The 138,163-nt window shown below is 43.1% G+C and overlaps 1 protein-coding gene and 1 long non-coding RNA gene across 32 annotated transcripts; both read right to left on the bottom strand.

The window, feature by feature from the left end:
• Nucleotides 1–48,617: 48,617 nt before the first annotated feature.
• On the bottom strand, nucleotides 48,618–137,408 carry tcf7l2 (transcription factor 7 like 2). 31 transcript variants are annotated; one of them, XM_027289507.1, is made up of 15 exons: nucleotides 136,743–137,407; nucleotides 136,436–136,502; nucleotides 136,104–136,228; nucleotides 106,639–106,740; nucleotides 99,256–99,315; nucleotides 65,824–65,956; nucleotides 63,093–63,195; nucleotides 62,017–62,103; nucleotides 57,628–57,768; nucleotides 57,345–57,507; nucleotides 57,060–57,167; nucleotides 56,333–56,396; nucleotides 54,189–54,261; nucleotides 53,524–53,596; nucleotides 50,774–50,906 (listed from the first exon to the last, which is right to left on the bottom strand). In XM_027289507.1, exons 1-14 carry the CDS (start codon nucleotides 136,929–136,931, stop codon nucleotides 53,554–53,556), a joined length of 1,458 nt encoding a protein of 485 aa, XP_027145308.1. In that variant the 5' UTR covers nucleotides 136,932–137,407; the 3' UTR covers nucleotides 50,774–50,906; nucleotides 53,524–53,553. The 31 variants fall into 31 exon arrangements, with proteins under 31 accessions (XP_027145298.1, XP_027145295.1, XP_027145299.1 ...); XM_027289510.1 differs by lacking the exon at nucleotides 53,524–53,596 and adding an exon at nucleotides 52,917–52,941 and having other exon boundaries at nucleotides 50,817–50,906; nucleotides 136,743–137,404; XM_027289505.1 differs by lacking the exon at nucleotides 53,524–53,596 and adding an exon at nucleotides 52,917–52,977 and having other exon boundaries at nucleotides 50,828–50,906; nucleotides 136,743–137,406.
• On the bottom strand, nucleotides 88,189–95,493 carry LOC113747884 (uncharacterized). The gene is made up of 2 exons (XR_003463966.1): nucleotides 91,714–95,493; nucleotides 88,189–91,534 (listed from the first exon to the last, which is right to left on the bottom strand). It is a non-coding gene; the product is annotated as an uncharacterized LOC113747884 (long non-coding RNA).
• Nucleotides 137,409–138,163: the final 755 nt, after the last annotated feature.

Below are 138,163 nucleotides of genomic sequence, written 5' to 3'. Positions count from 1 at the left end.
GTCGGGGACCTTGGCTCTCTCCATATCTCTGTGGCTTCCAGAGAGGAACCTTGTTTCACAGGCTCTCAAATGATCATCTTTAGCTGAGCTACAAGACATCTCCTCCCCACCCTGAAGGGAAAGTAACATCACAGGGGCCCTTGCCTGCTTTCTCAGTTCCCCCTGGAGGAGAAGAAAGCTACCCGCTGTGGAGCATTCCACTCTTCATCTCAGAATGATGGAAGAAAAGGAAAGGAGAGGGGAACAGAGTGGGGGGCGAGATTTGCAGCTCCATTGTGTCCGAGGATCTCATTGTGCAATCTGTGTAATCGCATGGGAGATGACGACACTATTAGCCCGCAGAATGACTGTCAGTCGGGGACCTCTGTGATTGATGTGCACCCCACAGAGATAGGAGAAACTTTGACAGATAGCAACCCCAGCACTAGTTAACTTGCAACCTTTTTTCATCTATCCGGCTTCCAAAAGAAAAACTCATTCGTGTAGCTGATACCTAATTAGAATGTGAATGTGCAATTCACTCTGTAAAACACATTTCAGGTCAGAGGAGACTTCTTTCAATTCCAAACAAATCATATTCCCTTAATCCAAACCATGGTGTCTCTGACCCTGCTATATACAGTAAGTCTCACCCCTAAAATGTTGTAGGGAGAGATAGGAAAGCAGCCGTGCTTGCAGTGCCTCCAATGTGCTCTTTTACTGAACAGTCATTATGAAAACACTGTCGCACTGAGGTGTAAACAAGGGGTCTATGTGAGTTTTGCTCCTGAGAACTGGCTAATCTGGTGCTGAAAATGTGGTATGATCGGAAAGCGCTCGCCAAAAAAGCCTCCCACGCCGGGAGTAGAATGAGGACCTCTCTTTTGCTGAGAGATCATCCTCTCCATTCTTTCTGTCAGAAAATCTCCAGGCATCCTCCCTCTCTTGTCACTGCCAGCGCACAGGCTCTATCGGGATTGCCAGACGCAGGAGCCACTATGAGCCTGTGCCAGGGCCAGGATTTACCGCGATGTGTCTGATGTGCTCCATCTTTTTTGCTGGGGGATAATTAAAAGAGGAAATGGTGTTGGAAGAACAGAGTGGAAAAAGCGGGGAGGAGGGGGGCGGGGGGGGGGCTTCGACCGAGCAAATGGATGCAGCTGTCAATTATGTTGAGTTGCTGATATGTTGTTTGTTTTCCCCCGTCTTTGAGATTTTGTGTTGAACTGTTTCCCCATCAGGATTTAGTTTTAAAGTTTGTGGTAAATCTCCACTCCGTACATGTAATTAAAAACAACATTTAGGATAATTAAGAACTACTCTTAGCAATGAAATCACCATAAAGATTTTCTCTCAGTTTGATTCTGATGACCTGCAGGTGATCATTTAGGTGCAACTGTGAAAGAAAAAAAAATACTGTACATCCAAGATTATAGCTGTTTTATAACCTTATTTTATTTACAGTCTTTACACATTAGTGTCCTTTAACATTGCTGTTGCCCCATATCACAAGAAGACCCCTCACTTCATACCAAATAGTGTTTCTTTAAAATATCACAAATGTAAATAACAGTTCTTCCTTTTTGTCTTGTGTTGAGATCAAGTATTTGCAACAGCCAGTTTCTTGTTTATGATGGATTTTCTTCACGTTCTTCAAGCTGTCTTTCAGGGAACCTGGACTGTGCGAATCATCCAGGCATCTTTCTTTATTTGACTAAATCGATTTGAGATGCTCCACCATACAGCATGACCCAAAAGCTCTGAAAAGCAGGACAAGTCCTTCGTCTCTGAGCAGACACACCGGGGGGAGTTATGGCTTTTAGTTGCTCTCACTCCTCATCTCCACACACTGTTTTGACGTAGCGCGTCTCCCATGCCCCAAAGCTTTAAAGGTTTAAAGAGCAACTTTTCACCCTGTAATCCAGGTGCCTTTCAAACAAGTCACGCTGTTTACTGACACATGACAAAAAAAGTTCAACCCCTTCTCATCTCTCTGCTTACAAGACTGTAACTCACCTCAGTGCCTGGTAGTCGTTCCTCCAGAGCGCCCTGAACAAACAGAGCCTCAGCGAGAAGGGGCCCCTGCCTTTCACCGCTCACTAAATTTGTAATCAGATGTGATGCTGTTGTTCACTTCTTCAAATTTGTCATCAAAGCAAATGTGTTCTGACAACAGCTAGTGACAAGTGCACCAGAGGAGAGGCAGCAAATCAGCTTTTTCACACCGCATATCAATTATTGATCATGTTACCCTCTTCCCTCCCCGCCTCCGCTACCCCAACAAGTAGACACCTTGTGATAATGAAATACATCAATTTAAAAAATAAATAATAAACTGGGGTCGGCTCCATTGTTACAAAGCCTTAAGAGCTTGATTGACTGCCTGCACATTTTCCTCATTGGCAGTCAGGCAGATCAAAGGAGGGTTCCTCTTATTGCCCAAGGCCACTTGCAATTTATTTAGAGGAGCAGTGCTGCTGTCCCAGCAGGTAACATTATTGGGCAGAGACACTCAGGATAATCATAGCTTTGAGGTGCCTCTCAAATCCCACCTCTGCTGGCTCTATCATGCATGAGCAAAAAATACACGCATATGATTTACAAAAATCCTTCCTTATTATACTAAATTAAGTGCTAGATAAGACCACATTAATGTCCTCATATGGAATATCCAGCTGCTCAAAGGCAGTGACCTTAGCTGCCCTACATATGTTAGATTATATTGTTTTGGGCTAAATATGTCAAGATGTATTGGGTAGTTTTTAACTTTAGAATGCATTGCTACTTAATCATGTTTTATTTTACAATATCTTTCTTTGTTAGATAAAATAAATGTCTTCAGATTTTACACCAAAAAAGTTTAAGCATTTTATTTAACTAATCTAAATAATTTTCTTTGCAAAAACGATGTGCGTTAAATATGTTTGAATGAAGGATGTAATAATTTGAGAGGAAACACATGGAAGACACAAAGTGTGATGTTACCCAGTTAAGTCAAAGAACAGAGTCACATTTTAATGTGAAAAATGTCATTTGTAGCGCATCGCACCTTAATAATGTGACTTGAATTTCCAATTTCAAAGGCCTTTCCTGTGCACCACATTAATAATACAAAAGAGAAAGCATAATAACGGGATGCTTTTTTTTTTTTGTCCAGATGCGCTCGTTTGCTTAGTTTAAATCTAGAATCTAGATCAAGTCCCAGTTAAAACAAACTACTGCAATTTATTTATGCATGTATCACCTTTTACAACTTTGTTACCAGAAACATTTGAGTCATTAAAATTCACAGGAGATGTAGTTTCATCAGATTGAGAGATGTTATTGTCAGCCTAACAAACGAAGATGTATTTTAATTTAAGATTAAAGAAAAATCAGAAAATGTTGCGATAATCTCGACTTGCAACAGTAGTCCTTTTGTGGAGCGGACTATAAAATATAACCTATGTATTTATGTAAATGAGTTTGACTGATCTTATTATAAAGCAATTTGATGGGACGCCACTGATAAGACAGGCTTGTAATATTATGTGAAATAAGTTTTTTTTCTTGGACAGCCAGCTTTGTGAAAAGAACATCTTGTTTAAAATAGCAACTTTATATGGGATACTTCTTGATGTTGACAAATATTCGTTTTTATACAAATCAAAATATGTGGTGTAAAATATATTCAAATATATATAGATAAAGCCATAAAAATGCCACAATTACTGTACGTATTCAAATTTGGATAATTGGAATTAGACTTTTGGCTCTTTTGAACTGCAAAAATGCACAAGGCAGAATTTGCAATTATAAAGTAGTCATGCTTTTGATTCAGATGTTTTTAATTGTTTGAAATGCTTTAATTTTAAATGGGATTTATTTATTGTTCTTTGAAATGAGTGCCTGCCTTTTTACTCGTTGCCTTATCGATATCCAGTGTCACATCAGGATTTGTCAGGACCTTTATATGTTCGATTAAAACTCATTTCTAAACAGGTTTTTGACAAAGGTCAGTCAAAATACATTGCTCTTCTTCTTAATAGTTCCATTACTTTTCAATAACGCTCAGTTTGCCTTCACAGGTGACCAGTTTCAGTAGATATCTCAGTTAATTTACCAGGTACTTCCAGGCACTAGAGGGCACTAGAAGCCAAAGCATTGGCTGTCTGCAGGATGGCTGTTTAAAGTTCTTTATACCACAGCCATATCTCTGAGCAGCTTGTATGTGTGTTTGTTTGCTTGCATCTATACATTTGTGAATAAGCTTGGATACACATGTATATAGACACGAGTTACACACAATTCACGTGGCACAACTCTGTGTGTCTGTGTCAGTGCCACGGCTCCTGTCTGTACTGAAGCCTTTCAGTGCTCAGACATAGTTTTACCCAGGGAGAAGTAAAAACAAAAAAAAAATTCACTAACAGGCTGACATGACCTGTGTCCCGGCACACATGCTGCCTGTCCACTTGTTTGTAGAAGCGACACACACACACACACATTCACTGCTCGCACACACACAGAGAAACACAGCCCAATGTTAGAGTTCATTTTTTTTGGACTACTAGTTTCAAACAAACTTAGACTAGACACACAAGTTTATGTACACACACATGCACACACAGCATGGTCACACAAAGTCTCAGACAGACAATGGACAAGTAAGCTTTGTAGCAGTTTCAAGCCAGTGTGTGTTTTTGAACTGCAGATGTGGATGCTGACTGAAGGATCAGTACACAAACTGCAGGACTGCAGAGATGGCAGTTCTCCCATAGGGTCTGGCACAGCCCGGCCCTTTTTGTTGTACCCCATTTACACTGTTCATTTAGCCATGTTGAAGAGGTGGTAGTGGTCTGTGTGCTGTGTGCTGTGCCGGGTGATCATTTGAAAGTACATCCTCGAGCCTGTGTGTGCAACATTGCACGCCATATGCCATTTGTTTTGCTTGTAGACAAAGGTTTGTGGATGCACAGTGTTTTAAAGAGATTTCATCCTGGCGCATTCAGGACAGCAGAGCAAGAATCTAAATTGAGTTGTCCATTTTCTTGTCGGTATTGGAAGCCACAGATCTTAGATTTATGAGTTCTACAGAAAAGAAGGCTTATCTCAGTGGCAAGCAGTGGTTTCCATTTCTACTGGGAATTAATTGCACAACCATGAAGCGTAGGTATGCGAGATGGAATCAAGAATGTTATTAACATTCGTGCACAGTTGTTTTGTGTTGAAGGATAGGGTAGTGGGATGCATAAGAGCCTTGACTTGATCTGAGTGAGGCCTCAGAGGAGCAGGAGCAAAGCACTGCCGTCCCTGGACTGCAGCGAGAACGGGCCCTCAGCAGAGTCCCTGGAAGACCGAAGGCTCCACTCAAGGGAGTTTCAACCAAATTAAAAAACAATGATACACCAAGGGAGAATCTAATGCCAATTCCCATCATCAAGACCCACATTCTTCACTGTTTTGCTTTTAACTTTTGTTTTTTTTCCCTCTTTCTCTCTCTGCCTCTGACACTCTCTCTTTTCCCTCCGCACTGTTGTTTTCTAGTTTGTTTTCCACCCGTACTCCTCTGGCTGTCGCCGAGCGCTACAGCCACTTTCAAAGGCTCTGCTGTCACGCGCCGCCTTTGAGTCCCGTTTGAAATTTTAACGTACATGTTGTCAGGGTGCCGTCAGGAGTGATTGACAGGTCCGTCCCAGAGCAACACCGGGCTTGGCAGGCTGGCTGTCTTTTGTCAGAGGCAGCCGAGGAGAAGCAACAAAGGAAAGGAGCAGAGGAGGAAAAAACATACATAAATAAAACAAAACTGCTCTTACCCATTTCTCAATAAAGACCAAATTAGATTAATCTTAAGGCAGAGCAAGGCAGGCAGGCAGTTGTGGAAAAAGACTTGATATTTTTTTTCCTGCTTTGTTCCCTGCCATTGATGGTGCACTGCTTAGACACCCTCTCAACAGGACACCAAAGGCAGCACAGCAAGAGTTGTATAAAGAGCCAGCTGTACATATTAATGTTCATTATCACCTGCCTTCAATGCATAGAAATTCCAAAGTACAGGTTTGTCCTGGTCTCACCTTCGTTTGAAAATGGAGATGTGATGTTTGTGGCCTTGTCAGCTGCTGTGTTTCAAATAAATAAAAAACTAGTGACAACTTTGAATCTGGCTGCAGGGTACAAAAATCCATCTACCTCCAGTTTCCACTATTAAAGGTGGAACATCCTGTGCCAGAAAATTAAAATAATGCATATTTGAAAAAAAAACCTGAAGGCTTCACAATGCCAGGTGCAGAAATATCTGGCTGTCCATTCTCGATACTTTTCAGCCCCCCTGGTGTGATTCAACCACTCAGATGGAGGGGTGTGTGACAACACAAAATCCATCCTCTGCCTCTTTTCCACTCTCAGTCACCAGCAACACATTTTTATTATTATTATTCTGAAGCCAAAAAAAGACACATCAACAATCAAAACGGTGTTATTGTTTATTTATTGTAATGTATTTCCTCTATTAGACCTCTTTAGTAATTCGCTTATTCACTTTATTGTAAACATCTTACGTAACTACTATTTTCCCTCAGTTACAGGTTACTTTAAGCGTTGCCAGAGTTGTTGTAATTTCCTATTTGGAGATAAAAGCCATTGATTACTCTTTGCCTCTTTAGAAAAACCAAGAACAAAAGTGCAAGATAAAAATATTCAGTGTAGAACAGACTCTTTGAGATTCATATCAGTTGTCAGTGTTGGGGTTGCAGGGCAGGATAGCTGGGCTCGAGGCCCACTGTAGCAAGCACCCAGTCTGCTAAAGTGTCTTTGAGCAAGACACTGAATCCTTGCCAGCTCCAGCCTGATCTCTGACCCGCCTGCGCAGCGAGCACAAAGCACAAAGAGACATTCTCGGAATAAAAAATCAAAAATAATGAGAATAGAAATGTAGGTTCATGTGAAAGTTGTGCAGAAGTTTGTTTGAACGGTGCAATAGAGCCACAATGATTGATTCAGTGGTGTAACATGAAAATGAGGGCATTAACAAGTCTCAACGCTTTGAAAAATCAAGGACATTGTCGTCCCGTCTTCCTTTTCGTGCAAGTGCTGCTCGGTGGGAAGGGAGTTGAACAACATCAGCCACAGGAACTGGAACAGCAAAAAAAAAATACAACTGTACACCCAGTGTTGAGCAAGCTGTTCCTGTCACTCCGATGATTATGACATGAAATCTGTGCAGGACACACATTGAGATGTAAACGCGATGCAGAAGAGCGAGGGGTGCTGCAAAAAAAAAAGACCTTGAAGCAATTTCAGATCTGAAAAGTGACCATGAGACGTTGAGTTAATGCTGAGCTCTGCTGGCGTTTCTCACAATGAAATGACTTAATTTCCCCATATCTTCATGTACATATACAGAAAAACTATACTTTTTTAAGGTAATGTGTGAATGTTAGGAGTTTGTCCTCTTGGCTCTGTGTTGCAGCCAGCCAAGTAAATAATTCCCTGGAATTGGGTATTTTTATAGATCCGTCTATGTCATAAACAACTTGTGTCAACAACTATAGATTTGAATCAGAGGGGGAAAGTGTAAGCCTTGTAGAGAGCAGGGGTTTCGGTTGTGTGGAGCACCGCACATGATGGGATGAGTGACTTTCGCTCACTCGCTGAAAGGTTAGGCTTTTCCTTCTGCAGGTATCTTTTTTTAAAGAAAACATGCCTGCTGTTTGATAACTGCTTGACATTTGACAGTCTTTTCAGACCAATCAGACAAGTTTTTTTTTTTTTATGTTGCCTGTCTGGAGGAGCAGCAACAAGGAAAAAACATACAGTATTGTCACTTTCCTCAAGCCTTTCAAAGGCAGTCTTTCGCCACAGCTATCAACATCAGATACCGTGAGTGCTGTGCTCATTTTTTAACCTTTCATTTGTGTTTATTTTTCTCTCTCTGTTTTTTTTTTTTGGACTAACCCAGTCTGTCAAGACCTCATCGCTACCATCGACTCAAGAAAAATCACTTTCCCAGTGTCAAAAGTGTCAACCACCTAACCTTATTGCGGCGTTGCCACAATGTGAACCTTCTCCTCTCCACTTCTCTGCAGTTCTCAGATTCAGCTCAGCTGGCTGCACTGAAGCACTCTGTTTTTTCCCTTTGGGGCATTGTCGCTATATCTTTATAGTTTCAGAATGTGTTCTACTGTAAATTATCAACTGTATGTTATCTTGGAGGAAAAAGCGAAGAGCTAGAGGGAAGCAACAAAGCCACCAGTCTCTCTGGTTACATAATTCATGTCAGCCATATTCAAATAAAATTTATCACATTGTCAATCATCGAGAAGCAAACGTGTGTGTGTGTGTGTGCGTGTGTGTGTGTGTGTGTGCAAGAGCACTGATAACTCTGAAGTGATAAATTAATAACGTCCTACCATGGGAGCATGTGAATGAGCATGTTTAGTCATTCTGTTTGACAACAGAAGGAAACGGCCTATTCCGAGGGGTAGGAATCAAATTTCACACTTTTCATAGATATTGTTCCCTCCTCCAAATGTTTAAAATATGTGAGTCTTGCTCTGGTAGGGAAGTGGCTCAAACAGTACTTTGTAGTGAAGTAACTTTTGTTTGGCCATAAACCAGGAGAACATTCTCTCAAGGAGAAAAACAGTAAGTGGTCTGAATGTCCTTGGTTCAAGATGGAATTGTTTATTGATGAAAACGCTGGTTCATGACTTCTGAATAAAGTGGAGAACCTTGAAAATAAAGGTAGTGCCATATGCATGTTTATATTTTTCTTTGCAATTATCTTAACCGGATGTTTTCCCTTTGTTGTCATTTCAAGGATACGGTAGAAGTTTTAAAAAAATAATAAAATACATAATTCTAGCTCTACCTACCAATTTCTTTTGAAGACTATAATTAAACGGTGAGCAACTCACGTCAAATAAATTAAAGAAACATTGTGATGTATTTAATCACATACACTGCTGTGTACTCACACATGTCCTCAGAGCCAGTACCATGCTGTACCAGCCGTCCCACACCTGCTCTCCACTAAGCTCTGCTCCTTTATGATTGGTCTATAGAGGAAGATCTCGCCGAATGCATAGGCTTGAACATGTGAGGAAGTGACTGAATGGATGATTAAAAAAAAAAAAAGACAGAGAGACAGAGAGACTTCACCACTGATTTCAGCTCTGAAGTCAGCCAGCCAGGTGTCGAGTGTTTGGGAGATATCTTTTGAGAAAACTTGTAAGAGACGGAGCGAGGGAGTGACTGATTGAGACTCTTGAGCGAGATTATGAGCAAGAACAATGTGCCACAGATAAACAAGCCCTCACATCTCAAACTGGAAGTCTAAAATATTGAACGTTTGAAACTCCTTTTTTTTTTCTTTTTCTTTTTATTTAATAAGACAAGCCTCCCTCTCATTGGCATGGAAAGCATGTGTTTTCAGCATGTGTGTCGGCACAGACAGCCTACCACCATATGCACCTTCTACCTACTCCATTCTGTCCTGCTTTGCACACCGATAGAAACGCTGCTGCCGTCTAAACGGAGGTATGCCAAACAACTCATTCTCTTTTTCCCTTTTCGTTTCCTTTTGTGTAGGGCCAATCTGACCCCTGTCTTGCACCAGGTGTGCATTTCCTTGATCCCGCTCTCCTTCAACCCTCCCCTTCATATTTACACCCCTGCCGCCCGCAATGAATGATTCACTTGGAGAGGCTCCCTTCCTCCATCAGAAAGCTTTGCAACTATACACTACAGCCCAGCCTCCATTTCTCTGATCTCACTATGTTGTGTAACGCTTGAAAAACCCTTGCGTTCTCGTACTTGTTTCTTTTTTTTTCCACGCTCTCTCTCTTGCTCTTTCTCTGAGTTACATTCAGTATTGACTGTTTATGCTTTTTAATGTTGTGGAGAGGGCCCGGGGCTTGCGGATGGGGGAAAAGCGCTCTTCTTGACACACTTACGCCCCCGTAGTGAACTCTAGCTCCCAGCACTCTAGCAAGTACACAGACCTTCTTCTTTTTCCTCTCCCTCCCTCCTCTGTCTCTTTCGCTCCCTCTTTCTTTCTACAACTGGGAGCTCCTCTGAACATCAGCACCCCGTGTTGCTCCACTCCAAAGATCACCTTATGGAAGATTAAGATGCTCAAATGCTCAAGCAAAATATTTACACAATAACCCCCCTTTTTGCATCAAAGCGGAGGCAGTGGAGTTGAGTGGAGTGATCTCAGGGGGGGTGTTAGAGGGCGCCAGAGAGTGCAACAGTCACCTCTGAGCAGAGAAGGCCTCGGTCAAACCTGACAAGGAACAAAAGTGATCTCTCCATCTTTAGGTCGTCCATGTGTCTTCCATCTGTCAGCCCACCTTCAGATCCCCTTTTGACTCATACTCTCTTTCACACACTTACTTTACCGATCGATGGGCTGAAATCTCTCCAGCTCAGTTGTGATGAGGAATGACTACCACCGATGATGCTTAATATGAACACGCAGACTTAAATAGTTATTTGTCTGCTGGTATATTTAACTCTTTTTTTCTTCTCATCCGGCTGCCAGAATATATTTCTTCCTTTGTCAAGCGGCTTCATTTTGTGTGGGTATTCTCAGTAGAACCGAGTAGAAATAATTCGTATACAACGAAGCCAGACCGGGGAGCCATATGTTGACTGCTGTAGGCAGTGCGGGTCAGCCAAGTGTCTTGAAGAAGTCTCTGGACTCCCTCTGCAGCAAACAGGATCTCAATTCAACGCAAAGTGTCGTCGCATGCCTGCAGCTAATACAGAGCGACAGCTCGCTGCTCGCTGAAAGGCCGGTGTGTGCTCTTTGTGTCAGCGTTGATACTGGAGATGGCCATCCTAACCATCTTCGGTGAGTGTGGGCAGCCCATGTATTATCACATGAATTTTCTTGCGTGTTCCTGCTGCTTTGATATCCAGTGATTGACTCCTCGCTGGCATTTTCAAGAAGAAGAAGAAGAAGAAGAAAAAAAAAGGAAACATCAAGTCCCGTTCATCTTTCAAGTCTCGTTCATCTGCTTAAAGAGCATTTCATGGTCAAAAATTGCATTCAGGCGCCTCTTGTTCTAGAGGCAGCCACTAATGGAGTCGGTTTGAAGGCTGTTTGGAGTGTGTTTAATGAACACTGGTACACAGTCAGATCCATCAGCGCTGGCTCTTTGGCGGTGACAACCAGATCCTGTAATGTCGATGTTTGGAGATAATACTACAAATTAAACAAGCACATCTGTCCCATTGTGCCCACAAGGGAATATACGTTACAGTTCATGAAACAATGAAACACAACTCCATCCCAACATGTGACCAGATAGATAGCTATGATAAGAAACACTAAATGGGATTCTAATGTGAAAAAAGCCAGGGTCTGTTTCTGCTCCTTAATCACAGAGCCTGGTGACAGACCAAAGAGGATGCTTTCACCGTCAGACAAAGGAAGAGAGAGGCTGAATCTGCGGTGGCTAGTGGAGGAGGAGGAGGGGGGTGGGGGGGTGCACAGCCCCCCCCTCTCTATCCTTTGCACCCCTCCCTTTTCAACTAAAGGAAGACATCATTACGAGTAAATGACATGAGGCGGTTGGTTCTGTTCCACTCCTGGCCCCCCAAGGACTCTTTTGCCCCACTGTGTAGCCTGTTCCCATCCTGCTTTGCTGCTGGCCACAGGCCTTCAGAAGCCCGGGCTCGGGCTGCAACTCAAAGAGATGGACGCTCGCACATTATTGATTGGACACTCGATAAAAGGTCATGGGGGCTCTCCTCTGCTGTGGGGTCCAGCGCTGTGAGTAAGCCTCTCCATCCAGCCACACACACACACACACACACAAATAGCACTGTCCCCTGCATCAGCCACCTGGGGTATAAGCAGAGCTTGCAAACAATCTAATCATTCTCTCCCTTCTTTTTCTCACACACACACAGACACACAACAGCTCCTGAGTGGCTGACAAATGTCAGAATGGCTTGTATGGGATTTTTAAGAAAATTATTTTTTAATTGAACTGGTTAATTAGGTCCCTGAGGCTTGCACGCTAATTGAGAGCCACAGAGCTGGCGAGGCAAGAAAGCCAAAACAAAAGCGATGGCTCAAACAAATAGACAAGCGCCTGAGAACTGCTAACGCTCACGCTAAACACACACACACACACGCACATGCACAAACATGCACGTACACACAGTCGCCCATAAATTAACGAGAAAATAAACAAACAACTGTTTACATTTTTTTTTCTTCTTGGGCTTCCCCTTTTCCTCGCATAATTTTGTGACCTGCCAAATGTTCTCCTCTTCTTGATGTTCCAGCGATGGAGAGAGACGCGCAGCCACTGAAATCTGCCACATTGCACAAAGCATCTGTCTCCACACAGCACCCTGCATTCATTAAGTTTGCACCAATTAGCAGCCATAGCTCATAGCACAAACATCCATTTGTGCCTCCCACTTTGAAAAAATCTTCCTAAAGTGAGTGTGTCCCTCAATATGCCCTTGTGTCACCCAACTTTATCTTCACAAAGTCTCTTTTTCTTGCATAATTAGAGAAGAAATCCATTTCTTCTCCTATCTTCTCTCAGGCTCTGTCTTTGTCCCTTTTTATATCGCGCTCGAGTGCACCTTGAGAGCGAGTGTGCTTTTGTTAAGAAATCACACCAAGGTTGTCTGAAAGACTTATGAGATGGAGTCATAGGCGGAGGTTGGTTAGGGGACCAGAACACAGAGAGAGGCGCGCTGACACTTCGACAGTTACACCTGTTTCAACAATTATCCTGCTCTCTGATAAGAGCTGAACTCCTTGGATGTGTGCAAGTCGAGTTAACTGAAAGTTTTCATGGTGACAAAGTCTTGTGTATTCTAACTTCCAAGCCCCAGTTTCATAGCATTTGAGGATTCTGAACATTATAAATAGATCTAGAAAGCTTTTTGTATTTTAATTTAAAGTGCAGCACAGGAGCATAATATTGGAGCATAATATTTTGATGTACTGGAGCAGACTTAAAAGACATATAGACTTTAATTGGTAACCTCACTATAATACTCATTCTCCATGTCAACGACGGATGATTTAGTGACTTCTGGTTAACACACATGTTGACAGAGTATATGTGGATCTTATGGTGTTTTATAGGGCATATATTTTAACTTATTATCACAGGTAGTAGATTTAATATGGTATCCTATTGTTTTAAATCACATATCTTCTGCGCGTATATACAATATTCTATTTTGCTATGTATATTTTCTTTTATCAGATCATGTATAAAGAACAGTTTGAGGGTGTTAACATGTTCCCGGTTTGAAATCTGGCAAAAGCTGCACACATTGTAATTCTAATAATCTCAGCATGTTGCAGTCTCAACAAAAGGTCAGTGTTTGATATCAGGGGTAATTTTGAAGGCCTTTAAAACACTCCTCTTTAACATTCATAAGCATACATGACCCCAGCAGCTAGAGCACTATCACATTATGATTACCCGCTTAGCACTATCGCGTTGATGCGAAAAATGCCCCCCCTCCTTCTCCTCCTCCCCAAGTAAACTCTGCCTCTGACCCGCATTTCCTCACTCTTGAGGGACCGCTTGCGCTCTGTCTCGGAAGGGAGAGTTGGATGATGGGGCACCGGGGTCAGATGCTATTGAGCGATGCTTCAAATAAATGTATGAATAAATTACTTGATAAATGAACGGCTGGACTTAAATCGCTGGAGAAAACTGGAGATTTTGACTTTATCGAGTAGTTGTAGAGAAAGGATAGTGAAAAAAACTGAAACTGTGCTCTTTTCTCAGTTCGGAAGCTTACGATTTAAATTTCTTAGCAGAAAAGCGCAGTTTTGATTGATTAATGAAAAGCTTAACTGAAATCACAAGACAAAGTCTGAGATTGAAGCTGGATGTGTAGTTACACAGAAAAGGCAAAAATCCAAAGATTGATCCTTAGTTTCAGTTTGATCAACTGAAAATCAGTTCTCCTGGCAGAGAAGCCAAAATTAAATTCAAGGCTACCATTTATAACCCATAAGTCACAACAACTCCTCACCACACCCTTAGAGATAGGGTAAGGAGTTCAGACATGTGGAGGCAGCTCAGAGTATCCGATCAGGATGCCTCCTGGCAAGAGGTTGCCTTTCTTTGAAGGTTTTCCGGGCATGTCCAACTGGTAGGAGACCCCGAGGTAGACCCATAACACACTGGAGAGATTATATATCTCATCTGGCTTGGGAATGCCTCGGGATACCCCAGGAGGAGCTGGAAAACGTTGCTGAGGAGAGGGATGTCTGGACTACCTTACTTAGCCTGCTGCCACTGCGACCCGGACGCGGATAAGTGACAGGAAATGGATGGAAGTCACAACATGCATACAATAAAGTCCAAATCATTGACAGTATATCAGTAATGGAACTTACAGATATATAAAGTGAAGCCAAAGTAAAAGTGTCTTAATCTGCATTCTCTCTAATGGTCAGTAGAGGGCAGCTCTATTGACTGTCCTGAGCCCTATTGAGCCTTATGGAGAAATGACCCAATTTCCCACATTGATTTATTACCTCGTTAAATAGTTTTCTCATGATTTTATGGTCTTGCTCGCTAGTTTCAAGTATTTGTCCATAAAACATGATGTTCATGTTGTGAATTATGGTCCCATTTAGAATAAAATAGATGATAAAGCAGAGTACGTTTTAGGATGTGGCTACTTTGTGATTGACAGGTCATTCCGAGTGAGTCTGTTCAGTACAACACAGCACATTTTTTCTCCTCAAATGTTTTTAGACTGATATTTTGGTTAATGTTTACATGTAATATGAAAACTTAGAGACTACCCAGGCTGCCAAATTTTTCCTGCTCACATCAAATTCACAATAGGTCAACCAGCAGCTTTACACTCTCACTCAATCCATCAGGATGTAGTCACTAAATATGTTCAGTAGGGAGCACAATTTAAAGGCAGCAAACAAATCAGAGCGTGCAGCACACATGTTTCCTTCAGCCATTCGGGCTTTGAAATCCCTGGATCCAATGGCTGCTACATATGAGACAGAGTTAGTGATTTGGATGTATGTTGTTGATTCATTCGTGCACAATATGATGCATCAAGAAAAAAATCAAAACGACTTTGCCTCTGTGGAAATATTTACAGTGCCACGGCTCACAGCAGTGAAAGATTCTTATAAACCATTCACAGCGAGTCAAAGCCAAACCTGGATTCCATAAAAGATGAGTTGTAAACCAAGTTCAAGTTGCAATAAATTTATGTGTAAAATGAGTGGAGGCTTGTGTGCAAGTTGCCAACTCAAAGTCCCATCTCTGACCTCTAACCTAACCTATGCTATATTGTTGTGCATGAAGAGGGCAAGACTGAAAGGAGCAAACAGTGATGGCAAACTGCCAACGGCAACAAAGTTCGCTCTGCTGGTCTAATAATTACCATGTGAGCAATAATTTTAGAAGTGCTGTATTTTATTTTGCATCGTTTACAGCAGTCTTTAGTCTGTTTGTTGGGGCATGTCCAGTGTAAAACATAGATCACAATCTGCCCACTCTGTCATGAATTTAAATCTAAAAAGAATGAAAAGAACCAAAGAAGACTCACAGAAATGTTATTAAATTGTTTTATATAGATTTCTATTACTACTATTAATTTAATTTAGATTTAGTGTGCTTGTAGCATAAGTATTAATTAAATACTAGCACATTTTGTTGCTTGGTTATTTAAAAAGGCATCTAAGAAAATGTAAGTAAACCTTAGCTGATCTTGATCTCAGAGTAGATGCCACAATAGAGGTATTCATGAAAAACCTGATCCTGGCTTAGTACTGTATTTCTTTCAAACTCTAAGTAGATGAGCCTACATGTAGCTGTTTCCATGCAAAATAGTAATAAGAAGTTGCTCCCTATACATTAATTTAAGAAGTATTCTTTAGTTTTTTGCAGAATCTTTACAACATTAGGGCCATTATTATATGTTGTAGGATGGAGTTTGTCTTGTATACATCTGTGATGAACAGTTTCTGAAACTGAACACACAAGCATGTGTATTTTTATTTGTGTTTTTCTTTTATTTCTGTATCAGTCCAAATTCTCTATAAATCTTTAAAACTCTTAATGTGCGGTTTGAATATTAGAGAGTTTATATTGATCATGGAGTAACAGATGTATCTTACTGTTTATATCTCAGTCATCACATAAGAAGAAAAAGCCACAAACATCTGTCCTGCACAATATTCGCCACAGTGTCATCTTTGGCTCTGTCCATGCACAAAAGATTTAAGGGTATGCTGTGACTGTGGCTTTTGCTGATGAAAAAAAACACTCTACACAGCAAAGCCCAGCAGTCCCAATTCCCCTCAGACTGGCACCGATCGATTGCTGGTTGTTATTGACATGACACCTGCAGAGCCGGGCTTTAAGCTATTGAAAACCGATGTGGCAGATCAAAAATAGGACGCCAGCTTTCATGTTTGTAAACAGTATCGATTTGCATAATAACCTTAAAAATTAGTTCCCTGGATTAGGCAAGGACAAACCTGTTTCAGCGTTTGTTATGATGCTTGCAGCATATGCCTAATTAGAGAAAAAAAAAAGGCCTAGGCTGTGATCGGCTTGAAAAACAGGCTGTGATCGGCTTGACAAGTCGGTGCAACGCTGTCAACACCTTTTGGTTTGCAACTGTTAATGAAAGCCATTTTCCATTAAATAATAATATAAAAACACACCTCTAGACTTCTCGGCAGACAAAAGCGCTGATGCGTCACTTTTACACGGATGCAAATTATTGCTGCGTGTCACAATCATTTATTCATGAGGAGGCCTTCTATCTCTTGGCGGGTTTTACCTGCGCCATTGAGGTGCTCTTTCCTCCATCGTGCCACGCTGCTGAGAGAGATGTCAGCCTCCAGGAGTGATGAGGAGACAGATGTGCTAAAGAAACAACACAAGCACCACTCGCTTTCACCAGACGGGTCCAGTTTAAAAGCACTGAATTATGTATCTTAGTGGCTGACACAATCACAGAATGACTTGTCAGCTCTGAATATCTCCATTTCCTGTCTCAGACAAACCGTGACCTTGTTGGCTACCAAGGAGCATTGATTAGCTGCAGATGCCTACAGATGTTCAACTAATGCCAATTATAATGACATTTCCAGAGTGATCGTTAACTGCTAGTACCATCGACTTCACGCTGGTGCCTTTAATAAGGAGTTTAATCACGTTACAGCATCTGAAATTAAACCTACAATTCTATAATTCTTGTTTATTTTAATACCTTTGCACTCCAGTGCTGTAGCACGCAGGCATCACAACAAAAGATGCTGCAAGGCAAAGATGAAGGAGCCTTCCATTTCAACTCCCAGTTGTGGACATTTTTCTTATAATCCATTGCAACACCATTCCTGCAGCAGGAATTCCCCAGTGAAAAATGCAAAAGATTAAAAAAAAAGAAACACAAGTTTATAGAAAAATAAAGGGCTAGTGGTGTCTGACAAGCCTTTAAATCTGGGACAGTCATCCCAAAGAGGAATGCACATACTCATTGCGGGGACATAAAAGCAGAGTTTTAACTGTGCTATGAGGGTGATGGATATGGTAGGCCATTAGTTGGATGCCGTGCTTCGGCACCCTGCATGTTTGAAAAAATGTTGCACCATTTTTATACTAAAAGCTTTTTTAGAAGAACCAAACATATTTATTCTGGATGCACAAATTCAGAGTGTCAGAAAAGACTTCCAACACACGATCTGGGCAGCAGGATACTGTGGAGGGATTTTATAGATTCATACAGGCAATGTTTTGGATCTGTTTTTTTTATATTTTGTTACAGCTTACAATTCACTTTAAACCAAAGGTCAGCGCCTCTATATGTCTTAGCAAGATAAATGCACAGAAAACAGAAAACGCCGTGCATATAGATGTAGAAATGGAAGAAGGAAAGCGAGAACCATGGCGACATTCAACAAAACCTCCTGAGTGGATGTGGCAGATTACCACAGACGGAATGGTTCTCCCAGACCTACCTTAAGAAAACAATACCATATGTGCAAGCTTATTTACGAAGTGCTGACACTAGAGCCTGAAAGAATTAGTATTCTGTTAGGTAAATGTTTTCCTCTGGGTTCTGTCTCTGCAACAGCTTACAGATGTTTCAGCCATGCAGAGAACGCAAGGCTTTTCCCATCACGGCATGAATGAAAAAGCATGTTGAAGGTTTTGCCCCAGCCAAGCATGGAGAGTGATCTACAACTTATACACGGGTGCACTCTCGCTAAGTACTACCTCCTGCACTGACCAAGGTTTCATCTGACACAGACACTATTTAGTGCTGCTTCCATGGACTCCAGTGCATACTGTTCAACACAGATTTGTCAGGCTGGCAACTCTCCAGTGACAGATGTACTGGCAGCGGTGCAGTAAAGACAGAACTTAGACTGCACACAAAAAAAAAACTATTTGAAACGCATCATTAGTATGTTCATAAACCTGTATATCCTGACTCATTTGCTTGGTGATAGAAGAAGTGTTGATGATGAAAAATCTTTGCTCTTCGCAGCTTTCTTGTTCTCTCTGCCTTTCTCTCTTTCACACACACACACACATCACTGACGTGTCGTAAAAGCAAATCTTGTTTACAAGGAGTAGCGTAGGACCAGCTGACTGCAGTGGCTGCTCAGCCTCTGCCTTGACTCCCATTTACTAGTGTTACAAACCGTCAGGGAGGGGAGGGAGGCAGAGGAAAACATTGTTATCAGCAGGCCAGATAAACCCCCTCCAGAGGTAGTGCTGATAGAGAGGCAGCCCCGCCACTGGGCAAATAGAAAGATCCTATCTGGTCCTTGCACTGAGCTGGCCAATAAGCCCAGCAGAAGCACAGAGGCTTTCTCGAACAGGGGAGATGTGTGGAGAGAGGAGACCAGAGCATCGCCAGGTCTGCTCCTGTTTTTAGATGGACTTGTAGAGAAGAAGCTGGATCTCAACCGTCTTGTAGAGGCGGCTGAGAGAAAGACGGGCCCTGACTGGAGCTGGAGGGCTCTGGGTTAGGTGATGCTGATGTGGGTCAGGGTGGAGTTGAAAGAGGTTGCTTTAACAGACAGAAAGGATGGTTGTTTAAATCTAAATCCTGTGGTCTGGTCATCATCTCCAACACCAGAGCAACTTTGCAGATCCAGAATTATCTTCATTTTAATATCTTGTGTGTTGATTGACGGCTTGACATCGACCCTATGATCAATAATAATTGCGGATCAGCAAGATTTCATATTGATTCTTGGAGTTTTTCACATCAATGTGAATGGACATCAGTGGTGACATCTGCTTGACCTTCCTCTTGAATCTTGACATTGACCGTGAACAACAAATCAGCGACCAAAACTAATGTGACTTTCTGCATTTTATGAGATCAGTAATAACATCAATTCACCAGCCACAGTCCAGAGCCTGTCGGATATTATCACTCCTGCAGAACCTCTGTTATAATACTTTTCAAGACAGACTACCGCTTGTAATTTTGATAGAATATGGAAAACACACTTTTTGAGGCTTGAAATTTACTGCCTTCAAATTTACGATGTTATTCCATCACGCTTGCTGTAATTGTCATTTTCCAACTTTTGACTGCTGGAATTTGTACTTATTTTTCATTTCTACGTAATGGCTTTCACGGATGTCCTGATGTTTTAATTTACCTTAAATTTCTTCCTCTCTGTCTTTAGTCTTCTGGTATTGTCACAGAGCTAGAGGAAGTGTGATTTTTACCTCAAATTTAACAGACCAATAAGAAATATTCCATAATATAAAGTTATGGTTTCTGTTTGTTTTTTGTTTTTGTTTTTTGTGTCGTTTTATGCTCTCTCCCCAGGTTACAGTCATTTTTTATTTTCATTTCCTTTGCTCTAATTTTTCATGAAAAACCATAAAAAAATCTGTCTTCTCTCATATCCACTAGTGGCTTTTGGTTTTCCTTTGGGTTACATACCTTGGAGGGAGCATCAGCATAACATACCTCACTTCCCCTCTCACAGTATCTATGAGATCTACTTTAAACCAGAGGTATAAATTAACTAGTTATTTCATCTCTTGTCATATGAGGGCCTTTACCTCTCTATGATTCATTTTAAAGACACTTTTCTATCATGTGATTCAGCTCCCACTGAAGTCGGCTTTGAGACGCAGTCAGAAAGGGGCACTTACTGAAGTTGCGGTAATTGTACTTGAGTAAAATATTTCTGCACTCTTTCCACCTCTATTCAGCAGTTTGATATATGATAGTGGTGAGAGGCCAAGTTTCTCTATGACAAGCAGGAGGCACATTTCTAGAGGCAGAAAGGAGGGCTGCAGGGTGAAGAGGCTACAGCTGTCATTGCTCATCTTAATGGCATGCTGGAGTACACACACACACACACACATACACACAAACAGGCGCGTGCGTGCACATCAACACATGCTAACCATACACACACCTACAAATATGGGGTAAATGAGGAAGCTTTGGATGTATGCATAAAAACACTTGGGTTGCTCTCGCACACTCGCATACACATAAGAGCGCGCTCTCTCACACGAGCACACAAAATGTGCAGGAAATGAGCAGAGGAAGCTTTGGATGTACATAAAAAAACATAAGTACTCGTGCGTGTGTGTGTGTGTGTGTGAATGCATACTCACCGCAGACATTCAAATAGAACCACATAGACACACACATTCGCTGGATCTGTACACAGATGTACACGCTCTCACACAACATGAATATGTATTCCTTAACATTCAGAAGTGAGTACACAGCCATACACGTGGATGGCACATACTGTATAGCACACACAAACACCTTCACACACCACAGCATTGCCTGTGACAGATGTTGGCAGGAATATTGCCAGGAAGAAAGCGCTTTCATTTCTTTTTATTCTCTCTGTATTTTGGCATGCCTATCTCTGTACACAGTGTGGCCATGTCACCGAAGCTGTTTCTTTTCTCTTCCAGTTCCTCTGTGCGCGTCCCCCCTCTCTCTCTCCCACCCCCCCCTTCGTGTGTTATCATCATGAAATTGAAGTCATTTGTGCCAAGAGAGATTAGAAGAGAATCTGGGAAAGCGAGGGGGACATTAGCAAAGATATTTTTGTCAGTAATGAGCTAACTCTTTGTTATGCGCTGGGCTAAGGAGGTCTAATGATGACGTTTGTACCAAGAGGAAGAAACTGAGTCTCCAGAGTCCACACACAGCCAGAAACCACGGGCTTTGGTGCAACTCTTAACTCTATTCAATTATGCAGATGAGCCCATTGGGCTAGTGTTGGCCGTCACTTTAATGATGACGTGGGTAAACAGACATAGCTTCTTTTTCTGTCTTTAAGAGCCCCCCTCCCCATCCCCCTCACCCTACCCCCCCATACCCCTACAAACCCCCTTATTTCTTATTTTGCACCTGCAAGAAAGTTAATTGTCTTAGTCATTAAAGAGGTATCAGCTGTCACGCCACTGACAAAGACATAAGAGAGAAGGGAAGGCAGAGGGATGTGAAGAAGAGAGAGTTGAGAGAGATTTATTTTTTGCCTTCCAGGCTGATGGCAAAGAATCTCCTAAGATGCAATCATGATATTTTGATGCAGGATGAGGACTGATCAACCTCTCCAGGCAAAAAAAAACCTCTTTGGAGATTTTTCTCTGTTCTTCCCAGCGGCCACCGGGTGGCAGAAGAGCACAAGGAACAGGCCGTTCCTCGGCTTCACTCACCAGAGATGGCGAAGGGAAAGCTTTTTGCCTGTGTGCAAACCAGCTACATAAAACTACCCCAACAGCCCTGGAAATGATTGTTAAACTTACAGTCAAGTATGCAGATATGCTTCATGATCACATGGCTGCAACTGTACGCACGCAAGTGCATTAATATGCAAGCCATTTATTCATCTTAAAAGTGCCTTTAAAAAAAAAAAAAAGAGCACAGCAAAGGCAAGTCAAAGAAAAGTCAAGTAAACAGAGATGATAAAAAATATAATAATTTATATCATTCAATCACATTCAAATACTTATCTCTATACATAAGATTCAGTGCATTAAGGTAAGAAGCATAGATTAATACTATTGTAGCCACAAAAAAACAGTGGCTTGCAGGCAGAGGTAAGGATAAAAGTGTTAATATGTGTTATATAAGTTCATAAAAAAATATATGAAATCGAAGAACAAGCTGTTTCCATCTGGAAAAATTAGAGTAGGATTCATTTTGGTAATTGTTCGGATGCATAGCTGACATTTTGATGAATATTACACATTATATCGGATGGTCTACTGCACAGTATGAAATAATAATGTTTTATCCTGCATATATTTCTATATATGCAATTCTATACATATTGCATTTAGTGTACCCTGAATTTCAGCATGTTCTCATTCAGATATTTCACTTTGTTTGTATTTAAAGTCTGTATACGCTTACCAAAAATCAATGTTGTTTGCATACCCAATAAAAGTGAAAATCAATGATCAGTGGCCTCTCAGATATTACTTTGTCTTTGGAGGCCAAAACTCTGACAAAATGCAGTCTGTTCCTCTTCAGATAGTGTAGATGTAACTTTATTCAGCAGTCATTAATCTGAACATTCTGTCTGTGTGACTACATACAGGAGTAAGAGCAAAGCAAAGAAATTAATTGATGAGCGTGCAGGAATTGCATAATAGCCGGCTCTGATTGATGCATTGTCTTTATGGATCTTAACTTACTGTCTAGCCTTTAGGTGTGGGCACCGATCAACCAGCGTATCAAAGCGAGAGCATTATTCAAAAAACATTTTTTCCTGTAGTGTGTCTTTGTCTTTCTACTGATTGTACACTGGATGCCCTGAGCACTGAGTAACTGAAGACAAATTAACTTGGGAATGATTGTCACATCAAAGTCTCTCTCTCCATGCTATTCATTTAAGACTCTGGGCATTGAGACCAAAGTTATGTCCTCAAAGTGAAATAAATAAAAAAATATTCTGGTTTTAGTATTGGCTCCATATTTTGCTTGCTCCAATTGTCTGCCCACTTGTATTTTTCCGGTGTGCCCAGAGGATTTGGGGCCACTGAATACCAACGGTCACCACAATTTACCCATTTCAGGCGTCCTTTCTCAAGGATCAAGGCTGCATTTTTTTTTGCTACAGAGGCTTATTGTATAAAGTTATTATCACTCTATGTGTTAGTAAGTGTTTGACACAGGGATTCTGGGGAGAATCAGCTCCTTTAAAAAATGTCCTCATGTTTTTCTTTGGTCTAGTGTCAGATCATGTACAAGGAGGGTCTATTTCTCAGACGGAAACAATGTAATAGCTGCAAACCACGTCTGTTCAGTTTATTCCATGCACAGACATTAAATCTTATCCCTATTCTTAGTTTGGAGCTGTAACACCATACTTTCACCCAGATTTGCATCACACCACTAGCCACACAACAAAACAAAACTGCATTAAGGTGACATCTTCCAAATCAGAAGAACCGCCCCCCCCCCCTCCTTGTGCTCCAACTCCCCTTCATAAAACAAGCCTCTAGGGAACAAATACTAAGTGAAAGCATGTAGGTAAGTGAGACAAACTGTGCAGGAGAGATGTGGCCATTGTGAGTGTTTATTGGACGCCATCTTCTTGTGATGTGACAGGGGGTCCGAGTCTCATCTCTATATCGTGCATCTCGGCGCTCTCAGCAGGAGGCTCGCGCTCCCCTTCTCCCCGGCGCCACTGCCAGCCGTCTCTGCCGAGGTGGTGTGCTAATAATTTAAACAGCCCAATCAAAGGCAATGTGATGTTTCACACAAGGGAGAAAAAAGGAAAGGAGGAAAGTGATTATTAGTGTTTGGGAGAGGCAGCCAGAGTGATTGAGCTGAAGGGGGACTTTGATTCAGGGGCCTCTCCTTGTTTTTCAGAATGGCATTGGGTTTAGCCGCCAGGCTTCAGGAACTCTGGTGAGCTGTCATCGTATGACGGTTAACTTTTCTTTTTTTTTCTTCTTCTTCTTTTTTTTTAACTCAAAGCCACACACAAAGAGATTCACTCTTAGCAGTTTATTGTAGAAAGCCAGTACCAAGTCCATCCTTCTGAAGGGAAGAAATTAGGTTTGGTCTTTCAGGATTCTGTGTTAAAATTTTATTTTTTGTTGTTGTTGTTATTGTTTTTTTATTTTGTGCCGCTTGAGAGGAAAAGTAGAATTTAGGTAACAGTTTGAAAGAAAGAAAAGAAAGTCACTTTGAAACTCACTTCTAAGGAGTGGTTAAAATAGTTAATGTTCAGCTTGGTTTGTTGTTAGGCTTACATTCAAATCACTATCTACTATCTGGAATTGAAAACATCCACACCCTCTCTCTCTCTCTCTCTCACACACTCACGCAGCAGACACACACATGCACATGCACAGTAGAGATGAATCACCTTGGCTTGTCAAGAGGTTGGTTAATAGACACATTTGATGTCATGCAAAGCCCAATGGTGTTGAAAGGGTTTTGTTAGTGTGTTGATATCACCTCCTGTGCATAAAGCTCCACTTAAAACAATAAATAGAAATGAGCGCATCCAAAGCCCCTGCAGTTTAAACTATATCCCTTTGATATGGGATACCTATTACTGTTGGCTTTATCTAATGGATTGGATTCCCATACCTCATCCCTCCGGTGTTTCAAAGCACCTAAACCTTCAAATGTAATGTGTTATCAGCACATTAGCTGCTCTGGAGCCACTATCAATGGCTAATTTTTCTGCAGGGGACAATGTAACACAGTTTGAAAATAAGGGGGGGCGACCTTTGAACTTGGCGCTCAGTGGAGTCGCAGCATCCACTTTGCTGTCTGTCCAACTTGTGTGATGCTCTAAAGTATTACATCATTTCTTATTATTATTGAATGGAAGCTTACTTACTCGGTCTGTCATTTGTTTGACTAATAGTAGCTGTTTTATTGCTTGTATTCATGTTCATGCGCTATAACCATGCCTGCAAGATGCTGATCACTTAAACATAGCTGGATCTAAATGTCAGGGGAGGAATCAACTCTCAAAACAGCAGTTTGACGCAAATAAACACATACCTTGCATGTCAGGATTTCAGACAGTGTTGCTGGGTTGCTCTCTCCAGATATTTGGTCTGTCTGGTGGAAAAGATAGGGTACAAAAATAGTCACTAGAAGCCATTATAAACCCTCAATGTGGTGAAATTGTAATTTAATCTTTCTATATTAACACAGCACATTTTAGATGACAGCAGCCTTAAAAAAAAAAAAATCACATCTGCAGCGTCTGCATTTGTCTAAAGACAGTTTCCAGCATCTTCTACCGGAAGGCATCTGGATTAACTGAGCAGCTTTCTTTACAGCCAGTCTGACTGCTGGTTAGATGCACATATTAGCTCACCTGCTAGCTGCTGGTTAGCCTAAGTGCACAGTATTGATTTGCAGGGATTTGATTTACGTAACTGTTTGCACTGCTTTTGTGTCCACGTGACACAAAAGCAGACTGTTGATTGAGTCTGATTCCCCCATGTGATTAACACGAGGTTAGCTAATTGATGTGTGGCAGCAGGGCTTGGCACAATATTTACTGTAATGTCATAGTTGATTTTTTTGATTATTTCACAGTGACGAAAAAATGATTTGTGTCAAGAATGCGAGGAACATTTCTGCAAAAGTTCTGCGTCATTTCCATATCCTCCTTCAAATGTGTTTTAATTAAAGAAAACACTAATAATAGTGTTTTGAAATGTGAGTTTAAAGTCTGTTCTACCATATATTCATAAGCTTATTCATACACTTCTTTGAGGTAAAATACCTGTCTGATAATTGCATCAAAACTGTTTAATGCAACTGGTTTGTCTATATCTAACTAAGCAGAAATATCTTACCAAACCAAAATAATGTACCCTAACCAAAGTAGTTTTATATAAGCTTAACCAAACACCCCCATCAGAAAACACAGTAAACGATGTACAATGTGTTTCTGATAAAAAAAAAAAAAAAAAAAAAGGCTGTCAGAGATTATTCAGAAATGTTCCCTTTTCATCTGATGTCTCAGACCAGATCATATTGCGAGATGACAACCAGTATCATGTTGGTTTGACTTATTACCTTAGACTCCAGCTGTAAGTATTGGGCCAATTTAAACAGTAGCAGCTGTTAATGACCATCTAACTCCATGTTATCTGCTGACCACAAAAGCATCGAAGAACACAACGCACAGATTAAATTGTCCACCACCTGTAATTTTCCCTTGAGGAAGGCAGATGTTTCGTATGCTGTCTGGTTTTGTAGCGGCGCACCACAGATATGTTTTGTTGAGGTGGCAGAGGAGTTCTCTCTCGTTGGATTCTGTACGTATCACACAGAGTACAGTTCTCTTTCCACCTCACTTCTATATTTCCCTCTCTGCCTCGCTTTTCTAAAATAGGAGTGGTGAAAAATGTCCCTACACACTCCAAGTTTAGCACCACTCGGTACTTTTGGTTAGCCTCAGTGGCCCACTGATTCACTTTGAAATGTTCCAATTAAAATAAAGAGCTAATTGTTAGTTTGCTCAACAATTTCTCCGTATTTGTGCCTTCTTCTTTTTCATCAGACCCAAAAAACAAAAAAATCCTCTCATTCACGTCTATAGGTCCGTCACGGCTGAAATTATACGTTTGCGCCTCTGAACGTATATGTGTTATGTTTATCCTCTTACTAGAGTTGTCATTAGGAAGTATGCAGTGCATGTGAGGTCTTGCATGATAACAGGGTTTAGCTGTTGTGCTGTGCGTGTCGTGCACTCTATATAGAACATGCCTGTGTGCACTCTTCTGTGATTGTGTTTGGGAAAAAAAAAAGAGGCTGCAGCAAAGCAAGCAGACATCTCCAGCAGCAGCCACCAAACAGCTCCTGAAGGGGCGGTCAGGCAGCAGCTGTTTGTTTATTTAGATCTAACTTGTAATTACGTCTGCGACAGACTGCACCACGTAGAAAAGACATATTTGGCTCCATTCGCCAGCCAATCGTCAAAGGGCGCTTCGCTGTCCCCCTTGATTACAGTTGTGCACTGTAGCCATGCCATCCCAAACGGCTGTGCAAGAAGTGAGCCAACGGGATCTCATTTAAGATGCAATTGTAAGTGACTCAACTGTATTATTATAGTAGTAGTAGTATTATATATATTTCACATGACAGAAGAACACTTTTATTTCTCACCATTAAATGGGGATGTGCTAAGTTTGTGGCTCAGAAAGTGGAGGGCTGTAACTAAGCATGCACAGCATAAGCAAACAGGAGTAAGTGTGATTGTAGGCTGCGCTTTTTTATTTCACATAATGCTGTTTTTGTGCTTTTGTTCTCAAAATGGCAGTCCGCAAACGTGACAATATGTTGTCCAGGTCGGGGAAAGATTTCTGCTTGTGATACAAACTGTATGTAAATGTCCCTCTACTATACGGATGCATGCTGTGTTCCCTCATTTGGCATTCATAAGCAGTTGTGACGACCTCATCAGTTAGATGGGAGCTGACTCCAAGACGGAAGAGACAAAACCACAGACCTCAAAATGAGGTGAGCAGGAAGACAGAGACTCCACTTCACAGGAGGCGTGCAAAACTGAGCCAAATTCTCCCTCTCTCTCTCTCACTCTCTCTCTCCTTACCCCCTCGTCTTCTCCTTTTCTTCCCTCCCCCTTTTTCTTCACTCACTAGTTTAAAGTTGTCCTGGCTTTTATTTTGAGAAATATTAATTTGGTAGAAGACACGGCGTCGTGTCTGAAACACAACACAAAGAGAGAAAAAAGAGAGAGAGAGAGGGAGAGAGTGAGAAAAAAGGGGGAAAGAGGGGAGGAAGAGGAAAAAAAAGAGGCGCAATGCGTGCACATTTCTCTCGCTTGACGTTTTGCTGAAGTTTGTACGCCACTTGAGCCCGCCGTTTCCCTCGCTAATGATACCAGCGGAGCCTCTCTGGGGAATGGCGTCCGTCGTGCGCCTGGCTTTCACATTTCCAGCACCAGGTATTTTGGGATACGCAAGCGGGGACTATGAGGCACATCATTCCAAGAGCTCATGTGGCTCTTTCTCTCTCTCACTCTCACTCCCTCTCTTGCTTCCTCTCTCCTCTCCAATCGGCTTCACTCCTCTCCTCTTTCTTGTTGTTGTTGTACTTCTGCATACGCAGACATTCTCTGTCTCACTCTAGTTCTCCCCTTTTTCTTTCTTCCTACCTCCCTTCCTCTCTCTCTATCTCTCTCTCTCTTACTTTTTGATTTGGTAAGGATGATTTCAAGTGTGGAGGGAGGAAAAAAAAAATGCGTGCGCAGGAGAGGGAAAAAATCTTTTTATTAACTTATTCATTGTATGTGAAATCAAGAGGGGTTTTTTTTTATATTTTTTTCCCCTTTTCCCCTCCGCTCCTTCTCCCCCCTTCCTCTTGGTTAAGGCAAATGAATGTTTAAAGAGGTAATTTACTGGGCCCTGGCAGGATCCACATTGTGTATTACACAAACAGGCAGCAACAAAAGGAAATTCTAATCTAGACAGTAACACGACTGCACAGAGGATCCTCGGCGGGGGGTCCAGATGAATTATACAACAATCTGTGTTCTCCCTCGTTTAATTTAAAGGTCTGTTTTCAAGGCTATCGCCGGCTCCCACTTCAGAGGAGAGACTTGGCCCGTTGAGGTCAAGCCCATATTGACAAATATCAAGAGGCAAGAAAGGAGCGCCCAAAACGCAGATATGAATAAGTAAAGGCAAACATAAAGCAATCAGGGAGAGGGGAGGCAGGCAGACAGGCATACACACAAGATCCTATTGGCCGTGAAACATGGGGGCCCAGGCAAGGTTTTCCAAGGAACTGAAAGAAACATGAAAACTAAAGCATGTGAAGGCACTTCTTTTTTAAAATGGGAAATAATGGTTTGTTTGATGGCGCTTGCATGGCTGTCAGGGTCTTTTAGTTTTCACACAGATATACAGTAAAGCAGGTGTCATCGCTGACTGTCTGCTGTGCTCACAGACCCGTTGGACCTTGCCCTTGAGGTTTTTTTTGTTAGCAGTGGTAGAAAATAGCTCGCGTGCATAAATTTATTGAGACGATGCTTCCATAAATGGTCCAAGGCATTTTTTCGTGAATTTTAGTTGTGTTACATAATAGCTATGTGATTGTGCCAGGTACCTCACGGTGCTTTTATTTTTAACTTCCACTGATGTATTTTCAAATAACTCACTCAGTCTTTGAAGTCAAATATTCTTAGAAGAACAGCCCCCTGTTGGACATATTTTTTTTTTCCTCCTCTCTCTTTCTCCTTTTCAACCTTCTCTTTTACTTCCCTTCACATTTAGAAAAGACAGTCAGGTGGTGACAGAATTGCTCAGCCACCCTGAGTCACCTCTTGTCGCCGGTGATTTTCTTCATAGTTCAGGGGAGCCACACACTGCAACCCACCCACCACCTACCCCCCTCTCTCTCCCAGTCCGGCATACCTCGGACAATCAACAGGTCACAGCCCCCTAACCCCTCCCTGTGGCTCACCACCAGCCTGCTTCTGACAGGATGAGTTTGACCTTCGACCCTTTGAGCTGACAGCTCAATCAGCTTTTTATGGCACCAGTCATAGAGAAGAGAAGCAGAGAGCATAGCCACACACGACTCTGTAGGGGGAAAAAAAGAAAAGAAATTGGCTGCCTCTTTGGAGTTTCCTTTCTTATTGTAACCCTTCCTAGCTGCCATGATAGGTTTTATTATTTATAGTGTGACTCCTCATACGTTACTCACTTCCTTTATTTTTCTGAAACATAATAAGTGTTCTCCAAGAATCTGAAGCTTCTGTGGCTTTTATTTTGTTTGCCCATACCTAGAAAGTCACAACCCCACCCTGAAGAATATGATTTGATTGAGGAGGTATTAAAAAAAAAAAAAAGAGAGAGAGAGCGAGAGAGAACTCTGATGCAAATTTGCCCCCTCGTTCACAGCCGATCCGCTAGTGATGTTTGCTCCCCTAAGTCCATCCATCGCTGATTTAACCTCCAGGGATGAGCAGCCAGTGATCACAACGCTCAGAGGAAGTTAGCGGCCTCCGCTCTCCAGAGGCCAGCACTTCCTCTTGATTTCGCCTGTTCTGTTGAAAAAGAAAAGGAAGGTAAAGATAAAAAAAAAAAAAAAAAACACCCCTGCTATGCGGTGTGTGTGGGCTTCACACAACTGTAAAACTGCGTCATCAGCACAAAGATGAAACTCTGAGTGTGTGTGTGTGTGTGTGTGTGTGTCTGTGCTTGAGTGCATGTGTGTGCATGTGTGTATTTTAGACAAGGTGCCTGCCCTGGAGCTAGATAATGTGAACAGAAGCAGATGGGGAAACTTAAACGCACACCCACTAGGGTATAGCAGAGCTGGCACAAAGTAAGAAGAGGTCTTAGAACATCTCCCAGCCCTAGTGGATGCCAGCTCTCTCGCTAGCACTGAAACTGGATGACAAAGAGAGCGAGAAAGAGAGTGAGTAAGTGAGAAAGAGAGAAACTGTGTGTGTGTGTGTGTGTGTGTGTTTTGTACAGTGCCTCTACACTTTTTGTTCTTTTTGCATATTTATTCTTTTATGAAACTGTCGGCCCTCTGTCCTTCTGTTTTGTATCTCATCTGTTGTGCTCCAACACTGAGCGTGTCTGGGTTTTAAGAAACACCACCCTGCAGTCCACATAAAAACACTGGATTTTAAGATATCTGTTTTAAAAAAATTGGGAATGCAACACTCAAAAAGAAGTGAATGTAAAAACGGTGAACTTGGATGCTGATTTTGTCCAAATGTTGTAAGTTACATGTTGAATTTGACTTAGAGAGCCCTTTATCATCCAGTATAAAACGTAGACTTTAACATGACTTTACAGTGCATAATTACTCTCATCACTGTGAATAAATATAGTAAGTTTGTCAAGGAGGAAAAGTGTGTTACCATAAAATGGATCCAACGAGTTTATTCATTGCAATAGCTTGTATGCACTTACTTGATCAGTCCATCGTGCAGACACCACACACTTCATGGGCCTTGCTGGATTTTATTATCTGCGTCATCATTGTTGACAATTAATATGCAATAAATAAAACTTACACACAGGCCCTATTGAGGAATACATGAGGAAATGTGTTCAAAGGGAAACTGATTATATTTAGGTTCATGTACTTTATCAGTAAGCCTGTATGCTGTACAGATCATAAAGCCCCTTCAGAAAAATGTGTGATATGTCACATTAGGCAATATAAATCAAGTTTCACCACAAGGGTTCACTGAAACATGTTGTTTCTCCTGAAAGTACAGTGCTGTGAACACTATTTCAATGTTTTAGTACGTGATTTATGTATCCAAAGAAAGTACATGATTTATGTATTCAATAAAGGTGATGTGTCTGGGGATGTTATCTGTTTTTGCAGAAGAATTATCAACATGAAAATAATAAAAAATATTGTTGACTTTTTCACATTTTCTAAAATCTTGGCATCCTTAGTCAGACTTTAAACAGAGAAAACCTAAATCATTCTCTTATTCTTACAGCAATTTGGCTCTCTGCCCAAGAGCTGCTTATGACTCATTTAGATATGAGAGGAAAAGTAAAGGAGGTGGTGTACTAATTTATGTAACTGTTTTTAACTGTATCTTCTCGACTCATTTTCTAAGAAATGTTGTGATTATCTTGCTCTGGATATCTCTGTGTGGGGTGCTCCCCTCCCTGCAGCCCCAGCAAAGAATTGAATTAAACTTATCTCAGCTGATTTGAAAAAAGTATTGCTAAATCTGTATCAGTTTACATCATTCTACATTCAACTCCACAGCACTGAAAGAATGAAAACCCAATAAAAATGTATTAAAAAGAGAAATGTCCAACATCTCGAATATCAGAATAACATCTTGTATTTAAGACTTGGAATCAGCACTACATAATTTTTCTAATATTTCTACCCTCACTGCTGATAGCCACACTCTTACAAAACATTTAGACCAAAAAATAGATCAAAGCCCCGGATTTCTCCTGAACTTGCTCGAGCCAAACGTAATAGAAATAAACTTTGGTCCATTGCAAGAGCTTCTGGCACAAACACTGACTGGCAGAACTTCAGACAGCAGAGGAACCGCAGCATCACCTTCATAAGAAAAGCAAAATCTGATTATTTATCTGCCTTCTCAAAGTACAATGATAATGCAACTACAGTCTGGAAACTAGTGAAACTCTTTAAGTACAAGTCATCTTCACTGCTCCCACCAGTAATTAATGATGACATGGTTGAAGCTTTTAATAATCATTTAATTGCATTATGTGTGTGTTTGATAACCTGTCCATACCCACTGTCAAAGGCAACAGTCCAACATCACAAAATTATCTCCTTTCTAGTCCTCACTTGTGCTTAATAGGAACTTTTCCCTCGGATTTCTGAGTTATCTTCACCAGGAGATGAATGATGCATCATACTTCATCATTTGTACACATTTTTAATTTAACTTGCACTTCAGGCAAAGTTTCCTGTAATATAAGTGACTGCTCAGGTCTCCTGTCTGTCCATAGGATCTCTAGTCTGGTCAGATAAAAATAACTGCTGCAAATGCTTTCTGTAGACAAATTGTTGTTGCAGATGGTTTCGAACCAAGTCTCTAAATGGTTGATAAAGATGTGCTTCAAGAATCAACATTACGTCCATTACTATGTGTACAAATACACCTACGCAAGCACTGTAATGCTGTATTTATGCTGATGATACCATTGTGTATACCATCAGTCCCACCATCAACCAGGCCTCCAGATTACAGTCTGCTTCTGATGACCTGCTGACAAGACCTCCCTGTTTGATTTGAGCCTCCTAAAAGGCCATGAACTGTTATACTGATGTTCCCAATCATATCCATACTTATAATGAAGATCTAATTGACACAGCACAGCATCATAAATACTGAGAAATTTGGTTTGACAACAGCTATATCCCCTGATGCTGCCATACCATTAAACCACTGGATGTTTTCTACCACAGTAGCATTTGATTTATTACACGAGATCGCACTCGCCGTGGTGAATGATGTGAAAAGATGGGATGGTCATCACTGACATCTAGACGGCATCAGTTAGAAGGTCTTGCTATCTATCTGCTAAGTTGCAGAGATATTTAACATCCTTAGTTGAAGTCAGAGCTAATAAAGATGACAGCAGATCACAGGATAGACTGGCTTTAAACGGTTCTTATACCAACTCTGAACTGGAGGAAGCAGGTTTCCAATGTCTGCAATCCAGCTTGAAGTCAAAGATACTTAACTTGAAAGATTTACTAGCTTCATTTATTGTTCTCTATTATCTTGCAAAACAGATCTTAATTTCCATGTGATTTCTTGAATAAATAAAGCTTAACTAACTAACTCACTCTGCTTGTTCATCAATCATGCAAAAAACACTTGTGCCAACCCTTAGTCATGCATCACATTTGCAAAGCATCCGAGTCACTTGGGACCAATCCGCTAGGCCCATAAATCAACTCTGGATCTCCACACAAGCCAGGCCAGGGGTAAACGGGGGGCCATTGAGTCCTCCCACAATGAGATGCACATGTTGCTGCCTTGTGGGTGGGTGCTGCAGAGGTCACAGGGGGTGCGTAGGTTAATAATGAGGTGAACTTGATCTTCTCCAGTCCCAGAGAAGACTGGTCGCTCTTTTCCCAGAGGATCATTATCCATTATCTCAACAATGTATATAAGAAGAGGAAAGTGATGAAGGATAGGCTGGTGATTTTGCTCAACTGCTAGATCAGATAAAGGTTGTGAGATTGTAGATAAATTGATTATTAGTAGTCATAGTTGTACTAATAATATACAGAAGAAGAAGCAGAAACGGGAACTCAAAAGAAGAAGAAATACCCAAGCTGACAGCCTAAGTTCTGTTCTACTGGAACAGTTGTATAAGTATAATAAATCACTGAATTAAAGAAGTATAAAATGTATTCTCTATTGCCACACTGTTACTTTGTATACCTTGTCTCTAGTGCATGTATGTCATGCCCCAAAAGTACTGTGGTATGTTAATCCTGCAATAGTCAGATCTTTTATTTCAGATATTTTAAAAATGTTTAGTTTATTAAAGTCTATAAACGTTCTCTTCTGTCATTTCATAGTAGCTGCTGATCTTTCTGTTGTCTGCTGGGATTATATTTCTCCCATGATAACCATAGTTCAGTTATAAGCCAGTGGAGAAAGGTGATTCGAGTGCTTACTTGCTCATCTTGTTGATGTGAAAAGACACAGGTTAGCTCTAAACCTCATAGAAAAAAAAATATATATATATACTTGAAATATTTGATGCTCAGTTTAGTATAAAACACATAAAAGCTACTGTATCTTCAAGCTACCATCTGGGCTTCATAAGACTGAAAATGTGCTGTGAATAAAATAATCCAACAAGTAATTCCTCATTCTATCTAAGAGGCCCAGAGCAAAACCATCCAACACTGTTAATCCAGTTTATGAAGTGATTGCTTAATACACACACACACACACACACACACACACACACACACACACACACACACACATATATATATATACATTACCGTTTTCATGATGACTGAATCCAGTAGTTGCTGAGACTAACATGATTCTTACTTGTTAGTTTACTTCTGAGAGCAGGAAAATGCTGTTTGCTTTGAAAGTGTATGGATAAATGTGCCAGCAGCTAAGTAGCTGTTGATAAAAGATAAATAAAAAAAAGTTCGGACTAAATGTATTAAGGAACTCTTTGGTGAATTTAGCTAGGGATAACATTTAGTGGTCAGTTAGAGGATCTTATATGAGATACAGTATATTCAGGAGCCAAAGGCAAAGTGAGTTCAAAACAGCTCAACAGCTGAATGCTCTGAAGTTACTGATAGCAGAGAGAGCACGGAGAGAGAGCAGGCACCATATAGGCTATTTTATAAAAAGGCCCAAAAGTCTTCTGTCATCTCTTGCCAGGTTTAAATTCAACTATTGCTGCAGAGGAAATTAAACTAGAACTAGAAAAGTGTATTTCACACGGACAAAAACTTGCAGAGATAAATCACTGAGCACTGTATCTATAATCTTCAATTCAAATTAAACAGATTGTAAATCTTACTCATGCACAAAAGAGCGGTGGAGCGGATTGCTGCACTCTGATGATGCCACTTAATGCCCTTCGGGGTTAAGGTGTGGTGATTGCCGATGCCTCCACGTCTCTGGAAGACACACACAGACGCGCGCACACACACACACACACCCGTGTACATAAACACATATCCCACCCCCTTGTAAGAACGCTCAAGTTTGATTGATGAGGAAATAGATGGCAAATTGCAGTGTCCATCCTGATGGATGACATCATTTGGCCCAATGTGCTGATCACGTATGCCAAACCGGAGCCTCGCTCGCCCCTACCCCTCCCCTCCCTCCACTCCCTTTTTGCTTACAATTGATCAGTGGGAGTTTTTTGTACACCAGCCTCCTTTGAATTTAATGCATGAGGAAGGAGAGCAGTTGACGCGGCTCTTTACTGCCTGTCCCAGTCCCTCGGCCCCCTCCCTCCTTTTCACTCCCCCATCCATCTTAATACAGAGGGGTCCGAGCCATGACAGATCCAGTAGCACTCTGTTTGTTTACCCTCATGCGCAAGACAATCACTCAATGTTAAATGGCCCTTCTGCTTTTAGATGGATTATTGTTTGCATAGGTTCAATTATAGCAGGTATCTAAATGGAGACTTAGAAAGATGGGCAGTGATTGTCAGTCCTTGATATACTCTGTCTGTGTTTGTTCTCATCCTCAAACTAGAGCAAACATTGTCGAGCCTTTCATTTCAAGCCACCTTGTTTGCCAAGGAATTTAGTACAGGCCTCTTCAAACAACAGTGTGTCAACATTGGAAGCAAATATTCAAACTGATTTATAACAGACTTGACTTTTTTCACATCATGAGATATATCTCATAACCTGTAAATAAATCTGTAAAAGACCTCTGGGGTTAGAGGGGGTTGTCACATCCATTGGCACAGGAGAGCTGTGCGCATTCCTCAATCAAAATTCCTACACGTGTAAACAGCTTTGCCAGGCCGTATTCTCGCAGAGGCTTATTTTGTGGAAGCCATCCAAGCGCCACCTCATATTCAAATGGGCTGACAGGTGAAGAAGAGTCAGAGAAGGTGGTGGTGGGGGGGGGGGCTGTTGGAGATGTCTTGATTGATGGGCCAATGGCACACGGTGGCGCCTGAGTTTATGAGCCAGAGCAAATCTGAATATTGAGAACGCGGCCATCGTGTCACACTCGCCGTATTAAGAATTATTTGACAATGCATTATGTTGGAGATCTGTCACGCAAAAAAGATGAGCATGCCCTCCCCTGCGGCTGAAATTACAACCTGCGGTGAAGTGAGAAGTAGCTCCCCGCCCCACTTTGTAAAATCTCTGTGGACAGCTTTGACACGGGGGCCCCATTGACAAGGGGCCCCTCTTCACTTACTCAGAGTTAGTGACTGCCAAAGTAAATGATAAAAAACATCAGTATGCATGGATTTCACTGTCGTCTTGTGTCTCCGATTTGTACTGTACCGTTGACCATAACTTTGCACTTTGCATGTATTTCTCTCCTCCATAAAGATGGCTTGTAAACTTGAGCTAGAAATTGACTCGTAGGCCTACACTACGACCAAAGATGCTATTAATTACACCCCACGTAACAGCAGGAAAACTGCTGTAAGTCTTGATGTTCTGTCAGTTCCAGGTGATGTTTAAAGAGATCACAGCTCTCTGACCGTTCACTTGGTTTACTGTTCCATGGAAATTATTTGACCTATAAACATGCCACCCCAGGTCCTTCCCCAGGCTATTTTACACTGCGAACGACATGGTGCTAACAAATGTCTTCCACCTGGGCCTACGGGATCGTCCTTCTTGGCTCTCCACTGCAGCTAATCTTAGCTTTCCGAGCAGCACGTCCACCATTTTTTGACCATAAAGGAAGCTTCATCTGGTTACAAGAGGCCTGGCTAACTGATATACAAGTGATCTTTTTGACTTCTGTAGCTGTGTGTGCAAAATGTGTGTACGTGTGTGTGTGTGTGTGTGTGTGTGTGTGTGGATATCTCATTACAAGGTATCAACCTGTTTTGTGTTTGGACATTTTAATGAAAAGAAATGAACCCCGAGGCTGTTTCTCTGTTCTTTGTCCACTAGACACACACATGAAAAAAAAAATGAAAAAGAAAAAAGATTCTCTCAGGCTTCATCGCACCTCAACTTGTTGTTTTGTGTGTGTGTGTGTGTGTGTGTGTGTGTTCAGCTTGTTGTGGCGCATGAACTGAACATGACAATCAAGAGAGCGCCGTAATGACTTCAAGGTGTTAATCTGATATTCATTTAGATGTGAGCCGTGCACCTCCAAATGGTGGAGGAAACAAATCATTGGCCCTTTAATAATAATCAATGCCCGATCCCCCACCCACCACCCACCCACCACCCCCTCTACCTTCCCTGTGCATCATCTGGTGTGCTGTTTGTGCGTATATGGTATGGTGTGTGGTGTTTCTAGGTGTACTCTGTGAGCCATGTTTTTTTCCTTTGGGGTCTCTTTGGCTGACCCCCCGACCCCTCTTTCTCTGAGGACAGCCAGCTAAGAACCAAGCAACATATCAAAGAGTGGGGGGGCACAGCCAGGCCACTGGGTTTCTGGCAAAATCATCTCAATAAATAAATATCACAAGACACCGCTGGAGGGAAAAGCTTTGATGTGGGGGGGTTGAGCCCCATTCTCTCTTTTCTCTCTCACTCTTTCTCAACTTTAATACAGGCGCTTCTCCTCTAGTGTCTTCACTCACCGCCAAACCCTCACCACTTGCTCTGACAAAATGGCTCATGTGTGCTCCTCTATACACATCTCAGCAGCGCCAAACGTTCAGGGGCTTGTAGTTTTCCTCTCAGAGGAGGTGAGAGTTGGAGAAGCACAGTTTTGTTATCGATAGATCCAGGGCGCTGGATTGGTTATGAGTAGAGAAAAGCTTTTATTTTCTTCCACAGTGTCAAGATGCTCAGGTGAAAAACAAGTACTCGCACTTTGAAAGGATGCTTACCAATGTGTGTTTCGGTTCAGTTTTAATTGTTTCCACAAGGTAAGATAAGAAAGAATTATGATATAGAAACACCCTGTCAATCATTCTTTTGATTCCTTATATTACAGGCTAAACAACCGCATGTCTGTGCCCAACTGTGAGTAAGTGAGACGTAATGGAAATTATATCCACTCGCCACAACAGAATAATCTTTTTTCTCTGTCTCATTTTCCACCAAAGCTTTATGAACATTCAGTCTTACTCTAATTATGCTATCATCCATATAAATTAACTGTAATCTGCTCTTATAATTTAACAAGACAGTCAGAAGTTTTGTCACTGGGGAATGTTTTTAGCTCTGGAAAAGATAATAGTTGGAGAAAATGTCCTGATGTAAGTGTCCCAAATTTGTTCAAGGGAATTGCAACACTTTTGCCGGCTGTTGCCTCAGTCTGTCACTAGACAGAGATGCTTTTTTTATAGGGTGACCCTTAGGGATGAATCACAATGTCTACTTTATGGAGGAATAAATACACACACTGGACAGTACAAGCTATTATGTTTTTCCTTTGCAGAATTGCCTCATGCCTGTGTCTGCAAACACTGAACTTGAGCACTGAGCATTGAAAATAGCTGACTACTCTAAAACATATCTGGTGCACTTTCCAGCAAAAGATGTGTAATGTCAGACGCCGGCTACAGTGGATGGCCAAACACAAAGCTGACAGCAGCATTGTCAGGTATTTTGTGTGATCTAAAATGAATATACAGCAGTATAACGAGTGGTCCTAAGGGCTCCTCAGGTTAGTGCACCTTTTTTTTTCTCTCGCTCTCTCTCTCTCTCTCTGTTTCTTTTCTCAGGTTGTATTTGCACAAGGAAAAGAGAAGAAATTACGTAGATCACAGTAAGAATGTTTTTGTTGATCCAAATAAAAAAATATGATCTGTCTAGGAGCTTCAACATTTGCCGTCAGCAGGGCACTAAACAAGTTTGAGTAAAATTGTAGCGTGGCAGTAGGAGCATATTTTGGGTCTGTTGTCCGGATGTCTGCAGGTTTTCTGCAGGTTAATGCATTAATGTGTTTTTTTTTTCATATTCACATTTGCTGATATCAATATTGGAAGAGTATTCTTATTATAATATCAGATATCAACTAGATGCTTGTTAATATCAAACTATTTTAAATCAACTAGCTCTTGTTTGAGAAAAAAAAACTATTACTGTACCAGTCAAACACACAAAAATAAAAATAACATTTATAAAAAGGTAGTTTTCACTCAAACAGAAGATAATTATATAAAGCCATTGTTTGTGTATCTCTTGAGATAAGATAATTCATTTCAAATGCATCAGGTTGATCTGCTCTGTGTTTACTCGTCTCCTCACTGTCCTCTGTCGCTGAAAAAAAAAAAAGCTCATCTAATGGCGCAACATGAATAAAAAAAACAACATGACAACACGATGAAAGCAGGTGGAGGAGGTGAGAGTGGATTGCCTGGAGGGTGAGATGTAGGCACATTAAGCTCAGAAATTGGTCAATAATGCTTTCCTCTCACTATTGAGAGGCAACTGAGTGGAATGTGGATTTGAGTGTGTGTGTGTGTGCGTGCTCTGATACACTCAGCAGTATGGGGGTTAAACTGCGTGTCTCCGGGGAGCATGTTATTGAGTGTTGACCAGCCCAAATTAATTTTCAACAAGCCTCTTCAGGGGAACAATGGAGATGGATTATCGTTGTAAAGGGCCTCATGTGCTTTACTTCAAGGTCCACTAAGTGGATGACTGGCCTCTTAATATGCCTCCACCTCATCTGAAGTACAGTAGACTCCTTTTGTTATCAATTGTTTATTACAGTTTTTGTTGCGACTGTGAGACATGCACATCCACTTTAGATTTTGAGGTACAGAAAATAGCTTTTGTTATCTTCTTTCCACCCAAATTCTTTTTCCGGTGACGCTGAGTGCAGTCATTATTTCCAAAGTCCCGTCCTCATATGGATTTAAATGCGCCTGTATAGTTGATGTGACTCAGCTGACGAAGTCAAGCAGCTGAGTTAAACAAGAGGCCTCATTGTTAATTTGAGCATCCTGGCTTATTAGTTTGGTTTTGATCTATCGGAGGCGGCTGGGTGTCATCCCATCGCTTGTTTTCCCTCTTCCCACTTTGAATGGTACAAGTGACAAAAGGCCTCCCACACACAGTAGCTGCCGCAGTGTGATCACTGCACGCTGAGACACAGGGAGGTGTCAGCACTAATCTCCTTTAAAATGGCTCTCTTGTCTTACATCCGATGCTCACAGCACATCCTCAACACCGTAATTGTGTCTCCTCGATGAGACTTGCCGTTCCACTTTTACACCACTTTTGTTTTATACAGTGGCTGCGCGACACTGAAGTTATGATACATTGCACTTGACTGAGGAGTTGAAAATCAGTGAAATGTTTTTACCTAGCTATTCTCAGCCACGTCGCTGTGTCTTGTGCTTTCTAATCTCCCATCACTGAGCGGTAATAAGAAGTAATATGAAGTACAAAAACACAATCTGCTCCCATTGTCAGCCTTGGGATGAAACCAACTTGTTAAGTATGTACTCAGGCAAAGCGATTGAGACTGTTGAATTTCACAAAGGTTTAGGAATATTAATTGACAACTGTTTCTGTTCTCCAGGGCCTATATTCAGCATCTTGTGGGGAAACCGGAGCAGGATTCTAGGTTTTATTTTAAGGATTTCTTTGGCAACTAAAAAGAGGAATACTGCTGCTACTTTTAATTGATCGCATTGATGTTCCACATCCAGGTCCTAACCCGGTGCATTAAAGCATCGCCCTCCTTATATCACTGTTAAGTTGTTCACACACCATTTTATCTACTGTGGTATCTCCCTGACCTCCAGCTCAATGGCTCTCTTACAAGTGGTTCTCTGTAAGGGCTGATTTTAAATTCAGTTTAGCTTATTTACCTCGCATTGTTAAATCATTGTGCTGTTTTGAATATATTCTGTGTCAGTGGAGCTGCTTAGGTTACATATAGGTTTATACTTTGTTGGCCTTTTGAGCTATATTTGATAGAGAGAGCTTAAAGAGAGACAGGAATGTGGGGGGAGAGAGATGGGGAATGACATGCAGGAAAGAGCCACAGGTCGAAGGTTCGAATCCTGGGCAGATGCTCTACCAACACCCCCATTTTGGTCTTTTTAGTGTTAACCACACGTCCCCTTGGTCTCACGGTGTCAGCTGTTTGCAAATAACACTGGATTGTTCATGCACCAGAGGAGACACAGATCTTCCACATTGACAATGGCCTTGGTGTTATTACACAGGATCGGTCAGGGTCAGATCAACAGCACCGCGTCTCATGCAGAAAGAGAGGAGGACGCGATCCACTCCATTAATCCAATATTAACAGAGGACAGAGATGCAGCCAGTTTGGCATTTGGAAAAGATGTTACTGTGGAATTCTTTTCCTCCTAGTCCCTACGCAGCGAGCATGGTTGCTGCGTCTCTGCAGTATTCTGTAAATATGAGCGAAGGCCCACAGCTGAGGTAGTTTTCCCAAGGTCACAGCCTGTGATGATGAGTAGCAGAGCTGACTTGATGCATCTGGACTTCATTAGAGGAGGCTGGAACATGCTCTGCTATCATTCCTGCTATCTGCTGAGGGAGATGGAAGACAGCCGCAAAATCCGACTTTAGCAGGGGTTGTCTTCCATCTTTCCTCATGTTCGGGGGGTTCGCCTTCCATCTTCCTCTCATTTTCCCTTTTGTTATTCGAATAACTTCATCTTCATCTCCGCGTCTGCCTCTGAAGTGCTGTGTGTTTATGCAAAATCCATGTTTGTCATGCTTCGTCGAGACTGAAGTTAAGATTGAAGCGCTTGTCGGTGCTTTAACTTCAAGTCTACCTTACTTGGATGATTTACCCCCCTCTTCCCCTCCTTTCACTTTGCTGAGAAAGTTTCTTCTTCCTCTCCCATGCCTCGGTGATGCCCCGGAAAAGTCAGAGCTAAGTCAGAGCTCTCCCCGTCTCGCCCCCAGGACAGAGAGCACCTAGCCACATGCCTTGTAGGCTCGCCAGGAGCTCAGCGCCTCTGAACTGACTGATTGCCACTCAGAAAAAAAAACACCCACACTGTTGCCATACTGCCATTTGCTGTCATGCGTGCAACATGGAGCACATCAAAGGAGCACGCTCACTTACACACCCTCATCAAGCCATATATTCCCCAAATACCCCCCGCATGCACTCCTCCTCATACCCATCCTGCCTCCCTCTTTGCCCGTTGTAAATTTTGCAGATGAAATCAAACAGACTAATTTTCATTGGTGTGTCAGAAGCGCGCACTGGACTGTGTGGCTAAGAGGAAAAATCAATGCAGCTCTAAGTGGGAGATCAAACTCAATATGTAGGTTTGGATTGAGCCATAGTGTCTTCATTAATATCTATCATTCATATCAAGAAACAACAGGGATCCATTATTGATATCTGGCAGCTAAAGTTGCATCACCTTGAGAGTTCCGAAGGTGAAAAACAACATAGCACAACTGGGTGTTTTTTATTTCTTTATTTATTTCTGTTTCCCTCTAGTGAGATGTCACTTCAAAAACAAGCCGACCAAGGAATGTTATTGTGCTGAAAGAATGTCAGCCAGTTACAATAGGCTGCTTAATGAGGTAGTGTGGCAAACTTTCAGGCAGGCCATAATATGAATTATTTGTCATTGGCTCTGTGTATGTGTGTATGTGTGTGTCTTTGGAAAGGGCCCAGTGTAAAGCGGGATGAAGGCAGGCCTTGATGGAGAGATGTGGCACTAGCCTGGGGGCTCGCTCCACTGTGAGGGTAGTTAGCTCGCTGCACACCGCCATCATTAGGGACTAGGGCACTTGTGCTGGGAAGGTGACACACAAGCCTACATTCAGACAGCAGCACATACACATAACACCTGTATATATGCAGCACCTCTTCTCTGCGGCTCTCTCTCTCTCTCTCTCTTAGTCTTGGCCTCTCACTTGCTCTCAAGTTATTTCTGCTCTATAATCACTGAGACTGAGTCCCCACATGAAGCAGCGTTTAGTTGAAATGCAGATCACGCTTCTTGACAATGAATGCATTCAACAGTAAGCAAGTAAACTTTCAAAGTATGACGAATGAGATGTTTATTGTTCTGCCGCACTGTAAACAGTATATTTCTGTAGCACATTGATGGGGTTGTTAATCAATATCAGTGACCTAATGGTGACTTTCAGAGGTTTCTGGCTTTTCCAGGCCCATTTTCTCTAATGTTAGCTGTGCTGAGCTGACAGTATCGGCTGCCCAAAGAGGTCAGTGGAAACAAGCTGTTAACACACCATTCACATATTATCACCATATAAAGATAATATGGCAAACAGCTGCTATGTTTTGAGAGTGAACCACAACATTGAAAAACAAAACAACGAGCTGAAAGACTATAAAACGCTACATAGAGCTCAGGTTAAGTGCAAATAAGTATGTCTGGGTTTGTCACTACTATTTGATCCATTGTTAATATGAAAATATTGATTGGAGACACTTTAAGCTCATACAGTAGATCATTGATCACCCCTCAAACAAGAGCCCTTTATTATTGATTGTTCTCTGTATTATTTATTACCTTGGTCTATTAAGATGTAGTTGTTTTTTTATAGTTTCACAGAAGCTAAGTTGATGTATGGCTTGTTTTGTCCAACCAACAGTCGAAACCCAAATTTAAAATGACATAAAACAGAGACAGACAGTGAATCCTCACATTTAGAAGCTGTATTTAGAAAGTATGAAGCATTTTTGCTTCACAAAATGACTGAATGGATGACTGTGGTTTGACTAGATACTCTAAAAGCAAATGATTGTCCCATTGGCTCATGAAAGCATAATTCGAGGACCAAAATAAATCTGTTGTCACTGCGTAACCTTTGGTTTCATACATCTGACGTTGTGGCATTTAATTCTCAAGGTGGCTCGCAGGTTTATGAGACAAACAAGTTGAAAAAGGAAAGAAAAAAAAAGACTTTACTATGCTCTGGATTGAATTGCTGAAATTAGTCTCTGATGGAACAGCCCTGCACTCCCTGTTGCTTACTCCTCTCCTCTGTGTACTTGATCGCTGCTTTCATTGTCCCTCTTTTCAGAATCTATTGTAGTGCAATACACACAATGTGTGGCCTTAATGAATCCAAAATCTTTCTGATTAAAGATGGCCTTGTTACTGGCACATCACAGGATAGTCCTTTAGGGAGAGCGTTGTGCACCAAATTGTACCAAAATATCCCTTGTGTGGTAGGCCCGATTTATTTCTCAGATAAAAGAAACTCTTTCATATTGTAGGGAAGGGAAAAATCTCTAAAAATATCCACCTTTCATGTGCGTCATTTTGTTCTCCAAGGTTAAAGGACAATTGTTACTGAATAAAGCGCGGGAGGGGGGGGGTTCTTTTAAAAAATAGTTTTGGAAAAGAAAAGGATGTTTAGTCTACAAGTTACTAAATGCTATATACTGATGTAAATAGGTACAGACAAGGGGTTTTGAGCATCAAAAGCTAATGACATATGAGAAGAAGCAACCATGAACATTTATAAAAGAAGGATTCTCAGAAGTTCTTTTAAGTGTTTACTGAGTGAGTGAGTTTCATGTATTTTCCTGAGACTACATACAGTAACAGATAATAGAAAAAAAATGATGATAGAAAATGGATCAAGCCAATATCAGAATTAGAAAACATTGTATTTAATTTGCAAAATGCTTTTTAAACTATGACTACCATCTTGTACTGTAAAAATTATGGCATTTCCATGAACACTTTGACCTTTAACTAAAGTACTGCAGCACAACAGTCCTCTTTTAAGTTCGAATTTGTCCTGATCCTGCACTTCATGTCTTTCAGATGTGTGCTGTGATTCTGATCAACTGGGCTGTAATCTTTTTTCCACAATACACTTTCTAAAAGATTTCCCAAAGGCCTTTTACCTGCAGTGTAACACTCTGAATTAAGTTCTTTTACCCGGGACTGCTTGAGAATACAACACAGAATCATCTGAAACACTCAGACCTCGCTGTATTGTATTTTTTTTACCATCACCTCCTTTGTTGCCCTATTCTTTCTCACCCTCTTCACCTACACTGTTGAGTGCAAACTTGTAATAAGTATTGACGCGACCTCAGAATCCTTTACCTCTGTGTTTTATTCCTACAATCCTGCAGAAAATCAATTGACTCCAGTTCATCCTTAGACACATGACTTAAATCTTGAAATCATGAAATACGGTCAAGAACAGTGCAAACAGGGCACTGGCTCGGTATTTCAATTCCCAGACAATTACTCAAGTGCTTTTTGAACCTATGAATTTTATTGGCCACGCAGTGGTCTTCTTTAGGGAGCAGCATATCAAAGTGCATGAGGAATGAATGAAGGTTTGCTACTCACTGATGAAGGTCGCAGCAGGGCTTCAATGTGTTTTTGAGATGGTTTCAATACGTTCTTTTGAACTATCTGTGCAATTCAGGGTTTTTAATTGTTTGGCTTCAAGAGCATTACGAGAACTCCTTTCACAGAAAGCAAACCGCTCCAAACTAAAGAGCACCTCCGGAAAACTCGTCTTCACAGAGAAACCGAGCAGTGACCCTCCATCCTTTTTTCTTTTTAACTCCGTATTAAACCTAATTGGGGTGAAAAGAGGAATGTCGTTATGGAGGACAACATAAATCTGTTAATATGAGGCTCTATGAAAATGTGTGGCATTTTCATCTTCGGCAAAAACAGATTGTGGATGTTCATGCTACGCTGCAGCCATTTCTTCAACCTTTCAATTTTGTTCTACCACTGTGATCAGGGTCAGTGGTATGCATCTCTCTTTTTTAATAACATCGGGCACAATATCTTTTTGTGTCCTGTTTGTTGTAACCTAGTGGATATTTTTTTTTTAATGTTGTGCAATGTTTTCTGATTTGTATGCTTGCCTGCAGCAATGGCCTTCAACCTTGTTCCTCCATGCCACGCTAACATCAAAAATGTCATTTCTTTACTCAGGTATACAACGCCTTCCCTTCTTCTTGAAATGTAATAGAACCGTCATGGAAGCTTCAATGTTATACATCGCTAGTGGGTTTATAGTTCAAGGATATAGCCCATACAAATGCATTAAGTGTACATGTTGTATACATTCAAAGGGAACATTCATAACTAAACCCATCCCCCTGGCTTTTGTTCTTTGCTTGGTATTCTAGAGAACTATATTACATTTTGGCCCTGTTCAAGTACAGCACGTACACCATACTTTAACTACACTCTAATACTTTTCCTTGTTTGCTTGAATACTTTGTAGATTTAAGCAAACTTCAAATAAATAAGAAATCAATTCTGCTCTCCACAGCGCTCTGAGTGAATTCATAAAATGCTGCATTCACTTGCGAGCATGTACGCACAGAGACTTTTTTTTTTTTTTTTTTTTTCTTGAAAAGCTGTTGTTGATCCATTGAGAATGTCACATAAATGAAGTCCAACCCAAACAACACAGGCTGCTTTGACTGCAGTATAACATCTGTGCGCTGTTTCTAATGTAGAAAATTTGTACACAGAATTCCTGACATAACTACTGATACAATTTAAAACAGAGGAGCTGAAATACTGCGACGGCAATATTTCACAGATGAAACGGCAACCAGAATAACAAAAATGCAAAATGAATTCATTGCCATGATAAACTATGTATTAAAAGCAGATTTAAAGTGCAGAATGTGTTGAGGGCCACCTTATGTTCAACATAAGAATATTTCAAATACTATTAATACAACCGAGAACCAGCCTTGTTTAAATGTTCTCCAGCAAGTCACTGAAACTCTCCCTGCTCCAGAGCTGCTGCTCTGAGCTAATCCTGAACTCCAAGTACATGGAAACAAGGGGAGAATGTTGCTGTGACGACTGGACAATTATCATTTTAGTATTAATTTAGCAAGATGTCCATTTAAATGAGACACAGCATTGGTCGAGTGTAGTCAGACAATGTAGGCAAAGGGGAGACACAGCATTGGTCGAGTGTAGTCAGACAATGTAGGCAAAGGGGATTTGTGGTATTTAAGTGTCAGAGATCAAAGCAGCAAGAACTTTTTTGTATAGTACACAGATTTCCCTCCAGTTTCCCATGTGGTCACCTCTACACATGCGCTTCTGTACTTATATAATATAGTCTAATATAGTCTACCTTGACCTCTTTTTGAGACTTGGCCAATGAATGAATCAATTCCAGATCGTCTAGCAAAACAAATCTTAAAAAACACAGTTGAATTGTGTGCTTACCTCACCTTGCAATAAGTTTAGTCCATACCAGACAAATGTACCAAATACAGACTCAGTGTCTGTGTCTGGCCTTGTGCAGATGTTTTATTTCTTTCTGTGTAGCAGCAGTTGCTCCTTCTGCTTAGAAACTCCGAAAACTAAGCAGAAAATTTAATCACCAAGTGGTGACAAGCGACTATCGAGATGCATAGTCGCTGAACTGTCTGAGCTGAAACTAGACACAATCTGGTCAGTGTTAATATCTGGATACAAGACAGATCTACTCTGAACAAGGCAAAAGAATAGATGATACATATAATACACCTGCAGTGTTGCAATATTTGTTTATGTACTAAAACCTGGACGGAAGCCGTTTTTTCAAATGATGAGCGAGAATTCTGAAGATGTTAATCTAATTAAACACGCTGTACTGATCTGTTTTTCAGGTGTACTCCTGCACTGGTAAAATTGAACTACTACAACTACAGGGGAAAAAGAAAGAAGAAGAAGAAGGACGTATAAATAGTTACAGTTATCTTGTGATAATGTGAAGAGTAAATTTAGATTTTCTGATATGAAACAAATCACTCATCTTGATGTGAACTGTTTGGACAACATATTTGCTGACAAAACCAACTCTAATTTTGTTTTTGTTGAAACCATTTCCTGCAGACAATGAACATAATTAAATATTTAGATTGAGTGGTATCTTTTATAAAAACATATGGTGAGTAAATGTAGCTTAAGTGAAACATTCACACCCTGAAAAAATGGTTTATTATTTTTTATAATCATCAGTAAATGTGAATTGTGAGGATTTCTTTCAGACTGAGTGAAGACACACTTGATTAGAGCTGTGCTTGATTGGATTGTTAATCTATTATTAATGAGTGAATATGAAATTAAATAGTGTGTGATGGGTTGCATTGCTGAAGGTTGCATGTAGACTAATAATAACCGACTTTCTTGAACTGAACTCCTTGATCCTTCTCATTAAAGGATTAAATGACATTTCCATTGCATTGATGATTTCATACTTTTTGTTGGTGCTTACACAGGTAACAATGTGTGCCCTCTGTTCACAAGGTTACTGGTTTTAATATAATTACTACCAATTTGGCTATTGCATTTCATGAAACCTGACAGTATCTCATTATGGTTCTTAAAAGGCAACTTAAGACGTGATCTTTGACGACTATTATTCGTTTTCTTTCGAGAGGTTACTTTGGCGAGTCTCTGTTACGGACTACAGAAGTGAAATGCAGCCGGATAAGAGCTACTTGCCGAAATGCTGTTTAAACATTTTCTCAGGTCGACTGCACCCGCCTGTGATTTTCAGAATAAAGAGGAGGACCAAATGTGCACATACTAAGTTGCTTTTATTAATACAGAACTGCATGCTACAGAGACTGTACAGCATAAACATTTATTCATTACAAAAAAACATGGTTTTGGAACCATTTAAAATAACAGGAAAAAACAAACGAACAAAAAGATAAGAGCATAAAATAGAACAGGAACATCACAGCCGTTAAGGAAACATTCAAACTATTTATCATTAGCATCTTAATAAACCAGAGAAGAAATCGACAGATTACAGTCGCGTCATGTCAACTACAATGGCACCGAGTGGATGATTCTCTTGTAGCTTTTTTTACAGCCTCTTGCAACATCAACATGCCTATTTTTTCTATCTACCTATATGTAGTAGTGTACTTAAAAGTGGCAGTTTGTGTATTTTTTTGTATTTAATAGTTTTTTTATGAACCTCCTAATATACATAATTTGGCCCTTGTGGGTTTATACAGTATGATGTCCGCCTTTTTATTAAGTTTAAATTTTAATATTTGACAATTTGCTACCAAACACATTTGTTATAGCAACATTTATACTACATACATAGCAATCTATGTAACGTCACAGCAAAGAATGGTATCGAAATTAAAAAAAACAAACAACAACAAAACAAAACAAAAACAAAAACAAAAACAAAAAAAAGAAGAAGATCCCTACAGCGTGGTTAGAGGGGCAGAGAAAATTATCACAAAATTTGGCACGGAAAATCTGTACACGAATCTACAGTCTGAGAGATGTGACTGTGCAATAAAAAAGAAGGGCTTTAGACACTTTTCCAACTACTGAAGACACGGTACCCACTGTCTCTTGTTTCAAGTTTTCTTTTCTTCTTTTTGTAAAATGGCTTATAGACGCATTTCTTGAAATGAAGTTGTGCATACTTCTTGTTCATGAGATCTACACAGTACACTGAGTGGAATCCAGGTTTTCAGTGAGGAAAGAAATCAATAACAAAACGATTTGCCTTTTTAAAACCTCCTTGTAAAAATGGATCATTCATATATAAGTCGCTTACCTTAAGAAAAAATATTTGTACAATGTATTAAGAAAAAAAAAAGGTCAAAAAGAGACACGTACAAGATACAACAAGCAATCTCTAAAGCAATAAATACTACTGGTCCTAGCGTTGTGACATTTTGAATTTAATAACCCTCAACCCACCCACCCCGACCTCCCCTCAAGCCCACCCAACTTGCCTGACTCCACCCCAAAGGTAAACAACAAAGAAAAAAAGACAACGCAGTGGAAGAATGCATATTTAACACAGTAATCCCCCCCTCCCCGTTATTCTGTACATTTAAACAAGAACAAGTAACATCACAATTAAAGTTGTTCCTCAGAGAGGTGTCACCGCTAGCCTCATGCCCTCCGAGAGTTTGAACAGATGTCAAATGATTGGTTCGCAAGCTCGTATTTAATACAAATAAAGAAGGAGAACCAACTCTTTCAAGAAAAGGGCTCATTGAATAATCTAGCCTACCTTTTTATATCCGTCTTTTAAACATTTTGAAGTTGAACTAAATAATTTTTTTCTGTTTGCACTGTTTTAACACTACAAAAAAGACAAAAACAAAATTCATAAAAATTTTGGCAGATTCACAAAGCTATACTACAGCTCATTGTATCATTTCTTTATAATAATTAGATTTTTTTTTTTGATAATGATGGGTCAAATATTGACCAATGAACTTTAATAAAACAAAAACTAAAATTTCAAAGCCTTATGGCACAGAAACATAAAAGAAAGAAAAGAACTTACGGCAAGTGAAACATAGCAGAGGGAGGGCCTAGAAAGGTGTGTGTGTGCAGAGCTAGAAAAAAGAGGAGAAGAATAGGGTAGACTATTCTATAGACTTGGTCACTAGCGACAGAGGCTGAGGGGCCGTGGAGGGGAGGAGCGAGTGGGAATGACACAGCGATGCCGAGGGCCGGGCCATTGAGGACACCACAGAGGAGCCCGGCTGCCGCGAGGACGAGACGTCGCCGTGCTCCAGGGCTCCGTTGTGGGAGGAGGCGCCGGGCGTTTTGCTAGCTGCAGCAGAGTTTTCCAGCTGAACCAAAGATGGTGGAGGCCCAGCCAGGAGGTGCGGGTGGTGGAGTGGCTGGTGGGCCGGTTTCATAGTCAGTGAGAGAGGTTGCATTTGTTCAGTCTGAGGTTTGGACTCTTTTGAGGAAGGGGAGGGAACCACTGAGGAGGGGGAGGATGGGGGGGAGTCTAGTAAGCTTCCGTCCGTAGAGGGAGGACTGGCACAGCTGCCTTCACCTTGGATGTAGCGAATGCACTTTTTTTTTCTCCTGAGGGACAAGGCGAGAGAAAGAGAGCATCTTTTAGCATCACGTGTTCAAACGGCGTTGCCTCTTAGCACCGACGCTTACTTAAATGCACCTTTGCCCGTTTCAACGAATCGTCTGGAAAAACTGGGTTTTAAGATCAGATTTCGTAAAGTGCATTTAAGCAGCTTCATACACTTTGTGCTAAGATGAAAAGGTGGTAGAAATGAAAATGTCCAAATACTAAACCATCAGACAGGACAGACATGAAGGAAAGATCACAGGTTGAAGCACCTGGACAGGAAAGCAGCAGGGGAATGAGAAGCACACAGAGAAGTTGATGATGTTGATGATGTTGATGAGGGAACAAAATGAAGCAGATTAGATGTAGTAATGGTTGCTCTCTGGATGTAAACTCAGCCCTTTCTTACAGGCAGAGCTACAGCTGTGGGATCAGCCTGTTCTCTCCAGCAGCAACGAGGTTACTGGACCCCGTCTCACTCCTCTACCTCTATCCTGCTCTACTCTCTCTTCTCCTGAGGGGGGACAGAGTTTGGATACGAGGGCGAAAAAAGTCAACAAGATCCACACAACCCCGTATCTGCCCCACAGACACAAGTGTGTGTGCATGAGGGGGTCAAGGCATCATGTTTGCATTCCTGCCTGGGGTCGGGACCCTCCCCCTGCCTGCTGAGTCCCGAGGCCAGGCCCGTTGCGCTCAGTGGAACCCGATGAATGAGCATGGGAGGGTATAAAGGAGGGGGGGGTTAGATGAGAAGGGGATTGTTGCATTTGTCTGTGGCGACTCTGCTGCGAAGGCTGTGTTCAGATTTGGTTAAGGGGGAATCTCTGCCCACCTCATCTTTACCCTGACCCTGGCAGTGACCCTTCTCTCAGCTCTCCATTCTATCATGAGGATGCCTGAAGGCCTCGGAGTATTAGTATTTAAGACTCATGGAGGGACAGGGAGCAAGTAAAAAGAAGACTAAGACTTGTGGGCTTTTTGTAACATATAAGTCTGATCTACTGTTCAATTAAGGTTGTCAAATCAAACCTTTTCCTGTAATTCTGAAAGAGGGGAGGGGGGAATTTTTATATAAACACAAACAGGGAGAGCAGATTACTGAGAATGAAAAGGAAGAGGGACATCGACAAATCACATAAAAAGGGCTCACGAAACCTTGATTGCATGCTCGGGTGAAAGGCATGCATTTCCGATAAAGCTCGACAGTACAAGCACACAACACCAGACGGTATATAGAACACTAGAAAAGTCTGGAAAAGAGTGGGGATGAGGCTTTTAAGTGCATTCTGCACCGATACTATAACACTGGGTGGTGCGGAGTATCGACCGGCCGTAAAAAGGTATCATTTTGCCACTACATACACATCTTGCTCTCGATAACTGTCTGTCAAACTGCAACAAATGAGCTAATATCCATTTTTTAACAGACATATCGATTCATAGTATGTTCCTGTGTATGTTATTGATTTCTCTGTCTCGGGGGAAATTACACCAGATGCATCTTTTAGGAAATGGAGCCCAGAGAGAACTTTTAACCTCTCGGCTCCTAAAACGAAGACTGAATTATCGCGCTTTCCGGCCTCCTGATCTTATGATCTGCTATTATTGTTTAAGGAATAATGCAGTAATTTTTTGATATCGTGTGTGTCAGCTGGGAGAGAAATAAGAGAGCCGAGTGGAAACGCCAACAATGGCGGACTGTGTGGAAGCGGGTGAGCGTGATGTTCTACTTATTTCAAAGACAGTTCTAATATGGGGAAGTAAAGGTGGTCTGTTAAGTACTTGTTGGACAATAGGCTCATAATTACCTCTTAAGGTGCAGCAAAATACAAATTCAATACGAGTTGACCCATAGAAATGTTCAAAACGAATGGGACGTGTAGCAGAAGAAACAAACAATGTGTTGCAATGGTTGGTGTTTGAAGAGTCAAGAAAAGAAAAGAGTGGGGCAGGGTGTGGTGCAAGCCAGACACAGAGAAGGGTATTACTTAGCAGAAACAAATACCTACCATGAAAATATTCCCAATTCAAAGACTGCTTGTGTCAGAACAGAAAGACAACAGGTAGGGACTAAGTAAGGGTTATTGAAGAGGAGTTTGGAGGAAGAAGAGGTGGAGAAGGAGGAGGAAGAGGGCACAGAAGAGAGTGTCACTGAGCAGGCCCTCAGAGAAAGCAGGGCTAAATTTGTAAGCATAACATTGTTATTCAAAGGACGCCAATTAGAACAAACATGACAGTTAAGATGGGAGGGAATTATCCACTGCCTGGAGAGAAAATGGATTTCAACCATAAGTCAGATTGTGAAAAGAAAAAATCCAAATTACATTAGAAACTGTGATCTTGCAGCAAGATATTTTCTTATGATAAAATATTCAGTAATCATATTTAGAAATCCATTTTCTGCCACTGGGCTTGAACTGAGTTCAATGAGGAAAAAAAAATTGCTGTGAGGGAATTTATAGCAGGAAGCTCCTCGGTAAGGAGAAGGAGCAGAAGAGTTTGCCATCTGTTACCACACTGATGGAAACGTGTGTTTTTAAGAGGGATGTAATAATCAAGGAGAAGAAGCTGCTCATTGTGGATGTCTTCCTCCCATTGGTACTACAGCAGTTATACCTGCATGGTTTGCACCATAAACTCAGCTGGTCAAGCCCGAACAAGGCACGACACTTCTTTGGGGTATTTGCATCTGTTAGCCAAAGAGGTAGACACAAACATACACACACAGAGACAAAAAACAAAAAAAAGGAAAGAAAAAACAAAATGGACACGTCATTGCACAGACAAAAACATGTAGCCAGGGCTTAGGTTTAGGCTGGCAACACTGGGATGTCCTCCATATTGACCAAACCATCAGGCTCCAGATCCTCCAAGCCCCGACCTGCCAGTTTAGGATTTCTGAGCAATCTCAGTGAGGCTTATTGTACTGTACATCCTGCAATGAAACCCCTGTAACCCCAGAAATGTTTTGCTTTTTTTTTTTTTCCATCAACACATACGCACAGACATCATTCATACAAACACTCTGGCATGTGCTGTTAATACCCTTCTTCCCAAACAGGAGGTAAAAAAATCAAATAGTGGGAACCTAGAGATAGACCGGCAGGGCGTGGCTGGAGGAAGCTGAGAGGGTCACGATAGCCTGGCGAGGACAGACAGAGGCAGGGAAGAGAAGAGGAAGAAAAGGCAGCAGCAGAGAGCGGAAGGAGGAGGAAGTCCCAGTGTAACAGTTACCCAGCCTTCACCTGGCCCTGGCCAGTGCAGGCACACACCATACACACCTGCACGGGCCACACCAGTTATTCTGTTGATCGAGCCCAAAGCGCGCTCGACACTTCTTAGGAGCGCTCAGGTCTGATGCCGCAACAGGGAGGGGGAAGCCAGCAGAGAGGAGGAATAGAACCAAAACCATAAGGAACAGAAATCAAAAGGAGGAGAGAAAATAAGGAGAAAAAACAGGTAACAGTGAATCTATGAAGCTTGGCAGTAGCTCATTGTGCAAGAAATCCCCCGTCCCTCCTCCCCCAAAAAAACTCCCTTAAAGCCATTCTCAAGTGTGCCTTTAAAGATAGGACTGTGTTTCAAACATTAGTATAAAATCAAAATGCATGCAGATTTTCAAATTATGACATTAATATGGAAACTTTCAGTTGCGTTATCTGAGTTCTAAACTGGAGTTAAAGCTGAAGACAAGAAGCGCTTATTATTTGGTCGAGGGGACATAAACGGAGCAAATGCAGGTTGGATTAATTTAAGGCTAGATGTTATCGGTGCACTACGGTTTCAAAAAGACAAGGTCAAGGTGGCAGAACTAGGCAGACTGCTAACACAGCATGGTGGTGAGTTAGCCCTAGCCAGGGGAAGGATTAAAAAAGGCTGGAACCTGAAGAGGGAATCTACTCCTTAGACCTGGCATCAAACAGTTGACTGTTTTTCCATCAGCATTGGCTGTCTGTCGCAGAAAAGCTGCCAGTCACTTGCAAAATGTCTACCCGGTAACTGTGTAACCGTTAGTGACAACCCGAATATGGCGGCGTTTGAGTCCAGGTCTTGTATGAGTAGAGGCAGATTTAAAAGAGTAAGCCAAACTCATGCTGGCCTATAGGAGAGGCACAAGCGGCGCAGCTATCGAAGTGTTCAGATTAAGGAGGTTTACCCTGACATCACAACCTTCAGGTCATACTCCAGGATGATAATCTAACTTTATATCATCAGTTTCCTCAAGCATATTGCCAAAATACGGAAAATGCTCTACACTAAGTAGCAACATGAGTAAATGGAGGTAAATTAATGAAATAATAATCTAGTTTATAAACAATAGAAACATTTTAAGAAAAGAAAGCAGCAAACAAAGCAAAAGGAGCATAATTCAAAGTATAGAATTGAATCTTTAAACCTGCCTAATATTGCACATTCATTGCTAGCTAGCTAATAACAACATACATATTATCCTAGAAATGTACCTTAATAAAAAAGCTAACAAGCAAGACAAACTAAACAAGTTAGTAATTTAATACATCAAATGACATTAGCACCTGTAATGCGGAGGAGTGAAAGGCAAGGGGTTGGAAAATATTCCTCTGTGTTCTGAAAAAAAAGACAGATAGAGAGGCCTTCAAGAAGAATCCGTCACCAAAAACGAGCGCAAAATACATGAAACAAGTCGCCATTTGCTCCTCACAAACGATCAGAAGAATATGAATCAAATAAAAAAAGGAAAATAAAAAAAAGGATAAATCATGAGAATTAGCAAACCTCCTAATTTAAGATGTAAGTGATTTTTTTTTTCTTATGTTGATGTAAAAGCATGCACGAGAAGCAAGCAAGGGGCAGCCCAGCAAGCACACACAACACACACACACAGCTTACACCACACACACACACACACAGTATGTAGCAGTCTATCGCAAGGCACAGGCATTATAAAACGGGCCACGCACAACAACACACTAGCAAAGTTATGGCTCTCACAATGCTTCAACTTCACATTCTCAAAACATACATATCACAATACCAAGAACGCTAAGGGGCAAAATGGGGAGGGCGGGGGGGAGGAGGGAGAGGGGGTGTCAAGAGGGGAGGTGGAAAGGAGTGTGTGTGGTGGGGGGGGGGGGTCAGCATATTCAGTGTTATTGAGCTGGGGAAGGTAGGGAAAGGGGAAAAAGGGGAAAAGGGGAAAAGGGGAAAAGGGGAGGGGTATTACAAGCAACTCTACCATTTAAATATTTGATTTTTGAACAAAAAAATACAAAAAAAAAAAAAAAAAAAAGAAAAAAGCCAGGCACAATAACACACACACACACAAAAGAAACATAACACACACCAAAAAAAAAAAACTAGCTTGACTTTTATCTTGCAAGATGTCACATCTGCCTGACATATGATGGGGCTCTTCTAATATGAGAGATAATTGCAGCTCACTTACCATTGCTCTCTGCTTGCTGCTTTTCCCTTTTTCTCTTCTTCCTTTTCCCCTGTTGGTTAGCCGCCAAAAAAATAGAAAGAAAAAAATAGACACAGACAGGAACCTTAGTTATTATATTGCAGAATGCCCAAAACATGAAACAGAGAATAGGACTCATCTTTGTGTTTACTTATTTATTCATTCATTCTTTCTCTGTCTCTGCCCTCCGGTTTGTAACAGCCACTGCAGGCCAGAGCAGTATTCTCCCACCACTCTCTGTTTTTCTGTCTTTTTCTGCTCTTTTCTTCTTTCTCTGTAATCTTTTGTCTTATTTTCCTCTCGCTCTTTGAACGTCTAGATATTTTGACGAGCTTCTGCTTTGCAAGACAGATTTCTCTAAAGGCTGCTGCTTCATGGAAGACTGGTCAGCAGCCTGATCCCAAAAAAAACACTGGACAAGAATTGATGAGAATCTGCACACTTAAGTGTCAGAACAAAGTCTCTAGTGTGTGATTCATATAAACAACATCATGGTAAGGCTTTGTTAGAAATATTCCTTGATGTCATAAAAAGATGGGCTTAGGTCAAGGCAATTTGTCCAGTCTCAGATATTCATATCAAAAGAAAGTGACCCCCTCAGGCTAGATTAAGAGAAAAGCAAAAGATAAAACTGATCCTGGTCATGTCACCTAATGAAGGGGAGGGAGAAAAAAAAAGACCGTTACGACTTGTAAACTTAAAAACTTACATAGTTGTCTCGTGCTGACCAGCCTGGGTACAGCTGCATGTGGAGCTGTCGCTCTTTCCTGGCCAGCTCGTAGTACTTGGCCTGCTCCTCCCGCGATAGGGCGTGCCACTGTTAGATGAGAAAGAAGACACGGAGAGAAGACAATTGTTTTCACCACGAACAGGAAAAGTATAGGTATGCAGGTTGCTGACTACATTAGCTCATGTTTTGAATAAAATTAGCAGGGCAGTTGGTCCTGAGCACCAAGATTGAGACAGTGTGTCTGTGTCATCTGTTAGGACTTACCCTCCTCCCCAGGATCTGGTTGATGGCAGCACTTTCCTTCAGTGTGCACTCAGCCACCACCTTGGCCCGCATCTCCTTCATGTAGAGCATGAAGGCATTCAGGGGTTTCTTTATGTGGACCTGTTTCTTTTTCTCCTCTTCCTTTTTAGCGTCTGACTGTTTTCTGTGGAGGGACCAGAGAGGCGGGGAAACGTTAGCGTTATTGTCAACCTACGACTTGAAGAGTTTTAAGGAAGTTCTTAAGACTTAAATGTGAGTTTAGAGCAGCAGAAAGTCTACTCACGAGCTGTTGAGAGAGCTGATGTCACTGTGGGAGGATTCCTGCTTGACGTTTGGCGTGACGATGGCTGGGTGTGGGATGCCCGTGGTGTGCAAACTGTGATGAGGGGGCACCATGTGTGGGGGGAACCTGGAGGACAGAAGACTGTGTAAATCGTCAGAATGGACACGGGTGAAATGAGAAGATGGAGCACATGTATACACAAGACTTAAAAAAGGGCTGAATTCCATTCCATCCATTCAAAATTATGTGTTTAATTTCATTGGTAGAAATGGAATTGGCCTTTAGTTACAAAAAAAAGACATAATGCACATACAAAACATCCATATGAAAATATCCAAGGCTGATTCCTGTGTTATTATTACACAAACACAATTTTACCACTCAAAATGAGTGTTAAGGTCAAATGTCACAAGGTTTCATTTAATCACAAATCACAAAACTTCAGCCTGGACAGCTATACACCTCACACAAAAGGTATCACAGCAAATTATTACATGCTATATTGTGTGGCAGTAAGTAGGTGCAGTTGGACAAGGATAAATCTCTTGAATTCCATTTTTGAACAATCAAAACAAATAAAAAAAAAACTTATATGTTAAACACAAGTGAATCTTTGTTACCTTTATTTAATCTCTAAGGCAGCAATTCGTGTCATAGATTTAATTAAATGTGTTCGCTTCAGGGCTCTGTGCATCTTGACTTTTTTTCCTATACAGAAATAGAGAGACTGTGCAGACTCGTATATCAGTGCTGAGACTTCTTGATCTAGCAGAATACATTAGGTTTGTGCAGCTGAAGTTTATAACTGCCTTTAACAATTTTCACCTACGACAGCTAAGGAAAAAGGGCTTCCCAATAGTATTCATTTGACAATGACAATGTCTTTTTCACCCGTAGATGACAAATGTCCATTGAATAGCTTCAATTCGTTGCGATATTTTTGAGGAAACTGCATTTTTAGCAGTCGCACTGATATGAAAAACGCTGGGTTTTGCAGAGGTAAAGCTCGAAAACCATTATCTCTTATCAAGGCGTATTGCAAACTAGATTAAAATGTTCTATCAAAGTCTAGTATGACTTCAGGTATTGGGTCTCTATTTGCTTCCTCCCATTCTTTTCTTGCCAATTCAGCACTGTCAGCAGCACTGACATTTTTATCTTCATCCCTCCACACTCATCATTTTATCATCTCCAACCGCTCCACATATCAAGGACAGAAACCCTTATTTATGAAATCGTTTTCACTGGACAGAAGAGCCATAAGACACTGCTGTACCGTATGTGCCGGCGTATGTATGACGGTAATTATTTGTGTCAGATTATTTGAACGCGTTGGACGCCCGTCTGCATGTTGTATGTTTACGGCGCAGCGGCGCCTCGACTTCCACGTGACCACACACAAATTTAAGAGAAGAGAGGAGGATGAAGGAGAAGAGAAAAAAAGGAGGAATAATTCTTTTTTTTTTTTTTTTAAAGCAGCTCATTATCCGGCTGTGTCTGGCTGCATGGCTTCGAGCCAGAATATAATGATGAGGATAAACTCGCCAGGAACAACTAGTTTCTGTTGGAGGCCATCTCTGGGGAGTGCCAGTGCGCTCCCCCCTCAAACTCTTTCCCTCTTTTTCTCCTTTCCCCTCTTCTCCCTTCATCACTGACACATTGGTGTTTGTGCCATGTCATCCGTTGATGGGGAGCTCGGCAGCAGTGGCTGCATATCGCCCATCATTAGGGCTGCTGCATTTTCTTCGCTCACTCCGTTTCCCCTCTCCCTGTTCACCCTCCCTCCTTCTCTCTCTGTGCACTTGTTAAAATTTCCTCTGTTCCGAGATCTATTTTTTTCTCCTCTTCTCCTTCTTCTTCTCCTTCTTCTTCTTCTCTTCTACTCCTCCCTGTCCTCTCACCACCTCCACGCTCCTTCGCTTCCTCTCTCTCTCTCCCTCCCTACCCTCCTCCTGCTGCCACTGCATGGCCCAGGTTATGGTTTAAACATGATGGCCATCCCTTTGAAGCGCGGGGGCATCATCATCATCATCCGGGCTCATCAGCGGCAAGCAGCGCCTTGGACCAATTTAACCAACACAGAGAGGGGAAACGCAGTGGAGACCCCCACCCATCCACCCACCGCAACCCCGGGGCTTCTACGTCTCAATCTGAAAGGTAAGAATGGCTGGTGGTGTTGAGGTTGGGGGGGGTCACTGGCGCAGCAAGCACAGTGTCAGCCAGTGCCATTTAATTGCCAATGCGAAGCAGTAGCCCCCGTGCCTGTTTAATGTATAATGATCCGGCCGGTGCGCTTCTCCCGTTCCCAAGAAAAAGAGAGGGAGCCGGATGATGGGGGAACATATCAAAGGGCAGGCTTAAGCATAAGGGGCAAAGGGGCTTTCACATCCTCCCACCTGTCACACATACATTCACATGCACACACACACAGTAAAAGGGGACCTGCACTGGTTCCAACCCCATTATCAAAATAATGTCTTTCATTTGTTCCACTGACTGTCTCTACTCTCCTTGGCTCTTTTTTCCTCCTGTCCTAAAAAGAATGCATTTTTTAACAGGACCTGGGTGTAAGGTGCTCACTGCAGGACTACGAGGTACCAGATTCATTCCCTGCATCCTAATTCAGTTCGGGGGGCTACAGCACAGGGGACTGATACTGAAGCAGTGCGCTTCTGCAAAGAACTCGGCTCCCGACAAGAGTACAAGGCCGGGATGTCTTTTCTCTCCGATTTCCTCCACTCAGCCTGCTCCTTACAAATCGTTTGAGCTATCACAACAACAGTCCAAAACCCACTAGCTGAAGGCTATGTATGAAAGCCTTCTGCTTATTTTGCTGACACAATTAAACAGCTATTTACGAGATTTTGTCAACAAATTGATTCTTTTCCTCTGCCCTGTCAAAATCTGAATTTAGGAGGAGGGAGTTGGGGGACGTGTTAAACCCTCCCATCCTCCAGAGAGCTCCCAGAGCCCTCCATCTATTCAGTTATACTAATTCAATTAGGGGCCTCATCACAGGGCATTAGCTCTTCCTCATGGCCAGTCCCCCCCTCCACACCCCAGCCAGTATATTCAATTAACTGCACTGGAAATAAGATGATCACAATGTAGAGGCTGTCATTAAGGGACCAAATTAGCAGTCACTTAAAGTCCAGGTTGGCTGGGTACTGCTGCCAGATGCCAGTGTCTGGACAGACCCGCAGTCTGACCGTTTGCACCTGAGACTTGGTCGGGGAGGGCTGGGAGGGGGCAAATCGGACTCTAATCCAGACACCCTTCAAAAGTAATGTTTGATGCATTTCAATCTCTAAAAAGGACAATTTGACTGCAAAGAAGCGGCTGGCAAACCTGAGCTGAACTGTCTGGGTGAGCTTCCAGACTCAGCTTTCCATTATTCTCAGGGCTATGGTTTAAAAGAAATGTCATTTCCCCCTCGCGTCTCCTCCCTCCCTGCATCTACATGATCCATCAATGTCACAGTGGTCTAAACACGCCGCCCTCAGGAGCTGCTTTTCCAATCACGCTGTAATTAAACTAAAGCTTGGCCTCGTCCCTAGACTCTAAACCAGCCCCCGTCCAAAGTCCCCTGCTGCAAAGGCATATAGAGCGGAGGGGAGGAGGAAAGAGAAGGAGGAGGAGCGGAGGGAGTGGAGTAGGAAGCTTGTTTGTTTTTTTTGTGTTGTTGCTTTTTTTGGCTCCTCCAGACTCACAAATCACGGGCTTTTAGCCATCCAGAATTAATTCTTTTCACTCCCCACCGATATATAGAGGACATGTGTCCCTCAAGGGAACAGTAAGTAGTTTAAAACCAACTGACAAACACACACACACACATGTATACAAGATGGCAACAAATACACATACCCCCCATGGGTGCACTAATGTCCACGGCAGCACTTGAGCTGGACCCTAATGGGCTGGACAAAAGGACTAGCCAAGTGTCAGGGCCCCGGCTTATATCAGCTAGTCTCTCTTCAAAGTGTTGCTGTGTTTGTTTATCTGTCTGGCTGCTCAGACTCACAGCAAGGACATGCCCCAGCTCATTTCAGATCTGCCTGACATGCAGTGGGGGTAAATGTTCTTCAGGGGCCTCATTAGAAAATGATAAATATAATTAATATTTGAGCATGCTAGCTGGAGTGCCACGCTGGAGAATTGGCCCTTTTGAACACGGTGATGGGGAGTGTGAGCTCTCCTTAAGGGAGAAGTTGCTGCTCACAGATCAGTCTCTGGATGTGAGAGTATGCGTGTGTGTGTGTGTGTGTGTGTGTGTTGCTTGCGCGCATTTGCCCTCGCAGCCAACACAAACGCACGACCTGTATGCATGTGTGAAGAGTGCGTGTGTGCACGTGCGTGGTATGTGTGTTTAGCTCCTAGGGCTCAACTCACCTTGACATGGATGCGTTGACAGTGAGCGCAGTTGGGTAGGGGTGTCTGAAACCCCCTGTTGTGATTGGATAAACAGGTTGACCTTGCCTGGGAAGAGGGAAGAAAAGAAGAAAGGCGATAAAGGTAAAGGAACAGGGTTGATGGAAGAGCAGAAGGTAAAGCCCTCTGTCTCTCTCCTCTCCCCACTGTGGGCCTCTTTATTCTCATTTGATCAGGACAAAAATCTAGGGGATTGCAGAGCGCAGATCAAAGGGAGGAAAACTCTGAACAATTTGAATGCCACAAATCTTGATAGCAGTGGCTAATTAAATTTCATAACCCTTCGCTCGGTGTCGACAGAGTGGGGCCCTGTTCCTCCCCAAGCTGGAACTAGGTGTTTTGTTGTGATAATTAAAGACGAAGCGCGGGTCTCTTTAATGGAGCCATCACACTAATTGAGGTCTACACATTCAAAGACAAACAATAATGAATGTAAATTTATACCAAAATAAAGTGCAGCAAATCAAAGGGCGCCATGGCTGCGCTCGGGGCCTCTCTCGGTATTTAGATCGCGGTGAGAAAACATTAAATTAACAGAGCTTAATTTGTAGCCTTTTGTCATATTAACAAGTGTTGACAAGAGTTACCAGGGGACAGCCCCCGTGTGGAATTGTGGGTAAAATACGGGCAATCATGGTTCATTGCTCTAATTGGACCATACAGAGACATGCAAAATAGTATTTGCCACAAAGTAGCAAGTTAAGGTTGGTGAGGGCCTCGGGAAGCAGCATCGAGCTGCTGTGGTCCAGGAGTGAGTGTGTTGGAAAGTTAAGGGTGGAGTTTAAGTCTGAGAGGAGTTAAACACAGAGACAGGACCCACTCCAGGGAGGAGACAGAGACAGCTTCCATAATTGACTTTGTGTATATAAAGACAAACATCCTGCTTCACTGTGTACACACGTTGTGTTTACTCTATTTAATCTTTGATGATTCAGTTTGATATACAGTCCATGCGTATTAATCCTAGCTTTTTTTTCCCCCCACACAACCTTTAAGAGAATACAATAGAAAGAGGAATAAAAAATGGATTCGCTTACTGTGGTACTAACCATCCTAGCGGATGGGGGATCTGGCCGACAGTGCCAGGTGACAGTGGGTAATAAGGAGATATATCTGGAGGATGTGGAGGCCTTGGAATTCCTGTGGAAGAAAGAGGATGACAGGAGCAGAGAGGAGGTGGACAGACAGGATGGTGACAAAGAGAAAAAGAGAGGGAGAGAACCAAATCTTTGTCAGCGCCTAGAATTTATTCTTTGTTGAGAGTTTCACATCTGAATGGGGCAGACATCACAGGAGTGCAGATGGGAGGAAGAGGAGGAGGAAGAGGGCTTGTTGCTCGCATGTACACACTGCTAAATCACACTTCCTGATCAAAGGCCTTTGAGGCGGCGGCGGCGGCGGCACAATGTGTTGGAAGAGGCAGAGGGGAGAGAGGTGAGGAGAGAACACCAACACGATTCTTGTCACATTTGTCTACTGATTCGGCTCTAATGATATAAAATGACTGAGGTTTAGAAGTTAACAAAACACAACAATATAATTAAAGGCTTCTCTGTGATCAGAGAGCTGCTAATACAGGGCTACAGGTTGAGTCAGGCTGATTTATCCTGACACACTGGCAGGATGGAGGTTTTAGCTGATATTACACATGAATAAACCAGTATTAGAAATATGCAAGTGTCTTTTCACTCTAATAAGGTCAACACTTCTGCTTCTGACTCTTATTAATGGCTCCTTCGATAGCTACATGCTCAGAGTTTCCGTTCTGACACAGTTAATAACTATTTGAAGCGCGGCGCATGAATTGGCTCGATGGTCTCCATTTGTCCTATCCAATAGTCAGATTTAACACAAAAAAAAAAACAGCAGCTGGGTTTTTTGTTTGTTATCCCCTGCAGATGAACAGTGACAAAGATGTCCAATTTAAGGACAGCTCTTGGTGAGGGCATCGCCGAGCAATCACAGACAGCGTCCGCGGTGTTTGCCTTTTACTTTCTGTGGCAGCTGACAGGCGAAGAAACTGCATCGACAAGCTGCCCTGAATGAATGCCTTGAAAAGGTCTCGTACACAGCCGGGTGTAAAAATAACTTTCTCTCTCATGACAAACTTGAAACAGGGAGCACTAGACATGTGTAAAAGCACAGCAAGGAGGTGTGTGTGTGAGCGCTCAGTAGACCCAAGAACTGGATCATTTTGGCTGATGTGTGTTTCTCTCTACACTCAGCTGGCTTTGCCTGTGCAGCTGTTGTTGCAGATATTTTGGCCAGTGTCAATACGCTGGAATTAAGTGCCAGATCAGTCTTCATAGATCAGAACTTGGCCGGTGTTGGTGGTTACACCCAAAGTCTGCAGCTGATCCAGGTTATCCAGGAACTGACTCTTGAGAGCGATTCTGTTTCTGATGGACAACGTGCTGTGCAGCAGCTTGTCTCTAAGCGGAAAACCTTTTTTTTTTTTTGGAATAAGGTTATAACAAAGGCGAGCTCTATTAAAGAGAAAAGCCTTAGGAACATTATCCCATCGCCACCCAGCGCAGAAGACCTAATATAGCTCATTAATTAATTAAACACTGAGCCCAATTAAGCAGCCCCATTAAGCACTACATTAAACAGCAGCTGGCGCATTATTTCCCCCTTGTAAGGACCATCATAATAAGGGAACATTATTACCTAAAACACTGACTGAACCCACGAGAGACCGCTGGAAAAGCATGAAATTATTCACCGCGGTGGAAATGCATTAACCTGAAAGAACGGGCTGAATGACAGTTAACAAAATAAAGTGCTGGGTCAAGATGCTTACGGAATGAATGGAATTGCCTAAAAAAAACATGTGCTGAATTGTTGTGGGAGAGAGATGTGTGGGCAGAATCTGAAAGCTAAACGTGGACGCTCTGAGCCTGCGAGATCAACAGGCTGTCAAGATGTAAGTACAGTTCTGACAGAGTCGGTAATCGAAAACTATAAATCCGAGCGCTCGGGTCACATCCTCTATTTAGAGGATTTTTTTTTTTTTGCGACAGCCTTGAGGACTCTGTGAGGAGCTCCGACTACAGTGGCCGTCTTGTTTTTTTTTTTTTAGTCTTGGCAAACGAAGTTGTGGTCATGGTTGTTCGCTGGATTCCATGTTTAACGAGAGCTTTATGAGCCACTGTTCCACGGGTTCTTGTTCTCCAATGTAAGGCCACTTTCCCGCCGAGGCCAAACCGTATTCATTAGCATGCCAGCTAAATCAATCAGTAACATATAAGAGCAGTTGGCCAACAAGAAGCACTCGAGATGACTCTGTCCCACTTTTAACTGTCACGTTCTCATAAAAACAGCTGCAGTTTGGTTTCTCAGATGAAGAAATAGGCAAACATACAGATATATGTGGGTGGTATCGATAGGAAATAGGATAATATTGCAGAAGAGTATTGTAAACATTGGAGTTATGCTTTCATCTCGATCTGTTTTTACAAGGACGTGTCTACAGACAGACAGACGCCATCAAGGCAAACAGTCCTGAATATGTGAACCATGATGGCAGGGCATAATAAAACATTTACACCACCATCAGTACAAAGAGGTGACATGCCTTATCTGCGAAGAGCTGAACTTCTTTTTGAAACGTACGTTCAGAAGTTTCACCTTTTAAAAAAAACCCCACTCCTTTCTAATGCTGTTTTATAGCAGAAATCAAGTAGCTGTTTTGAATTTTAAAAAATCTCAACAGACAAACGTACATGCAAGAAATGGAAAAAGTATTTTGGGTTTTTTTTTTTTTACCTGTTTTGGGATCCACGTCTGTCTGTAGGTGAGGTGGGGGGTTCCCCGGTGTGAAGTGCTCATTGCTGTAGGTGATCAGAGGCGTGAGAGGGTGCACATGGTGAGGGTGCTGTACCACTGGAACCTTATTAGACTGAGAGAAAGAAAGAGAGAGACAGAGAGAGAGAGAGAATGGGGGGAAAGAAAGAAAAAAGAGCAGGGTGTTAATATTTGGGTTAGGGGTTAGAGATTTCAGACGCTTGCCACAGAATTGCAGCTTGGTCTCTCAGGAAGAAGAGCTATCAAATTCCGGGTACTCTCGAGGCGCCAAACCGCCAAGCCACAGTGAAAATAGTGTGGTTTGTAATTAAAAACACTTCTGCGGTGTCACCCTGGAATTCAGTAACACAATCTAAGAGGCTTGGGGGGTTGCCAGTTCACATTTGGGTCTGATGTGTGATGAGGCACTTTTTAACCACGGTTGCAGTGAAGTAATCGATCATCTGTAAACCACCAAATCAAGGCAGCGCGTGTAAATCCACAGTCATTAGCAGCTCAAGTCAGCTCTCCTCCTCCAAGCTCTCGAAGCTTCCTCCGGCCTCCCCTTCTTTCCTCGCTCCCCTTCCTCCTCTTCTATTCCCCCAGGGCCTGGTTCACGGAGGGTAAGGGGTGTATTGTAATAAAAGGGTTAGGGAGAGAGGAGGTGGGGCTGAAAATCCATTTCTGCATTTTTGCCAAATTAGTTTTAGCTATGTAATCTTCTCTTTGTGCTCCTAAGTGGTGCAGGCCCCCTTTTTTTTTCAATTACCCAAAGATTACAGTGAAGCTTTAGGGGTGTGCTGCCGTGGGCCCCTGTGTTAACCGGAGCTCAGCCCCTCTCATCAGGCCAGGCCCGAGACAGACACTAATACACACACAAGTCCCCCCAACCACAAGATAACCAGATTAGAGCTCTGCTCTAGATTAGGCTCGTGGAAGAGGCTGCTCTCGCCTCTTTACCCACACATCCTTATCCTGCCCTCAGCAGTCAAAGAAGCAGCACTAATCAGGCTTATCATAACATGGATGATATGTTCAGGGGGAGAGGAGTGAGACACCAAGATGCCTGTGTGTGTGTGTGTTTTCTATCTGCTCTCTCATAGGCCACACACCCTCATTAGTGACTTTAACCCATGCAAGAAAAAAAAAAAAGCTCCACTGTGGCACATTTCCAGCAGACTTTGAAAAACATTAATGGGACTAGATGTTGGCAGGAAGGGGGGGGGGGCATACATACATAAGATGCTCAGTTGGCCCGATGCTCATTGACAATACAAATGCAAAGCTGCGGGCCCAGGGCGAGACAAATGTGAGTAGAACTTAATGCTGCAAACAAATCATCTATCTGCCCGGGACTGTGTTTGAGGCTGAAGTTAATATCGGGGCCTGTGCGAGAGTCAACAGTCCATTCAGAGAGCCCCGTGCTAAATTTTCACTGGGTAGTTAAAGCTGTCCATCTGTATGGGTCCGTATAAGACTGGCCATCTAGGCCTCTGTTCTGGAGTGGCAGTGGTGGGGGGGAGTGGAAAGTGGGAGGTGCGAGGAGAGAGGGGGGGGGCATTCCCTATTGCCTTGGTCCCAATGAAAGATTAATGAACCCCAGCAGAACTCCAGGGAGGCAGAGAGACTCCTGGGACTCATTCACAGCCCTGAGCTGAAAAGGCTATGGAGAGAGAGAGAGAGAGAGGGGTTGGGTGTGTGTGTGTGTTTGTGTGTCGGGGGGTGGCGGGGGCGGTAGGTGGAATGGAATTCGTTAAAAAGAAACATAAACCAAGACCGCTCCTGATCTGATCTGCACATCTAGAATGGATGGATGAAAAAAAAAAGAAGAAGTGGTAGAAAAAACAATCAGGACGTGGGGGGGCTTTGACAGCTGCCGAACGTAGCTGATGAATCCGCAAGAAGATGGCCTCCTGTCTTCCTCTCTTCTCTCTCTCTCTCTCTCCCTCTTTTTCCTCTATCTCTCACCTCCTAACCTCCTCCTTCACGACTCCCCGCTCCTCCCTCGGGTAATGATGTGAAAGAATGTTGTCAATTCTTCATCTCTTGGTGCTGAAAAGCTTTAGTGGCCATTTAAATGAGTTCTTTTGTCCAGGGGCCCCCAGCCATTGAGAAGACAGTTCAAAATGCCCATCCACTGAGTCCACATTTAGACAGGGGGTGTTAGAGAGGGTGTGTATGGGAGAGAGAGAGAGAGAGAGAGAGAGCTAGAAGCCAGGCGATTTACATCACAGTCGCTTGTGGTCTAAGAGTGTGCTCTTTTTTTTTGAAAAGCCCAGAGTGAGGCAACGGGCTGGATTGACTGCTGCCTCCACAGTCCGCTCAGTCCACTACCGAGTGTGGCTGGATGTGAAGAAAAGAACATAGCAACATAAGTTTTTTGGTACTTGCTGGTTTTTATAAGACTGTTTAGTGAGTTGTCACATTCCTTTACAGGTCTTTCCTTTGACTTCCACATGCTGAAAACTCAAGAAATCCATCAATCAAACTCGAACCCACAGCATTGATCATGGAACGCATATAAGGTCAGCCAGCTGACGTGACACTTCCTGTGGTCCTGACGTCTTCAATCGGCTCACCTGCTCCACCCTACATCCCATGTGACCGCATCGCACACCCCACTATGTCTCTCGCTGACGTCAAAAGCAGCACCCGGTGGTCCCTTGCGGAAAGGAGGCCCAAGCACCTGCCCCCGTGGTCACTGTGGGACAATACAAAAACCAAGGACTCGTCTGGCAGGCTGCTGGGTGCTTCAGCCGCACAGAGCCCATAGAGCAATAAGAAACAAAAGCAAGGCAACGTGGGAGGCTTTGCTCCACAAAAGCCAGGGGAAAAGAAAGAACATTTCCTGCCCCAACACCCCCGCTGACTTGCATCCTTCCCACCACCTCCGTCATTACAACAAACAAATATAGCAGAAGACCAACAGAGACGCTCCTCTGTAGTCATGATGATTCTCAAACCTAAAAAAAATATATATAAAAGAGATTTCACATTTAAAAGACCCTGCAGAAAAATTTAAGCACACAGTCTTGTACAAACATCAATGAGCACATTGACTCTTTTCACGTCCAGGACACATACAGCGCCTGCTGCTGAGGAAGGCCAGTGTTGTGAAGTGCAGGCAGCACACTTAAGTACAGCAGACACAAACAGAAACAGTAGTTGCCGCCTCTGGTCATGTTGTTGATATTGCCTTGGCACCATTTATTCTACTCAATTCTAGTCTATTTCCAGCTGTGAGGCTCATATGCTTCAAGGAAAAGAAGCTTATATGCGTTTGTATTTTCGTTCTTTTGTGTAATCCTCTATTCACAATGCCGCTTCTCTACCTACTGGCCATTGATGGCAAACAAACGCCACTATTTTTGTGGTCTCAAAACTTCCAACAATGCCAGCGTTAAACCAATTTGACAAGCTGCTGTGCCGGTATGACCACAATACTGTCTCATGTGTAAAATATTTCCTGTACTAGCTGGTGAGAAATGCTGCCCCCGTCACCATGTGAAAAGAGCCTTTTTGGAAGTGGACAAATGAATGAGCTGCTTCAAGTCAGACCTCTGGGGAGGGAGAGGCAGGGGTACAGGAGAAGGCAAGAGGGGGTGAGAAAGTGACAGCAGGACCGAGTGAGACAAAGAGAGGGAGACAGAGAGGTGCAGGCCGGACAGGAAAAAGCTGTTGGCCTTGCATTTCCAGGGCCAATTTGAGCCCTAAATGTGAAGGTGGCGACCTCGCGGGCCCAGGGGGTGTCTGGGTGGGGGGGCTGGAGCCTCTGTCTCTCTGCTTTGTGTCATGATATGATGAGTTGTCACAACAGCTTGCGGGGCGCTAATGAGCTGTAGTGAGGCCGGGGCAGTGAAGGGAGGCCAGAGAAGAGAGGAGAGAGATGTGGGGATGACAGTGCCGTGATGGATTGGGGTCCTCTCAGGCCTCCAAATTCCAAAGCAAGCAGAAAAAGCTGCCAGAGCGCCCTGAGCCTCTCCCAGAGCGTGCAAGTGGCCCGCGTCCAAGGCACATGGAGTGACACCACACAGAAAACACACAACAGCAACACTGGAGAAAGTGTCAGAGAGGAGTAATTTGTATGTGTGTGCGAGTATGTGCGCGCTATTTGATTTCAGCAAAACAAAAAGTACAAGCTGTGCTGCCACCATTCTAATGAATCATCTGGTATCATTCAGTGTCGTCCTGTTGAAATGTGTTTACACACAATTGCTGTTTTTTTTTTTCCTATGGGAGGTATAGAGTGCCCCCTCCAGGCTAAAGATCTTCATCTTCCTAGCAAAACCCCCATATCATACCAACCAATGTCCCCACACACACACACACACACACACACACACACACGCTTACACTAGCCCTGGTAGCACTCAGTCAAATCAATCCCCAGATTCAAGCAGACAATCTAAAGGAATACTTAGAGATTAACGCCAGCGGAATATGAAATGCTCCGACAAATTAAAGGCTTATCAGAGCCACGATCCTCCAGCATGATTAAAAAAACCCTGCTGCGTTTCAGAAATAATATTTCTTGGTTAATCATCAGAGGGAGGGGGGGAAAAAAAACTCCACAATATGAAGAACCTGGGAATTGTATGGAGGGGAAAAATGATTTAAAAAGCAGATATGGAGGTGTTGATCAGTTTTCTCTTGCAGATAAGATGCATCTCTGAGGGGCAAGGGGCTCCCGAGACCACAGTATATTTAAAAGTTAATCTATTCACTTTGCTGCAGTGACATGCCGACTGCTTGATCACAGCGCTGAACAAAAATATTATGTGGGCCAGAGCCTTTGCTCCCCTTCCTCCTGCTCTCTTCACTAGCACTCAAGTCGTTCGTCACCATTTATTTTTGCTTCCCCACATCTTTGATAGTCGGCACATCAAATGGAATCGCAGAAAGGACACGTTCTGATATGTCACAGATAAATAAAAACTGCGCACAAATAGCTTAAATATGGAGTGTTTTTTTTTTTTTTTGGTAGGACTGTTGTATTCTGCGAAAAAAGACAAATCGGCCTCTTAGACGCACGTGCGTTAAAGCTTTTTTTTCTCTTTTCAATGTAAACAGCCTCTTGAGCTCGTACCTGAGTTAAAGGGGCTTCTCTAAGAGGTGATATTGTATCACAGTGTTAAGAGCCAGACTGAATTCTGCCTTTTGAAATGCAATCAGCCTCTCAGAATTTCAGTTGAAAGCCGAGCAATTAAGAATTTGAATTGGATGGCAACATTAACAAAGGGATATGTTAATCTGTGAGGTTATTGAAATCTTATTTTACATTTCATGGTTAAGACATGAGCTTGATCAAATAATGTTTTGTCAAGTAAATAATATTCCTCTCGAGAGAGAATCATGTTTCTGAAAATGTGCATTTTGAATCAACCTAGATAGACTGTTTATAATATTTATTATTTAGGCCTCAATTTAAGAGTATTAACGAAAAAACAAATAATATTAAAGTGTGCGAGAGTTACGCAACTCCTGCAGGTTTCAGGGTTTGATCAATTAGCATGCATGTACATGAGCAGAAATCAGATGACCACGACTCTCTCCACCCAAATGCCAACCCCCTCCCTTCACCCTCACCAAACTACTACCAACAACAACAACAACAACAACAACCTGTCAGAATAATGCTAAAAGCCTTCAGTGGTAAGAAAAAAGCAGAGAAAGTGAAGAAGCAGGGGAGCAGTGCTGCGTTACTCACCCAGCTGCTCAGATTGAGGTGCCAGCAGCCCACCTGCTGGAGGAGAGAGAGCCCGGGGCCCAGGACTCCTGCCTTGGCTCCCGTCTCCTCCGGCCCGGCTGAAGCTCCATCCCGCGGGTACATGACCCCCTCGGTCCCACCCCCGCCCCCGTCTCCTCCTCCTCCTCCTTCCACCTGGCCCCCCCAGATCCTCCTTCCCTCTCTCTCTACGCCGGGGAGAAGCCCTCTCGCTTTCTCTTGGCCGCTTCTCTCCTCCACTTCTCCTCCTTCTTTGTCTGTTCCTGCCTTGGCTTCTTCCTCCACTGTGTGCGAGTGTGTTGATGGGCATGTGTGGTGTGTGTGCACGTGTGTTTATCGTCCCCCCTCTCTTTGCACTTGGCGCCGCGGCCGGCTGACCATTGTTCCCCCAGGTTTTGACATTAGAGTGTGTGTATCTCTTGAGGCGTCTAGAGCAGGCTCAGGGTCTGAGGCCTAGATTCTCCATGAACACACACACACAAACACACAGTCACCACAATCCTTCCCACCCACCGACATCCATCCTTAAAAAAAAAAAAAAAAGAAAATCCCCCAGAAATCCCTCACTCTAACCACGAAGCCCTTGCTCTTAGCGGCCAGCAGTCTCCTCTTCTTTCTCAGTGAAAGTTTTGATGCCGGTGACAAGAAGTACAAAAAGTGAGAGCCAGACAGAGAAGGAAAAATTACTGTGAGCAGCTTTTCAGCACTGCAGCAGTCTTCCCACAAGCAATACTCCAGAAAAAAATATATACTCACAAACACACGCACACACACACAAAATCAGTTATTACCCAAATCCCTGCTGTACGTTGGGTCTGTGTATGTGTTTCTTAGAGTATGTGTGTGTATGTGTGTGGGCTCTGCTGTGCCTCCAGGATGCCCAGAGACGAACTGGCAGCTTGAAAAGCTTTGGCTACAAGGTAAAGCGAGCAAGGCGAGAGATGGAGACAAAGAGGAGAGAGCAGGAGAGGGAGAGAGAGATAGAAGGGGGAGAAAAAAAAAAAAAGGAACAAGACACAACAACATCCACAAAGGGAGGGCAGGCTCAGCAAAGTGTGGCCAACAGTCACTTTATCTGTGTGATGCTGACAGTCCCCTCTTCATACCCACTTTCCGGAGGGGGCGGGTGGGAGATAAACCGAGGAGAGGGAGAGAAAGTCTTCACTCTGACATGGACGTGGCACCTTTTCGTCGCACTCCTTTTTTTATTATTATTTTTTCTTCTTCCTCTCACCGTTTTTCTAAACAACACCTCCGAGTGGAGAACAATTCTTCTCTTAACTCGCCCCTCAACTCTGTCTCCATTCAAGGTCCATGTGAACAAGGCCTCAAGCCCCTCCTCGCCGCCCTCTTCTCCCCATTCTCTTTTCAGTGCGACTATTTCACCTTCAAATCCATTACTCTCCTGAATACTGAAGTCAAATGATAAGCTTCACGTGGTCACGACTTCTTTCAACAAGCGCACAGAAACTCGAGAGATCTGTTGGCTGTGAGTGCAAACACACACACACACACACACACACACACACACACACACACACACACACACACACACAGGTGCATTACAGGGGGAATTCCAACAAATGTTTGTCGTTTTCAAAATTAAACATGCTCCTAAAATGTCCTGTCATGTTTAAAAAATAATAATATATATATACATATAGATCAATAAAAATATAAAAAAAATATTTGTTTCCCGAGATGGCTCAGAGAAAATTGGTTCCACATTAAATATTTAATGTTAGAGAAATGCTTAATAAAAGAACACATACAAATAATTAAATAATCAATTTTAAATAATGTTAAACCACCTCAGATTAAAAAAATAATTTTAAAATCACAAAATAAACTGTTTTTAAATGTATATTCTATAATTAACTAGACATGTCAGCCTTTAATTACCTTTAATAACAACCTGGAACTCGCTAATGACCATGACAAATTAAATATTTATAGAAAGAATTATTCCCATCCGAGCACAGTAACATTTAATATATCTTTTAATACAACATGACAAAGAGGAAAATGATTAAGGAAGAAGAACTAAAGTAAGGGAATTTAGACATATTGGAAAAAATGAGCTCAATATAAGATTAATGTTTTTCAGCTGTATTGAGGTATTTTAAAAGTTGGCAACAGAAACAACTAAGAGACTTTAATCTTAACACGCTGTTCCTTTTTTTTTCTCCTGTAGTTCTTCAGCCTCTCTGTCACTGTTAGGACTCTGCTCTTCCCCTGGCCTGCAGCAGGCAGTCCTGAGGCCCTTAAAGCCAAAACAAAGCCCTGGGAATGTCCTTTACACAGCTTGGACAATAGCGCGGGGGCTCCAGCTTGACAAGTAAAAGAGCCCCGACAAGGCGGTGGCTAATTGCCTGCCCTCCCTCCATTCAGCCGGCCTGCCACACTCCTGCCATCTCCTTTTGTCCCACGTGCACTTTCTTAAGTAAACTGCCAGTTCACCAGCAAGTGATGGACAGCTCCCAATCACCCAGCCACAATGGCATCAACGCCACAACACAAGAGAGCACAGGGGGGCGAAGAAAAAAAAAAAAACTCTATCCCACTCCACTGTCTGGGATGTTCGCACGAGACCCAAAAGTGTGCAATGCGAGAAAAAAAAAAAAGAACAAAAACTTTTACGAAACAAGCCAACGGAACAGCCTATGACCTTTACAAACTCGTTATTTTCTCAAATAAAATGAAACAATGCAGCAAAAAAACAGTAAAGAGAAAATACTGCCTAACTTCAAAGCCCTCATTCTCTTCTTTTAGCTTATGCTGTAATAATTACAGTATAATTATGTAATTTACGAAAAATCATATTTGATTAAAAATGACATATGGTTAAAGATTTTAGACAGAAAATATTTAAAAAATATGATTTATTGATGTGAACAGAAGCACAGGAATAGTAGATAAGACACACGGTCAAAATGACTTAAATCTTAATGTTAATACAACACATAATATTTTAAATGGCTTCAATATAAATAATGGCATTTATCAGTAAGATTTAATATAACTGTGTTTTAACACACAATGAACAATAATCATATTTAGTTTGATGTCTTAGAATAATACACCCCTGTCAGGCTGTCAAGACAAAGCAATCAAACACTGCCTTTCATTATCCAAATTGTCAATCTGTCACTTAGCAACATAAGTGTTATAAATTGCCAAACGGAGCCCAGAAAAAATATCTATGAATAAATTCAATGCAAACATAATATTTAAAGCCAAACAAGCAGCAGAAAATAAAGCACAGCAGTAATTAAAATGTTGAAAAGTCTTACCATTTAAAAGAGCTGTATTTGGGATGCTGCTCGGTTCCTGGTTAAAACAAGCATGCTGGCACTCGTGGTAGTGCACAGACTCCAAGCAGACTCCCACCACCATGTCAGCCACTAATCCACTGGGGGGCAGCACCTCATCTACGGCAGCCCCTCGCTAACGCCCGATGGGTTAAGCCGATAAGAGAGCGGCCAGAGGACCGGGCGAGAGCCAAGGTACGCTGGAGCGACTTAGGAAGGCAGCCCTCCAGGTCCCAGAGCGGACAGGACCACGAGCGGGTGGCCAGAGCTGGCTGTTCACTCTCAGCCCCCTCGTGCATTCAAACGCACACTCAGGCTGCGCTGCTCTTCTCCACGTCTGACCGGGACTCCCTCTTTCCCCCTCGCCCATCTTCATATCCCCCCTAACAAGCTCTTTTGTGTCCATCTCTCTTTCTTTGATAAGTTGAAAGAACAACAAAAAGAGGGAGAGAAAGAGAGAGGCTTTCATTCAGCGGCTTGGCAGACATAAAGGTAGTGGAGTGCCGTCTATAGGAGTTGCCCTAACTTGGCTAAACTCAAGCAGCGGGGTGTCTCTCGTCATGTCATTAATCCCCAAAACTAGCCACGCTCCATTCACCGCTAGTCACACTAAATTAAATGCAAAATCAAAAAAACACAAACGCTGGGCAGAAAAAGTGTCAGAAAAAAAAAAAGGCTAGAGAAAGCATTCCGATCCAGGGCAAAGGGTGTGTGGTGTTGCAGCCACGTTGCCCCCTCAGTCCCGCCCGTCGGTAGCCCCAATTTTTGATGTAAGAAGCCCCGCAAAAAACGGCAAACACAAAAGACAAAAAAAACCCAAAAAAACCCTCCAAACATTTATCACCAAAAGAGCCTGTCACTGTGATGCCAGCTTTTGCACCTCCAACTCGCCTGCCTGAACTCTCTTAAGACAACTGGAGGGGAAAAAGGAACCCCAACTCCAAAGACAAACCTGCCAGACAACAAGCCAACAACAAGCAGTTAAAACAATACCAAAAATACCAATAAATGGATACAAGCCCTGTATGGTTTTCAGGAGAGCTGGCAATAGAAAATTCAACCCGGCCAACTGGTGGCTTGAAGAGAGGAAGCCCACTCTTAAAGCCGTGATCCGACCATCCACTATACCACCGCTGTGAGCCTTTTAACCACAGCAGAAAAAAAATGACTATTGATCTTCAAATAGCGATAATTGAAAAGATCAAAACGATTAAACAAAAAAAAAAATCCAGAATGTGCTGACTTACCATGTTATGCTCCTTTTTTTTGTTGTAGGTTTTTGTTTAAATAAAAAAAAAAATTTGCTCAAAGATGCAGCATTGGAGGTGTCAAATATTTGTAGCCGTCTCTTGATCGTATTACTTCCACAGTCCTGGTTTCCAATGCGTCTGAACTTTTTCCCTTTCTCTTTTATTTTGTTTGTGGTACCTAGCCTTTTTTTCCCCTGCTTAAGACTTTAAAAGCCTTCAGCTCAGTAAAGCAGCACAAATTATCTTGCCACCTTGCTCAGCTCTGATGCTTTGGCCGCTAACTTTGGAAGGCCCTTTACTACTGCATCAAAATTAGCATTGTCAAAGCAGTTAATGAATATTAATATTGTATTTGTCATTGGAGCTGGCCCATTGCTGAACTCCAAGTCATCCATCAGGGACAAGATTAAGCACACAATTATTTCTGACTGACAGGGACCAAATCTGGAAGATTTTTTTTTTTTTCTCCTCCAACAATTTAAAGAAAAAGACACAGCATCATCTTAAGGTACCTCCCATGAGACGAGACAAGATTAATACACTTTTAATGAAGCAAGATTTCATGGTGCATGAACAGCAGGAACCTCGAGAAAAAAAGGAGAGGAATTTAGAAATATTTTTACTCGCGATTTTAAACATTTTTTTTTTTTAAAGGACTGAAATCATAAATTACAAATAATTTTGGTGACGGCAGACAAAAATTTAAATTCAAAGAACATCTTTTTCTTTTCTTTTTTTTCTTTTGATGAACGGATTTATGCTGCTTGATTTTCTTTTTTTTACAGAGCCGATCTGGATTCGCTTTTTCACCTTTTGTCGGAACATTAAGAGAAATAAGATGTACAAGCGCTGCACTGCGAGCAACGCTGGCGCTAAATTTAACATGAAACATTCATTAAAAACCTTGGACCTCCAGCACTCTCGGCAGAGCCCGGCGGAGCACCGACCGCTGAGGACCACACACAGGCAGCCTCCATCAGCACCACCCGCTGCATCCAGGAGCTTTTTCCCTGCTCCGCCACCCCACTTCTCACAGAAACAGCTTCACACCAGGAACCACGGCTCTGTCAAACACGGCTCTCTGCGCAATTTTCCAGATCTCCATCAAATATGTCACAATGCACACGTCTGAAATATTTTCTAAATAATGATGTCATTTGATTTTTTTTCTCATAAAAATGGTTTCTCTAAGGATTAAATAAATATAAAGCTCTCTCATATCTGAAATATTTGCCTAAACCAAAAGCATTCCTGCCTGTGCCTGCCTTGAAAAATGAAGCACATGACACGCATCTTCACTCCTCTGTACCCAAAGCATCATTCATCATCTTTAGCATGATTTTAAAAACATTCTTCTCTTTTCTCACATATTGTAAGTTCTGAAAAAAACACAGCTTTAAAAGCAGCATTCATTCTTTTTTCCACAATTATCTGATTCGTTTTCTCCGTTCACCGATTTCGGTCAGAGGAACGGCCGAATGCAAAAAAATCTTATTTGGTTTAAATTAAAACGTATTTTCTATTTGCGCCCGTCTGAAGAATACAACTATAAAATGAGGAGAAAAGCATTGAAGGGGAGGGGGTCGCACAAAAAAAATGGCAGATGTGGGGCACTAATGCCAGCAGCCCGGTGAATTGGTGTGAGTGCGGGGGTCAAGCTGCGGGCTCACCTTGGAGCGCCGGGCCCCTGCCGACCACCCTGCCGGCTCCCTAATACCATTAGCAACCCTTAGATGAACATACTAAATTGGCCTTTTGTTCTCCAGGTGCTGATCCAGCCTCACTGGTGTCACAGAACCAAATACAGATGGTGCTGCCCTTTTTCTGAAATGAATGGCGCGCATAAGAAAGCGCTCCGTTCTCCTGGTTCTCCAAAAGCCGTCGGCATTGCCGTACTTTTTTTTCCCCCTGGCGCTCTATTCACATTTAAAACTTTTTGTAATATTTCGTTAATTTAGCTACAGACGTTAAAATGTTACCTAAATGTGTATTATTATATGCGTTTATTCAGTTTAATTAAAAATGTATAACTTGTATATTTAAAGGTCTCACCATGACATGTGTAATGAATTAGACTTCATCCGATTCAGCAGTAAAGGATGATAAATGTGATAAAAAAATTAGGCAGCCGAACTGGATTTAATTTAAAAATAAATTCAAAATCTTACTACATTATTTTTTGTTTTTTAAAAAATGATTTTGAGCCAGAAAAAAATAAATAATTTGTTGCTCAAAATGTCAGAGAAATAAAATACCTGTATTGCAGTCAGTGAGTTTTAATTCACATGAATAAATAATGCCATCACAATAAAAACATTAAAAAAAATATGGGTGTGAAATACAGATCTTAAAATTCAAATGTCTTCGACGGAACGCTGCAAATTAAATTGGAACCAGACAAATGATCTTTTAATTTTTGTGACACAAGCACAGATACTGATTAAGTGTTTCACGCGAGGCTGTCGATGAAAACAGGCACCGAACACAGAATCCCACCGCAGCTTAATTCAAGTTGAGAGCCTAAAACAGGTCCAATCTAGGTGAGGAGGAGAGAAGGGAAGAGAGAGACAAGAGGGAGCAGTGCAGGCAGCTCTGTGGCCCAGCGTGTTCACATCAGCGCTGGTATCAAATTAACTCTCTGACTTTGAAACTTATTGATCTGCTATTAAGACACTAGTGAACTTGATGAAGTGAGTGCTGTAGGTGACTCTAGGACTTCAAAGTCTCGCACCAGCCACATAAAACAAGCCACTTTGATCCCCGCTCTGCTCTTCGGATCTGGAGAGGGGGCTTCAGAGGAACCCCCAATTCTCCTCTCGTCTCTTCTCCCACTCACCCCGGGCCCGGGCGCCAGCTCTCCCCTTTTCCCCTTTTTCCACGTCTGCTGATGCCCCCGAAAAAACCGGCAACGCACCGGCGCCACACAATGTTCAATCGCGCCACATTTTTACAGAGCAGGTCTGCGAGTTGAGAGCGCAGTAGTGTAACAGTGGTGCAGACAGATCTCCTTTCTGATTCACCAAGAAATAATAAACCAACACACACTTCGGGAAAATGCAATATGATGTCAAAACAACTACTAGAATAAGGCGGCCATCTAAGCGTATTGGCATTAAAATTCAGTGTCGATAAGAAGGGGATTCTTCATGCCAAATACGGCATGTAATAAGGTCGGCGATGAGAGAGACAATGCAGAGTGGGAGATAGCAGTACTATTGTGTGGTGAATACATCCCCCTCTTTGCTTAAGGCAAGTCTTCCCACTACATTAAATACTGTGTGCTGCCAATCACACCTGCCTTTTTTTTTCATTTTGTGCCACTGGGTGGAGGTAGTAGTTAATGTTTTCAACATGCACCATATCACTATAATATACTGAAGCAGACACAAATCACACCCGGGCCCACAGAATACTTCTCCACTCTGCCAGCTAAAACCATTATGGGACAAATGCAAAAATAAAAAAAATAAAAAAAATAAACAAAACAAAACAAAAAAATCCATCTTTTCCTCCTCAATTTGCAACAAGACAGGCTGCAAGACAGAGAAACAAAATCTCAGGTTCACCCTCCACTGAGCTGCTAACTTAGCAGGACTGAGTAAAATAAATATTAACGGCTAAATTAATCATCGGCAGGACAGTGTTTGCGCTCAGGCTCCAGTGCTCACAGGCGGGGTGTGTATGTGTGTGTGTTTGTATGCGAGTGTGTCTGCACTTGGAGTGCCGGGGCTAAGCTGCGTCTGTTTAATTAAGAGGGGTAAAACAGATGACAAATGCGAGACAGTTAAACATTTAATGTGTGCTTATCTCCCCCCTCATTTATTTAGTTGGGAGAGATTCAGAGTGGGTGGCGTTTATGAGTGATGCGCCGGAGAGAGAAAAAAAACGCTGGTGGAATTAGAACGCAAGCCCCCGTGCGCCGCGACAAGTCAGCAGGCAAACACACAGACATTTCCTGACAATTGTTTTGACGTTTTGCAACTTAATTCCGTTTGATGAGAAAGAAAGGGATTACGTGATAAATCAAATAAACATAAATATACGGATTCTGCGACACAGCTGTTAGTGAAAAGGCAGAAATAAAAAAAATAAAATAAATGAGTTTCAACGTAAATGACACAGTGTCACTTAATTACGGATATAATATTTTTAGCAGCCTTGCCTAAATTGTCAAAATAAACCATGCAATTAAAAATGCAATTGTATCAAAGGCCTAGTTTCTCCTTCATTTCACCTGACAAAGATTACTTTTTTTTCTCTCTCTCTCTCTCTCTGGATGATCCCCATTGTGTATCTGGTGCTGATGCACATTGCCTAGAGTCAATGTCAAATCCCAGCTCCAATAGTCCCGCAAAAAATACAGAACGAACAGTGCCCGCGGCGCACACATCCCTTTACTCAACCCACTTGCAATATCTCACCCAAAGTTATCGCTTCCAATGTGACAATGTTAAAATGAAAAACAAAAAAAAAAGATTTTATATGTATATATATATATATATATTTATATATATATACATAGAGAGAGAGATAGAGAGAGAGAGGGAGAGAGAGAGAGAGAGATAAAGATGGGTGGCAGGGGTGGTGGTGGTGGTGGTGGGGGGAAAGAGGAGCTGAAGCTAAAAAAGCAAAAAGAGGGAGAGAGGGAGAAAAAGAAGAAAAGGAGGAGGAGGAGGTGGAGGAGAAAAAAAGCCCTGTGCCACGAGCATATATAAGAGAAACCTTCACCAATTAGTGAGGAGAAACGGGAGAGGGAGCTGCCGCGGCGTCGGCACTCAAAGAGCCAGGCCTCGCGGCGAAGCTGTCATGTCGGCAGGATTGATCAACAGGCCTGCTATTTCTAATGGCATGTTGTCATGAAGCTGCAGCCATGGGGAGCCACCTGCCTCAGTCCTCGCACAGCACACTCCGCGTTTGTGTGTGTGTGTGTGTGTGTGTGTGCGTGCGCAAGTGTGTTTGTGTGCATGAAAGATGGGGTTGGGGGGTACTGCAGCAGCCATACCTATTCTGTGCCCATATATCTTTTACTAACAATTTAAAAACAGCCTGGAATCCTCCTCCTACTCTCTGGCAGTCTACCTTGCCTATCCCTGAAGGTGGAAGAAATGTGCCATCCTGGATTGTTCTTTATTCTCACACAGCAGAGCCAAGCTATTGTAAAATCCAACACAATGGATACAAAATGTATACTGTGTTAAAGGAAAATGTAATTGAAAGCAAGCAAGCAAAAAAAAAAAAAAAAAGGTTGGTAGTTTCAGATTAATTATAATTGAGTGCGCTACAAATACAAATAATATTTATTCTTTTTAATCAATTTCATTTTCTTCATCGGGAATGTTTACACCGATCAACAAATTAATTCCTCAATCGCACTTGTATGAAACAGTACATTACACAGATAAAACTATCCTTAGTTATCATCTGAAAGGCATTGCATTTGATTACAGCCTATTTTCTTTTCATGAAAAAAATAATAAAAATCTGCGTACAATGAAAACTCGCCTGGAAAATGTTAGCGAAAAAAAAGCACAATCAAAAACAAGGAAATTGCTTTATAAAAAAAAAAAAAAAAACCCGGTCACGTTATCCTACATTTTTCAGTAATACGGCAACACACATACACGCACACAAAAACCTTGCTTCGTTTTCGGCCTTGGCGGCCAAACAAGCCCCGGCTTTGCTAACAATAAAAAGTCAAATAAAAGTTACAGAACTTGAGAGTTCAAGGTACCGCGGCCTACTTGGAGTGCGTGTCACGTACAGTTAACCTTTTTATCGGGCATGCCTGTGGTCTCATCAGTCGATGAAATTCTTTGCCCGCGGCGGTGGCTTAGCCGAGGGACACGGACCAATAGAAAAATATTTCATTGTGTTAGCATTTCAAATGGCGAGTGGAGGGTGGAGAGGAGGGCGTTTGGAGGGGCGGTGGGGGAAGAAGCTCTAACCGATCGTTGCCAGCGGAATTAATTGCCTATTCTGAGAATAATGTCCCTTATCCGCGATCCTCGGAGGGCCGAACGCTAGCAGAGGCCACTTTTTTTTCTTCTTTTTTTTTTTTTGTTTGGTGTCTTCAAAAAGAAGAGCGCTTAGGGGTACTGGCCGTATTAGGGGTTTAGCTCAGTCCCCTTTAGGCCGGGAAAAATAATCAGAAGCGCTGAACCAAACTCAACTAATCCGTACCCCAATTAAAAACGCACAACACATTACCGCTAACGTTAATATGAATCAACAAATAAATACTTTTCGACAAATTATACATTTATTAGCAATTGGCAATTTTTTTTTTAAACTAATAATTAGGTCATTAGATAAAATTCACTTTAGGAAAAAGAACATGAGAAGTAAAGCGGCTACGTTTGGCTTTTCGCCAAAGCTCGATAAATGGCTCAAGATGGAGCGACCCCGGTGGTGCTTCTATCCTTTTATTTAAGGGGATTTAAGTTCAGGCTCTGTTACACATTGGCCAAGCATATGCAATGACCCTAACTGATATTGGTGCATCTTTTAGCCACATCTTAATCTAACCTTTATAAAGCTCTGTGGCTTTTCAGACTCAAAACAGCATTAAGAACGTGTATTGTTTGGAAGGAGGCAGCCCTGGGAGACGCGTCTACGAAAAGGCTGGGCCCGGGCTGGGGCAGGAGCCCTCTGGAAAAACAGCTGCTTATGCACTCCAATCAGTGGGAAACAAAACCGAAACCCAACTGCTACGATGGGAGGGGAAAAAACAGATTTTTTTTTTCTTGAGGTGGAGGGGGCATCCCAAATGCTCCATCCCTCCACATCGACCTCTACGGGCCCATTCGTGCTAGGTGTCGATTTCATCCCTCGGCAGATGGACGGGCGAATTCGCAGCAGTCCCCATTACACGCCTCTCCTTCGCTCATTGTGAATTCAGTCAACGAAGTCAATCTTATTAACTTCCGCGCCGGTTCACACATGACATTTTCTTCAATTTTCTCGCCGACATCAAAAACATCAATTAGCAGCTCGAAAATGGGAAGGAGCGAATGACAGAGTCCGATAACACCGACTTATTTGAAGCCGAGGGTAAATCTATTCTCCAGTTTTGAATGTGTTCATTACAATTGCATTTTCAAAGAAGACCTCCAAATAGCAAAGAAATTAAATTTATCTCCTAGAAATGTCCAGAAATTGTTTTTTTCCCCCCTCTTTCTTTTTTTTTTTTTTAATCCTGTGTCTATCTCTCCGCCTCAGTGGGTGACACAAAGCATTGTGGTGCTGCATTTTCTTTTTCTCATTAGAACAGATCACAACTCCCACAGAAGTTGAAACCCTATACTGTAAACTCTGGTGTAACCCGTAAAAAAATCATTTTAAAGTCCAGCATTTCTTTAAAAGGCGCCGATAAAGTAGCCTGCAGGTGACCTGCAGATTCCACAAAAAAAAAAAATCAGACGATGATAAATGCAGTGTCTATTTTTACCCAACAAGGGGAGCTATTATCAGATTAAAAGAAATAAAAACTCTCTAAATAAAAATAAGAATCCATTTATCGATCTTCAAAATCAATCTTCACACGAGTTTTTATCATTTAATTTAGAGATGCATTGAATAGTTATTATTACATTTTGTCTTGCAGTGATGTTGTTAGAAGGATCCCTATGCTAATTTCTATCTTGTAAAATATATCGTATATATTCAAGACATTAAACTATTTAAAGACACGTTTAAAAAAAATGTTTTCCATATGTACTGCTTATTATTCTCTTTGCTTTAACACATTTAAAAAACATATGTTAAAATACATTAAAGGCATTAAGAAAATTTACAATCCTGTTATCGTATTGATTTTTTTCAATCCCATTTTTAAATATTTTTACGTGTATTTTGCTGCTTAGATTAATGTTCTGTCAGATGAATGGAAAAAAAACAACATATCTGTCCAAAAGCCCAACTTCCATCTAAACTACCATTTTATCCACAGCCTCATTGATCATTTCCTGCTACTCCACATCACAGTTACATCAAAATGTGAAATGGAAACCTACACATTAATGAAGCTCTCTCATGGCTCAACTCTTCTGCCTCCCATCACTGATGAACATGTAACTCAATAAACCTTGGCCAGTAACCTTTAAGTAAAAGGCTATTTTTTGCCGATATCCAAACATTGTCAGACGGCTTCCTCATGCTTGAGTTACATCTCCGAGGGGGTGAACAAAAGCAACTTTAGTGGCACTCGTAATGCGAGGGGGGAGAGGGTCGGTCGCATACGGAGCCGTGCGGATCACGTTCCTCCGGCCCATTGATTTCTGATCTTTTGACATTATTTAGTTGCTTTTTATTTTCTTGCCCGTCTTTTATTCCATGTCACAAAAGACAGAAATGTCCAAACAAGTGATGTTGGGAATATCTACTATCTGTCAAAAGAGCAGGCTTTTCCCGGCATTAAAGCGACCAAATCCTCTGACGCAGTGCCGAGAACCGGCGGGATGAAAATATCACTCTTTATAATGGAGGCTAATCAGATTTCGGATGCCGTTTGCCTTCAAGCTAAAGGGAGATGGAAAACGCGTGGAGCAATAGGGCTGTAACCAATACACTCCTAGTTCATCGCCACCCCGACCTCAACACAAAAGGCCTGCGCTTCTTTTTTTTTATTTATTATTATCTCACATGGTATATACAGCCAAGAAAAATGGGTCACAACGTGAAAATCTAAATTAATACTAAACGTTTTTTGTTTCGTTTTTTTGTTCTGGCTGAACGCTGAGAAAGACGAGGAGATGCATCTGTAGCGCGGCTGTCGGCTGAATGACGAACACACAGTAGTGATCAGTTCCATTAAGCAGGGATTTGATCATCTCCCCCCGTGCGCTTTCACAGCCCGGCTTCAGATTAGATCACTGTGAAAATGGTCAAATGGTGTGTTTATCTCTCTGTAATTATTTTGATGCAGATGACAGAGATTGGTTGTTTGCATGTGGCTTGATGAGTGTGCACAGTGTGAGCCAAAACGCGCGCACACACACACACACACACACACACACACACAAACACGCCCGCACTAGCGAATGCACCATGGAGACGACACACACGCTGGCGTTGAAAGAGCTGAATGGTTCCTCTCAATGCCATTAACCCATTAGATAGTTTCAACAAAGGCCTGAAAATAATGTTTTATGTGCAGGAAAATACTCGCGGTGCACGCATGCAATTACCGCGCCGTAATCCTTATAACTTATGGCTAATGTTAATGTTCTTGTTGGGTGACACAAATGGACTTTCAATGAGACTGAAAGAGAAAACCCCGCGCGACAATGGAACGTGTCGAGCTCAGCTTATGAAAACAACCAAAGCAGGAAGACACCATCGCACACATCCCACCCTCTTGTGGTAATAAAAATAAAATTTGCGAGTTTGTTCAAATTCCAGAGGAGGCTATTTTCCAAATTCCTCTATCACTCTAACTACTATTTAACACCCTTCATTGGGTCGCCTGAGAACAAAAACATTTGATTTAACTGCAAAAATGCACTCAGTAATTATGTCAGCCATGTTGTAGATTTAGGCGCTGAGTGAACTGACCTCTGTTGTGTGAAGATGTTTCTGCATTTCCAGCTGCTGCTGCTGCTGCTGCTGCACTCAGGATGCCCCCTCAACCATGTGGTGACCTTGAGTGAAATTGTCTTACTCCTGATGGGTAACTTTTAAGAACTATCGCATGCCCTTCAAGAGCTGATAGCGCATCCGGAGTTATACGAGATCGTCTGCGCGATGGATCCTTTCTCCCCCCCTGCTCGTCCGCCCCGTTCTCAATAATCACCTCTATTTTCACTTCACTCGAGTTAGGCTGTGTCACTAGATTACTGGCCCTTCGTATCTACCTTTCCAATTACTTTTAAGAGTTTTGGATGGACAAATTTGTTCTTTCATGTCCCGTGTTAGCGGATGAGTCGCTGCTTCTGGCCATGAAAGGAGAGTTTTTAATGAGCTGAGGTGAGGTTAATTGGTTCGCTAAGATCCTTCTGAGTCATGTGCCTCGATATGAAATGAAGTCCATTTCCTGGAGTTTCCCCCGGACGTGTTTAATAACAAACACTTCAGCCCAATTTTCATTTCCCACAGAGGAGTGGGAGGGGAGGGAGACACAGGGAACGGGGTGATGGAGGGCGGGGTGGTTGTTTGTGCTTGTTTTACTTGCCTCCACCGCCCATGTCAACCGTAAACGCTATCTGTGTTTGTGTTTCTTCAAAGACCAGCGCCACAATGTCACCTCCCATTCAGAATTCTCATGAACGCCCTTTTGCCTGCGACTATAAATGCAGCAGTGTTTTCCAAAGATACCTGAAAGCTAATTACCGGCCAAATTGTGCATTTGTTCATAATGGGACAATGACACCACATGAAGCTTTTTGCTATTGTTTTTATTCCGCCAACAATGAGCGTGAATTTGCAGCAGCGGCCGCTCGATCGCTGCCGTCGATTCAAACGCGGAGGGAACCGCTGTGTGCACGCCGCGATACACTAATCCTCCGCAAATGACTGGCCCTTTCACTTGCTATTAGGAACTACATGATGTGAATCTGCCCAGACTAAAAGACCTTGTAATCAACACTGGTGCAAATGTGTTAAGTTCAACGTCTCGTTGAGGGGGGTTCAATGGTCCTGACAGTGTAATTACGGGTTGCCACCGCAATGCAGCGGTCAGAGCACTCAACACTAATTCAATCCATCTTCATTTCCAAGAGCAACGCCCCTACCATTGATGGATAGTTATCATTAGAGAGTGACAAAGCACTGAAACAACTGAGGCGTGAGCAGCAAAGTGTGTATGTGTGTGTGTGTGTGTGTGTGTGTGTGTGTGTGGACGCTGGGCGTAAAGTCAAGGAGCAGGAGGATGTGTCCTCTCAGATACACACTATTGCCCCAGACAGCAGGATTATATATTACTACAGGGATGAATACGGAGAGATGTAATGGGGAAGGAACTTTGGGTCAGGGAGCGTCCTTCACACACACACACACACACACACACACACAGACAAATGAATACATACAATTCCCACAAAGAGTGTGTGTACGTGTTCACAAACACGCACAAACAGTTTGGCTCGCTGTGACCCCGACACACAGAGAGGCTATGGCTCGACTCACCAGCCTTTTATAGCATGCTGCTCAGACTGCTGACAGACACACACACACACACACACACACTAGAATACACACACACCCACACTGTACAGGTCTGGGCACCGTCTGCAGCCAAACACTAAACCACAGGCTGTGATTGAGGCCGACTGGTCTGCTCCTCTATATTTTCAGTCTATATATTCAGTCCATCCTGGGCTGTATATCTTAATTATGTGCTTTGCCTCCTTTTCCTAAAAGAAAAGGGTGACAGAGTCAGCTTGTCAGGCACTGGAGCAGCAGCAGGCCACTGAAATGAGGCCCTTCCAGTCTTTATGGGGCCTCCAGCTCAGCCACTGCATCATTACATGACTTTTAAGCTCTGAACAAAAACACTGTGGATGCCTCGCTCCCCGCGTCTTTCCCTGGCGTAACGTTCTCACACGCCGCACACAATGGAAACCGTCCTGGTTGTGGCAATTTTTCGTATCAAGCTGTACGTCTTCAAAAAAACAAACTGGAAGACCCAAACTTTCTCGGGAAGACTAACAGGCTGTGAAAGGCTGTAATGAGTAAATAGCTCAAAGGGTAGAAAGAGGGGAGAACAAATGGCCAGAAGAATTTTATCACAGTGCTGTGCTCAATGTGATTATCTCTCCTTTTTCCTTGCGGGTCGCAGCTTTAGGGGTCACCACCGTCTCATAGTTTCCATCTCACACACACACACACACACACACACACACACACACACACACACACACACAGGTTTGGCTTTGCCATTTCAATGACTCAATCGCATCTGGAGCTCTCCATCGATTGTGCTCAGTGACCCAGCAAAGGCCCATGTGGCGAGCGCCTGCCCCACCTCTCTGAATTAGACCACGTTCGAATGGGAGTCAGCATCACGGTCGCCCCTGTCCTGTTAACCAGGAGGTGGTGCTACTGGGATGTAGAGCACTACTTCATCTTTTTTTTTTTTTTTTTTTGCTTATACCGCTGAAAAAGCAAGGCGGGGATTTGTTTGGTAGGGGTTTTTCATAATAGTGGGGATTTTAAAAGGCTTTTCTGACACCTGGAGTTGTAGACACTTCCTCAAAGACACAGACGTACTCTTGTTTTACTGTCTGTGTCGATTTAGCGTCAGAGAGAGCGCTGAGAGATTCACAGTCAGGTGATGCTGCCTGCTTGAATGCACAAGATTCTCAGACTTGTGAGCTCTTGTTCTGTTGGCTCACGGTGAGGAATGAATGGGTTCGCCACAAACCTCGATGCACGTACACCCACGCAGTTACACTCCATGCTTACTCATGCACGCTCTTAACGCACACATATCGATGGCGATTCGTAACACATGCATGCAGGCACGAGCTCGGCGGCCAACGCGCTGTGCCGTAGACTGGCTGGCCTGCTTGCAGACCCTGCAGTTTGTTTAGCAACACTCCTTTTGACGACGCCCGAAGGGTGCAATTAAGCCCAATTAGAGCCTGTCAGTTTTATTAAGAGGCACAGACTGGCCAGGCTCGGGGGCAGTGAGGGGTAGAAGAGGGAGGAGGAAGAGGAGAGGGAGGAGGAGGAGGAGGAGAGTCTGCAGCACCGAGCTACTGCTACTCTTGAGAAACTGAGCACCGCTGAGAGGAAACTGCTGTAAATATACTGTATGCCAACTAAACAGAAATGACAGCTGTGGCAGTTAAATGGCTAACTGATGGTACCAGTGCTGGACTTAAGAGGCTGATCATCGTAACCAGGTCGGCTTCTGCAGGTAACCTCGGGTGCTCTCAGTTCAAATACATAGAGATCGCCTTTATGATAGCGTATAAAAAGCTACTTAAAAGTGCAGTTTTGTGATCAGAGAACCTGAAGGGATCAATAGATGACAAAACCGACCCGTCTATAAATACTCGCCGGCTACAGTGAATGCAGACATGTGTGGATGCAGATGTCACAAAGCATTTTCGGAAAGGGGGATAAGGGGTGGTGGCTGTGTAGTTATGTGAGCCTGCCCTGATATATTAGTGTGGTTGTGAATAGAGCAATACAGCTGGCTCGGAACAAAAAACTGCAGCATCTCTTTCATCAGCAAATCAAAAAAAAAAAAAAAAAAAAAAGAGAGAGAGAGAGAGAGAGAACGCAAATGAATGTATCATTCCCTTCACAATTCCTTTTCCGTCGACCCCTCGACAGAGATGTTTACAGATAGCTATCATTCCCCCTCTTTTTCACATTTGCGCTTGGACATGTTTCAAAAGACGGGGCCCTTTTCATCTCCTCTCTCGCTGTGAGGAAATTTGCTCCTTAATGGCTTTCAAAACAGGAAGCGCACACAATAAAAAGTGAGAAAAAACGCTCCCCCCAAGTCCCCTCCTTCAGTCGACGCATCCTTTTTTGCGGAGCTGAGTGCTGCAGCACACTGCCGCTGTGCCAAGGTGCCAACTGTGCCAGTCACACTGACCTCCATCTGCAGGCAACTTGATACCATCTTTTCCAACCGCCGCGTACTCCTACTGAATGGGTTCGCTCAGTCACACTGAAGTCTGAATGCCATTCAAGGCTCAGGCTCGGAATTGTGTTTCGAGTTTGTGCGCTATTGTATTCTTTGTTCACAGCTGCTGTGTAAAAAAATCCTTTATCACTAAACTGAATACTAAAAGGCTTGTATTGGAGGAATGCACACAGGAATACATTACTGCCAATGTGCAAATGATTCCACTATCAGGCAAATTAGAGCTGATTTTTCACAAGTCTTTATCAATGACCCTCAGAAGAGTAAGGTTGCACTGCTACGGACCAGCTCAAATTACTACTTAGGATGGTCTCTTGCCAATTACTAAGCTTACTATTTTAATAGTATATGTAGGTGTCTGTTTACTCATGTTGTATTCATAATTCCGCCTCCTGCAGGGCATCCGTGTCCACCGAGTGCCCTTGAACATGCCATGAGTAGTCTTTCTGCGCTTCAACTAAAAAGAGACCTGAAAGACAGCTACACACGCTTCCGCACAGTTGGATAAAACAAACCTTAACCACACAACTCAACCTCACCAAAGAACTTGCTTTTTTCAAAGATGTTCAGAAGAGTGTTTTCTCTCTCTCTCTCTCTGCCTCTCCCTCTCATCGTCTTTGCTTTTTCTCTCCCTTGGTAAAACAAATGCATCATTTTTCAGTAAAAAAATAAAAATAAAATCTTTACTCTCTCCTCTCCCTCCCATTGTGCCATTTCCGTGTATGGAAGTGTTCCCTCCCATTGATTTTTCTACCAAACCAAGGCCCCCTCTACCCAACACAAGCCACTTCCTTGCCGGTGTCATCTTCTTGTGCCATTCCTCCTTTTAACTGTCTTTTACTCTTGTGGCATAATGTGCAACTGCCAAACTGGCAGTGGTATAGGGAGCGTGGTGAGGGGAAACTGATACATGCGCTCAAAAGTTTCAGCTATTGATTTCTTTTTGATGCAGATGGGGAAAAAAAAGAGAACTGTTCAAAGCTGCGGAGAGATTTTTTTGTTTTTGATCAACACTACAGTGGAGCCGGGTTAGTAACGTTGTTGGTAGTGAGGCACGGGGATTAGTCCGTGCATTACATTCGTTTGGTTATGCGCCGTGTTCCAGTTCGACCTCTGCGCGGTCAAGAAAGCTTATTAAATGTAGTGACCAACATGCACTCCTAACAATGCTCGCCGATGTGCCTGCATCATTAATGTGCTTCAATCGCCTGGAGAAGGTGTTTATTTTGATGGAGGATGTCAACGTGAGCAGATAGGGCCTACAGCTCCATCAAAAAAAAAAAAAAAGAAGAAGAAAAAATGCAGGCTTGTGGGAAAACACAAAGATAGGCAGGACTACTCATGGGAGTTGCCAGGTTTGCAGAGCCAAGAAAAAACTGAAATGTGCAACGATATTAATGATGGGAACGGCTGAGAAAAAGAGTGATATATGTCGGGAATATTTCTGACATCCATATAGTCAGGACAGGATACTGAAATCAAAGGCACCGGAGAGCCATGTGCAGATATCCAGAGATGAAGGGCAAAGCTAGCAGGAGTGTTTTCCAGCCACACTGCTGCTCCTCACCCACACTTTCTGCTCCCCGCTCTCAGCCGGCCCTCTGTGATGAGTGCCTGTGTCCACTGGGGGCTACAATTAGCCCATCAAACTCATTCCAGCCGGGAATCCACAGCGCCTCTCCAATCCCCTTTTCTGGCTCTCTCCGAAGCCCGGGCTCCTCCAAAGAGACAGGCAACTTGTAAGACTAGGGGAGGTAGCCTTTGATGTGCCAGGTTCTGCCGAGGCCTTCCCTTTTTGCTCATATCAAGGCTGAGGAGATATAACAATTAAAATGGCGGGAGCAGAGCAGGCTGACACTCGTACAGCTCGTGTGCCATGTGCTCGCTTTTGCACCTCGGATCTGGCCTTTAACAGATGATGGGTGCACCTCAGTGTTAGAGCAGATAGCAGTTCCCCGGTGACTAGTGAAGCAATGAGAAGTTACATACCAGTTGAGAGATGTTCTTTTATGCCAGCGCTGTAAATCTGTCTTGTGGCTTCTCCTGGCTTCTGATTGGCTGGCCCTGTTTCCGTCTATGTCTGTCAGTTAAGACTTTTCTGCCCTGTGGCAGCCGTGCAGCATTTCACAATATTTTCTGGCCTGTGGCCCTGTATTTACTTCAGTAATCACTCGTCTATAAATCAGTTAGACAAAATTACCCATTAATTAATTAATTATGCAATTCATTCAATTTTCTTGGTATCTCAAACTTAAGACTTTTAAATCATATTCATGTGTGGCATGGATATAATTATTTGTCGTAACTTTTTTCCAAAATGATCATGATCCAAGCAACGAGATCATATGTGATTTTAAGTCTGGTTTATTTTTTTATGAATGTAGCTCCAAATGAATTCTACAGAAGTGAGGATGCACTTTTGTAGAATGCATCTAAATATATACATCTTGACTCATCAGTCTGTAGAAATCTTCCCTGACCCTGCTTGCGTCTCAAGAGACCCCATATTGTGTCCAGACCCCAAGCTGAACAAACTCTGGGCCAGTGGTTCAGATGGGCTGCTGTGTTACGTTGTGTAAGACACAGCTCCACTTCTGTCTCTGCTCCAGTGGGGCTCGGTGGCAGACAGCCAGGTAATTACACAGCACTGACTACCAGCCAGGAGAGAAAGGCCCACTACCACACACACACACACACATACACAAAAACACTTATTTGCAAGCACAGAGTATACAGATCACACAACCCAGCCTGCACACACACACACACGATATCTTTCTCCCATTCTTTCTCCTGCTCCCTCCTCACACACACACACACACACAAACCCAGCCAAACACAAGGACTATATTATGTCGAGGAGGATTACAATGACTCCAACCTGACCCGGCTGTGCAGCTGCTTTGCCTCTGGTGTGAGTGTGCCTGAATTTACAGTTTAGAGGTAAAAGACTGTCCACAGTTTAAACAGGTGTGTACTTATGCAGATGGGCGGCTCAAGCATGTGGTTTGCATTAAGCTGCTGCAGTGGAGCCAGAGTGAGCTTTCGCTGGAGCGAATTCCTAAAAAGGTACATGAATGAATTACACAGTGGTACCATGTGCGGGTTTAATCTCTGACAAAATTTGGAAAACTGCTCCAATTTCTGGCACAGAAATGACAGTGGTAGAGCCTTTATATAAAAAATGTATAAAAGAAGAAATAAAATTGACCGTGTTGAGGATTTATCCAGGTTTCTAACTATGTTACATTGCATTTAATCACATTTGATCAGCTCTCTTTTTGCCTCAGTCCTCATGCTTGAACTTGATGGTCGGTGCACAGAAATCTTAGTATGACATCACTATTTCTCCGAGCAGCTTCAGACAAACACAGTCGTGCATAACAGGAGTCACACAGTCTGAAGACTGAATGTCACTTCAAAAAGCAGATATTTTAAATCATCTTCAGGGCTGATACCATCAGTTTTTATTTTCAGTTACTCTTCACTAATCCCAACAGGCTTACCACTCCGCTTTGAGTTAGTGGAATAAAAACATCAAGAGTGCAATGATAAATCATTACGGTAACGTGATTATTTCCATTACCGTGAGCACATTAACATTTCAAAAACCTCAATATGAAGTTGTGCAGTGAATGAATGAATCTTTGGCTGGAATACAGCAACATAACATAGGTTAGCCGTTTTATCCTGACATGACAAAAGCACCAAAAAAGTGAGTTGGCATAAAGGCGGGTAAATTGCACCACCAAAACAAAAGGGGAGTCATGCTTCAAGGAAGCAGGAGGTATTCTCTGTCCCTTGTTGGTTATTCCAGACTTCTTTTTTTTTTTTCCCAAAAGAAAGAATCTTGTTTTAAAAAAGACTACCATGGATTCCAGTGAATGCCAGTGAGAATCAAGCGAGCTATTCATGCTGCCAGTTGATTTAGGCACGCCTCGCTACACACCAATCAGCCCGGCCCCGGCCTCGCCAGCCACTCACTTGTCTGCCATTCCAACACAAGATGGAGACAGTGCCAAAAGTTCCAATTAAAATATCCATTTGTGATGTCTGTGCAGAAAAAAAGAACAAAAAAAAAAAACAAGTACCAGGCTTTTTCGATAGCGTAGGAGAAAATACAACAAAAGCTGCCAAAATTCTGTGGACAAGCCACATACTTAAGAGTTTTCTGTCTACACAAACTAAATAAGTATGAAGAGTGTGTATGCAGGCACAATGTGTGTGTGTGTGTGCGCGCGTGGAGGCAGAGACAGACAGAGCGTGTGTGTTGTGTGCATAGGAGTGGGAGCGTCTTGTTATGGAGGAACAGAGCATGTTGCAGATAAGAGGGCGATGCTGTTCAAAGAAAAAGGCAGGCCGGTAAAGTGCGCGCCGATTCGACATCATCGCCTTACTGTCCCTTAATGAGCCTGGAGAGGAAGTCTGGTGTCCATAGAATCGGCTCCTGTCTCGCTCCAATCACGCTGCCGGGCTTTTTATTCAAATCTCTCAACACAACTGTCACACAGCCAGTCTGGTCGTGCTGTTTATCTTACTCCAGGAGGATGTTAACAAGACAAATGAATGAATAAATACACAAATAATGCGTTTAGGTAATGTTAATAATGTATGAAATGGAAGCTTCTTCTTGACAGTAACGCTGCACTAAGGATTCTTCCCAACTTTGGTGACAGGCTTGTTTATTATTTTCCCAGCATGCAATTCTCTGCATCTTTCGCAAAAAAGCGATGTCTGGCCGACGCTGGGCGTCTATAGCACATCCTGCTGATGAGAAAAAGTGGTCTGACATGTTAGTTTAGACTTCCTCTCGTGAAAAACAGCCGTCAGGATTGAGCCGTCTCTCCCTTCATCCAAAAACCTCTACTATGATGATCCTCCTTAATCTAATGGAATCCAGGTCTCCTTTTCACCCCCATCACACTTCCCTCCTGCTTTCGCCTGACTGATTTCAGTGACGTTTTAACAGGCCTCTCAATTAAAGTACTTTTTTTTTTTTTAGAGAGAAAGAGAGACCGGTTAAATAAATACAACAAGCGTGTGCACACCTGCACAGGTATGCGAGAGCAGTCAAATCGCAGCGTCACCTGCCTCAAAAGAAGTGTCCCAAACTTCCAGGACTATTAGAAAAAACAAAACAAAAACAAAACAAGAGAGAGAGAAAAAAAAAAAAAACAGAAGCGGGAGAAATATGCTCAAAGAAACTGACTCGGTAGGAAAATAAGTCTCACATCAAATTCCTTCTCTGGGCCCGAGACAAAAGCAGGGCCTGGCACTCAGGCACCGTCGACTACACAGACTTGGAAGACGGAGAAGAAGAAGAAGAAGAAGAAAAAAAAAAAAATAACAACACGCACATCAAAACCACAGCCAAACAAATCCATGAAAAGTTCAGATAGGTCTTCAGCGGAACTGCCAAGAGGAACAAAATCAAATAAATTGGGGGGTTAGTCTCGTTCAGGCTGGCCCGACAAAACCTGAAAACACTGTTTAGAATATATGAGGAAGGTGACAGAGGACGATGCTAAATGACTCAGAAAGCAGATACCCAGTGTTTACCCCCTTGCAAACTCCAAAGAAAAGCCCCTCTCCTGTTAGAACGCGGGTGGGAACAGAAAACCGAATTCAAGGCAGCTTAAGTGCTCTCTGGAATCACTCAGCATTCCACTGTCTTCAACACACACATCCACGGAGTTCAAATTTGACTGTGACAGTGTACTCATCCATAACTGTAAATTGTTCTTTGGGGAATTTGGCGGGCTTCATATTCCCCCCCTCCCACCAGCCCTCATCTTCCACCCCCCCCCCCCCAAACACTAGTCCCCTTCTTCTTCTTCTTCTCCTCTCCCTTTCCACAAAGCTGTCGCCATCACTCTCAATCACAAGCCGCTTGTAACATATGTATGCAGTCGCCATAGTAATTGTGGTTAAGTCATTACAAAACCAGAGAGATTCATGAGGCCACATAGTGATCTCTTTATAGTGAACTTATAATCAAGGACGCACCAATAACTTGTTTGGTGCGTCCTTGAAATGCCTTGATATGATTGCTTTGTGGTTATGTTTTTTGTTTTTTTTTAATAGTAATGTCTTATTTACTTACTTACTTTAGCCCAGCACTGTTCTGGTAGCCCACAAGTTATGGGTATCAGCAATGATAAAGGGTATAAATATTTAGGCTCCAAGTGTCAAACGTTTCCAACTGAATTCAGTCCATCCTCAGCGCTCTTCACTTTTCTGGGGTGCATTTATTCACCTACTATTTCGTGAACCCGGGTCACTAGTTCCCCTTAAGTCCGGCTGCCGTGAACAATACATGTGTGTCCGAGTCCTTGAGGTTGAACAGCGACTCGAAACGAGCACTGCTTAAAGACAGAAAAGATCAGACAAAAAGCCCTTCAGGCTTCTCTTCCACTATTTTCTATATTTTTTTTATTCTGGTTGTAGTAAACTGACAGCTTCCTACATAGAGACTTTTCTTTGTTGTGATTGGTCGGCTCAAATACACACACACACACACACACACACACACATGCATTGCATGCTCCTCTAAAAAGTGAAAGTTTTCTCACTTCACTTCAAGGCTGTCAGTCTGAACGAACTGCAAGCAATGACTAGTTGTGTTTTCAACCCTAAGCAGAGGGCAGTGATTTTTCATGGCGCACATGTACCTACGGTATGCGCGCGCATGTGTCGGTGTCATAACACTCGAGAGCCAAAAACGACTCTAAATTCTGCAGGCCACCCTTGGGATATATTCACTTAATCACTTCAACCCTGTTCTCAAAAGTTCACATCCAAACTTCCTGGAAAAAGGAGCGAGACATTTTCTGAGGAATAACAAAAGAGGGTTAGCGAGAGTAATAACATTGTGTTTAATCCTGCACAATTCTGCAAGTGAGAACAGCGAGCCAAGAGGGACTTCTCAGCGAAAACAAATCAACGCTCCCGCAGATGGATGTGTGTTAGCAACGCACGACAACAGAATCATGTGTCAGGAGTTTGTCTCCACCGCAAACGACCCGAGTTATGCTTTATTTAGGAGGCTTCCCGAGTTGACAGCTGAGTCGAGGTGTAACGTTGAGTTTAAAAAGTGTTTGCTGACCCCCCTCCACCTCCTCCTTTTTTTTTTCTCTACGTAGTTCCCCTCCTCTTTGTGGCTCATAGTGCTGCTGGGAAGGGAAAAAAAAAAAAAACGAGGTCACGGATCGCCTTACTCCAGCCTGCCTCCGTATGGTCACAACCACCCCCCTCTCTCTCTCTCTCTCTCTCTTCCCTCCACACCTTCCCCTACCAGCACCTCTCACTCAAAATCTCATTCCATCACTGTGCCAAATCCGCCTCATCCAGCCTCCTCCTCCTCCTCCTCCCCCCCCTCATTTCATTTCTCCTACACCCCCCTCCCACCCTTCCTGTGCCCTCAGCAGCCCAGTGCTAATTGGTAAATCTGTTGAACCATGCCAGCCCCAACAATGAAACACCTGGAGTTCTGTCAAAACAAGTTTCCCTGTGAAACGGCCTCCAGTGTTAATACAGTAGCGTTAGAGGAGCTGCTGAGTTTGTTGTCGCTCACGAACCGAGCCCGGAGTTCATGTGATCTGTGGTGGGGGGGGGGGATTTGTCAAAAAAGATGAGTGCATTGGGCTGTCAGTCTGTTAGGAGCGCTTCATCATAAATTAGATTATTTATCAATATCACTCCTGAACCTTGATCCCACTTCTTTGTGCAAATGAACTATGACCGAATCATGATTACCACACAGGTTTTTGTTTTTTTTAATCTTCTCGCCCAGTGTCTGCTCCGCACAAGCCTGTAAGTCAGATCTCTGGGTTAAACAAGTTCACGTCGCTGTACGCAAACATTTGAAAGTTCTAACCTGGCCTGACCCAGCTCTGACTACTTGTCATCCAAAACTCAAGTCACACCTTAGACGCAAGGATACTACAGATACTGCTGGTGTAGACAAAGGTGTGTTTGTAAGACACACATGCAGAAAGACAGGCACACCCAACAGTGATCCTGCCAGACCTTGTCAAACAAGTTCTAGCAAAGGTGCTTGTATAAGAGAGGGAAAGGAATCAAGCAGCAAGATGACAGGGGAGGGGAGGGTTTCTTTTTCTGTTGTTGTTCTTTGTTTTGTTTTTGTTTTTTAAATCCAAGTAGACTATACCGTCATATTAATAGCTGTTTTTTTTTGTTTTTTTTTGCAATCAACCATGTTTTACCTTCTTTCTTCCTTTCTTCTCTTTTCTTTTCTCTTCTTTTTTTCTAAAGGATGTTATTTACTGGCAACAAAGGCCTGACGGGGTGTGCAGAATCAACAAGCAATTGATTAGTCAAACAATTTAAGCAGGCAATCCACAGAGTCATGGTCGCCTCTGAGGAGATTAAATAAGTTATCCTTCGGGCTTCACAATGTCAGCGTCCTCCCGGGTTCAAGGAAACCAAAACAAGGCTTACTGATGTCCTCAGCATGTCCGCTCTGCAGCAGAATCAAAACTAACTTTACCTTTCTGTGAACACATATAAAGAGCTGTAGCTTTAATCCCAATCTGCACTCATTGGCCAACTTCATTCAATCTAATGCCTTTACAAAAATAATGTTTCGTCTTGATTGACGCTGTCAGAGAGGTAATAATCTAATTATATGTCTGTAACTGAGGTTGTAGTTTGCAGAGTTGAACTGGATTGCGTTGTTTCTATTAATTTGTCCACCCTATTTACATACGTGAGACGACCTTTCAATGTAATACACTCCAGTACGACCTCAGTAATAAGCTTATAACTGAGAAATGATAAGCTTCGTAAGAGCTGTTGCACTGGATGGCATTACATTGTACAGGTATACACAGTGAAGTGTCTGCTGAGCGTAAACTGTATGTGTTATTGCTCCATCTATCTCTCTGTCTTAACAGTCAGACCTGGATGCTGTTAAAAGAGAAGTGTCTTCCAAAACAGCTTCTCAAAGAAATACAAACAAAACAGAAAAAAGTCTCCCTTCTCCTGCTCTAATTCAAACCAAAGCACATCCACAATCATCTTCCAAAAAAGCTTAAAAAGGATGTTGGCATTAAACCAGAAAAGATCCAGAAACTGAAACTGGTTACTCATAAGACAAATAAAGAAGGCAAACACAATCCTCGGCACACAGATATGAGTTAGGAGCCAGACAAAACTGAACAGTGAAGAAGATGGACAGTCTCTATTTAGAGTAGGAGGCATGTACCATCCAAAATATCCCTCCCCCACACAAATATCTCATCACTTTGATTGGCATTTTAAGACATTTAAAAAAAAAAATCACACCAGCAAGAAAAAAGAAGCAGCAGCACTGAATTATAGCACAAAGCACATCACAGCATGATTATCAGCATCATCACCAGGATTTAGGATTTTTTTCATTCATTATTTTTGTTTTGAAAAAAAAAAAAAAAATCAAAAAATTATCATCAATTATCAGTTGTTAATTTGCTTTTTGGAATCAACCAAAAAAATCCAACAAGACATTTTTGGAATTCAAAGTTCTCTCACCAAATGAAATTGGTGAAGGCTCAGATCTGACTGTCCGGGGAATTCCCAGCAGAAGGGCCCCTGAAAGGCAAAGATGGACGTTCCCAAGTCACACAATTATATCAGCTCTCCATCTCCTGCTCGTTCTCTCCCACACATACACACACACACACATATATATATATGTATCTACACACAATCCCAGCCGACCAGGTTTTTATGCAAAAAGCAACGTGTTCTCCCTGGAAATAATGCATCCCCTGGCTTTTTAGTTATTTAAACTACTACCTCGTCTCTGCTGGCTCAGCTTTCTCCTGGGTACGTGTTCGGCCCCATTATTACTAATTTTACACAGAGAGAATAGGAGAGCACTGGCTCTGCACTGGTTACGTGGCTGTTGGTACTGGCTGGCTGGTTGTTAAAACACTATTTCACTTTGGTAGAACATCTTATCTCCTCGGCATCTACGCCTTCACAGACTTTCAGGAGCAGTCAGCTGGTCTGGGGATCCGCTGTCACCGCCACGTTTATGGCGCTGATTATGCAAGCTCTTTAAATGCAAACAGGTAGCATGATCTGGCACAGAGGAGTAAATAATATCACCCAAGTGACAAAGTCATGTTTTGTGCAATTATTAAGTATGTTTATAATGAAAATAAGAAAATATGCTGACAACAGGTCCCCAGAGCAGTTATTCCTAATATTTCTATCACTTCACTGTGTGCACTAAAAAATGTAAACTGCCTCATCTTAAATGTTCAAACACAAGATACTTTCGAGGAGGAGGCATTCTGAGATTTAACTTGCCCCTATGAGCAAAAATTCAGATCAAGAGACGATAGAGGACAGGAAAGGAAGAAAGGGAGAGGAAGGTAGTTATTGATTTCCTAGGGAAGAAAGGACATGCGAGTTGAAGTCTCAGAACATGCAGAGAAAAGCAAAAAAAAGGGCTTTTAGTTTCCTGAAGGGCTCTTTACCTAAAAGCTACTGCGGTCGGTCGCTTTCTCTGCAGCAAGATCACTGGGTTCTATTTGTACTTGTGCTTGACCCCGAGGCCAGCTAGATAACTTTTTCTTAGAGCTAGACAGTGAACACTGTGGTTATTGGTGAAACACACACACACACACACACACACACTTACAGATACAAATATGTATTATCCTTTTAAATGTGCATGTCTAACATGGAGTCACACGTCCCCTGGGGTAGCTTAAGTTCACAGGGGTTATTTAACGGTCAAATACCACAGCAAAGAAAGCAAAAAAAAAAAAAACTACAACAGCCGTGAAGCTACTCGTGCACACTGAACGACAAACCGCTATTCACATTTCCTTTCGATCGCGTGTTGTAACGGAGAGGCGATATACACGTTGGACAGAAAATATGCAAACATTTTGAATTCTGGTCGGTAATTTTAACAGGCACCTTTAAAAATGTTTAGGTTTAAGTCCATAAAGGAGCGAGAAGACTCTCGAGTCATTTTTTTGTGGTTGTCGTTGCTGACCAAGCCAACACTGAGTGTATTGTCTGTGGGAACAAGTGGCCCGTCCAGACTGCTGGACAGATACAATGCCTGAGGTGCTCTCATTTTCACTGTCACTGTTCCCAGCGCCTGACGGCACGTCTCGACAGCCTCAGATTTTTTGGCCCCGAGTCGATGATGTAAGCATGACCCCCCCTTTAACAAACGTCTTGTCTGGAGAAGACAGTGAGAGACAGCTGACAGGCACAATGGTCTCTATCCGAGGTCTGAATCGCGTGATTAAAAAAGAACCGGCCGATACGGATGAAATCTTTTTTTTTTGGTACCATTTTTCACAAGTTGAAGTATAAAAATCGAAAACTTCTTCCATGCAAACAAAAAAAAAAATCAGTGTTAGTGAGTGTTCTCCTTCGCTAAGATAATCCATCCACCTGACAGGTAGTTAAACAGCATGACTACGACACGTGAGATTTAAGCAGGTCACAATAAAATGCAGTTTTGTCTTGAGGAAAGACATTTATAAGGCACTGAAGTAAGGCTATTAACTAATAGGGATACAGATACCAATTTCTCTGCCTCTGATTGGCTTACCCGGCAAAGTCAGCAAGTACATCATCAACATCTTGATATGCCAGAAGTTTCAGGTAGATGGAATATCTCAAAAATTAAAAGTTTGGGTGAAATGAACCTTTGGTGTGCATAGAAGAAGTCTTAGGTCTTTTGCTTTTTTTTAAACTCGTAAAAAAATGGAAGCAAAAACAAAAGTGTTGCTTTTATATTTCTGTTGATTGTGTATCCTTTTCTGGGGAAAATCCAGCTGAGAAACCATTTATAGATAACAAAAGAACATACGGGAATATCAGTTATATCGCCTAATCCCACATACCATGAGCGTTTCGCGACTTTGGACCCAAAATTGACCACAACAATATATATATATAAACGCCTGAGATATGAGTTTTCCCTTGCAGCAAAGGTCACGGGTGGCTGGAGGAATGCATGCACAGAAAGAAGACAAAAGCGGGCGAGAGAGGTTGTTTGGAAAAAGGCTTAAAGTGCGGAGGGAAAGAGCGGTTTAAGGTCGGCATAAGGCAGGATAGAGAAAGCCTTCTAGGTAAAGCCTCTGGACAGTGTGTGGGTGGTGCCTGCTGACCATGGGGTCGCTCATTAACAGCTGAGGAGGCCAGGCATCCCAGAGTTTTGGGCAATTGTCTGACTAGCCCAGGTGCATGGCCCATTCAGACCACAGGAAGCCCCCTTTATCCCCATTCCTCCAAAACAGACAGAGAAGCGGTCAAGGAGGGTGAATGTGATCCTGGCTCTGTCTTTTTCTAACATGGTCCTAGAGTAACAGTCGCATGCCCATCCATTGTTAGGATCCGCAGAGTTATTGTGGCATGTGTTTAGTGAATGCTTGGCTAAGACGCAGTTTAAAAAAATATATATATATAATATCAAAAACACGTCAGTTCTTTTCACACAGCCACTTTCTAGCACACATTCTTCAAGAGAGACAAGCGACACTGAATGGAATAAAGTAAGCATGTTCAGAAGTTGTAAAGGCTCAGGTGGGAGGTCTCGTAGGCCATAAAAAAGGCCAGATTCCATCACTTCCTCCACACTAATTACCATACACTTGGAGCAAGTGCCCTCCCTCTTTTCATCCCTGAGCCCATGCTTCACTACCTCTGACACACACACACACACATACACGCACGCACACAATAATACACAGTGAGGCGCAGTTAGGAAATGGTTAACACTCCAGCCGTCCCCTGCTGCCAGTGAAAGCCCACAAAACAATGGAGACATTGTTCAAGCAGGGCTAGGCTCTAGACTCTAAGGCTATATGTGTGTGTGTGTGTGCGCGTGTGCGTGGAGTATGTGTGTGCGTGCACGTGAATGTCAGAAAAGAAGTTGGTGTGCATATGCTCTTAACATTTGCATGTTTCTGCCCCAATTCCCAGAATGGCAAATACAGGAAACGTGGTTCAGTCGGAGTGACTCGCGTTTAAAATGCTTCTTCTTTTTCTCAGTCGAGAGGTGCTGCTCTTCGTTTAAAAAAAAAAAAAATTTGACTACATGACGCTGAGATGAGCCAAATTATGTCATGACACTGCCGACAATAGCATGGATTCCAGCTGAGTCACTATCAACACACATGTACGCTTCAGGTAGTGGCTTTTACAAGTCAGTCTGGTATGTCATGTTGTGTTACTGGGTCGATGCAATAATCACTGTCTAAATCAGAGTTATTAATTATACACCGCATCCTAAATTTGTCCACAAAGACTCGAAACGTCAAATTAAAACGTCACAATAAAAAAGACAAGCTGACAAAGCAAGGAACCGTTTGTGATCTTTCTCTCCGGAGCTGTGTGAGGCATAAAAATGTTTCTTGGAGTCTCTCTCCCTCGTAAAAAAATAAAATAAAAATACACATCAATAGGTGAATAAATATTCAATAACTTTTGGCCAATGGCATAAAAGTTCAGCGGCGGCAGGTTTTGAGGCTGCCTGCAGGGGTGGTCAGGCACTTCAAAAGGTCCTGCATGGCCCCCTTTTGAGGGCATGGTAAACAGGGGCATACAGCATGCCCCTCAGACAGACCAGCCTGCGTGAGGTCACTTTTCTCGGCCGATCGTCTACCTGTCTGCAACTCCATCCTCAGCCTCGACTTCCTAACGGCATTTATCTGCGGCCGTTTATATCTTTTCCTCAAATCTATCACTTCCTTTCTACTGTCGTTTCAACTGTGTCAGGGTCACTCGGGGCTTCAGATCGCTCTTATCTAGCGGGGCAATCGACGGCTCCTTATCGCTGCCAATGCAGCCTGCTCGTGCTCCAGGCAGGGAGAGGTCAAGGCGCCTTGAGTGTTTCTTCGCATTTGTAAACAAAAAGAAAACTACCGTTTACAGCCCAATTTATTGATAAGGGGATCACGTACTGGAACACGCAGGCCTACATCTTGTAGTGGGGGAAAAAAAAAAAAAAGAAGAAAAAAGCTTGACTGATTTGAGTGACAGCGGCAGGAGTCCGTGTGGGGTTATCATTGGCATTCACGATGCTGTCCACAGTTATCTGTCTATATGTACAGCAGCCAGTATGATGCAAACCAGGGAAACATTCAATCACACTTCCTTCACAGTCAGAGGTGGATGCTGGAGTCAGGATGGAGGGAGCGGCAACAATACAAGCTGCATTTCACATTCAATTTTATCACTTGTGCTAACAGCGAGTTGTGTGCCTATGCAGCGATGCTGCAATGCCTCTGATCTTACCAGTCAGTGTATTCTCTCAAACGGATCACACTGGGTCCGGGCAATACGAGCACAAATATTACAATATATTCTCTGATATTGATCAGTGTCAGTACTAATCACGATATGTGTTTAATAGTTCTCCTGCTAGTCCATTCTGCTTTTTTCTTCTTAGAACCAAAGCACAAAGAAAGTAACCAGAAGGGTCATTTATGTGTCTGTTACTGGGCGGTTTATCACCAAATTTTGCTGTTTTCTTGACAACAAACAAAGATACAATTAGTCTTTTAACTTCATTCTCAATTGGGGCTAAAACTTCCAAATTAAATCCAGCCCAAAGCCAAAAATATAACAGAAATTCAATGATGGGTAGCGTAGTGTAAAGTAAGGCTAGTGTTTTTGAACCTCACCGTGGAGGTAATACACGTATTGCAAAAGAAAATCTTAGAACTTTTATTCTCACACAAGACTGTTAAATCATCCTCAACGCGAGCTTCACCTTCATCTGGCGTGATACCACAAACTTTCTCTATCCTCGGAGCAATGTCAATTTTCATAACACAGACGAGTTTTTAAGTGATTAACACACGTTGTTCAAAACACATTGTTGCCCAGCGCTGTGTGTTAGTCACTACGTTGTGTTGTGTGTGTGTGTGTGTGAGTGTCTGTGTGCTTCAGACAAGCTGATTTTTTTCCATCTGACTGGTTGTCCATCTTTGTTGTTTCAAGTTTGTTTTTTGCCCCAAAGCCAGTTTCTGTTTTGTGATGAGTTGCTGGTGTTGCCTGTTTGTTCCAAGCCTGTTAGTGTTGCATGCTTGGCTGTTTGTATTACAGCTGTCTGTGTACATTGTGAAAAATAGATGCTTACGTTTATTTTCCCCCAAAAATAAACCCTCCAAATGTTATAATTCTAGATCATTTCAACGCCAAACTCGTCACTGGGCAATCTAAATTTAAAACATATATATATATACACCAGAGAAGTATATAATGTGTTACACACTTTTGTGTTCTCAGACTTTAAATGTGAATTATACAGCAGGAATTTAGGTGGACGTGAGGTGGTTAAGTATTTACAGCCATATGACTCATAGCAGGATAAAACCTCAAGCATTTACCTGCGGCGTTCGCTGCCTACGATCAGTTAAATGACTTCATAGGAGTTGGGACTCTTTTCTCAGCGTCTCCTAAAATAACAGAGCAAGAAGAGGCCCCTGAACTCTTTGGTATAAAAATAACACTAGCATCGCAGGCAAAGATAAGGAGGGCCCTCAGCTGGGCTTGTTTTGTTCAGAATTACACTGTCGTCGCGAGCTCTTTGTCTTAAACATAACTTTTGACAAGGTTTCTGTTTCAAATAAACAGCCTTGTCGACTCCTGCTATTTTAAGACGTGCTTAACTTGAATGGGCAAAATACCAAGGAAGCCCGTGGCTCGCCAACTTCTGAGTAACAGTTCGAGATGGTATTTATTACAGACCATAAAAGTAACTGAACAGATCAAATGTCAGATGGGACCGAGAGGGACAATGTGTCTTGACGGCGCAATTTGTGCGATAAAAATCATCACTACCTCCTGTGTGAGCGCCATGACGACTACTAACTGTGTTGCTGCATAAACAAAAAGGGTCAGCAGAGTATTATTAGCTCCCCGCGCCGAACTGTTACCACAGGAGATGTTGTATTCATGAAGCGCACAAACTTGGAAGTCTTTTCCGTCTAAAATCATTATGCACTTTTTTCAAATTTTCATTTTCATAACAATATGTAGAAGATGCACGACTTCCAAAACAAAAAAAACTGTGCCAATAATAGCCCGAGGCGTTCATGATCACCTCACTAATTCTGCTCAATCCTCACGCTCATTGATTTTCCTGGCTCGCTAACCCTGTGACCACATACGTACACCTCCCTGTGTTCAACCTTTCCGCTGACCTCCTGAAAACTTTACGCCTGTGGGTAACTACTAAGTTCACGTTCAACTGTTCATTCTAGAGCTGCTATCTTCTTAGATATCGACATGCCTGGGGTGGATGCTCTGTTATGTGTATCTACTGCATATGGCCCTATTGCTGTCCAGCCAACTCTCCTGCCAGACTACTCCTCCAACTCCACGGATAGGGTAATCAATGTTGAAGGAACGCCCACACTTCCCTCAAAGACAGTATGTTAGCAATCCAGCATTAGCTCATTCTCATGGAAAAGTTGTCAACATAAGACCAGTTCTTCATAATCATCAAGATCAGTACAAGACTTGCCGTTATCATCATGTCTGGTTGGACAGGCAAGGCAAGAACAACCGCTGCACCTGCCACAGTGGCAGCCAGTCCCATTCGTCTCCTGATCACTCACTAACAGACAAAAGCTCTTCTTTCCGGGGATCCACAAAAACTTGCACATATAAAAGAACAAGTTTACATAAAACTGACTGGGTGTGTTAGTGACTGTGATTTAAGGGTAAATGCAAACAAATCTGCATTTTCTTTTTTTTTGGGGGGGGTCAAAACATCCATTCATGAGGCAAAAGGGGAGGGCTTTAACACTGAGAGTTGTTTTCAGGATGGATAAGAGAGGAAAAGGAGGGTTTGTTTTTTCTTTCTGTCATGAATAAGGGAAGAAGAGCTGGTGAAAGAGGAAAAGTACCGAGCGGAGTGTTACTTACAACGATGTGTGCCGGTGACGGGGACCTGGCATCTTTAAGTGCTTGTCTACTTTGAAGACCTCCTGGTTGAACATCTAGCAGGGGCCATTTCATCTGTAGGTACTGAATGGCAGAAAGGAAACAGAATGGAAAGAAAGAAAACAAAACATGTTAACAATGCAGAAAGCAAAAACCAAAAGAACAAATTAAAAATAAGACAAAAAAAAAAAAGGGGAGACGACATTTCTTGACAGGTGTGTATGGGTGTGGAAACTCAAAAACATGGAAAAAGCAAACAAAAAGATCTTAAGGCGGGATGATGGATGGGGTGAGGATGGCCTCGAGCATGCATCTGAGAGTCCAGCAGGAGAGCGCACAATTGCTGTGTAAACCAAATTACACATTTTTTCAAAAGTATACAGCACAAGACTGCTCAGTTTTGTAGCCAGCCTCCTTCACAGTGAGAGGTCATTCTAAAATAAAAAAAACCTTGTGTGTAAAACTAGCCGACGAGTGACTTTGGATTTCATTAAGTCACTAATTTGGAGTTGGGTAGGGCAGAGGTTAGGGTACTGTACGCAGCTCATGGTTTTAAGATGACCTAATGTCATAAATGTGACTGTTGTCAGACTTTTATTGGAACCCATAAAGGAGTTAAAGCGTGGCGTCTAACCACGCTCCTCTGAGCCTAATCCTCCTGACTGCTCCCATAAATGATTGACTTGGCCTCTATCAGAAGGCTCCCTCTCTTTCTCCCACCCTCTCCCTCTCTCACACACACACACACAAGCACAGAAAAACAGATAAGCAGAAATAAGGGTCATGAGAAACATCTGTCTTTGTGATATAACCAGGGCGGAGTCCTTTTTAATTTGACGATATGTGCTGTGTTGACTCTTCTACTTAAAATGCTCTACCTTCTCCTTTGTGCTCTTCTTCTTATATTCAATATCCAAATTCAATAAGAAAAGCAAATTCTGTATAGATTTGTCAGCCTGGTGTTGACCTTGCCACAGCATGTGGTCCAGACTCTGCTTATCAATGTCACAGCCACCTAATTTGAGGCAAAGAGGTCACAGCAGCTGTTTCAGCTCTGTGGCCTTGTCCGATGAGTACCGTAAGACGCAAAGGCCGTAAAATCTGTAAAGAAGGGAAGCTAGCTAAGGAACTCAATATTAAAGGGCAACAGCTGTAAATGGCGTAAAACCAGAGCGGTTTGGAAAAACTGCTTGCATCAGTTCCAACAGATTCAAAGTGGCCTCTCACTGGATTTCTATGCAATGAAATCTGCAAACGCAAGGAGAATGGATTTAATTTAAAAAATACATCAAATGACAAAGACTATTAAAGTACTACTCACACAATTAAATAATAAAAAAAACAAACAATCTCTGGAGGTTAACTGGCCTATTTTCAAACCACTGTGCCCAGAAACTCCACTTGGTAGCCCGAAGGCAAAGTTGTTAAAATGGACATTGGGTAAATTCTACATGCTCTGCTACACAGCAGATATCCTCCTAAGAGCAAGTCTGACAGGTGAACTTGGACTTGGAACCGGGCCTATGATGCCATTTAGACATAAAACTTCAGCATGATGGAGAAATCTAAAACACTGGAGTGCTTTTCCTTTCTTTCCACAGTCCACATGTTTGGAGTTTGTTGCTTCACTTCGAGATGCTATCTGCATCCTATTAAATTATATTTCATGAGTGATTGAGATCATGTGCTTCTTCGCAATAATGACATAAGGCCTAAGAGGCTCATGCAGCCCTGTTACATTTCGTAATTATCTCACCATCATTATTGGCCCTGAGCACAGGATCAGATTTTTGGCACTTGGTGACAAAAAGTTTAGGCATTGCCGTTTGATAAATTATAACTTACCACTGCCTAGTCGTCTAACGCGATCTAGAGAGAACGGAGGAGCTACGGCTCTCTGGTAGTTGTATGGTGATGCAGGTACATTAGATGCAATTTCTTTGTGCTGCCATCCAGAAAGGTTGACCGCTAGTTTGTATGCATGTCTCTAGGCGTGAGTGTGTGTGTGTGCTGTATGTGTGTCAGAGCTGGTCAGAGAGTGAGTGTGTCGCGACCCTTCCTGAGACTGTGTCTAAATCAGTGGTAATTAGCGAAGAGTTCACTGTGGGGTGCCTGCCAGTGGTAGACGCTGGAGGGAGTTATTGACTCCATGTCCTCGGTTACAGCCCCTGCAAGGAAAAAAACAGTTTGCTGCCTGGTCTTTCTCCACCACTACCACTCATTTATGACCCCAAGACGGCTTTTACTGCTAAAAAACAGGGTTTGTTTATGCTTGTTTGTATGTCCTGAGTGGAAAAAGGAAAGGTTGTAAAAAAACTCCAGAGTTGAGGTCTTGTGGGTTTTTATGGACCCCCCACACTGGGTATTAATTGCCATGAAGGGGAGCGAGAAGGAGGGGCGAGAGGGGTGGTGTTGTAACAGTAAAAGAGGAGGAAGAGAGTGACGGGGCTGCTGTCATCTATGAGGTAATTCAAGACAGTGTCTAATGGTGCCAGAGGGGCTAGAAGATAGGGCAGTGCTGGAGTGAAGGGAGAGTGTGTGTGTGTGTATATATGTGGGGAGGGGGGTAAATTGTGAATCCAGTCATGGGAAAGTCCTGCCATCAAGTGTGCACACATGCTCACACATACAAATATTCAAACACAGCTGCAGCCGGAGAAGGGGTCGAGCAAGAGGACATTCTGAGTAGGTGGGTAAGGAGCGTGAAGGTGACCCCCCCCCCACACCCCGACCTCCCCCCACCCCGAGTGTGGCAGTGGGGTAGAGAGACATTGAAAGAGAGGTAGGGTGTCGCAGCGCATGCCCTGACAAGTGGCTCCACTTCAGCCCTGCTATTGCAAATGTTCTCACACACTAATCTCTCCTGCAGGTTTTACAAGCATGCCAAGGAAAACGGAGCCCTGGCAAGCACCGGGCTTTCCGACCACCCCCTTCTTGGCCTCCTTCCTCTCTCTCTTTCTCTCTCTCTCTCTCTCTCTCTCTTTCTCTCCCCACCCGCCCCGACCCGCCCGAACCTGCTAACGGACGCGCAGCCTGGGCTTGAGTAGGCCATGACCTCTGACCCCTATCTGCTGCTACAAACCCCTCCCAGTTCTCTGCGCTCTGCGACCTGAAAACTCTCCTGCTATGAGGGGGCCCCCCGCGTAACTCAAGAGCCATTCCAATGTGACAAATTGCTCCGGAGTTCCAGGATAACTCTCTCCTCTCCTCTCCACACACACACACACACACACAAACACTGAACAACCCCCCCCAAACCCCTCCCTTTCTTTGACAGACCCCCACCCTGTGAGAGCCACCCAGTGGTTGTGCTCCGGCTCCGGGGTTGTGCAGCAGACGGCTTCTCCCTTTCAGCCTCCCCACCCCCTGTTCTCTTCCCCTACTCTGCGCCCCTCCTCGCCTGGCCAGCCCCACAATGGGAGCTGAATGACTCAATTGTCTCTGATGAAGTGAAAGACAAGGGAGTCCTCTAAATCCTTACAGAGGGATGAACTCACTCTCACTGTCCCGATTTCCCTGCCTCTACTGCTTTCCCAAGCACAAGAAGGGGGTTGGTGGTGGTGGTGGTGAGGAGGGAGTTGTTTTTCAAGAGCTATGACTAATGATTATTTTCATTATTGATTATTTTGTCTGCAGTTTTTTCAATTAACCATTTAGTCAATAAAATAGCAAAATGGACCTGTCAGAAATTCCCAGAGCTCGAGGTCCCAAGATAGTTCCTTCAAATTGCTTGTCTGACCAACCATCCACAACCCAAAGATATCCATTTAAGAAGCCAGAACCAATATAGGTTGGCATTTTGTGCTTGATGAATGACACTATTCTTTTTTTTACGTTACTATATACGGGCAGGTGCTTTCTATTTGCATGCTGGACCATTCACCCATACTGTATGTGAGTGACTGCTGCTGCATGGCTTGGCATGTTATGAGCTACAGCGTGTTAACCCAGATCCACACTGACTGTCATCACAGTGAAAACAAGCTGGGGGACCTGGTCCCAGTGTCACAGCTCGTGGCAGAAAGGGAAGTGGGCCGGAGACAAAAACGGAGGGGCATTCTGAGCCACATCATCCTCACACGTCTACACAGCGGCTTCAGCCTCTGTTGTGTTGTTACTAATTCAACAAGCTGGCACAGAAGCAATTTGGACTAAAACACTCCTTCCTGGTACCAGTGGTAGACTCTGATCTTCCCAGAAATAAACCATTTTTTTCCGCTCTCTATCAAACATTAACCAAACGTCAATACGTGCTATTGACAATGAATAGGGGAAGAAGTCTTACTCATAAATGTTTGAGTATGTGACAGAAACAAAAAAGTAGAGGACTTTTCAACAACCAGCTCCTTTTCCATCAAACCTACATCTGATGTGTTTATCACATGCGGTCTGGCGGCTGGGGCAGCAGCAGCCACCGCACGGCTTGTTCATTTTGTTTTGGATTAAGAGCACAGGGCTTCAGACCAATCAAACAAACAGAGCTCCTTATGTGCCAATGTGGCTCACAAACACTGGTCCACTTTCCAGCGGGCAACCATGGGACAAATGATGAGGGCCACTGGGGCTCCATCAAGCATTCCAGCCATGTGAGCAATGTGAGAAAAAGGAGGGGAGACAGACACACAGATAGACAGACCGACAGATAGCAGCTTGGGTTTAGAGTCAGCATATGGATGCTGGGTGTTGCTCTAGAGAGTCCAACAGATCTTCAACCCATCTGTGGCGACAGACATGGCATATCTCTACATGGGCATCAACCCCCCGCCCTCATCCTGACATACTTAACATGCTTACTCACACATTCACACCTGAACAACAATGCTCACCCACATTTGAACATCCTCTGGTCGACAGGCCCGGCAGCCCCCTCTGGGATAGCTCTCAGAGATGGGATTGACAGCTTGCAGATTACACCAATCAGACGGCTACAATAAAGAGCTTTATTTAAGACTGAAATGATCAAGGCTAGTAAGAGGAGCCCATTCAAAGCTCTGCAAGTAAACTGCACAGAGCTTAAAAGATTAGTTCATCCAGTTTGACTACAATTTTATCCCTTTTAAAAAAAACGAGCCGAGCATATTGTCTTGATCTGTTGCGGATATTGCCGACAGTTTTTGTCCTCGCTCGCAAACACGTGCTTATACAAACACGTAATTTGTTGAGGAGAAGACAGTCATTTTCTGTAATTGAGGGAGGGAGAAGCTTAATGCAACACAGACCCTTTGAAATCCCCCTGGTTAAAAACAGAAACCACCTTCCAACTCGGCTATATGATACGTTGTTGTGTCTGTTTCTGTGTACAGTACACATCTTTGGAGAAATGGGATTACTGTAAAGAGAATGGAGGTAGCGCAAGAATTCCTTGACAAAACTGGGAGAAAGTTAGCAGACACAAGAGGGCCCATCATGGCTGTTTGGTTCTACTAATGCACATTTTATGAGTAAATATTAAAGAAAAAAAACACCCCACCTGCTCTGATAGCCAGAGGCGTTTTGCAACCAGAAAAATAAAAGTAGAATGTGGGAAGGCCTGGGGTTTGTGTGCCCTGGGGCGGGAAGGGGTCCGCTGGGCCCATATTTACTCCAAAGCCAGAACCGCTTGGGGGTTCCACTGACCCGACAGCACAGGGGCAGCCGACCTGATCCAAAACCTTACCTCCTCACCTCCTACCCCTACCTTCTTTGCCAACAATCTCCACCTCCACGTCAAACTCCCCTTCTATCTCTTTCTTGCAGGAAAAACTCAACCTGACACTTTCATATAACCCTTTTTTCCACATGGGGAACGTGCATGACCTTTCCTTTCTCTAAACCAAATTCAAACTTTACTCACCCCTTTAAAATGAGGCTGGAGAAACTAAGCTTGTGAAACTACCATTGTTCACAATATCTGAGAAAGTATTGCAGGAAAAAAGGGGGGAATTGCTTTGTTTTTAACTGATCTGTTCGGTGTCCATTCTTAGGACTTGTTTCTGTGAACACTTGACTTTTATCTCGCCTGTGCTGGAAGTAAGTTTCGCTCTCATACACACTAGTTCATGAGATAAGTATGGCTTTGCTGTGACACTGTTTACTTAGCAAGTGTGGACAAATGTGCTGTTCAAACACCAGCTGATGGACCGGAGCCGTTTCAAAGGATTGTGCAACATGTAGGCGGCACATTTTTCTACGACAGTCACAAGAAGACAAAGTTGTCCACTCGAAAGTTGAAAGTTTAGCAAAAACAAGAGTTCACTACTTTGGGTTAAATTGATTGGATGATGATAGACTACAGAAAAGATTGGGCACACTTGGACACATGCAGTGTTCTCAAAGGAATGTGAGGGTGACATGATTGCAGTCCAAAACACACCAACTTCTCAACAAGACTCAGAAAGTAAACAGTGTTCCATTTCTGACTTTTGCAACCCCCCACCACCATCCTTTCCCACTGTCCCTCTCCCTGTGTCATTAAGAATATCTCTTGGCTGCTCTATAAATATTGTGGCAGTGAGGGTGAAGGCCAGCAGGAGCTGGCTGGTCTTCCATCAGCCCCGCTAATGAACAGGCGCTCTGGCACCTTTAGCATCAGACTCTGCAGCAGAATGCCTCTGCTTTCAGGTGTTTCTTTTGCTTCACAGAGCTGCACTCATTGCTATTCTATCTGAATGACTCTTCTTTCTTTCGTATTCCTTTTGGACACAAATATAACTCGGACTTTGGGGTGCTTTCATTGGTTTCCATGATCGCTATGGTGACAAACTGAGTGGGTTTCATGCTAAGATGCTGGAAGAGCTGATCGGTTATTTTAAAAATAAAGAGCTGCACAGATGAAACTCACAATACCAAAACTTCTTCTGAAATTGAAATAAGTAAATAAGTAAATGTTTGTATTCCGATGCTCTACTGAATCATCATGAGAAACGAGACTCTCTTTCTGCACCAGTAGAGATTTTTAGTCATCCATGAAATAGGACGTCTACATGTACAAGTCAAAGACAACTGGATTTACTGGTTTGTCTTGAGGACATTTTTGACACTTATCAGTTCTGAGAACTAATAACAATCTTGGATGTATCCAGTTGCCTGTGAGACGGTTTTCCTGTTGTATGTACGAGACAACATCATCTTATCGGATTACCATGAAAACATCTGCTCGAACTATTGCTGTAGTTTTGGTGTTCACAGTAATTGCATTGTGCATGCATTCTGGTATTCTGTATGATTAGATTAGCTTTGTTATTAATGGTATGGAAGTAGGCTAATGGATTGATCGGCCAGAGGAACCTTCCTGGTTGGTGTCCCATACACACTGACCTACTTAGAGGCTACATGGAGGTGAACGAGCATGCTCGCAGGCCTAGGTGTGTCTGAGCCCCTTACGCAAGGCTAGGCAAGGGGAATGGGAGGAGAATAGGTTGGGCAACTCGTACGCTCACTTCGTGCTTACCTTTGTTTTCAGGAAACAGGGTCTGGGGCGTTGAGGTGAGAGTTAAAAAGGTGAACAGCAGCTGAGCTCTGCTGAGGGAGAAAAGTAAGCTGATTGCAGCGCCCACATTCTGCTGGAGAAAGCTGTATTTGGTATTGTGCTGGAGGAGAGCTGAACGCTGCCCTTGATGTCGAGTGTCTGGTTTTGTTCTGCGAGAGTTCACTATGAATTAGTTAAACGGTAGACTGGATATAAGGAAGCTATGAAACATGCCTCAGAGGGAGAGAATGTGTACACTCTCAGGCTTCACAAAGACTTCCGATATTCTGAAAACACTACACACTATCACACAATTCCACCTACGCATATTCATCAATCAGAAAGCATTATGTGGAAGGCATCACACACACACACGCACACACACACACACACACACACATACCAACAGGCAATTAATCTTCACAAAAGCGTCATAAGAAACCAACAAACATTCAAGTCTGTTTTGTGTCTCTTTCACACTTGCACACACACCTTGAAGCAGTTCAGCCTCCATATTCATGAGGCCTACTCCCTCAGCATACCTAAAGCCCAGGATTTTAAGGGTTTCAACTCAAATCTCAAATATGGTTTCAGGTTATGGTATTGTAACCCAGCCAACTAGACGAATTCATCAAGCTTTAAGATCTATTATATTTTGGGTTCAATTAGCTTTAACCTTACTTATTATTGTTGTTACGAAACATGATATTTACTACGATATCGTGCGTGAAAGAAGGAAAAAAAAGGAGAAAAAAAAATCCCACACAAGCAATTACATGCACACTCACACAGTGGGGTACTGCCAGCTTAATGAATAAATAAGTAATAAGGGCTTGGTTATTGGAGCTCATTAAAATGGGAGATGCTTCCATGACAATAAGACCTGAGGAGGGTCAGGGGAGGTGGCTGTGGCCCGAGCTACGCACCCGCCTCCCCTCATCCTTCCCTAACCTGACCACATGCCCTCAGCGCTCACCTCTAAATCAACTCTGTACAACTGATGCACCCCTCTCCAACCCCCCCCCTCAACCCTGTTCCTTCTCCACCTTTTCTGACACAGCATGCATGCATCTCCATGCATACACACACACACACGCATACCTCTCTCATGGTTAATTACCACTTAGCTCAATCACATGGTGATCCGTCCATAAGAGCCATCCGCACCCTCCCTCCCTCCCCCGCAACACAAACAGCAGCGCACATGCCAATTATTGATGAATCTTTAATATGGCGTTTTTTTAGAAAGTCTCCATCTCATTTCCTACCGCTGAGCAGGTGATTACTCCACCGACGGGACGAGTAAACAGAAAAACGGCTTCACGCACGAGATTGAGTAATACTAGATTATCTTAATGTAATATCATCGCAGGGTTGAAATAAAGTGGTTTGAGCCATTTGGAGAAGACAGATAACTTTTTTTTTTCTCCCGCCTTGCATCTCCAGTTAGTACTCTGTATAAGAAATAAATAAAAAAAGAAAACCCCCGCACAAAAATCCCACGCCGCGATAACATGTCAATAATGAGCTGAGGCCATCTATTGATCAGCTTAATTTTGCATCTATTAGCTAGGGAACGGCTTGCTCCGGGGGCGAGGGAAGCCAGGCGCTAACACGCACCGACAGGCTGGATGGAGATCATTACAACTGATGTTCACACACACGCTGTGATTGACATGGAGATAAGGCAGGGGAGAGCCCGGGCTCGCACGCCTCCCCGCACACTAAGCTAATGATACACCAAACGTGTGCTTGGTGTGTGTTTGGCGGCGTGTATGCGGGAGCAATGATAGAGAGCGTCTATCTAGAAAGAGAGAGAGAGAGAGAGAGAGAGAGAGAGAGAGGGGAAAAAAAGAGAAAAAGAGGAGAAGAAAAGCAGGCCACACGCCTTTGCTAATTGGCACAGTCAGACAGGGAAGCTCATAAAAGACGAAAAAGCATTTAGTGGAGCACCTCAGCTTTCTGGATCGCCTTATCAAGTCTATGTCATTTAAATAGCGTCGACTACACCGCAGAAAAAAGCCCGGCTTTGACCTGGAATGCAACGGTTTCATCTCACACTTCCTTAATTTAGAGAGTTTGCATAAGAAACTCAGTCGAGGCGTTCATTATGAAAATGGTTTGTTTTCCCATGAACGGCTGATTGCGAGCTTTATACGCCCCGTGTCAACACGGAAACCAAAGCAGCCGAGAGGGAGAAGAAAAAAAAAGCAAAGAGAAGGTCTTTCTCTCCCCTCTGAGCGTCTTCACTCTTTCTTTTTTTTCTCCTCACATTCAGAACAAGTGACGTAGAGAGCGAGAACGGATCCATACAGAGAGGACGTGCGGAAAACAATACGGTGTGAAGCTCTTTTTCCCCCCCTCCTGCTAACCTATCCACCACCGCTGCGGCAATGGGGCCTGGGCTTGGCATTGATGCAACCAGCTGCAATATAGGATGCTGCATGTCATCCACACAGAGTGAGGGAAGAAACAGAGGAAAGAAAAAAAAAAAAAAAAAAAAAAAGGGAAGGGCCGGGCGCTGGAACTGCACCTTTTACCACACCATCAAAAAGAAACGACTGAATCTTTGTGTACACCATCTGTACAGCTGAGATTTTACGGGGAGGAGGTCTTGTTTTATGCCAGATAGGGTTCTATGGAGGTGAGGTCAGATGCACACACACACACACACACACACACACACACACATACACAAAAAACCCTTGGCTACAAACTGTGTGTTTTTGTCAGCTGAGGGATGCAGCGAAGGGATCGAGGGAGCAGCGGGAGGAGGGAGGGAGGGAGAGAGAGAGAGGGTAGGTGGTGGTGGTGGTGGGGGAGAGGAGGAGGAGGAGGAGGAGGAGGAGGAGAGAGGGGAAAAAAAGCCCTCAGCCAAGCCATCAAGTTGAACATTGAACTTCACAGTAGTAGCTGCCTTTCTATGCCTCTCCTTTTGATGTTACCTCCAAAGCAAAGGATCAAAGGCTTGGAGTGTGGCGTGGGGAAGTCCCAAGCTCTTAGCCTGCCAGCCTGTGATATATGCAAAAGTCTACGCCAAAAGAGAGAGAGAGAGAGAGAGAGAGAGAGAGAGAGTGTGCTAGAGAGCAAAAAAAGAGAGAGAGAGAGAGAGAAAGCTTGCATGGAATGTGGCTAAATAGTATGTTTTGTGTCTAATGAATGACAAGAGGGTGACGCAATCAGCCGCTCGGTCGCGGGCGTGACGTAGAGCTGAGTAAAAAGTGCACACGCACGAGTTTTTCTTTTTTAGAGGATAGGGCTGGGCACGAAGGCATTTGATGGGATGGGGTGAAGTAAGGGGGGGGCGGGGTAGGGGGTGGATGTGGGGGGAGGGTTTGTTGCCCTCCCAACTCCACTTCCACCTCGCACCAACACCCCCAACCCACCCCCCCCCCCCCCCCACCTCCGCCTCTCCGACATCAAGGGGGTGAGAAGGCTGTGTCGTCTCGACATAAATATACAGTGTGCCGTTAAAGCGAGGACTACAGTAAACACAGTGCACATGAGATCCTGGTTGTCTCTTGCTGGGGCACAAACACACACACACACACACACACACCTACACATACATAACACACATTCACACTGTGGGCTCAGCTGGGCCAAAGAGGGGAGCAGAGGTGTGCTAAACTTGACAAATCTCTACGAGACAAACACAATCACACACACACACACACACACACACACGCACGCACACTCTCGCACACCCTTTCCCCAAGGCTGTAGGATTAAGAGGTCCAGCTGGCTGACAGCGAGCCCTTCCTTCCCACGTATCCCGTCGATCTCAGTCCGACCCCCTCTCCCTCTCCCTCTCTCTCTCTCCCTCTCTCTCTCTCTCTCTATCGGACACCACGGCCCCCTCCCACACCTCCACCTCCGCCGCCAGGTCTGCCAGCCATCCATCTCATCCAAGCATGCCAGGAAGACACACCTGAATTTGACATCGGATCTGCCCGTGGGCCCCGTTTTTTTTCGACCTCCCTCCGCCCCGTTTACGTTCACAAAATAGCGTTCAGAAAAACCCTCCATGAACGTTGGGCAGAGAGAGAGGGAGGAGCCCCGACGGCCGCCGATACGTACGTCGACTGGCATCGCCGACGTGGTTCGTCCATCCAGCGAGCCCTGTGTTGTGTTCTTCAAGTTACAGACTCCTTGAAAGCCTTGGCCGTGAGAGATGATGGATAAAAAGAAGAAGTGGAGGTGGTGGTGGGGGGTGCTGAAGATAACATACTGTATAATGAGCCCTGTTGTTGGTGGAATAAGAGAAAGTGAGATAGAACGAGTGGAGAAAGAGAAAGCCGGAGTAGGAGGAAGAATATGAACCTTAGTGAGATCTTAACCCCCCTCCACTTCCCCACTTCTCAACAGCTGCCAGGTCACTTTACAAATGTCTGGAAGAAAATATGCAGTGGGGTGTTGTTTGAGTGTTATATCATTTTGTCGACAGGGAAGTATGTGCACTTGAATGTGCAAGAAAATATCCAGTATTCCAATATGTAAGACGACTGAGAGTTAGGATTATGTTATTGGAATATGTGTCGCACGTGTTGTAGCATTCATCTTGGGAGGGAAGGTAGAGGCATGAAAGATGAGCTAGGATCCAAATGATACTGGATTTTTTTTGAGACCGATACTGATTATATCTGAGAGGTCAACATATCTCGAAACCAACGAGCGCAGAAGTGAGATCTGAAAAAGTAATTTCATCTCAAGGTGAAATCCGTGAGTGCTCTGTAGAATCGGTATTTTTAAGGAACCGCAACATGCAAATCAGCTTCATGAAACATCAAAACCTTCAACCATGAAGGCTTCTCTCATATTCACTATCACCTGCATTGACATTTCGAGCTCATCGCCCGATGAGGCTATCGTAACAAACACAATATTCATTCTTTCACTTCCTTCAGCCAGAGATGAGTGGCAGGCCTGACGTGAAGACGTGATTTAGGTGAAGTTTGGGTGAAGTCAAAACAAGAGCAGCAGCAGCAGGGTCTCATTTCGGGGTTGTGATCACAACCAGAGGATGCTAAACCCTTGCTTAGGGCTGCCATGTCCCGATGGATAACTAATGAGAACAGAGAGAAATCCATCCTGCGATTCACCGTGATACCATCGACAGAGGTAGATCACTACCGCAGATTGGGTTGGGTGGGGTGCAGAAGGAGAGAGGGGGAAAAAAAAAAAGAAATGAAAACAGACGAGGCATCGGTGTAAGGAAAGAATAAGAATTAGGGAGTGAGAAATAGAGAAAGGAGAGAGCAAGAGATAGAAGGGAGGGGAGAGAAAAAATTCACAATGATGACACGTAAGTGCAAAGAGCGATTAAGGATTTACTTTCAAAAGGACTCCCATTGATCTTTTTTGATAGACCTGCAATAAATCAAACCGGATTGACTCGCATGAGAACCAAGCCTAATCCTTTAGTCAGATCCAGGAGAACTCCAACCAAACCAGCTGTTAATTTAGGCTTTACAAGATAAAGCAGGAGAAATCCAACCTGATGTACCCTAGGGCAGAGGCTTACATCATCTCTGTAAAGCAATCAACTTATTGCCAGTTTGGAGAGGTAATCAGAGCACATACTGAGAGAGGAGAGGGGAGAGGATTGGGGGGGGCGGGAGGGAAGACAGGAGATGGCTGAAGAGATTAGAGAGAGAACAGAAGCAGAAGAATGTAAGAAATGACAGAAAATGAACATTTAAAAAAGAAAAACTACTTCTTTTTTTTTTTTTTTTTCCTGCACACCGGCCACATACACAGGTCCTTCTGGCTGAAACAATGAAACTTAAACTTTGAAAGAAAAACCATGTTTACACAGAGTACATCTCCAATTATCTCCAGAAGGGCCAAGATGAAACGGAAAAAGGAGCTATCTAGCTGCAAACAGTAGCTCTCTGGGCTGACAGGCAGGGAGCGGAGGCAGGCTATACGGCTCCCCCACTCTTCCACACCACCCTGTAATTTCCCTGGAGGCCGGCCCAGACCTCGTCCCCATCCCCAGTGGCCGGTGCCACCTCAGCCGGGTCCTGCCAGCCGCGTTGTGGCTGCACCATAGCACAACCATAGTAATTAAAATGGTTATTTTTGTTTGGGGGAACAAGAGGGATTTTTTTTTTTTTTCCAAAGCTCTGGACGGAAGTATTGCAAGACACCATCCAGCCCACACTGAGTAAACCACACTGATGTCTTTTTCAGTTGTGCATTCTGCGTTTCTGTGTGCTGCATGTCATCGGGGGTGCTACGGGGGTTTTAGTTCCTCTTCTTAACTGGGTGTGTGACACCGCAGTGGATGATGCAGGAGGAGGATAAGGCCTTGAAAAACACACACCAACAACACCCCCCCCTCCTCCTCCTATGCACACGCTGACACAGACTCATTAACTCGCCATCTTCCCTGTCTTTAATGTCCTGTTTACAACACAAAACAACCAGATCAGGCCTGAAATCCAATCACAGAGCTGTGCAGGGCCCTTCACGTCGGCCTCGCAGGAGAGCTGAGGAGAAGCAGGCCTTGTAGTTTCTGGACACTGTCCAAGGGAAACCAAACCTCAGGAGTCAAAACAAAACCACACATAAAATCAGAGTTAAAACAGCAGCCTCTATTCAGCCCGTCGTGACCCCACCAGCACACACACACACACACACAGTAACACACACACTTCGGGCCCTGCACTTCTATCCTCTCCTGGTTACACTGTATGCACACAGGGATCACTCCGACTTCAGCCGGGCTCCTCTCACATCGCCAAATTGACTGAGGCTTGGTGACTTGGGTTTTGTCACGGGCTCACACACACACACACACACACAGAGGACACATCCATGTAAAGGAGACTGCCACTTAAGCTCGACTCACATCAGGCTGCGCTATCTTTAGCAGCTGGGCTAAACTGTTAAAACCGCACAACAACCCCCCCCCTTCCTCCTCACAGCCAGCCTCCCCCCGACTTCAAATAAGACGGCCTGGCTCTTTGGCAGTGGCTGCCCACTGGCACCTCCCTCCACGGCCGCAAGGTCACACGTTTAATTACACAGAAAGTAGTAATCTCACCAGACAGATGGCAAGCAGGCCGCCTCTCAATTACTTTATGCCCAATTGAATCATTACTGATGTTATTTGCTAAATTACAGCGCACGGAAAGAAAAAAAAAATACCACAAAAAAAACTGGGTGTTGCGCTACAAGTGGGTGGTGGTGGAAGGGGGGGGGATGCGGAGGTTACAGGGTCGTGGCGATGTTAGGACAGAGAGGCAGATGTGCCTCATGCCAAGCGACTGTGACAGAGATCAAAAAGGCGTGAAGAATACAAGCGCATGACTGTGTTAGCTTTTGGGGAAAAAAAAATTGGAAGTTTAATACCGCAGTGATCAGTGCCAGAAAAAACAGACCCTTATTTTTCTCGAAACCAAAACTGGTACAGAACATTGGCCTATGTGGAAACAGTCGGCTCCCGGCAGCCCAGTTGAGGAAACCGCATGACAAGGCCAATTTAAAACGTGAAGAAAGTGTCTGTCTCTTAAAAGTGAGCCAAGGAAAAAGAGTTGGGTTTTCTATCTTTTTTTTTTCTTCTTCCCTTTAGGACAACCGGTTTGTCGTTGGGGAGCATCCCAGTGGGCCTCGAAATTCTTTCCTGAAAAACCCCAAACGGCAAGTGTGAGCGGTCTCATCTCAGCATCCACCCCTGTTGATGCCTCACTCATCATTTCTCAGCTCCTCCTGCCAATGGCTTCTGTGAACAATTAGAGGTTGACTTTCCCAGCGTCTCAGACCACAGCATCTCAATCTCAGGCCAGGGAGCTCCAACAGTCAAGCAAGCCAGCCAAGAAACAAGATTCTCCTTGACTTCAGGCCTGAGATTTGCTATTTATTCATCACTGACTGTTAGCGAGGCCTCTCTCAAGTCTGTTTATGATTTAACACTACCACAGAGCTAAATAACAGCAAATTATGTGCGTTGAGTGGACTCATTAATGGCGGGTGTAACATGCTTTCAGTGAGATCCTTTCTCAATGTGCGAGGCCTACCACTAATGTTAACTCCATCACCGAAAACCTGGTTCTTGGACATACCAAAAAAGATGACGCCTTAAACGTTTGCGACTATAAATTCTCCAGCTGACTGGCTGCTTTGCTTTGGTAACTTAGCATTTCTTCTCTATAATTTTCTCTTGCACCTATGGTTGTCATATTAAACCACAACTTTCCGTCTCACGCCAGAAGAAGCCAAATGAATGCCATGTAAAACAAAACTTGACTACATGGTGTACAGCTGAAGCCAATGTTTACTTCTAAATTTACCAACGCATAAGAGGAAGAAGATTAACAGGTTGGTTCCCCAGCTAGAATAACTTCTCGACCGAGCACACAGTGGTAGTGAAAAACATTTGTCCAACCGGTGACCGTAATAAGACTGGCAGCTCGCCACTAACTGGGAACAGTTGTGTTGAGGGGCACATCTACTGATGTAAAACGATCATGTGGGAGCAGATCGAAAACTTCCATGCATTTTTTTCTTTTTTCTTTCCTGAGTCAGGGTGAGGATTTGCACCGGCCTATAGAAGGCAGTTGTTCTCCCATGAGGGTGGGCAAGCATCTGGGAAGAAGCGAGCAGGCGGATCAGGAGAAGATGATGACTAAATCTGCATATTTACAGCGCAGGATTTCAGATTGCACTCGAAAGCAATCCCAAAGGCGAGAGTTGAAAATGAGAAGAAAAAGGGTCCGTGGAACTTCCCCTAGAAGACTCAGAGGGCTTACTGTAATGGCTCCCAGGCACATCTACAGCCCCACTATCCTGAGAGGACGGGGGAGGTTTCCTGTTCAACTTTCTTGTGCCATTGCTCTGCTTGGGAGAGAAGCTGTTTAAATCGAAAATGTGAACGCTACTACAGGAAGTCAGAGACACTAAAACATTACCAGAGAGAAGTTCAAGGGGTATTTTCACATAATATAGGGTTAAAACACAAACAGAACCACATCTTTATGAAGCATTTTATTACTTTTCTCATTTATTCCATGCAACAGATGTTGCACGGTGGAATATTTCTAACACCGAAGGCCATTACATTCCTCTTGTGGATATTTGTGCTTGCTTGCACAAGACAGGTCTCACGTCTCGAATGATGTAACCATAACACGTGTGCAGATCTGTTGTCCATCTCCCAAAATACAAAACGCTGCGGAAACTGCAAAACCTCTCGCCATTTGATTCTCGATCTGTGCCACGCGATTTCACTCATCAGCTGGTCTCCTCAAACGTTTGCACAATGTTCGATTCTTGCCAGTAAGTTTTTTGAAAACTTTGAAAAGAATTGTTCAGCTGTTCAACTGAATTTCATGTTCAAGTTTGCCTATTTTGAAATAAATTCAAACACAAGCAGCTGTGCTTAAAGCAAAAAAAGAGCATCTTTAGATGTCAAAGTTCACTTCAGAGCACAATAACATCTCTCCCTGTAGAATTACAAGGGCGAGAGTGCATAAAGTATGTATGCTATACAAAGTGGCTGCAGACGGCGTATGCATAGGCGCGGACAGCATGTTTCAGCCTTAAGCCACAGGACTGCAGTGAGGCCTACCCATTTGATCCCCCACCAACCAGCGTGGAATTCTAGCTGATGCTGTCTCCCAAAGGCCCACACTCGACTGTGGGCCTTTCGCAGCCTTTCCCCAGCTGCTGTACGGCAGGCATGGGCGGCAGCCCTGGCACCTGTCTTTGACAAAGCCTCAGCATTCACACTGACTCTGGTTTCCTGGGGCCGGCTGCCTGGCAGTCAGGTGACAAATGCTAACACACATACTGCCTCCAACACAGACTGCAAACATGCGTGCACCCAGCAATCCACATCTACAGAACCAAGAGGCACTTAAGTATGATCCCAACCACTTAAAAAGCATCGGCATCATAGTGAGAGAGGTCTTAGCCTCTCATGTTTCGCTGTCTGATAGCAAACCCTCCCCTGATTCAGGCTGTGGCTTGGAGCTGTAAACCAAAGCTTACCTCAACGCCTCTCACCCGCCCGGCTATGCTCTAACCACTGTTTTTGCATACCGCTCAGCTTGTGTAACTGTTGAGCGGTTTTGCTCCAGCGAGACAATGGCTGTGTGACAGACTAAGCAGAGCGAAGCCACCTAACGTCAATGCGTTACAAAGAGCTGATGAACATAAATCTGCCCGTGCGACACAAGCCAAAGGGAACCCGAAACATAGAGCGGCTGAAGAGCTTCTTATTGATAACAAAATAAAAGTCACGTAGGCGCGACTGTCGCCGCTCAGGCCATAAGGAGAAGACTTCTCAGGTGAATCGGTCACCGTGCTCATGTGCCCACAGTAAACACTGACATCCACACTGTAATTATAACTCAATTTGAAACTCCCCTGAGTTCATGGAGAGTATCAAAGTTAATCTGGGTCGGAGTGAAGTGTAACACCACCAGCATTAGCACAAACCCTGCGGCAACATTTAAAAAAAACAAAACGTTGTTTTATTCATCTCGCTCTTCTGTGCATTATCTCCCGCCCACATCTAATTACAGGGAAATTAAAATGTTTGTAAAGACTTGATAGATTGACACTATAACCAGACATTAAGTTACAGGACTGCTCTTTTAGGACATTTAATTACTATGACTGGTCACAGCGGGGCCACAACTGGTGCATGTAGTAAAAAGCAGTCATTTAACTTGCAGGAAGCCGGGGTGACGACAGACGGGACCTGATTGAGCTTCTCGGGATGGCAAAGCATGCCGGTACTCACTCTGCCGCCCAGCGGACCACAGCCACGTTTCCCCACCTCATTTGCAAAGCAATCCCGCTTCCCTCCCACTCAGTGCACTCAGTGCATCTTTTTGTCATTTCCACGTCCAGGCTCCATTTGTTTTGTCCACTGGGATGGCAAGAGAGGGAGAGGAGGAAGGAGGAGTGGAGGGAGGGAAGGAACCAGGTCTCAAGGAGACTGCTCTGCAACCAAAGAGCATCTTCACATGGAGCACCCCCACTCCTTAAAAAAAAAAAAAATACACACCCACATCCACCCAGCCCACTGAGCCAACACACACTCACCTCTCCCCCGCCTGACTAATGTGCCCTGACACTCGTACATCACCCGTAAATTGGTCAAATGAATTAACCACGGCCCCTGCTTAGCTTTACGGGCTTTAAATGGATTTTCTCCTCTCCAGGTCTGCCCAATAATTGCATTTATCCATCTTGTTGAAGCCAGGTTTACACACTCGCGAAGATCATGCCAATCCCCAGATACATTTTCCGCTCTGGTGGCAGGAGTGTGAGAGATTTGTCATCGGATCATAACAGGTAATTCAAACAACAATTAGCTTGATGACTCCGCCGTATGTCAATGTCTGGCTCCTTGTTGGACAGGATGAGGTTCCTTCTATCTCGTCATCTTGCTTCTCTCCCCTTTATGTCTCAGTGTGATAAACTGAGCCTTGTAATACTTTTTTATCTATCATCCAAGCCTTCAGGTTAAAGCAGCAAACACCCACAGTAGGGAGGGAAGTAGTGGTTACCAGTCTTTCACTGTTTCATTGTTCACAAGCACACATTCAGACAGAGAGCAGAGGCAGAGCTGTGAACACCGGCATCAGTGGGGGTCATCTCCACACTTGTGAATGTTTGAACAGAAGTGCATTAGACACTGGGGGGGCCCAAAGGACAATTCAGCTATGTAAACATGCAGCAACTTCCTTCCCTCAGCTCCTCCAGGCCTGCACTGAGACAAGCCACTGTTTAAACAGCACACACAGCATTCCTGTGCCTGGGCCCCGGCCAGCTGCTGCATCCTCACTGCAGGCCTGCCTGCCTGAGCAGAGACAGATACAGGCCTTACAACTGCAAGGGTCATCCACAACAGACAAAGGGCTTTTATAGACATGCAAAACTAGGTCTCAACTATACTAGAAATGCTCCAGCGACTTGCACTTGCGCTACTTAAATGCTGACTGCTGAGTACACGGCGTCCTCCCACGGGAGATAGATTAAAAGCCATAATTAAAATCATCACGTCGCATCCGGAAATCTTACCCACCTGTAATGACGAAGCTGGAAATTTATCTTTATTGATAATTCAAATATGCAAAGTGTGGGGGCCAATAAAGATACGGGAGGCAGTAAAGAGGCGATAAAGGGCGTCTTGGTTCTAAAGGGCACTGTGACGTGCATCACATGACACAAAGGCCACCAACCCTCCCCTCCGTGCCATGATGCCAGTCCACTCTTTATCTTAACTTTCATTATGACTGAACAGGTTTCGGATTGGCTGATAATAACTGAAATTAACGTCTGGTTTGCGTGCCAGGAGACAGTAAAGTAAAAGAACTGCTCAAAGGTGTTTATAGTATACATGTTTGTTACCCAAATACATGGCTTCACCTCAACAATTTCACCCCTACTCAAAGATAATATTATGGTAAAGTGGTCACCACCTTTGTTTTGGAGAACGCACGGATTAAAGACTGTATATACGTGTATAAATATATATATACAGTGTAACCAAGAGATCCAAAACATTACAGGCCAATATCCCAGTATCTCCTTACATGTTTGTCCACAAAAGACAAACTCTGGAAATGTGTGGTGTTAAATTTGGACTTTGACAGGAGTACTTAAGTAGCTTCCAAACCATAAAAGAAATCCAATCTCTCACTTTAACCGTTTTGAAAAAGGGACTACTACAGGAGAACCCGATGGAATAAGACTAAGTCCCATTTTGGGTCGAGACCCAGGATGTAGAATAATCATCCAAAGGGCATTCGCATGCCAAAGTATGTAAACTGAAGTACAGGAACATGTGCAGTGGTAATCTACATTTAATATTTACAAGAGTAGGGGCAGTCATTCAGATTCAGGCTGGGTTTTATTATAGGAAGACTCCAATCATTGTGTCAGCATCTCAGCAGTGGACACAAGCAGAGTCGCCAACGTTGGACTATGAACTGCATGTTATTATTTCAAATCAAACAGCAGATTTAGATTGTTATCCAGCCTGCCAGTTCATTTGGTCCTCCCCACCACCACCACCACCACCACCACCCACCCACCGTCTGTCCATCCGTCAGTTCATCCCTTCTGGCTGGTCAGTGAAGGCCACACATCTCACCTCGGGGACAGTTGTCCAAACAAGACACTCCATTCACTCTGACCCCTCGGAGGGAGGGAGGCCACTGACAATTCAACTCAGTGCCCGTGAGTCAATTTGTTCACTTTTGGAATTGACCCCGAACGCCGCTGACACACTGGCCTCTCGCCGGAGTGGTGTGAATATGTAATACTGATGACGATGTGGGAGGCTCGTCAAACACTGTCCTTACATGTGTTTTGAGTTTCGGTGCTATACATGTTGTAAACACAGTTTAAAAATGCAACAATCCACAAAAAAAACAGAACACAAATATTGTTCGAAAGGCAATTTAAAATATATTTTTTTTAAAGTCTGTAAAGTACTGCTTACAGACTACATCTCAATCTATTTATATATGCACAACCAATCATAGCGCTTGAAGCTGCATTATGGAGCAAAATAAACACTTAATGCTCTCCATAAACCATTACCTGCACAATGGTTGTCAATTCAATGCTCACGTGCTTAGGCGTTGGCCATGTGCGACAAGCTGTTCACATGAAATGTTATCTAGCGCCGTACACAAGTTGACAGCTGTCTCTTTACAAGAGGCGTATTATTATTGTGTGTAAATAGGTTTCTAACAGCTGGTTTAAGAGCTAACATGGGAATTTACTCTTAATCTGTTTTCCACTGGAATTGGTTCATCAACTAGAGGAGAAAAAAAAAAAAGAAGAAAAAAAAAAGAGAGGAATCTCAACGTTGTTCCGCACGGCACGCCAGCGTAAAGGGGTTACATTTTATTAGCCTTGTGCATTTTTAAGTAATCTCGCCAGCACCCCCCTCCCCTCCCCTCCCCTCCGCCGAAATCCGACCATAATCCGCAGATTAGTAGATGAATTTATTTCTGCCTGCACTTTTAAAACCTCCCTCACCTTTTTTGCAAGCAGTTATGAATCCACCACCTTTAAACGACAAACGATCACCTCATTAGTGGACTCGCTCCGTACGTATACAAATAATCGCGCGCACACTCGGAGCTTATCCTGCTACAATTAAAAAAAGTTTAATTAGTAGATTAAAAAATACACAGACTGGAGTTTTATCACCTCAAACTCCTCCATTATGTGTTTAGCACACACACACACACACACACAAAGTGACGCCTTCCCATCAGAGCCATTTTGAACAGATTATCTGCGTCCAGAAATTCCCTTGACTACATTAAGAAGTGGGAGATGCAAAGTAGGTAAACACCATCTGCATAACATAATGTGTGTAGCTGAACACATAGAGTACGCTGCTATTCATGTTTAATATTGTGTAATAGGAATTAAACCGCCACAAGACAAACTAAGGCAGCATAAGATGTATTTTATGTTAAAAATTTAATTTGATAATGAGTATTTACTGTCTGATTATTCATTCAAAGTATTTAAAATATATATATATATTAGCATGAATGAGATTCTTCTCCTGTGGTACGTTCCAGAGCATTCTACCACATCCATAAAAGGCTGGTGTACCACAGGTGTTCACTGCACACTGGCACGGCTAGTCATTATCCAGCCCGACATGATCATTAAGAGCTATGATGGCAGTGTGGCACCTCCTCCCTGCATGCACACACAGGCTGGAAAAAAAAAAAAAAAACTCCATGGGACTCAGCACTCCCGCATCAGTTTTGTTGTAAAAAAAAAAAAAAAAAAAAAAAGGGGGTGAGAGGGGAAGCTCCTTTCTCAACGAAAAGCATGTCAGCGCCGGTGCACTTTGACCCTTCCCATACACACTCCACAATCCAAACAGAAAGCCGGCACTGCCAGAATTCCTTCAGCGTCACAGCGGCCCTCTCACCCAGAGCTTTTTTTTAAAGCTAATTTTTTTTGATGACGATGAGGGGTGGGAAGCAAAACGGAGGGAGAGCAACGTGGTAGAATGGCTGGCTGGGTGGTTGGGTGGGTGGGTGGGATGGTGGGGACAGGGGTCAGAGGCAGAAACCACACACGTGAACGCATGCCTGCTCGTCAAGCATGGCTGAAAACTGAAACTCCAATCTGTGTTCCTCTCCGCTCTCAGTCCCTGCTGGGGGTTTTCTTTTTATATATTTATTTTATTTAACAGGAAGATAAATGTGAAGCCTAGGGGCACTATTGTTTGGACATCTAACCAGGAACTGTCGCTGCTCTCATTGCCCTGGCATTAACAGCAATTATGCGCTCTATTCAGATGGCTTTTGTGCGTCCGACCCCCGGCCTCTACCCCCACCCCCCGCGCCGCCGTCGCCCCTTCGTTCCCCTCTACTCGCACACACACAGACACACACAGTCCTAACACACATTTCCCGCTTTTCTCTGCCACCACCCTCCCTCCCCTACCCGCCTCCCGTCCTGTGCTGCTTTCCCTCCCACTCCGCTACTGGTGAACTCATTTGGCTACTGGAGCACTCCGGTCCCATTATGAATGAACTTAGAGAAATATGCACATTCAAAGGGAAAGGGAAAGACGAAGAAGAAGAAATGCACAATACCAGAGGCATTTCTGAAGCGATACCTGAGCTCAATCAGTTCTACATATCTGTGGGTTTCTTCCCCTCAATTAAAAATGCAGTACGGTTCCAGTATGGTTAGATGCATATTTACAGTGGTGCAGGACAAAAACGGTCTCGCAAACTTGGTAGAAAATGACATTTTGCAGCGGCTTTTTGTAATTACAAAAAAAGTGAAAAAGGTAATCATCTCTTGAAACTAGTAAACCATAACCTTCATATCTAAAAAAGAGGCAATCAATAGTCATTTTAACCTTATCTCTTCAGCTGGATGCAGCGCAGCAACACCGCCAATAAAAATCTCAAAATCTCCAGCAACCACTTCAAATGATCTTATCACCGTTCTCAATAAGTCTTTATTTGAAACAGCACCACGCAAGTTCACTCTATTGGCTGTTGGAAAGTGAGAGGAAGCTTCACATTCTGCCAACCTAACACTGTCAACACGTGTATTTGTGCTGGGGGCCACTTAACAGGGATGAATGGATCCAGCTCATGCACTGTCTGTCAAGAGTTTAAAATTCGAAAAAAAAAAAAAAAAAAAAGAGCAATGCATTTTTGAAACGTACTGTCAGGGAACAAAAAAAAATAAACCAGCACCAGGTTCTGTGCATGTTTCTGTGCTGCTTTTGAAATTAAAAGTGAACTTGCCAACAGTTTTAGGGAGTGCAAAATGTGCTGTCCAGGAAGGAAAAAAACAGTAAATAAAAATAAAGCAACATGCTCCGTATGTGGATACAAATTTAACTGGAGGCTACATGCACGCACACACACACACACACACACACAGAATAATTTAATTTCCATGTTTCAGGGAGCCCCAAGTCCTGTGGGCCAAGAGCAGAGCTAGCCTATATTTAACAGATGACAAAAGTTGCATTCCAGATGTACAGTACTATCTTTGTGTGTCGAGCTCTATAGAAATGCATGGGAGAAAGAAGAGAGGGGGGTGCTGCTGGGAGAGGAGGGGGTTCCTGGGGGTTGTGGTGGTGGCGGTAGTGGTGGTGGCGGTGGTGGTGGTGGCGGCGGCGGTGGTGGGGGCACCAGTGCACAGCTGCTAAACTAATGCCTTTTTTTTTTCTTTCATTGCTCAGGCACAGAGAGGCAGAGTGTGGTGGCTCACTGACAGAAACAGGGAAAGATACAGGAGGTGAAATGGGATTTATCTATTCTGAGAATAATTTGTTTTAACTTTTAAAAAAAAAAACATCCAGGCTGCGCTAAGACTTAATGAGTAACAGGCATAATCTGTTACATTGAAGTCAAAATTAGGCATCAGATTAGCTGTTATTACATTAAAAACAATGAAGTCAATGATTTAATTAAAAAAAGGTTCAGCCCCCAAACCAGACTCGACTGCAGCTGAACGTTAGCTACACCCAAACCCAGCTCGCACCGTCACCAGGGAACCACTACTCCCTTTGCACTAGTTAAAAATCTGATTAGAAACACACTCACAAACTGATTTCTCTCTCTCTCTCTCTCTCTCTCTCTCTCTGGTGTTTCAAGCAGAGTGACAGATCGACGAGCCGGCGTAAGCTCTCACACGGCTCAGCCTGCCAACATCATCAGCATTAGACAATTAAGCCCCCGCTAGCTGAGAGAGAAAAAAATATATATATATCTCCTCAGTAAATATTTACTGCACAAATCTTTTCCATTCATTCACCAGGCACTAACAAAACCTTACTGTACTCCCTCTCTTTCTGAGTCCCCCCGCCACCACCACTACCACCACCACCACCACCAACACCCCCCCTCCGCCCCTACATCTGCGATTCATTGACTTTACAATTTACCACATGTCGAGATGGGAGAGGTCGAGCCTCCATCTGAATCACGGCACAAATATGCGAGTGATTTATTGTTTTAAAAACCCTGGGCCGATTTAGTGCAACTCCACTTTTCCTGAGCATTACTCCTATTGGCAGACCATGAACAATTACAGTTTGGACTAATTAAGCTCCGAGAATGTGCTGTGCACCGCTAATGTCTAGCAGGCCCCAATTTTAGTTTAATGGTGCCAAACTTTGCTTCCCAGTCCCCCCCCCCTCCTCCATCCTCCTCCTCCTCCCCAACTCCCCTTTTCTCTAACTTAACTCCTCAAATCCAAAGCAGATTGTGCTTTTTATGACTGTTTATTGAGTCGAAGAAAAATAAGGACCTTTTTCTTTTTCCCCTCTCCTCGCATAGGATGAGACACAGCAGAGAGGAAGAGAGGGAGCACAGAAAGGAGTAGTGGGAGGGAGTGAGGGACAGCAGAGAGAGAGAGAGAGAGAGAGAGAGCGGGAGCCGCTTCCGCCATACTTTGTAAACAAAAGTGATTTGCAAGACAAAAGGAGCGCAACCTTCCAACTAAATTCAGAGTGCATTTTGCGGCTGGAGGCACAAAATGCGGCCACGTCGTGCCACGAAACCCCCTGCGGACACCAATTAGGCCCTATTAACATGTAAAGCCAATTTGATAAGGTGTGGGCCCTATCCCTTAAATCCGCATTAAACTATCTTTCCTCTTGTCACAGCCAAAAATCCATTTACAGCAGCCGAACACACATAATCCATATGATATACCATTGTTATGCTTATGCTGCAGCCATGTTTAGGAAAGATACTGTCTGTCTGTGTCAATTATAACAGATAAGGGCCACAGCGATGCAATGTGCGCACGTGAGCACAAAGGCGGCGGTGTTGCATTCACTTCATGCATGTTCATTACAATAATCTGGACCAGGAAATTCTCCATTATTTTCTTCCTAAAATTAAAAAAATAAAAAAATGATAAAGGAAGTCGTCGGGCCTGCACGAATGTGGATTTATTTTTCAGGAAGGTGAATCTGCGGCAACGTGAGCGATCCTGGCTCGACAACACAACTGAAACAAAGAAGGAAAAAGGGGAGAAAAGCTATTGTTTCAACCACACAAAGCCTTTTCCACCGTCATGTAGTAGAATCGCCACGGGTTCTGGGAGCGTCTTTTTTCACTCTAAACACAGCGGTGGATGCTTGGTGTTGCGTTTTCATCACCCACCCACCCCCCCACTTTCTTGTTCTTTTTTAAACTACTCGTAATTATACGTCGAAACTCAAAACCTCCGCCAAAAGTCTCCAGGCTTGGAGAATTATGGGGCCAGGGGTGGCGTCAAATATCTTAACATTCATAAGTCCGAGAGGCAGTAAATAAAGCCAGTGGATTTATGGCCCTGCAGCCCCGATGCAGGAGAGCTGGCCGCCCAGATCCTGCGCTCCCTCCCTGAGCCTCTGCGTCTCCAGACCTGTTGAGGTGTGATGTTAGCCCACAGCACCGGAGTTAACCCGCCGCCTTTTTTCACAAGACCTGTGTTAGCATCGGCAGGAAACAAAAGGTAGACACAGAGAGGGAAGGGAGACAGAGAGAGCAAAGGGAACAGGGAGGAAAGTGAAAGGAGATAGAAAAACCGGGGTGAACTGGGCAGGCCACTTCTCCAATTCGACCTGCACCCAGTGATCCAGCAGGCCTTTGTGTGAGGTTTAGGGAGGAGGGAGACGGCAAGGGAGAAGAGAGGAGGAGAGGAGGACAGGAAGGTTTTTAAAGCCCGGGCACAACGTCATGTCAAATTGCTAAATGATACTAAATTGTGAGCCTCCTTGGACTTAGGTGGTAGGAAAAACAAATTCTTACTGATTATGGCTCCCAGAGGTCAGACAAATTATGGTAACCGCCACATGCAGGCTTTTTTTTTTCTTTGCTTCCCCTTTAAGTCATGCAAAAACAAAAAAATCACTGAAACAAGGTAAAACGTCCAGATAGATCAGGGTTAGAGCAGGCTGAGAAAAAAAAAAAAGAAAATCCACATGCACAAAACAAAAAGAATTTAAAATCATTTATATGAAACGCAAAAAAAAAAAAATACAGATTTAAAAAGGCCTGCATGTTGAAATCCACACACTAAAAATAACACAACAGCATCGCCGGAATATGAAGGGAAAAGCAGCGAGAATCAAAGCCTTTCGTGACAACACAGACAAAGTCTCATTCCAACAATACTAGCAGTCATATTCAGTGCCTCACATGACATGTTAGGGAGCAAGACAGCTAATCAATGTCCAGGTGAATTATTTATGCCAGCTTTACATTTATATTACAGCGACCACTGACTTCAAAGCTCTAATGGGTGGACACACAGGGCGCTGCAGACAGTGGGGGCCGAGGCTGTACAGTAGGAAGATCACCGCAAGCTGAAAACCATGTTCACCTACAGTCAGTGTTAGATCTGTAAAATTAAGCTGTAACGAAGGTGTCATAATTTGAGAATAAAGCACTTCCTCAGTGATCAACGATGGATTAAGAGATTTTGTAGTGACTTTAAAGAGTCAGGTGAAAGTAGACAACAAATAAAGGAATATATGTTTTTAAAAAAAATAAAAAATGAGATGCTTCCTTTTGTGAATCAGGTCAGAAATTTGTATTTGAGGGGTTGAATTAAGACAGCAAAAAGGTCACCACTGTCTCGCTTTTGCAGCATCCTCCAGCCATGCCACACAATCCACTGCTTTTCTAACTGCTGCATAAGCACAATGAGAACGAGCGCTCCACGGACTAGTACAGGACACAGTACTGTGATAGCCACAAAAGACAACTACAAACCTCCACGCTGCCCACCGAAACAAGGAAGCGCCTCTGTTTTTAAAATCATGCGTGTTGTGTGTGTGTGTGGTGAATGTGTGTTTGTGTCAGTACTGATGAGAATAATGAGTGACTAATTCCACATACCAGCCGGTAGCGTTAACAAGACCGGCTGACTAAGAGGGGAAAGAATGGTGAAATGTTTTCACATGTGCATATGCCGGGAATGATAAAATCTTTTCTTTTTTTTTTAAACTATACAAAAAAACACACACACACCACACACACACACACACATAAAGGAGTGTGTAAGCAGCAGGAATTATTTCATGTGAAAAGCCTGGGCGATCATGTTGAACTGCAGAAATTGTGTCAAACACAAAAGGAGGCATTATGTGTCCGATGTGCATTTATTTTCAAGGTGTGCACGGCGAACACACACACACACTCACACACACAAAAAAAAATTGAGGTAACAAATATCAGTTTCTTTAGCAAGAGCTGAGGTGGTGCTGGTGTTGGTGTTGGTGGTGGTTGGGGGGTGGGTGGAGGGGGGTCGTATTTCCTAATGCCTGGTCTTTGCCTTAACCTTGTAAAATGAGATGACAGGTCCTAAAGTGCAGACTTGTAATTGCAACCGTTTAAAATAGGGGGGCCAAAAAAAAAAAAGAAGAAGAAGAAGAAGAAGAAGACGAAGAAAAAAAAAAAAAACACCCATGGTTGAGAAAATTATTCCGCTTAAGGACCGCTGCCATTGCCCAGTGGGACTTGAGCGAGGTGCTGAGCAAATGAGTAAGTGTGCATAATTATAGCTGGGGCTGATTGTGTCTAAATAACATGAATTTATTTATAAATATGGGTTTACATGGCACATGCTTCTTTTTTTTTGTTTGTTTTTTTTAAAGGCAGTGATTCCTCATTGGAAGTTGTTGCACATGCAGACTGTTGCACAACCATTCACTAAATCAAATGAAACAAACACATACACACGAATAAGAAGAAAAAATATATATGTAATGTTTGATAAAGCTGTCAATTTTTTTTAAAGGCATGCACCTTTTCATCTTTACACGTTTGGACACGTGCAAATCACGCTGAAAAGCTCATTTGCATATTGATTTTATTGTACACATGTGTGTGTGTGTGTGTTTTGTTTTTTTTACATTGCTTTACACTGTCAGGGAGTCAGTGTAAAGGTCTGAATGCTCATGCAGCTTGCGTTAGAAAAAAGGGCATGTTTGATGAGGCTGTGCAAACACTAAAGCCCAATTGCATTATTCAGTGGGTTCAAAAAAAAAACATGCACTTGTAGCTTTCAATGCACAATAATAACGCAATTATAACACACTGTTTAAAAAAAATTATTATTATTATTACGTCACGTGCATTTTATTTTGAAAAGTTGCAAAGTTGCGATTGGGAAATAATGTCACGTGCACGTGAGCTTGTGCACATTAAAAACACACTGATTTTTTTTTTTTTTTTTTTTTTTTAAACAGCACTGCTAGCATGCTAGCTGCTCCATGACACACACACACACACACACACACACACACACACACATGCTGCTGCAAGGCGGAACATGCCATTGTACTGTACACTTCATGGAGAGAGTTGCACAAAAAAAACAAAAAAAAAACTCTACATTTTTCTGCACTTTTCTTTCCAGGGGTGACACAACACTCTGTGTCAGTGTGTGAGATAGACAGAGTGTGCATGTGCATGTGTGTGTGTGTGTGCGTGCGTGTGCACATACAGTTGTAAATAAATGAACTTACTGTGCGTGCTGTTGGAGAAAGTGATCCATTGGGAAGGTAGGGGCTTGTGAGATCGGGAATCATTATAAATGGATAGCCCGGGTACGGTGGGCTCTTGAACAGCCCTCCATCTTGCCTTTTCGCAGCTAACATGGCGGGGGGGGAAAAAAGAAGACAACTTTTTTTTATGAAGTGGCCTTGCAACTTTTTTTTTTTTATTATTATTATTTAAATCTCCAGTAATAAAAAATAATAATAATTATGCATTTGTAGGAATAAAGGCGGAGGGAGCTTGCAGCTCCAGCCTGGCACATGTAAATGTCATGGGAGGAACAATAAAAGCAGAAACTCACCCTCCTCTAAACTTTCTCTTGTTTTGTCTCTGAAAGTTTCAGATCTAGGCGGAGGCCGTCTTTCCGCCTTGAAAAAATGCAATGAAACACATAACGCGTTAAAGTTAACACGATGAGGGGAAACTTTCTTTTCAAGTCTTATCACTGGTAACATTTGTCACAAATGTAAGGCCCCGTATAACTTTACAAAAAAAGCAGCCGGGTGAGGAGGATCGATCCCCCGCTTGCTGCTGCTGCTGCAGCCGCTGCTCGCTCCTGCTTCTTCTCCCTGTTTTGCGGCTCTTTTCATAACAATCTGCAAACTTACCTCTGAATCCGACGAGCTGTTTTGATTCGTTTCCGACTCGTTTACAAGAGAAGATTTGACATCGGCTAAATCCCTTTCTGCCGAGGAGTTCTCCGAAATTTTCTCTTCCTGCTCCCCTTCGTCTTTGAAGGAAATCATTTCATCGTTTGCACCCAGATCGTCCCCTCCACCGCCGTTGAGCTGCGGCATTTTTCCCGAGCAAAAAATTATTATTTTTTAGTCTTTTTCTGTTGGGTTTTTCTAAAAGGGGGGAGAGAGGAGAGGGAGGGGGGGCAAAAAAAACACGAAGTTTTTTTTTTCTTTCTTTTTTTTAAACCCCCCTTGATCTAAGAAAGTCCGAGTTTAAGTTTTTTTGTAGGGGAGTCTTGGTATTGGCGTTTTCCAAAGCTCTGGCGGGTTGGTACAAAACTAAAAAAGAAGGGAATCTTGGCAGAAAAAGGAAGCCGGAGAAGGAGCCGAGCCGCTCGGATTGAGTGAGTTGAAGTTGGTCGGAGTGGTTTTCAGTTCAAAGGCGGCGCTGATTGACAGATAGAGAGGGATGGAAATAGAGAGAGTCTGGATTCAGGATTATTGACAGGGAGAAACACACAAGAAACTAATGAGATTCAAACAGGGAGGGACTTGAAGTGACGTTTTCATAAATAGGGAGGTAAAAAAAAAAAGGAGAGAGGGAGGGAGAGAGAGAGAGAGAGAGAGAGAGAGAGAGGGAGGCTGGAGGAAGCCGGCGGACGACTGCAGTGAAAAAGCATGTGAGGAGGAAAAAGGCAGTTTGGGAGCAGGACAGTGATGGTAAAATAGGAGGAAGATAGGAGTTGCTAGCAAATGTGGATTAAACGCACATATGGGCGGTCTCCCGGTGGAGGAGGAATAAAAAAAAAAAAAAACACACACACACACACACAAAAAAAGAAAAATGAAAAGAAGGTAGTTCCTCAGGCTGTTTGCAACCAGTTTGACTCCCAACATTCCCGACCAGTCTGCCACAACTATGGCCAAATTAAGTTAAAGTTTTTTTTTGTGTGTGTGTGTTTTTCTTTAATACATTCAGGCTCTCTAACCTACTTTTATATCCCTTTCCCTCCTTTACTAAAATACAAGAGGCCTATCAAAGACAGAAAAAATAATAATAAAAGCTATTACTCCAAGCTTGTTTTCCAGTTTTATCTGCTTTGTCAGTTTTCCTTTAGATCTATTTTTCATTATATTAGATAATGTTTCCTCAGATCTATTTTTTGGGATGGAGGGTGTTATTGCATCCTGCTTTTTCTTGACAGGTGTGATGTCCTCTGGGACTATAACCTGAATTCCTCACTGGCAGCACAGACTGTTTTATTTTTTTTAAATTTATTTATTTATTTTTCTTCTTCTTCTTCCCTTTCTCTCTCTCCCTCAGCAGACTGGACACAAATAACTGATGCAGA

Source organism: Larimichthys crocea, chromosome XVI (assembly GCF_000972845.2).
Source record: "Larimichthys crocea isolate SSNF chromosome XVI, L_crocea_2.0, whole genome shotgun sequence".
Classification (NCBI taxonomy): domain Eukaryota; kingdom Metazoa; phylum Chordata; class Actinopteri; family Sciaenidae; genus Larimichthys; species Larimichthys crocea.
Note: the sequence above shows the minus strand (reverse complement) of the source record. Positions and strands in the feature narration are given on the sequence as shown.

What these genes read in the sequence shown, in the direction of transcription:
- tcf7l2 (XM_027289494.1), bottom strand. Translation starts at nt 136,931, where the DNA reads ATGCCGCAGCTCAACGGCGGTGGAGGGGACGATCTGGGTGCAAACGAT. An exon ending in AAGAGAAAGTTTAGAGGAGG is followed by an intron (nt 136,229 to 136,435) that starts GTGAGTTTCTGC and finishes CCGCCATGTTAG; the next exon opens with CTGCGAAAAGGCAAGATGGA. An exon ending in AGACGTGGATCCCAAAACAG is followed by an intron (nt 63,196 to 65,823) that starts GTAAAAAAAAAA and finishes TTTCTTCCACAG; the next exon opens with GAATTCCAAGGCCTCCACAT.